This window comes from Leptidea sinapis, chromosome 27 (genome assembly GCF_905404315.1).
Source record: "Leptidea sinapis chromosome 27, ilLepSina1.1, whole genome shotgun sequence".
NCBI classification, from domain to species: Eukaryota; Metazoa; Arthropoda; class Insecta; order Lepidoptera; family Pieridae; genus Leptidea; species Leptidea sinapis.
In genome coordinates this window covers 3,493,017-3,637,195 of record NC_066291.1, presented here as the reverse complement: position 1 = coordinate 3,637,195, position 144,179 = coordinate 3,493,017, and the positions used below count along the sequence as shown (strand labels likewise).

Sequence of the window (144,179 nt, the reverse complement as noted above, 5' to 3'; positions counted from 1 at the left end):
CTTCTTGCCTCGCCAAGCTTCAATGGTGATCCCCAGCATATTTAGTAATTCAGTCACCCCGTATATCGACTGTATATTTTGTGTCTTTCTAAGTGACACGTAAAATATACTGCCGGGACGTCCTTGTCTGCCTTTAATGTTCTTAATATGCTCAACGTCAAACTGCTTTGCATTTAAGGCTTCAGTGATCTCTTCGGTAGAAGTCTCCGTTGGCAGCCCTCGGATCGCCACCTTTACATTTCTCTCTTCGGGTGGTGAGTATGAATGCCACTCCAGCCCTGTCTCTTTCTCGAGATCCGAGAAATAGGCCTGCAGCATTCTGTACTCAGTCTCATCGTCCGGCAGGAATCGGAATCCGTTTTTATACGGGCGGCCGTTTGGCGGTCGATTCAGTTTTCCCGCCAGTATCTTGAAGTGGCTAGACCAGTTTTCCAGCCTTTCGATCACTACTGGCGGGTACCGAGGCTTCTTGGGTTGCGTTTCTGAAGCGGGTGGCGAAGGAAGCGCAGCGTTGGGCTGCGATGGGCGGGTTGCGGCTATCGGTGCTTGCCTGGCGCCCTTGGATGCTGCAAGTCAGGCGACATTGAGCGGTGCCGGACGAGCGGCGCTTGGCGGCGCTGGACGGGCAACGTAGGGTTGCGTTGGGCGTGCAGCGGTCGCCTTGGCGAAAGTCACCCTCTGTGGTTTCGGTGTTTCTGTGTACGGCCGAGACGAAACCGGAGACACGTCGGTTTTTGTCTGCTTCCCGCGGGTTGGCTGCGCTGGTGATATCGAGCGTCGCAGAGGTCGCTTGCGAGACGTTTGGTTGTTGTCGTCGATTATTTGCATCGGCGACGTTTTGGCAGCTATTGGCGGCAGTGGATAGACTTCTGCGCGAACTCAAGTGCGACCTGGTCGTCTACTGAAAGCTCCGTACCTTCTTGTTCGGCCTTCTGGATGCGCAGACATATGGCCATCCACCTCAGCATACCGTCCGACAGCACCTCAGTTAGCATTAACTGAGAGAGCGTGAGGATATCACGCTCATAAAGTGCTGTCGGCGATAATTGGTGCGGTATGGCGTTCTCGGCGCGGATGTCAGTGGCGGGTGTGCTAGGGGGGGGCACTTTTTGTGAAGTACCCTCAACATCGTTTTGCGTCTTCATGACTTCCTCATCTTCTGTTGTTAGGCCTTGTGACGAGCCAGGTGGTGGTTCCTCGAGAGGATCCATCGTAGCTTCTTCTTTCGACGTATGCGTGTGACCTTGGGGGCCTAACCATGCGTGATGTTAGGTCCGGCTTCGGCTTGCGCAGACACTCCCCTCCGTTGCCTCAACAACGGGTGCTTCTATGCAGACATTTTCTCAGAAAACTTGAACACAAAAGCGATTCGCGACTTAACAATAGGTCCGTACACTATGCGACCATTCGTGACATTCCGATTTTTATCTCAAGTAGGTCACAACCGGATATAGACTGAATATTGGGAACGGCCGTTAGTCGGTATACGTAGGTACTTAAATTATATACCCCTCTCTTTGTTGAATGGCTGCTGAATTACGAACAATCACAGCGCTAACCTAGTTTACTAGCGGCCTAAGTAAACTGTGTTACTAAAGACCTATTGTCTGTGACAATAGCAGCTCGGGTCGGCTCGAGTCAATCTAAACTGTTCCAAAAAGAAATTATTGGACAATCAATTAATTGCAGAAAATCTCATCATCTTGACCTACAAATGATTTACATATTATACGTATATTCTTTATATGGGCTGCGATCTTAATGATGTTAACAATTTATAATGAGTTGTGTTTTTTATGAAAATAAGGGACGCAGGACGTTCAGCTGATGGTAATTGATACGCCCATAACAATGCAGTGCCGCTCAGGATTCTTGAAAAACCCAAAAATTCAACCAATTACCAAATGATCCCTAAGTTCAAATAAATAAATAACTATCATTAGTTTAGAAGCATAAATCTTTAATGCATAATTTCAACGACTGTCCTTCGAATTTTCGACCACGTGTCCTGACGCGAGTTTAACATTTTGTACCAATCCCAAGAAAAGTGCTCAACGCCGTTAAAGAAGTTTTCACTTCGAAAATATTATCTCATTGATGGAGGCCCACGCACCCACCACAAGAATCAGAATATAATCAATGCAATTCCAAATTCAGTTATGTGGCTGTATGTATGTGTTATAACTTGTAAATAAAGTGTTTATTTGTGTATCATAAATATTGACGAATCGATCAAATTCGAAAAGATTCAATTTTAAAATATTTTTAACCGTTACACATTAATTCATTACAAATATATGTCTCATTATCATTTAATTTTCAAGTCTGATCACATGATCGAACACGCTACAGAGGAGCTTGTGTGTTAGTGACGTGTGAAGATAATTTAACAACACAGAGTTAATAATATACAGAGGGCTGCTAGTATATAAAATTGACGTAGAGTATATTTTGAGTATTGGATAAAGTATCATGTTTGTACAATTATAATTAACAAGGCACCTATTTCTGCCGTGGAGCAGTAATGTGTAAGCATTACTGTGTTACGGTCTCAAGGGCGCCACGTAGCTAATGAAATTACTGAGCAAATGAGACTTAACATCTTATGTCTCAAGGTGATGAGGGCAATTTTGGTGCCGCTCAGAATTTTTGTGTTTTTCAAGAATCCTTAGCGGCACTACATTGTAATGGGCAGGGCGTATCTATTACCATCAACTGAACGTCCTGCTCGTCTCGTCCCTTATTTTCATGAAAAAAAAAATTCAATGCTGACTACTAACCAAAAAAATATAGTATTAAACAAGACAGTATTCTCATCTGAAATCGTTGTTAATTTATATTAATATACTAGTAGGATGAAGAATTGTACTTATTTATAAAGAAAATTACCACTGCCATCATTTGACGCGGAATTTTCGTAGATAGTTCTAGATAACTTTGCGGATTCTATTAAATCTTTTCTCTTATTAAGCGGTAGGGAACAGCTAGCACGTATGGTTAATTTATTTAGATTATAATATGTATAACCGAACGTAAATTTATGTTAAAAATATGATTTTTAAACTTGTACTTACTACTTATAAGCAACTTTTAGTTAATTTTCTCAGAATTTCTATGAGCCGCTTCTAATAAATTTTACGCATTTCGGCAGTTTTAGGAATACACACAAATAGTATATTTGGAGTTTGAATTCAGTTCTAAAAGTCCTAGGTCCTAAAGAATCATTGAGAGCAAAATTCAAAGATATTAACATTTTGACTGTTGCTTCTCAATATATTTATTGATAATGTAATGTATGTTCATAGGAACATAAGTGAATTTGCTAGAAACTTCCATAACCATAATGTTAACACCAGGAACAGACATAAACTTATAGTGCCTACTACTCGGCTAAGTCGAGTTAGTAAGTCTTTTGTGGGGCGATGTATATGCTTTTACAACTCTTGTTGTAAAAGCATATACATCTGGGATCTTTCCCAGAAAATGTTCAAAACAAAAGTATTACGTCATTAAAAATAATTGTTAAAAAACGTTTGTGTGGTAAAGGTTACTATAACATAAATGACTTTCTTAATGATACTCAGATTGGGAATGGAGTGACCGCTCTCAGGCTATTAAATAATAATAAATAATTTAATTGTACAATATTCCTTTGTGAGCAAATTTTTTCGATGAAAAAATAAAGCCCGCTGAGTTTGTTGCGCTCGTTCTTCTCAGGTCTGAGGCATTAATTTTGGAATGGGTGGTAGTTTTTGACTTTCAATAAGTGATGTCACATCCTACTTTGAATAAAAATATTTGAAATTGAATTTGAGTTTTATAACTTCGTTACTGAACATACCATTTATAAATCAATTTATCAGAGTAAAATTATTGTTAAATAAATTTATTTATCACATTAAAACGGGCCACAGTCCGAGAATACTCCGACCGAGTGTACTATTACGAGTTAGTAAAGGAGTCCGAGTGCACTCGCTGCGATTGTACTCAGCCAGCGAAAACCCCGCTTTAGGAACTAAAGTAAAATGGGATTTTCATAGCCATTTGTACGCTACTCCTTAAATGTAAGATCTGAATGCGTTCGGACTTTAGCATCAGCAGTTAGTTCAACTAATTTGATACGAGTACATTGGCATCATTTTATAAAAAAATTATCATCAAAATTATCAATCATGTCAAAAAAGATAATTTTAAAATGTTATTATCTATTAAAACATTTTCTTTAGTTACTTTATGAAATGCATATCTAATTTCTGTGTAAAACACGTTTTCGATCTCTAGCATAAATTAAATTATCTTCCTAATCAAAATTTATTTAGATTGAAATTAAATTTAGCATGCAAATTAAAAGGTTTCTTTCTTTTGTAATTATGATATATTTAACTTTTTTGTTTGTTTGTGCTGTGTGGTATAGAACCCCACAGCATCAAATGAGTTGTTGTCATAATGATTGCGAATGCTATTCGTAGGTGCCTACACTGAATTGGACTGGTAAACTCTACTCGTGTTAATGTGAATTGAGTGTACAGTCTACTAAGAATTATCCGAGACCAAGTGCGTGTCGACCGAAGTTCACCTTCGGTCGACACGCCACAAATTAGGATATCATCCCCACCATCTGGATGTGTGATGTGTCCTCCACAGTGCGGTTTTCAAGGAACTTTCTTCCTCGTACTACAAAACTGTGGAATGAGCTTCCTTGTGCGGTGTTTCCGGGACGAAACGACGTATGTACGTTTAAGGCCTTCAACCCTCATGTGATTCCTCTGGTTTTGCAAGAGAATGTGGATTTCTTGAAGTCCTTCTATTCCATAAAAAAATACTAATATCGATACTGTCTAGCTCATGCGAGTGCACTTAATCCGAGTAAGCTTTGTTATTAAAAAGCCTGCCTTCTAAGGTAACTTTATATCATCTCAAAGGTAATTTCTAGTATAAATATTTTGAATAGCCAAAATAAGAATTTTGTACATTTTGCAATTCGAAGTAAAGTAAATAATTTTCCAAAAGTAGTACTCGTGGAGGCTGCTTTGCGCAGGATGCTGGCTAGATTATGGATACCACAAATGCGCCTATGCCTGACGTGAAGCAGTTATGTATAAGCGTCTGAAGGGCACCGTAGCTAGTGAAATTACTGAGCAAATGAGACTTAACATCTTACGTCTATTATGGTACCGCTAAGAATTTTTGAGTTTTTCAAGATTCTTGAGCGGCACTGCATAATAATGGGCAGAGCCTATCAATTACCATCACCTGAACGTCCTGCTTGTCTCGTCCTTTATAGTCATGAGAAAATGTTAAATACCAATTGTGAACTTTTTTTTATAATTTAAATGACATTTTCTCGTTTATTTTCATTTATTGGTTGTTTTCATTTTTATCTACGTTTTGTAAATGATATCTTATTATAATATCAATATGTAAGTATACTCATAATTACATTTAATAAAAACTAAAGGGTTAATTATCGTTGTTAAGATGCTTTCCACTACCACATCCACATTCCATGATCCACTACCAAAATTATTTTATTAAATTGCTCATATAATATATTAAATTATAAAATTATTATTAAAGTATATTGAATACCAAAGCAATACCATTGGACAAGTTATAATTTACTTTTTCAAATACAGAACTCTGGATTCGAGCCTCAATCATAGTTAGCAATATTACTGGAAAACAAAGTTTTAGTACTCTTGAGAATTTCGTATTTTAGAGTTATCTGTGTTTGTAACAGGCGGCATATCAGATGTTTACTGAATAAATAACTCTTCTTCGGCCATGTTATAATATTATTTTTAATTCTTTTTATATTTTTAAATTTTTGTCACCCGTACCAAGTTGTTCGGGCTGATTTGGTAGTATTAGTATAGAATAAAAAATTGGATTAAAAATTAGGGATCTAGCTTATGAAGCTATAGCTTAGGAATTAGGGAACTAGACTCTGTTTTATTAGTTATGATCAGGTCATTTGAGTCTACATTTTAATCGGGAGTAGACGTGGTCTGCCCTCCCCACCCACACGTACCGATAAGTACTGGAGTAATACTTAATAGTTTTTACTTTATATGATATTATAATATAATATTTTGTATGAGAAGCCTGGTGGCTATTCACTGGCCACTATTTTTCCTACGCCGCATGTTCTTTTGTTTTTGTTTCTTTATCATGAGTAAAATACGCAAGATGTCGTCTTCCATAGCAGATAATGTAAGTATAGGAACTGAATATCCCTGCTTCTCAGACAGTTTACATGAGTTTCTTGTCACTTTTTCTCATTGATGCTCAACTTTTCTGAAGCGGTGGTAAAATCTTTGACAACCGTAAGTATAATTTTGACCTTAGCGAATAAATAATTTTTCGTTCTTTCTTTCTTTCAAATATTCTTATTAAATATAGAATTTCAAATTATTTATTGAACGAAAGATCAAAACTACGTATTAAACGTAGTGTTAAAATTCTCTCTAGTAGTTAGTTATCACTAATTCACTAAAGTTATCACTAAATCAAAAGATTGTGAAGTAATCGTAAAATAAATCATAATTTATTTACCTTACTTACGTACTTCGTTTAAATTTGTATTTATCTAGATGATTTTTAAACACTTCGTAGTAAAAGTTCCAACGTCTCACTAGTACAGTATAGAAACATAACAAACTGGTTTAAATCGAAGTCGCAAACTAGGACACGAGTCGTAAAACATGCGATTCGTCGCCGACGTATAAAACTGAATTTACAGAAGCGAATATCCAACAGAGTGGTTAATTTTCTACACGGGAAAAGTACGAATAAGTTCAGTGAGGATCTAGTTAGAAATTATGAGATGTTTTTTTTAATTAAAATATTATAATAGCCAGCGAAGAGTAGACTGCATTTTATGGCTTCAATAATTTCCCATCATAATAATAATTCAACCGAGTACAGATGGTGTTATGTACTGGAGTAATTCAGATTCTTCCAACACTCTTTTTATGATGATTTATATAAAGAAAACATCATTAAAACCAATTAATGTGTACTACTTTTAACCGACCTCAAAAAAGGAGGAGGTTCTCAATTGGTTGTTATGTTTTTTTATATTTGTTACGTCAGAACTTTCGACTGGGTGAAACGATTTTGATTTTTTATTTGAAAGTGGTGCTTCCTTTCATGTTTAATTTTAACAAAAAAAAAACAAACAACCAACTTCAAAAACAATATTCCAAAACAATAGATATAATATGCACAGAAAAGTATGAAAATAACTGCGTATTTTTAAGCAATCTAATAAATTAATCTAATTCTAGTAATGATCTATGACCTATGAACACTATTTAATCCTGTTACACATATCCTTAAGTCTTATTTGTAGGTTGCTAATGCTTGCTGTTGGTTATAGTTAACACTGTCGAGCCTTTTTGAACTACCACTTTTCTTTGAAGTTAAACAGGTTTTTTGGCATGGCGTGACGCATTTATTTGGTACTTCTCTCAGAAAAGTTATTCTTATAGCTTGTACTTTTTTGTGCAGGATCATTTATTCAGATTAGTAGTGAATAACGAGGATTGTATGCATATAAACTGTTTTCCACGCAAGAATTTTGAAAATATTGACTTTGTTACATAGATGGCGGGCCGGCAGCCGTGAACTCATATCGCTCAAGATCGCTGGCATTTAGTGTCGCCTTAAACGTACCACCTTAAGCCCACCTGTCGATGAACGGTCCTTGCAAACATTATGACTATTAATTAGGATGAGCTGTAGTGAAGTAAAATGTGACGCTCGATGCTCTTCAGGATGGCGGAGTACTATTGATGCCTTGTGAGGACAGGAACTCAAGTCAAGAATAAATTAATGAATTTTTTTCTTATATTCTGTAGATATATAATTATTTTTTGTAAACATGTAAGCTTTACATATACCGTCAAGAATTGGATTCAACGATGCAACATGCTGGCGATTTCTTGGTATAGCAGCATTAAGTCAATTTCCTAATATGCCACGGCTAGCTTAATTAAATAAATTATAAATTTAGATTACATATACATTTTTTAGTGGTTGAGACTTCCCAGTAAGTTGTCTTAGGACACTTGTATTGGGAATATCTCACTACTTCCTTAGCAGATACATTTTATTTAGTAAACAATATCGAAATAAACAGAAATGATTAAAAACCAAATTTTACAATTAACACTTAATTGTGTTTGTGTGTGTGTGTGTGTGTGTGTGTGTGTGTGTGTGTGTGTGTGTGTGTGTGTGAGTGAGTGTGTGGATGTGGGTTTGAATTGTACCTTTGATTGGGTCCATCTATACAATGCGTGTGTTTATCATGTCAGTCTGATCAGAATATTTTCCACTTCATCATAAGCAAGACAAGTTAGCCTAATATTTAAAGCTTTTCTGCATACATATAATGTCATAGGATATATATTTATGACACGATTTATTTTATTATATAAGAACACTGATTGAAATCTAAACTGTCGTGCAAAAGTAGTGCGAACAGCAATGGTATCTGCTACTTTATCATTTCTTCTACTTACTAATCAATTCAATACTCACATAAATTAGGTGAATCATGAGTTCAAAATACTTATAAGTATATAGGAATAGAATAGCGGGTTTCTGGAAAACCGTCCGTAATTCTAATAATAAGATGATCAAAGTTGTCGCTCAGGCATCCCTTGACAATGTGTTTTACAAACACTGGCTAAGGGTACACCGGATCCCTAACGTAAAATGACTGTTCATTTTTTAATAACATTAATTTTATATATTATATTAATTAATTATCATTATACATATAAAATTTTTTATAATCTTAAAATATTCTGACTACCTATATGTTTTGTATGGGTCCCTGACCTGCTGCATTATAATGATTTTATTTATATATTATATATTTACTGTCGTACGGTTCCCTGACAGAAATGGATTAAGTTATTTGTTTATCCTTTCAATAAGTTAAACTCGATGTAGTGCAAATCCGTTGCAATCAATATGGTAAACGATATGAGTCCAGTTTACGACTCGACCAGTTGGTGCGCTGTGGGGCAAGCTATAAAGTAGTTACAATACATCCGTTCTTCTATAGTATACTTTATGTATATCGCGATGTATTAAAGTAGTGTAATAATTCTAAAATGATAATTATTTCGTATACATTCCTTTTTGGGATTTTGTTGATAAAATATTATATTTAGATAGGATCTGTATAGTTCTACAAAAATAATGTTTCCAACGATTATGAAGCTCAAAGACATGTACTATTCAAACTGTACGCGGTGCATTTGTATATTTTCTATCTGAGAGATCGCATTAATAACATATATACTGTTGTCATCAATTTATTTTCATAGTATTATTAATTAGGGAGAAGTGTTCGGTGCGGTGTGATCTGTTGAAAGTGCCACCATGGACAGGAGGAACAGCGGCAGACTGGTGAAGTGCAAGTTCAGAAAAGTGAACGCAAATAATGACTCGTTCCTTACAGTGGAGTATTTATTTCCAATCCCTGTCCTACTCTCGTGTCAATATGTATTTTTAACTCCTACGGGCTTTGTGCCGCAAACATGAATAGCTCGCAAATTGCAAATTTTTTTCCTACATATTGACAATTATCGTTATATCTTAGATAATTCACACTATATCCTCATAACTTACAGCCTATGCGCTGTTCTGATGTGTAAGCTATATTTTTGTAAAGTTTCAATAAAATTCATTCAGTAGTTTTTCTTCTCTCGCACAAACTTTCATAATATTATTAGGATAAACGTGATCAAGTGAATGTATTTTATACGGACTACAGTAAAGCTTTCGATCGTGTAGATCATATAATCTTGTGGCGCAAGCTTCTGTCAATTATGATTCGAGGCGCTTTATTCAAGTGGTTCTGCTCTACAGAACTTTTCTCTCCTACATAAGTAAAAAATAGGTCTTAAGTAGTACTCGATTTAGTTTTACGTCATCTTGAAGAGAAATACCACCAGATGTGAAGTGTAACTGAGTAACAGCTGTGTAAGTGGCTAATAGTCAGTAAGGATCGCACAAATTTTTAAAATAATAATCACAAAGTTTGGAATGAGGCACTATCCAATTCTAAATTATTGATAATTATCGGATTGGCTGATTACATTATGGTCTCTTTGTATTTTGGCAAACATTCTTACATTGCATAGATGTCTACCTTAATTCAAATTAATTTAATACATTTATTATTCAAACAAAACTATTCTAAAGCATGTCAAAATGCTAGAAGCACCCCTATTTCAGTACTAACTTTCATTTGACGCGGGTACAATCTAAGCTATTCGAAAAACAATAAGAATCAAACGTCGTGCTTTCAATAGATACTATATCACTGAAAGGAATGTTGGGAATCTGAATATTACTTGAATATAAAAAGAAAACGTTGTACTTATCTATATCTTTTTTAAAGCAGGGCGAAGTGAGAGTCTTAAAGTCAATCTGGTAGCAAAATTTACATAAAATAGATTTTCAAAAAGGTACATAGCACAACTTAACTCTTTATTAGCTTATTTTTATCTGTAAAAAATCCTATTGGTCCTTGCTGATTTGAATTATTTTCTTTCTTTATTTCTTGAGTATAGAAAACTAAATATACTATTTCCAGTTACCCGACTGGAACACGCATGTTCTGGGCGTTGTCGAAAGCTGCTCTTGGTAACTTCAACCAGCCGTCACTGCCGCTGTTGCACATGAGGAATGACACCCTGGCCCAAAAGAGAAAGCCGATCTACTGTGCGCTCTTTTCGCCTTCAACTTGACTCTTGACAGTCGACGGAAAAACACCGCCGACCATCCCGCGGTGTCAGCTCAATGCCTAAAGTACAGTTGAGACAAAAAACTGTTCGGCGAGCTCTGTTTTCGTTGGACGTCAAGAAGTCGAGCGGGCCGGATGGCATTTCTCCAATGCTTAGAACGTGTGCCCCTGAGTTGACGCCGGTGCTAACGCGTTTATTCCGGCTATCTTATTTAAAAGGCGTAGACCCTGACTCATGGAACTCAACCCTTGTCCATCCGATCCAAAAAAAAGGAGACAGTTCGGATCCGGCAAATTACAGACCAATCGCTTTTACCTCCCTGCTCTCCAAAATCATGGAGAGCATAAAAGACCGCCAGCTGTTGGTATACCTAGAGGGTCACCAGTTGATCAACGACCGACAGTACGGCTTTCGCCATGGTCGGTCGGCGGGTGATCTTCTGGTATACCTAACACATAGATGGGCGGCGGCTATTAAAAGCAAGGGGAAAGCCTGACAGTTAGCCTGGATATAGCGAAGGCCTTTGATCGTGTATGGCACAAGGCGCCCCTCTCAAAACTTCCATCATTTGGGCTTCTGGAGAGCTTATGCAAGTGGACCTCCAGCTTCCTCAATGAACGCAGCATACAGGCCGTTGTCAACGGATATTGCTCCAACCCGAAGCCCGTGAACGCTGGAGTGCCCTAAGACTGTGTGCTATCTCCCACGCTGTTTCTTCTGCATATCAATGATATGTTGGACACCTCCAACATACATTGTTATGCAGACGACAACAATGGTGATGCCATATACACGGGCCATGCAGATCTCTCTCGGGAAATCGTCGACCAGTGCCGGGAGAAACTTTTGTCTTCTATGAAGTCCTCTCTTGAGAAGGTCGGGACCTTGGGGTAAATTGAACCTTGTCCAATTTAACCCCCAGAAGACTCAAGTTTGTGCGTTAACCACTAAATAAACCCCATTCATCTTCACAAAACTTCCCTTAAAGCCTCGCCTAGTATCGGAATACTGGGTCTCGAAATCTCGAGCGATTGCCAATTCCGTCGCCATCTTTTCTTCTGGAGGGCAAAGCCAAATTGGCTTCGAAGAAGCTGGGTGTCATTAATAGAGAACGGCAATACTTCATGCCGGCCCACATTCTAGCGATTTACAAAGCGCAGGTTCGGCCGCACATGGAGTATTGCTGTCATCTCTGCCGTACCGCATGCAACGTAGAGCAGCTGGATTTGGCCGGGACTCAGTGCTCTGTGAACGGCTAGATATCTTCGCATTGCGTAGAGATGTCGCTTCATTGTGTGTCCTCTACCGCATTTATATAGTGTTCCGAAGAGCTGTTTCACCTGATTCCTTCCGCCGAATTCCACCTTTGCACGACACGCCACAAGTTAGGATATCATCCCCACCATCTGGATGTGTAGCGGTCCTCCACAGTGCGGTTTTCTTCCACGTACTACAAAGATGTGGAATGTAGTTCCTTGTGCGTTGTGTGAGGGATGATACGACATGGTTACTTCAAAAAAAACGCGTACACCTTCACAACGCTCCTGTGATTCCTCTGGTGTTGCAAGAGATTATGGGCTGCGGTGATCACTTAACACCAGGTGACCCGTACGCTCGTTTGTCCTCCAATTCCATAAAAATAATGTATAGTTTTCAAACTTTTCCCTATACCTGTAGTATAAGACGGTATTACTAAATGTAGGTCATCGGAAAATACCCTATGAAAGTAGATTCCATTGAAAGTGTTAAAATATACGTTTATTTCGATATTTCTCTCGTACTTAGTCGTTTACGACTGAATCTTTTTTTACGTTAACTTAGAAACTTGATTTTTCCACAGTATTCCCGAGATAAAGTGTCTTGGCAGAGAGACGGACAACCAAGTGATCCTAAAAGGGTTCTGTTTTATCATTTTGAGGCACGGAACCCTAAAAATGAAAATAAACAATAAATTGAATTATACACGTATGACCACAGTGCTCATGTAAGTGCTAGGTGTCAGTATGTGAAACGCTGTAGGTGTCACCTTGCGTCGGACAGCGGTTACAAATATATTCATAAAATTAGCTTTTTATGGTAACGTGTAATGGACAGAAGTTGATATAAATTTATGGAAGAGACTATTATTTTACAATATTTTTTATGGGAACAAGTAATTAAACAATCAGTTATCTTACTGATATATCAGTTGACGCTGATAATATAACAGTGACAGTATGACCTGAATACTAACGTGTCATAAAAATTAATGATGACGTAATAATAAACTTCAATGAAAGCTCTAACGATAGTTAAACATTCTCTTGTTTTATACATATAATGCGTACAACATTACTAAAATAACAACACTGCATTTTTTTTAATTAAATGTAAATTCTATATATTATATAGTATGCTCTCAAACACATAACTTATAAAAAAAATACGTCTCGCAACTCAGTTCTACTGTAAACAGTTGCGGTCAATTATTGAGTCCCAACTTAAGAGTCCTTCTGTCTTCAGTTATTACATAATTTGCTTACTTAGCAACCTCTTATGGTGACCATATCAATATTAAAAATATTTTATGTTTTAAATAAATACATTAATTAAGTACTTGCATGACATAGTGTATCTATTTTTATATACAACTAGCTGACCCAGCAAACGTTGTATTGCCGATATTAAAATCGCGATACAAAAGTAACTGTTGATCGTAGATGGGTGAAAATTTGAAGTTATATGTATTTTTTAATGCTGACTCATAATCAAATAAATTTAAAAAAATATGTCAAAAAAATTATAAAAAGAAATTCGTGTGGACCAAACATTTAGGGGGATGAAAAATAGATGTTGTCCGATTCTCAGACCTACCCAATATGCACTCAAAATTTCATGAGAATCGGTCAAGCCGTTTCGGAGGAGTTCAAAGTTTAACACCATAACACGAGAATTTTATAAATTAGATTGTAAAGTTGTTAAAAACAATAAAATAGAGAGAGAGCTCGGGAAAGATTCATAAGTTGATTCCCGTCTATTATGGCATTGCCTTCTTGAATGAATAGATCTAGTTATATTCATGATACCCAGTTACTAAAATGCAATCTCAAGGTTTTTTTCACAGGACCTCCTGGTATGCTTATTAAATTATGACTTCACCATTACTTATGTATATAAAGGTGTGTTAGTGAAGCTGATTAAAATAAATCACGAATCCAACGTTCGTATATGTAAGATCTTTGATTGCAAGTTTCCAAAAGTATTAAATGTTCGGAGTTAACAATGACTTTGATTGTCATATCCAGTAACTTAGATTTGTGTTTAAAATATTATATGGGGCGGGAGTGGTAAAATTTAATAAAATGCTTGATGTAATGTCACAGTCTTTTAGGTTTTAATTTAACACATCAGCTCAAACAACTTCGCTTGAAAATTCACTTTTTTAGGGGAAATCATGTGTTGTTTATGTGTATTATTTTCTGTGTACAGACACAACTCGCTTCCAAATTCCAAAACTCATAACGTTAAATCTTTTTCTTCGTTATTTATGGCACTTATATGGTGGCTTAATTTTTGAAGTGAAACTTCTTTAGAATCGTTGTGATTTCAAACCGGATGCAACGGAACAAACGATAGGTATGAGACACAAATACAAAAATGTGTAGGATGAAACCGTCAAAGAATGAGACAGAAATATGCATACTATTGAAGTGAAAACTTCTTTATCATCGTTGTGATTTGAAAGTCGATGAAACGAAAAAGCGACAGTAAAAAGAGCAGTCACATCAATTCATTATATTAATTAAACATGGGAGATAATGAGATAGGGAGCATAATACAATGTTTTGGTACCAGGCGATCATAGTTAAAGAAGAGATTGTCTTAAGTATGGCGCGAGTATACCGTAATATATTCTGACTCCGAGCGCACGACGTATTACTACATAGACACCAGGAGAACATATTATTATATATATTAGTGGTGGTAGGAATGTCTTTCATAGCGGTTGAAATCATATTGTGTCATCCTAGCAACACGTACTAGGAATTCATATGCAGTTTATAGGTTCATGCACCATGCAGGTTTCACTTCTGATATGTGACTTTGTACGCACGCAATGTTTTTTTTTATCGGAATGTTTTAATGATATATTATATTAGTTTATTTGGTATGGCTCTAACCGTAGCATTAGGATATTTTACTTTGTGTAGCCAAAAGTTTTGTTACAAATAAATATTTATTTTTTATGTTATAATATATAATATTATTATTACATATTATTGAAGTCTCTGTTTAGAGTACCTTTTGATGATATTACCACTTAAGATTCACTTTCACGGTTCACAAGGAGGCGTTATCTCGCCCTTTACTGTGGATTCTTATCATTGATGAGCTTCTCTATATAATGAATGAATATCATATAGAGAAGCCTTTTATCATTGATGATCTATTGATTATGATTCGTGGCGATAGTCAAAGTACTATCTCATCTTTTTACAGAAAGCGCTCAATAGATATTTGGGAAGTCCAAACTGTAATAAAATTCATAAATAGAATCAATCAATCAGTCTTGCTGGAAAGTCAAATTTAAAAAAGCCGTTTTATTATAATATCACTAGTGAAATTGTAATATCATGGCTTTGACAATATACCTGCGACATGCATAATCAAAAGAATAACTCCGCAGTTACTTAATTGCGAATTATCAATACATCGTAATAATCAATAGGATAAATAATATAGTGAAAAAGGTTGTAACAGAAATACACTAGCTCACAACAGTTCCTAAAAATAACGAGGAAAGTTAAAGAACAGTGTTAAATTCACACGAACGCGAGGGCTCATAAAACTTCACCAGTTACACAAAAGTTGCGAACGAAACAATTTTGATGTACTCACGTTTATTGATTGATTAATTGCCCCATTGACGAATTAATTATAACAAAGTATGAAAACAACGACTTACAGTAGAAGTTTTGTTTGCGCTTATTCAATGAGGTATCAAAGTATGCCGTGGAATTTTAATTAGCTGTTATATTAGTATTACAACTAAATGAACAGTTTTGTATTGCTTGCGTTAATGTTGCTAGCTATTGCTATAAATCAATTTTTTATGACGGTGTAATGTTTTTTTTGGAAAATAAGGGACGAGACGAGCAGAACGTTCAACTACTGATGGTAATTGATACGCTCTGCCCATTACAATGCAGTGCCGCTTAGGATTCTTGAAATACCCAAAATTTAAACGGCACTACACTACTACGCTCGTCACCTTAAGACATAAGATAAGTCTCATTTGTATCTCTTGTATCTTCTATTGTAAGTTGTATCTCTCCCAGTAATTTCACTAACTACGGCGCCCTTCACACCGAAACACAATAATGCTTACACAGTACTGCTTCACGGTATAAATATGCGCGAATGTGTCAAAAAGCCAATTTCTTTGTCTGTTTTAAAAGAAAATTGATCTCATATACTGCCAGAGCAGTTACTCGATTTTTGTGCGAAGAGATGACAAAAATCAGAATTTCCGCTGCAACCAATGCTTCTTATATTGATATGTATTTGATAATCTGACATTGTCAATTTGGATATCTCTCCAGATCTCCTACTTAAAGTTATGAATTATAAGAGTATCATCTGCCAGTTTGTTTATGATTTTCAAATGTACAAAGTAATAACTACGCGCCTCAATAGGGCTACTGGAAACCCAAGCGCTTTCAGCTATTTCGGTCAACGGATCAGCCTACCTATCAAACACTGCTAGTATTTTTGGTAGACTTTCCGTAAGGATAGGTTTAATTTAATGTAATCATAGTGTTCTGAATATATTTATAAGATTTTTTTTATTTTCAAATTGACATTTATAACGCTGTTAAGTAAGGAATACGTCGTAAGGCAACCTACACACACCTGGTAAGAAATTCAATAGTTATATGGAAAGTGTATCAACGTATACTGGGCCAGCGTGATCGAAGAAGAATACAGGACTAAAAAGGGGTAAAAACCAGGGCTGTTTTTACCCAAATAGGCAAACAGCAGACGTCGACTTATGTACTCGTACTTAATGAAGGCCCAATTGAATACCTTCCCACGTATTCGTTTACTACTACGTTCTACATAATATAATGGTTTTTCTAGAAAACAAATAAACTGCTTAAAGTAGTTAGGGATACCACTTAAAACTAATATTCTGTTTAGATTTGCAGGAGTGAATGCTCAAGTCAATTCCCTAGCAATTATTGGGGTTGAGCAGGTTATCAACTGTACAGTAGATCCTGTAGATGCAGCCACAACACGAGAGTTGTACAAACATACCATGGTTTACGGGTCATGCGGCATGCGGATGGTTGGATTAGTTGGAAAGAGCGCTGGGCGTAACCTACGTCGTCCATAAGTTAATTTTGAGATATCACTTAAAAATATCAAACTCTTTAAATAAATGGTTGTGTCCTCTACCGCATTTATCATGGGGAGTGTTCCGAAGAGCTGTTTCACCTGATTCCTGCCGCCGAATTGCACCTTCGCACGACACGCCACAAGTTAGGATATCATCCCCACCATCTGGTCGTGTGGCGGTCCTCCACAGTGCAGTTATCAAGGAGCTTTCTTCCACGTTCCACAAACTTCCTTGTGCGGTGTTTCCGGGACGATACGACATGGGTACCTTCAAAAAAAGCGCGTACAACTTTCTTAAGGCAGGCAACGCTCCTGTGATTCCCCTTGGTGTTGCAAGAGAATGTGGGCGGCGGTGATCACTTAACACCGTCACCCGTACGCTCGCATGTGCTCCTTTTCCATAAAAAAAAATGGTTTATCAAGAAATTAGAAGCACTACAAATATCATATACTATTTTACTCAATGCTCATAAACAGACCGTTTATGTCAGAAAATTAGCTAATCAATAACATAAAATTTGTATAGAATTATTTCAGGATTGTTACGTTGGGCCTTGTAAATATAATAAATTTGTCGTTTTCAATATTGCACGTTCGAATATTTGAGCAATGAAATATTGAATTTATTCGGCAAATAGTTAATACAACGGCATCGCACTAAAATTGCGTATTGGAACACAAAAGTTAATCTCTTAACTTTTTCACTTGAAAGGGAAAATTCTACGTTCTTTTATAATACGGAAAATTCTTATAATCCAAAAAATTCAAAGGCATAAAAGGCATTTATTTTCTCAATTTTTTAAAATTGATTCCTTTAGAATTCATATTGATGTCATTTCTAATAATTACTAGATATTACTACCGTTACCGAGAGAGAAGAAGCGGCGCAAGAAACTCTCCCAGCATTCTTTTTTTGTGCTCTTTTCAATAAAAATATACAATATTGTACAGTCATTTCTATCGCTTTAAAATAATCACAATCTAGTCCCAGGCTGTAGCTCCAGGCTCTAGTCCCATTCAAAATGTAATTAATGAAAAATGCAAATACAAAAACAAATAACACATTTTAATTTTCATCAATTCAAAACATATAGCGTTATTGTCCCGACAAATGTGTTTTTAAAGAAAAGAAAAAAGCTTTGATCTAGATTTATTAAAGCTTTAAGCATCGCACTTTAACATTTGCTGGATGAAGTTTTAAAGCATTTATCGAATAACTCATTAAACATTGATTTCTCTATCATTTTTCAGCTCACGGAAAGTTAGTTTTGAAATATTAAAGTGATTGCAATAGTTTAGACTTTAGAAATGTGTATAGCTTTTTAATGCTCATAATATTTTGATAAAGTCGTTTTGTGTTGGTTATTAGCTTATGTTGCGGCTGCAATACCCCTCCTGGTGGGGTCGTGAGTTAAGAATACAAAAACAGAACTTGAAAAGCCACGAGTTAAACGTATTTTATTTTACGACCGTTTCATCCTAAACACATTACAACGCCACTTAAACCAGGCCTTTAAATTATAAGAAATGAAGTCGATTGATAATCAAAATGAATTCCAACGCGTACACTACCGAGAATTGTCGATCGAGCTCGTTGGTCCAGCGTACGTCGGTCCGGTGACGCGCTAGGACAATAATGCCCTGTACTTTTCCCGGGGCGTAAAAAGAATAGGGGAGTCCCAGGCCCATGGGTGTCGTAAGAGGTGACTAAGGGCTTTTTAGAAGTGGGAGAGTCACGCTGCCGTCTTTTGACGTCAGCACAATCGGGCCAGGCTCGTCCGGGTTAATTACCACACTCGCACAGAATACCGGCGTGAAGTAGCGGCATAGTGCCGCTATGTTTCGCATAGGTTAGTGTCGAGGACCGGTGGCCATTCCCCCCCCCACCTCCACCCGAATATGACAGCGGAACTTAAAAAGATTTTACCCCAGGAGGGTACCGGCTCTACCAGAGTCGGAGAATCCCTCCCCGAGCTTTCTAGCTCGGGGTGCCCTTGGTATTCTGGGGAGGGCACAGAACCGCGCATGACAAAGGACAAACGAGGCAGTAACACCGAGGCACCCCGCTCCACGCTCAACGTGGACTTTTGCTGTATCAGGGGAATTCACTCCAATATAAACGCCGTCCACCACCATCTTAAGACGGCGCAGCAGGCCTTGTGTTTCCTTACGGAGACGCAGATATCTCGACCTAGCGATACATCTTATTAAACGTACGTCGGGTACAAAATTGAGTACGACTTTTTGCCTCATGCCGGGGTATGTGTGTTCGTTAGGGAGGATATCTGCTGTCGCCGTCTCGGCAATTTTGAGGGTAGGGACCTGTCTACTCTCTGGCTCCGCGTAGATTTAGAGGACCGCGTCCGCATCTATGCGTGTGTCTACAGGTCCCATAGTGGTAACGTCGAAATCGATCATCTCGTGGGCTGCGTTCAAGCGGCAATTGACGACGTGCTTGCATAGATTCCCTCCACTGAAATCGTAGTCTTGGGTGATTTCAATGGGCATAATGCTAAATGGCTTGGATCACGTACCACAGACTACGCAGGGCGATCTATGCATAATTTTGCATTGGCGTATGGTCTGTCCCAATTGGTTGAGTCTCCAACGCGGCTCCCGGATGTGGATAGCCGCATGCCGTCCTTATTAGATCTTCTGCTGACTACACATTACCGATGGTTACCAGGCCTTTGTAGACGCCCCTCTCGGAACGTCTGATTGCCTGGTCAGGAGTGTAGTGCCTATCCGACGCTAACGTCACAGACCACCAGCGACCCGCCGCGTTTGGCACTACAAGTAGGATGCGTTCCTTTTTTGCATCCTATCCCTGGGGCAGGATTTGTTTCCCTTCAGATTATCCAAGTGCCTGCGCCGTTGCAGTAGCCGATGTGATACTACAGGGCATGGATATTGTTATACCAAGTTCTGTGTAACCGATCGGTGACAGATCACTGCCCTGGTTCGATGCGTCAGTTAAAGCAGCATCTGACTGCAAAAAACAGGCGTATCGAGTATGGGTTGCAGCGCTGGGCGCAAAGGATCCGAACTGCACAGTTCTTAAGAGGAAATAGAACCGTGCCTTCAGATTTTTTAAGCGGCAAATCGCCCGTGCACAGTCAAAACACGTCGTCTTAATCGGCGAGCAGCTTTCCAGTTACACGACCGGACCGCACGAAGTTCTGGTCGTTGTTGAAAGCTGCTCTTGGTAACTTCAGCCAGCCGTCCATGCCGTCGTTGCACATGAGGAATGACACCCTGGCCCATACGGCAAAAGAGAAAGCCGATCTCTTGTGCACTCTTTTCGCCTCCAACTCGACTCTTGACGACAACGGAAAAACACCGCCAACCATCCCGCGGTGTCAGAGCTCTATGCCTGAAGTACAGTTCAGACAGAAAACTTTTAGGCGAGCTCTGTTTTCGTTGGACGTCAGGAAGTCGAGCGGGCCGGATGGCATTTCTCCAATCGTGCTTAGAACGTGTGCCCCTGAGTTGACGCCGGTGCTAACGCGTTTATTCCGGCACTCTTATTCTAAAGGCGTAGTCCCTGACTCATGGAAGTCAGCCCTTGTCCATCCGATCTAAAAAAAAAAGAGACAGTTCGGATCCGGCAAACTACAGGCCTATTGCTATTACCTCCCTGCTCTCCAAAATCATGGAGAGCATAATTAGCCGTCAGCTCTTAGTATATCTAGAGGGTCACCAGTTGATCAACGATCGACAATACGGGTTTCGCCATGGTCGGTCGGCAGGTGATCTTCTGGTATACCTAACACAAAGATGGGCAGCGGCTATTGAAAGCAAGGGGGAAGGCCTGGCAGTTAGCTTGGATATAGTGAAGGCCTTTGATCGTGTATGGCACTAGGCGCTCCTCTCCAAACTTCCATCATTTGGGCTTCCCGAGAGCTTGTGCAAGTGGACCTCCAGCTTCCTCACTGGGCGCAGCATACAGGTCGTTGTCGACGGATATTTCTCGAACCCGAAGCCCGTGAATGCTGGAGTGCCCCAAGGCTGTGAGCTGTCTCCCACGCTGTTTATTCTGCATATCAATGATATGTTGGACACCTCCAACATTCATTGCTATGCAGACGACAGCACTGGTGATGCCGTATACACTGGCCATGCAGGTCTCTCTCGGGAAATCGTCGACCAGTGCCGGGAGAAACTTGTGTCTTCTATCGAGTCCTCTCTTGAGAAGATCGCGGAATGGGGAAAATTACACCTTGTCCAATTTAACCCCCAGAAGACTGAAGTTTGCGCGTTTACCACTAAAAAAACCCCATTTGTCGTATCACCGCTCTTCGACAACACTTCCCTCAAAGCCTCGCCTAGTATCGGAATACTGGGTCTCGAAATCTCGAGCGATTGCCAATTTCGTGGTCATCTGGAAGGCAAAGCCAAATTGGCTTCAAAGAAACTGGGCGTCATTAATAGAGCACGGCAATACTTCAAGCCGGCCCACATACTAGCGCTCTACAAAGCGCAGGTCCGGCCACACATGGAGTATTGCTGTCATCTCTGGTCTGGCGCACCCCAGTATCAGCTCGATCCATTTGACCGCGTGCAACGCAGATCAGCTGGAATTGTCGGGGACACAGTGCTCTGTGAACGGCTGGATCACTTTGCGTTGCGTAGAGACGTCGCTTCATTGTGTGTCTTCTACCGCATTTATCACGGGCAGTGTTCCGAAGAGCTGTTTAACCTGATTCCTGCCACCGAATTCCACCTTCGCACGACACGCCACAAGTTAGGATATCATCCTCACCATCTGGATGTGTGGCGGTCCTCCACAGTGCGGTTTTCAAGGAGCTTTCTTTCACGTCCTACAAAGCTGTGGAATGAGCTTCCTTGTGCGGTGTTTCCGGGACGATACGACATGGGTACCTTGAAAAAAAGCGCGTACACCTTCCTTTAAGGCCGGCAACCTTCCTGTGATTCCTCTGGTGTTGCAAGAGATTGTGGGCGGCGGTGATCACTTAACAACAGGTGACCCGTACGCTCGTTTGTCCTCCTATTCCATAAAAAAAAATGCGTTCAGTGTGACGCCGACAGAGCAACTGACCGCACGCGCGTTCTTAACATCGTAATCAAAAATTATAAACAAATATTCATGTTATGTCAATTTCTAATATCTTCTAATATATACAATTCTCGTGTCTTGATGTTAAACTTTGAACTGCTCCGAAACGGCTTGACACCATGAATATGGTTGAACCGTGAATGTGTTGTCCACAAGAAGTTTTTTTGACATTTTTTTTTAAATTTTTTTATTTGAGTCAGCATTAAAAAATACATACAACTTCAAATTTTCACCCATCTACGATCAACAGTTACTTTTGTATCGCGATTTTAATGTCGGCAATACAACGTTTGCTGGGTCAGCTAGTATTGTATAAATTTCTCGTTCAATTATATGCTCTATAATGGATGGGTAAACATTATATCTTCTCCGTCTTTAATTCCGTAATCGTTTACGTAGTACGCACATATTCAAGATGATTTTTAACCTCATCAGGATTCATTGTTCTTCGCAACTGTACGCGCGCATTCAAGTTTGTACTGTATGAGCACTAAACGCGACATGGTCAGTGCGTACGGGTAGGTACTACATTCGACTGGCGTCAGCGCTAACCGTTGGTCGAGCCCTAGATAATACACTTATATAAATAGGGTCGAGAACTAATCTGGCCTCAGTATCCAGTGTAAGTATTTTAAGGTGTCATGAGCAACGCAGAGTGAAGTGGAATCATAGGTAATATTTGTGATGAGTGGCCACTCAAATAATATTTTTCCTTCTTTGATTCCTATACATGGGTAACACTGAAAATGTTTAGAACTGGCCAGTTAGAAACATTGCAAATGAAAACTTTTTTTGAATTTCAATTTTAGAACTCTTTAGTAACCTAATGTAGTATATTGCATTCATTTGTCATTTGTTTTTGTGAATTGGCGGCAAACCTAAAACTATTGTTACACAAGAAAATGAACCTAACGCGAGAAAATTTTCGGTCAATGATTTATTATGACTTTCATTGTGGGCTTACTCAACAACAAAGCTATGATAGGCTGCGATTAGCATTTCTTAATGAAGCCCCATCTCACTCTCAATGATGATCCGCGTGAGGGACGTCCTTTAACAGCGACTACCGAAGATAATATCAGTGTTGTGCGATGCATGATAGAGGAAAATAACAGAGTGACCTATCAGCAGATACGGGCAAGCCTAGGCATTGGTATGAGGCAAGTTCAAAAAATATTAGACGAACATTTAGGCGTCAGGAAGCTTTGTACCAGATGGATTCCCCATACTTTAACCGACGACCAGAAACACCTTCGCTTGGACTGGTGTTGCCAAATGTTAGATAAGTTCAACGGCGTTGACCCAAATGCTGTATTTGACATCGTCACAGATGATGAAAGCTGGATATATTGCTACGAACCCGAAACCAAAAGACAATCAGCTCAGTGGGTGATTCCCTTCGAGGATCGGCCAACTAAGGTAAATAAAGGAAGAAGTAAAGGAAAAAAGATGATTGCATCATTCTTTGGTCAGAAAGGTCATTTCGCAACAGTTGTGCTAGAAGATGGAAGGACAGTTACTACAGACTGGTATGTCAATCGCTGTTTGCCTGTTGTCTTGGAAAAACTTCGACAACAGCGCCCTCGAAGCAGGATCCACTCCGCAAATCGGACAGTTGAATATTTGGCTATTGCAGGTGTCGAGATAATGAGTCATCCGCCATACAGTCCTGACCTGGCGCCCTGCGACTTTTATTCATTCTCAAGAACTAAAGATAAAATTTGAAGTATTCGCTTTACGAGCCCTAAAGATGCGGTGATAGCGGACGAAAGAGAGGAACGGAGATTAATTCGAAAAACAATAAAAGTATTCAAGGCAACTTTCAACATTAAGCCATTTTTAATTTTCTAAACAGTTTCAGTGTTACCTAGGTAAAAGCCCTAATTGCGAAGAAAATGAGAGAATTGTATTTCTGGTCTTAAAACAAATAAAAAATATAAATATTGGTTCAACTTACTTAAATAACTATTATTTGGCCTTGAGTTTGTGAATTGAAGTGACAAAAAGGAAGTATCGTCGACAAGTGGGTTCATGCGGCTGGCTGGCCAATCTCCGATGATTGATGCAGGGATGTTGTGTTTTGTTTTCGGTTGGATGAATTTTGTTTGCGCGTATAAGTTTAGAATTATTTTCGGTGTTCGACTATATTGTGAAAGTCATTTCCTCTCGAGAACCAGTTTCAACGAATTCAGATTTTTTGAAATTTTATGTAATTTTTATGTGACTTTTTTCAATATTCTGTATGCGATGTAATGTATCAATTTTCGGGTTTTCTTTGAATATGAGAATTCTTCTTAGATTCTTTAGATTATAAGTTGTATAGTTATTTCTTTTGAGGTGTTTCATCTAGTGTGTGTTTACTGTTTTTTTACACTTTTCTTACTTTGTTAATATTTATAGTTAAACAGTAAAAAATAATCGATATAGGTATTATAGATATTGTTATATTCTCACGGCTCACATATTATATAGTAATAAGAATACATTTTCTCTATAAGTGAATATTGTAATATTCTTCTGAGAAATAAAGTTCTTAAATCTTAAATTAACGTGCTTGGGGTGTCACCTGATTGTAAGTGATTATCGCCGCCATGCTCTCTTATAACTCCAGAGGAATTACAGGAGTGTTGCCGTCTTAGTTTTCCTGCTTTGAAAGTGCCAATGACATATCGACCTGGACACACTGCACAAGAAATTTGACTCCAAACTTGGGTTGCATGTTATCGAAAGTTCATTGAAAACTGTGGAAGTCTGCTATACATGCACTTTGAATCTTATTCACACAGAATTTGTTTTTGTAGTGTTTTCGAAAATGAAATAAATTAACTGCGGAACCACACCAACTTTTTGTATTGTTGTAACTAAACATTGGCTATGATTAAGAAATAAATTCTAAGTTAGCTTTAGTTGACTCTACTTTTCACTGAGTTGCTTTACACAAATACAGGAAAGGTATATAAAGGTTTCGTGGAACTTGGCTGAAGATTTTCTGGAGAAGGCCCAAGGTTGTCTTTTCCTTGGGAAGGGTAAACGCACATTTAACCAATGTAGGTCACCTCTATGATTTCTTTTACCTTTTGACAAATTACGTCAAAAAAGGCCGTATCCGAGTACAAATACATGTTTTAAGAGTTCTGTAGAATTTTGCTCAGGAACACGTGTAGTTGAACGTGTAGAAAAATCAATCTTGTTTATAAATACAATCAAAGGCTTAATTTTTTTTAACACTCGGTGTCATCGGTTACCTCGTAGCGAGGCTTTTGAAATTATGTCAAAAGTGCGTTGATTTTGTCAAAATATTTAAAAATTTACATGCAGGGGATCAATTGGATTGTCTTTGAACCCATTGTCCTAGAACCATAAAATTTTAGGAGTAACTATGTTTCACTCTACAAGTGGGAGGCTCCTTTGCTTAGGATGCCGGCTAGATTGTCAGGAAGTAGTGAGTAAGCATTATTATGTTTTGATCTGAACGGCACCGTAGCTAGTGAAATTACTGGGCAAATGAGACAACATCTTATGTCTCAAGGTGACGAGCGTAATTGTAGTGCCGCTCAGATTTGTGAGTTTTTCAAGAATCCAGCAAAGAAGAGCGGCACTGCATTGTAATGGACAGGGCGTATCAATTACCACTTTTATTGTCAAAAAAAAAGTAAAGGATACTTAAAGAAAAAAATCAAATTCAAATATTTTTATTCAAAATAGGATTTAAAATCACTTATTGAACGTAAAAAACTACCACCCATTCAAAAGAGACTGCCTCAGACCTGAGAAGAATGGGCGCAAGAACTCAGCGGGCTTTTTTTTTTTTTAATAAAATATGGATAACAATGTGATATCGTACAATAAACATTTATAATTAAAGAGCCTAAGGGTGTTCGCTATATTCCCAGTCCGTGGTGTCAGTAAGAAAATCGTTTATGCTATAATAACCTTTCCCACACAAACGTTTTTTAACAATTCTTTTAAATTTCGTAACACATTTGTTAAATTATGTTACATGTTTATGTTAAATGTTTCTTACTTCTTTTTTAATATAAGAGGGGGCAAAAGCAAGAGGCTCACCTTATAGGAAGTGGCGAAGACCCCACCCATGGACATTTATAAAACTATGCATTGCTTGTCTTTAAAATGGGAGTATGTCTCTAAAATTTAAGGTCACTAAATAGTATCGATTCGGGGAAACTTTAGCCAACTTGAAAGTAATTTGTGGGAAATTTCCACAGGATGCCAGTTAGATGGTTACCCCAGCAGTCCTTTTTCCGAAGTGAAGCAGTAGCATGTTGGAACCAAGCAGGTAGGAAGTGTTTCGACTTCGTCTCAATATGACGATTGCAAGGGCTATACCGTTTAGAACTTTAAGGCTGAGATCTATAGAACGTACTTAGACTTATCTAGCGAGTTGAGTCGCTTTGACAGCGCGCTAAGCTTAGCCAGTGCTTAAGTCCACCATAACGACGAATCAGGAAAGAAAAGATCAGTAATTCTATCTGTATCTGAGGGTGCAGATTTAAATAAATGTTAATGATCCTTTAATTAACTGAAATACTCAAATTAGTTGCAGATTATATTAATAAATAAGGTATTTGGAATGATGTCAGTATATGTAGCTAGATTTGAAATAAATAAAGTATCTTAGTTTTTTTAAATGCTTAAGAGTAATCGAGATAGTACTATGTTTAATTAAACGCGCATATTATATTTTTTTTAGAAATAGCTGTAATTCAATAATTAATACTGTGTATGAATGTTGTAATTATGACATTTGTGACCTATGACAACATATTATATATATATATATATATATATAAATATAAAATTCTCGAGTCATGGTTTTAAACTTTGAACTCCTCCGAAACGGCTTGACCGATTCTCATGAAATTTTGAGTGCATATTGGGTTGGTCTGAGAATCAGACAACATCTATTTTTCATCCCCCTAAATGTTAAGGGTGGTCCACACGTTTTTTTTTTTAATTTTTTTGACATTTTTTTAAATTTGTTTGATTATGAGTCAGTATTAAAAATACATACAACTTCAAATTTTCACCAATCTACGATCAACAGTTACTTTTGTATCGCGATTTTAATATCGGCAATACAATATATATATATATATATATATATATATATATTGTATTGCAATGTATATATTAATTTTAGAAATATAACTTATTTATATTCTTTTTAATTGTAATTATGACATATTATATATTTTTTTTATCTGTACTTTAAAAAAAATCAAATTAAACTCAACTATGTGATGTAATTTATGGTAATATTGTGTGTGTGGGCTAAATGCCTAAAAATAAATGATTTATTCACAGTACTACGCAGGGAGTATCACATACTACGAGGGGAACATATTGCTGGTTACTTGAAATGAATTGAAATTTCTTCATAAATTTAGGTACTATTTGTATATTTATAAAAGTTTTTGATGCCATCAATTCAGAGACTACCAAGTGGTCTTGTTCTGAGAAGAATCGGCATGTAACTACTTTTTACCCCAAAATTTTTTGTCTCATACACTGATTTATATGAAAATTGTACTCAATAATGAATACTGTATTATATTACACAATATGGGTTAATTTAGTCTGTTTATTTATTGTTTAATCAGGATGGTATTTTTAAATAATATTGAATTTAACCCATATTTGTTCACCTCTTGATCTCATTAGCCATCAGGCGAGAAGCTCATTACCTCACATAAAAGATCAAGATGCATGAGAAGTCATCGTAAAGTATACTATAAAATATTTAAGTATACTGCAACTGCATCGCTTTATATCTCTCGAAACGACTTTTTAACATGCCGCCATAAAACCTACAATTTTCACTCGTGCGGTATAAAATCCTAACAAACTCAGTTCGAATCGAAGTCGCAAACTGGGACACATAAAACTTGCGATTTGTCTCGGGTAATATAAACTGTGTATGTAGAAACAAATACCTAACAATTAACTCAATATGCAGCGCATTTATGTGACGATTTCCCTCATGATTAGTACAACAACCAGTCCCGGGTTCGAATTCCGGTAAGTTCTTTTTTTATGAAATAAGGAACGAGACGAGCAAGACCTTCAGCTGATGGTAATCGATACGCCTTGCCCGTTACAATGCAGTGCCGCTCAGGATTCTTGAAAAACTCCGAAAATTCTGAGCGGCACTACAACTGCGCTCTTCACTTTGAGACATAAGGTGTTAAGTCTCATTTGCCCAGTAATTTCACTAGCTACGGGACCCCATTAATGCTTACAAATTACTACTTCACGGCAGAAATAGACGCCGGTGTACCCATAACCTAGCCGCTAAAACAATATAGTTCACAAATTTTATGATTGATAATGTGAAAGTTTATTGCCGAGTAATGAATGTTTATATGTTTTTTACATTTTTAAGTATGCATATTGTATTGAATATATCTTTTCCGGGATATACTTGTCCACAGTTAAGGAGTTGCCTAGTTTGGATTTGGGTGAAATGTGTTTTTTTTTTAATGAAAGAAGATGGCAGACAAACGGGTCACCTGATGGGTAATCACAACTGTGATCACCGCTGCCCACCCTCTTACCAAACCAGGGAAATCATAGGAGTAGTGCCAGCCTTTATGTACGGTACTTTTTTGTTCGTATCCATCCCCTGGGAAGATCTTGCAAGGAATTTCTTTTAGAAGTTTGGTGGTATGTAGCAGAAAGTTTCAAAAAACCGCACTGTGGAGAAAAACTCACATCCAGATATCGAGGATGATTATAAGATGTGTGGCGTAGAAGGTTGAATTTGGCGGCGGGCATAAGGTCGAACAGCTCTTCAGAACACTCCCCGTGATAAATGTTGTAGGCAATACACAACAAAGCGACGTCTCTTCGTAGCATCATCACTAATTTCACCGTTGATTATTATTATTTAAAGTTGTGGGGAACTTGACCCTGAAATTTCTAAGAACTGTTGAGAAAATTATAAAAAAATATTATGTACTGAGGTCGAACAGCTCTTCAGAACATTCCCAGTGATAAATGCCGTAGAAGATACACAAAGAAAAGACGTCACTTCGTAGCGTAATCATTAATTTTACCATATTTTTTTATTATTTAAAGTCCTGGGGACCTTGACTCTGAAATATCTTAAAACTATTGAGAAAATTACTAAAATTTAATTGTGTACTGACTTAAAATTGTGCATAGTGCGTTTTATTTTCTGTATTATAGAGACGAAACGTTTAATTACTTGCTATTGTCAAAAACAAACGCCCATGAACATCTGTCATTCCAGAGATGTTCAAATAAAGTCGTATCGATTCTGGAATATTCTAGCAGGCAGTTTATTTCACATATTGACTATACGAGGCAAGAAGTTCCAAACAAAATCTAACATGAGCAGTTTATTAGGAATGTTCAGAAGTCGTCATAAATTTTCTTTTCACAGATTTATTAGTAGGACCACTATTTCATTACCCGAAAATATTGAATGCGATACGGATGACGAAACGAAAAGAGTTCATAAAGTTATTAAAGATGTCGTAGGATGGGAAATAAACAAGACGGATATACAAAATAATTTCTAGTGTGACTTTATGCTCTTATGTAAATTTGCTGACACAGTTCTAACACGTTACACGGTAGAGTCAATGTTTTCATAAATTATCGCCTTTGCTTCAAGCGCAAACACAAAAGACAGCTTCATATTATGATAATATGCTAAATAGTGTATAGGTAAACTATTAACATTTTGAATGCTATTTAAATGCTTGGTTAAACTGATACGAAATATTATTAATGGGGTTCAAATTTTAGTTTTTTTACATATAGTCATATAATATGTATTATGGAATGAGCATTACCGTCCTACTTCATTTACTCGCACCTTCTGCCACCGGATTCCTTCTTCGCGCGACACGCCACAAGTTAGGATATCATCCCCACCATCATCCACCACATCATCCTTTTTTTATTATGGAAAAAAGAGGACAAACGAACGTACAGGTCACCGGTGCTAAATTATCGCCGCCGTCCACATTCTCTTGCAAAAACAGAGGAATCACAGGAGCGTTGCCGGCCTTTAAGGAAGGTGTACGCGCTTTTTTTAAAGGTACCCATGTCGTATCGTACCGGAAACATCGCACAAGGAAGCTCGTACGTGGAAGTAAGCTCCTTGAAAAGCGCACAGTGGAGGAATGCCACACATCCAGATGGTGGTGATGATATCCTAATCTGTGGCGTGTCGTGCGAAGGTGAATTCGGCGGCAGGAATCAGGTGAAACAACTCTTCGGAACGATAAATGCGGTAGAAGGCACACAATGAAGGGACGTCTCTACGCAACACCAAGTGATCCAGCCGTAAATACCATCAATTTTCAAGGCACATATTTTGTAAATATGCGCCTTGAAAGACGGACACTAACGGTTCCATTTTCTTTAAATAGGTTACCAAGTTCAATAAGAATCTGCTGTTCAAAGTTATCTACTTCTTGTTTCCCAATTTGTATTTTCATATGTCAAAATTTGTTTAAGGTAACTATTACATCTGGCGAACTAATATTTTGTTGAGTTACCAAACATTAGGGATGCAATGAAAGTCACCAACATGATATAATCTGAATATTTATTTCGTAATGTCACTAGAACAACAAGGCATCGTACGCACGAGTGATGTCCATTAAATATTATCCGTTATAATATTATTAGCATTTGATTAATTATTGATAAAACCTTTAATGTCTAGAAAGTTTAATTTTACTCTTTGACATCTTATTGCTAAAGTACATCAGAATACGTATAAAAATTTCATTGAACTATTCGTTTCATTCCTACCGCTTTGTCACCTGATATGATCGCACAAAAGAAATTGTTTTTGTATTTTACTTTTTATTTTTTACCTGTGTAACACACGCCTTATACAGTGAACAATAAAGCATTTTCAACATGCTATCTATGTTAACCGTCACTCGTGCGTGTTCAGCCTAAGAGCAAGCGGCGACCTCGCTTGGGACTCTGGAGCGACGCCGCCGCGGCCGAAACAACTTTCAACGAACTATGTTACATAAGTATATATAATATATACATTCATAACTTATTTACACTACTATAGGTATGTATAACATACATTAACTTCAAATATACAATGGGGATTGTCTTTTAGTATCACATACTTTCGTTAATACTTCTTATTACGACCTCTGCGGTGCGTGCCGAATAAAATACGCGCAAACGCTTGGCGAAAATCGGGACTAAATATTGTGTAAATCACAGGATTTAATGTAGAATTGAAATACCCAAGCCATAAAAAGAAACTGGCCAAGTAATCACTTATTACACAAGTTTGGCAAATAGGCATCACTAATGCCATGATGAAAAATGGTAGCCAGCAGAATACGAAGGCTCCTGTAATTATAGCAAGAGTTTTAGCTGCTTTTCTCTCTCGTTTTGCCTCTAAAGATTCCTTCTTTTCCCTATGCGATGGTCCAGGAACAATAGAACGTTCTGGTTTTGAGCCATTAGTAGCTGTAGATGAAGACTTCTCGGGAGATACTGGCGCTGGTATTTTCTCGTTGATAGTGAATGCTGTTGTTCGTGGTTCTTCATCTAAGGTGTCCACTGTAGAAGTACTCTGACCTTCAGTTAGAAGTAGGGCAGCTGCTATTGTTTCTGCTCTGGTTCTTTGATTACATTTCTTCAGATTTAGGAAGCGCTTTTTAATAAATCTTCTATCTCTCGCTGATTGAATGGGCGGTCGTAATGTGGGTGTAACACCATCAGCTGATGTTGGTCTTGGTGGTGGAGGATCCCTTCGTCTCCTAATCCGTCTTCGGGCTGTTTGAAAAATTTTCCAATAAAGGATAAGAATCACAGCTAATGGGACGTAGAACGTTGAGCACGTTGCAAATATTTGATATGCAAGGTCTTGGCTGACAAGGCATTTCTGCTGTTGTGTTATCCTCGCGAGATAATCAGGGTCTTTCCAGCCTAACTGAGGTGCAAGAGATACTACCAACGCAGCACCCCATACAAGGAAGATCATTGTAAAAATTCGCTTTTCATTCCTCATATGGATGTAGTCAACGTTTGTCACTGCCCAGTATCTGTGAAGACGAATAGCTTGTTTTAAAAAAATATTATTAGTTTGGACTTAAAACTAAATTTCAATTTTTCCAGTCGTTCGGACAATAAATAAACCACATTTCCCGGATGTATTCTTTTTGTAATAAATATGTTTTGAATAATAAAGCAAAATATTTTTAAAAATTACCTGTCAGTCGCTATGGCAACTAGATGTAGAATAGACGCTGAACTGCAAAGTACGTCACTTGAAGTCCACATGTCACATAATTCTGGACCCAGAATCCAACCTTGGCTGACCTGTAACCACAATACGGTTATAAAGATTGTAACGTTAATTTTACTAGGTGAAATCTTAAATTTTGGTTTATCGGTGAGTTGAACTAAAACGTGTGTTATCGAAACTGAATTATTTTATTTTTATTTCAGGGATTTGGTTAAAATCACCATGAACTCTCTCCCTCTAAATACGTTCACACGCAAAGGTTACGAAACATGTGTTCGGTTAAGTAAATTTAAAATATAAATTTTACCTAATTACCATAATAATCTAAAAGCTTTGTCTTATGATTTTAATTTCACACAAAATTAAACACTTATTTGATTATTATAGGCGTATTATTTATGGAGTTATTACCTGTGGGTCCATCAAGTACCATCAAGTGACCTGTAAGTTTATCGTCAGCCGGAAGACGTCCACTGCTTGACAAAGGCCTCCCCCAAAGATTTCCACGACGATTGGTCCTGCGCTGCCCTCACCCAACGTTTTCCGGTGATCTTGACCAGCTTGTCGGTTCATCTTGTGGGCGACCTACTAACACTGCGCCTTCCGGTACGTGGTCGCCATTCGAGGACTTTACTGCCTCAACGGCCATCTGTCCGTCAAACTATGTGCCCTGGCCACTGCCACTTCAGTTTCGCAATCTTACAATGCTGACAGGAAAGTTTCCTGTTCATTTGTTGATAAATGAGAGCTACATAAAATATCTCACCTCATAAACAGCTCCTAATGGCATCACAAGACAAGCCACCATTAGGTCGGCGACTGCTAAAGACGCCACCAGATAGTTGGCTACATTTTGAAGGTTCCGCTCAATTATTATTGCTGCTATGACAAACACGTTACCTGAAACAAATTGTCAAATTAATCAACTGATTTTACCTTAGGATACAATATTCAAATTCAAATATTTTTATTCAAAATAGGATGTGACATCACTAACAATTATTTTCAATAACGTAATACTTTTGTTTTGAACATTTTCTGGGATCTTATTGTAAAAGCATATGCATCGCCCCACAAAAGACTTACTAACTCGACTTGGCCGAGTAGTAGGCATTATAAGTTTGTGTCTGTTCATGGTGTTAACATTATGATTATGACAGTTTCTAGAAAATTCATTTATGTGCCTGTGAACATACATTAAATTATCAAGAATATTTTGAGTAGCAATAGACAAGATGTTAATTTCTTTAAATTTTGCTCTAAATGATTCTTTAGGACTTATACCTCTTCTGTAGCACAAATATTGAATTAATATCGTTGCCCCATAGCAATATACCATAGGACGTAATACAATGGAAATAACTAAAGTAAACTTAAGTCGCGCCGTATCTATGTCAGTTAATTGTCTAATCTTTTTAACCGCGTATGCTGCAGAACTAAGTCTGTTCGCCAATCCTTCAATATGGGGGGCCCATTGTTATTTGGAATCCGGAGTGATGCCAATCAGAGCAATAATACAGTTTCAGCCCAACCTTTTAGTAAATTATATGAAAAGGGTTAAATATTAATTTCTTACAAAATACTTAAAAGTAGAGGAGCTGGGTAACAGTGGTTTACTCAGTGTGCAATTTCGTGAAAATGAGTTTTCAAGATACGCAAAATATAGACATGTACAAAGAGTCACCAATTAGAAATAAATTTTTGCGAGTAGACAGACTGTAGTTCCACAAAAAACAAAAGAACTGAACTGACATCAAAAATAATTCTAAAGGCTTAGATAATTTATACGTCTAGATAGCACTTGCTGTTAGGCAACCGATAATAACAGGCACACTATAGTAGAATAGATGACGTGAGTCAACTACAGGTTTAAATTTGGAATCGCATCAATAATTAAATCAATTAAAATAAGTCTGCAGTATTATGTCATTGAATAAAGGGACTCTTGTCCGACTCACATACAAATAATTTGTTATGTTTTTAAAGTGATAACCCTAACTTGACTTTTCTGAGAGATAAACTTTTTAATATAAAAAAATTGTAATAGTTTTGAGGTTTTTGGCGGTTTTGTGTACGATAGCGCAAAAATTAACTGTATTTAATCACAAAAATGCAATTACTTTTATTCTGAAAAATAAAGCAATTCGTGCGAAATTATTCCCTGACCATTCCAAAATATTCAAAAATGCCCACGTAAATGTACAAGTTTTCACTTCTACCGGCACTAATGTAGTGCAACCCGTATTTTTTTATATGTGCGGTATTTGAGTCTATGTAAGTGATAGAAATTTTTAATTTCGACAATAGCCTACAAACAGACTTTCTCAAAGAAAAATACCGTGATGATTGGTTTTTTGCATTTTTAATTTAATATTATAATACGGAAACTCATAAACATCCATTGATCGCTGACAAAATATCTTTGTAAAACACGTGCCACGTAATTAATTTTAGTCATAAGAGATTAAATAATTATTGTAATAAAACTTTAAGTCCAAACTTAACGACTTAATATATATAATATTATATTCCTAATCCACGCGTTAAATAAATTATCAAAAAGGATATCACAAATACTGTAACACTGTAAGGAGCGATGTATCAAAGGCCTTTTCCATTAAAGTAGGCACAGTCCCATATCAACACTCGTGAAAGGCGAATTTCATTTTGTATAGATATCCATATAACGAAATCCCATGCCTTTTACTCCAGCCGCTCACTCAAATGACCTTTAAGGCGTGACCACATAAAGCTGCATTTACTTCAATCCGATTTAGTTGTTATATAACTCAATCAAGAAATAGAAATCGAAGGTTTTGAGATTATTTGGGTTTAGCGTTGTAAATCTTATTCGTAATCCTTCAAGGGACGAGGGCTCCATTTCCGTAATATAAAAAAGGTAGGTTATTATTATTATTAGATATAGGGTTTGAATTCCGGTAGGTGCACTTATTTATATGATGAATATGATTGTTTGTTTCCGAGTCATGGATGATTATTTGTATTTATGTATGTTTAAGTAAGTATATTTTATTAAATACTAGTTGACCCGACAGACGCTGTTCTGTATATATTAAATAAAATATTTTTTTTTATGAATTTGTCAGTAAAATATCATAACATCAAGAATTATTTCATAAAATATGCTCCCTGTTGTTGTAATGAAATTGATTTACAGCAGAACTGTCAGACGTCGGGGGACACATCAAAGGAAAATCAAAATTGTTGTTTTTATTTAATTCCGAACACTTTCATATTTATTCACCTTTTAAACCTTCTCTGGACTTCCACAAATATTTTTATATTCCAGACCAAAATAAGCCAAATCAGTCCAGCCGTTCTCGAGTTTTAGCGAGACTAACGATCAGCAATTCATTTTTATATATACAGATATCGTTGTCTTGCACCCGTAGTACAGGCTATGCCTAGTTTGGGGAAAGATAATATGTGTATGAGTGTGTCAATTTATTTTTATTATTCGGAGAGGGTGGCTATTTCTCTTGTCCTAATCAGGCCTAGTTACACCACGTCTAGAACTATTGTGTTCGCCACTCATACTTACAGCTCGTCGTCAAGCCCTACCGCATTTGCAACCGCAGTATCATCTTGACACGAGTATTACAAACAGCATCTGGGAGTAGTATGTAGTTGCCTAGGGTGGTGTTACGCTTATGCAATCGCAGAGGAGATGAAGAGGCGTTTCATCGGCCTAAACGCAAAGTCTGCAAGTTCTTTCGTTTTTTATTCCGACCACAATGAGGTGTTTCTTTAGGTGACAGTGCCCAGTTAGCATCCTGGTATGCACAGATTTTTCCTGCTCAATGATAGAGCTTCATTCGCGTTTCTATTATTTGAATGCCTTTATCAGTGTTTTGGAATGATTTTAACCTGATGAGTAGCTCAAGATAAAAAAGGTACATAAAGATTTTTCAATTTTTTTTATTTATAGCATAAAAGATAGTAATAGACACAATATTCCACGAAAAAATAAATCATTTTAAGATATAATATAAATGCTATTAATATTTTTAATAGTTTTATTTGTTATAGCTTGGTTATAGCTGTATGTATAACTGCACAGGTAATCGCAGGGAAATGAGACATTCTATCTTTTGGACTCAGATCGGCCTTGTATCGTTTTAACATCTTATATCATTTTGTTACGTGTCATAATTCTGCTTAGAATTGAATGTGTTATTTGCTTTTACAGACACTTAACCTCTTAAAAATACGAAAAGCCAAAACGTCAGATCTTATGTAAAGTATATATGGTATTTTTATAGTTAATTATTTATATATATGTAATGTATCCAATGTGCATATTAATATGGGACCATACTGCTGAAATTGATTCTGTTTTTGTGTCTCAGAAGAGAGCTGTTGGAATAACATAGCATAGGATTAAGAGAGTAACTTTGATCAAAATTTTAAGATTTGCTAATTATGACTCTAATATGCAATCTAAAATATGAAAATTTGGTATATATCCATAAACAAGCAGTAGGTTTCTTTGTGTTTCTACTGTTTCCGATATCTATGTACTAGAAACGAGTTTTTCGAAAAATCAAATTAATTCACTAGGTTTGCCGTTCTTGCGTGTTCTTTGTTTCCATCTCGCGATCCTACTTGACTTGGAGAACCCCACAATAGAAATCTGTAGGTGAGAATATTCGGTTCAACCAAGTATTCTAAGGTCAATCCTAAGTCCAAAAGGCACGGCCAGTTATTGGTCAAGGCGTACCGTATTTTACTAAAAGTTTTTATCGTCTTATCTCTATTATCAAAAAAAAGTCGATAAATATAAGTGTGTTTTATGATTATGTTAAGGACGTGATATTAATTACAGTTGTAACCAATAAACTTCTGAATATTTATTGAAGTAGGCGTTACTTTGCGGAAATCCATAATTATCCACAAGTTTTGAGTTTTCTTTAGTGTTAGTTTCACCAATATTTGTCTTTGGCGAGTCAACATGTCTTGAGGATGTCTCGTGTAGAGGCGAAACACGTGTCGAATTGTTTAAAAGACAAATATTGGCGGAATTAACACTAACGAAAACTCAAAACATTTGTATGAACTTCTGAATGTTAAAGTTATACATATTTACCATTTACCACCACGTGAGATTGTTTGGAACACTTGAGAACAACATTCTCAAGTGTTCCAATTTAATTGGGTAAGAAAATAAACAATATGTAATTTATTGTCATTATTGGCCGTTGAGGCAGTAAAGTCCTCGAATAGTGACCACGTACGGGAAGACGTAGTGTTGGTAGGCCCCCCACAAGATGGACTGACGATCTGGTTAAGATCTCCGGAATAGGTTGAGGGCAACACAGGACTGATCGTTATGGCGGTCTTCGGGGAGGCCTTTGTCCAGCAGTAGACGTCTTCCGGCCGAAATAATATGATTAACTACAGTGGATCCATGAATTCATACATAGTGTAAAAGAAATAAAGATATTTAAACATTTCACGCATAAGTACGTTTAATGAAAATATAGCTTCAAATTTACCAACAAAAGTAAGGTTCGCGATGACAGGATGTTGGCGGCCGTCAGCGTCCCTATAATTTATTATTATAATTCATTGCTTAAGTGTTGCTACACCTTTACCCGAGGTCTATACAAAATTCAAACTCGGTCGGCAAACTTTTTCGCACTTAACGTGACCCTGTGGGCTAGTAATGTAGCGTGTGTGTTGTGTATGTACATTGTTAATTGTTAGTTCTGCAACAAGCAGTATCAAGGCTGTTTTTTTGAAGTGTAACTTCTTTAGAATCGTTGTGATTGCAAACCGGATGCAACGGAAAATACGACAGGTAAGAGACACAAATACAAAAATGTGTAGGATGAAGCCGGCAAAGAATGAGACAGAAATATGCATACTATTGAAGTAAAAACTTCTTTGGCATCTTTGTGATTTGAAAGTCGATGAAACGAAAAAGGGCGACAGTAAAAAGAGACAGACACATAAATTCAAAGAAAAGTGGGAGAAAATAAGATAGTAAGCATTATACAGTGTTTAGGTACCAGGCGATCATAGTTGAAGAAGAGATTGTCATATGTATGACGCGAGTACCTTAATAACGTCATGCGCACAACGTATTACTACATAGACACCAGGAGAACATAAATTTTGTAGAGGTAATAGTAATGTCTTTCATAGTCGTTGAAAGTATATTTCATTCTAGCAACATGTACCAGGACTTCATATGCAGTTTAGAGGTTTATGCACAATGCTGGTTTCACTTCTGACTTGTGTACTTTTTAATAAATATATGTGTTTGTGGTAACTGAGAAAAGAATATGCCCCTTGCAAACAGCCTTTTCATTTTGTATGTAACACTACTGTAAAGTTCGCACCTCACATATTTAAATTAAATACTTATAGATATACTTTACTCATTGTTTTTTTTTTAATATTTATCATTCGATATAGAAAATTAAAAGTACTGTCAATTCTCGTCTATATAATAAATAACTTTAAAACTTTATTAATTTAAAAAATTTAATATTATTTCTGATAACTAAAAATTTATGTATGTTTTCCCTCGCAGAAAACTCTTTTATTTGGCATAGGACATGGTACAGCTTCAAAACTTAGTTATTTTTCTGGCTTATCTGTACTTGCCTCTGAATTTAAAATTCATTTATTTATATTAACGCGTTTGTGTACTATGTTTTATTTCTGACTCTTTACTTTTATTTTCTAGAAGTCTGGTGTCAGCTGGTATATTATATAATTGACATAATCTGTTGGCTGTAAAATCTTTTAGAACTCAACAGTAAAATAGTACGTGCCTAATGGACTATTTGAGTCCACTTGACCTAACATGTAGCATCTTCATACTTCCTCTGAAGTGGCTTGAAATAGAATGCTCATATATTGTTCAGTCTTTCAGCTTAATAGCATTTTCAAATATTTGCGTCAGCATGTCGCTTTGATACAAATTAGAATAAAAATATTTTTATTTTTTACATTTTACAGAATTGACTTCATTTTTTTGACGGTTTTACTTAACATTATTTGCTTGTGTTATGAGAAATATAAAACGTAAGGCATAATGTTTATAGGCGTGCGTTGGCAGCTTTTTAAGTGCTCACACATCTCCGGACATATGTGTACTCATGCGAGCCCTAGTTTCCTCTTTCTAAGGGCGCTACTCCACTAGTGCTACTCTCTACTGTTCAGCAAAAATGTTTCTCTTGGTTGACTTGTGTGAGTAAATATGAAAGTAATGTTGGAAAGTTTGCGAGTAAGCGTGAACAAATTGAAAACTTTTGACAGCGTACACGTCAACGGGCTGACACACTTATTTTCGTTCCGCCGCCGGAGTGCAAACAATTAATTTGTGTGCGTATATTCGGTGGCATCTGGCGATTTTATGTGAATTTTCTTTGTTTTATTACAGATAACCTTGCGTAATAGAATAGATAAATGCCAAAAATGTAGATTTAATACCGACGACCAAGAATTGCTTATGTTTTGATCAAGGGGTCCGTCTGATACTGATGATGTATACAAGTACCTAGTACGTGCACTGCTGAAGTTTTTCACAAAATTGTTTGTCTACAAATGCACTGAAAACTGTTTCAGTGGATTGGCACCTTAACGGAAGCCGTGGTTTTTTGAAGCGAAAACTTCTTAAGCAGTATTGTGCTCAATGATTTCTTGAGATGTAGCCATCTGTCCGTCGAATTATGTGCCCTGCCCACTGCCACTTCAGTTTCGCAATCATTTGGACTATATCGGTAACTTTAGCTCTCCTACAGATCTCTTCATGAGGAGAACTCACACCCAAAAACGGAAAAATGGATTCGACAAAACAGTTCGGTTCCAAACCAAAAAAACTGATTTCTCCACAATACGAGTATCTACGAATTCCGCAAATCCCGACTGAGCTCGGCCAACCTAACGATACTGCAATCATGCAAATCCTTCGAGCCATCAAGCCGGGAGAGCTTCTAAGTTAAAAAATATTTGCGACACATTGTGGAATATCCGCGCAGAATATGTTTTATTAAAGTCACGTGCGCGCTCCAACCAGCTTCCTGAATTGGAATAATGTTGTACTCGTTCATGTACAAGTTTAAAACTCAAAAATAATAATTTTCAGATAACTACGATGCATTGTTAGTAAACTTATAATCTAAAAGTATTAGTAATTATAACCACGAAGGGAAATATTTATTTTTACAATATGGCCAACATACGGACAGTCCCTGCTGTCGGCTATCGCCTTTAGATAACTGTTACTGCTGCCTCGTATTCGGCGTAGTAGAGAAGCCGCTTTTTTGTGTAAAACGGCGCTAAAGCTCAACCTCTGCGTGTGCCAACAAAGCTGACGCGCTACAAAAACGTGGCAGCTTCAACAGTGCTCTGAAGGCGTTGTTATACTGGACTCGCAGATCGCTGCATGATTTATCAGTGTGGCACGCCTACAGGCTACTCGAGAGTAGAGCGATGTGCAGTACGTTTTAAAAAGCTTTTACTGCTGTTGAGCAACGCACGAATCTGCATGCTATAATATTCAATATATTAATATACATTTTCCAAACAATTGGAGAGTCAAATTAGGATATTTACTAGAAACTCTAGATAGGAACTTAACAAGTAACACGTTAAAATACATACTAATAAAAAAAAAATGTGAGTCGATATCGCCCACTGAGGGTACCATATGTTATTAGTTACGTAGAGTAGGTTATTATATGAAGGGTACAGGGGCAAAACAAGGAACGTCATAAAAATAGAAATATAATGTAGTATTATACCAGCACTTAGCTATTCGCGCGTATTTTTATGTAGCAAAATGTATATGCACAAAAACACCCATAGTCGTTCAAATCTATGGTTAAAGTCTATCAAAAGTGGGATTGTCCCTGTTATAATGGAAAGCAACATGGAATGTCCAACTGTCAAAGTAAAATACGGAAGGTTATGTTTGTTTATGACGGTACAGGCAAGGAGAATCATCTGTGTATATGAAAAAATGGCGTCACAGTAGCATCAGGGTAAATCTTAAAAGAAGCGCCAAATTTAAAATAATACTAATCACTCTAGCTACACGTTTTCTCATAATAACTCTTTAAGGTTATATTTACTACATTATTTTGAGCAACGTGAGTTTTTGCAACTTTCACTATTTAACTACTTTGGTAGATAATATTATAAAATTTTGTAACTCAGCAAACTTTAATTCGTTTACAATTGTTACATTCACCATACTTCATACCATACCCTGTGCCCTACACCAGCGCCATTGTGGAAGGTTTTTGAACTGTTATTTACTGCAAAAGATAGATACTTTTTTTTCAACTTTTCACCCTTAAGAGGTGATACATCTTGTCTCTACCCTCCATAGTTTTGTTGCTGTGATTGCTTAGTTAGTCGGCATAGCTTACATTTGAATATCTAAATGATCGGACAGCTTGGGACTCGATTGTGATTATTTTATAGCGATAGAAATTACTGTACAATATTGTATATTTTTATTGAAAAGAGCGCAAAAAAAGAATGCTGGGAGAGTTACTTGCGCCGCTTTTTCTCTCTCAGAGCGCCATTTGTTTCCGAAGCGGTAGTAGTATCTAGTAGTTATTAGAAATGACATCAAAAATAATTCTAAAGGAATCAATTTTGAGAAAATAAATGCCATTTTTATGGCTTTTATTTTTATTTTTCAGTCGATTTGCGGGAAAAAAAGGATGAAAGCGATGAAAATGTTAATCATAATTTAGTAAGAGAAACGAAAAAGCGAAAAAAAGGGGAGGATACGTGATTGAAGGCATTGTCCATACATAAGATCCATACATAATAGTAGACTTGGACAATCTCTGTATGATGAGGTTTATAGGACATTGTATGTTTTAGTACTTTATTAAAGTGACTTACTTTCTTTTTTCAAATTTTATCTATTTGTTAATTTTGGCCAAATTATTATTTGTATTTAAAGCTCATACTTGTAAGGTAATCTACATCAGTTCGTAAGGGGGCTTTGAAATGGGGAGAAGATCCAAATGTTTTGAGTTTTCCTTAGTGTTAATTCCGCCAATATTTATCTTAAAACAATTCGACACTAGTTTCGCCTCTACATGAGGCATCCTCAGGACATGTTTACTCACCAAACTCTGGCACGAGACTCTGGGGATGGGGAGAAGCACTTATTACAAACTCCCGTTCCTTTTTTTACATCATATTAATAAAACTGGTTCTGCAATACATACATAACCCGACAAGAACCATGCATTATTACCCTCTACATAATCTACTATACTGGTGGCCAATATCGCCGGTGAAAATAGTGTTTAAAATGAGCATCTGACAAGATTGGTATGGTTTTTTTTTTCTCTATCTACATGGCTAAGGTCATTGTCACATATTAAAACAATATTGTACAAATGATTTAAGTTTTCTTTAGTGTTAATTCCGGCAATATTTGTTTTTAAACAATTCGACACGTGTTTCGCCTCTACACGACGCATCCTCAGGACGTGTTGTCTCGCCAAAATCTGGCACGAGACTGAGTAATAAACCTGGCCTGTTTTCATCAGTTGTCTAGCAGCAAGATCAGTCTCGCGCCAGATTTTGGCGGGACAACACGTCCTGGGGATGCCTCGTGTAGAGGCGAAACACGTCTCGAATTGCTTAAAAACAAATATTGGCGGAATTAACACTAAAGAAAACTTAAATCATTTGTATAATTATGGATTTCCGCAAAGTAACGCCTACTTCAATAAATTTTCTTAAAACAATATTTTGACAAATTTAAGGATTTATCTTTATTTATTTTATAAAAGTAAGTAGTAAATTTACAAACCCTAGGTTCGTTAATTTTGTTGAACTGACCCGACGGTACAAGTGTCTGCAAACTTTGTTTTTGCTAATTAGTTTGTCAGTAAATACAGACACCAGATTGAAATTCGAAATGAGATTGAAAATATTAAATGTAGATGTTTTTAAATTCAAATCTACTAGATTTTACAGATTTTTGATTGAATTGATTAAAGTTAGATGTTTGATGAAATATATGAGTACCTACTTGAAAGAAATCCCCGATATTAACCGGCCTTGTATAATAAAGCCTAGGTTTATTACCAGAAAATAGAATATGAATGAAATAATTATTAAAGTATTTTTCAAGTGAACAATTCTTTTGGCATGTTGAGCACTTTTGGGACTATGAAGATGGACTGAACTCACGTGAACATCGAGTCAAAGAGGTTAAAGTATATTATAGAGAGAGACAACATAGAAAATAGAATTGTATGATAGATTTTGTAATGTCCGCTGTATGTACTTAAATCTCTTTACCGTCTTTATATTCGCTTAGATTCTTTATACGCCTAAATAGAGTGTGACAGCTGTGAAAACGTCGAAAATAATTGAAGTTGACTGTTAACCTCTAATTTAAGCAATGCACGCACTCTAACACCAAGTGACATACTAATTGCGAGTGTAAGACGTAACTTGTTAAGCACACTAAAGTAAAAAAACTGGCCTGCTTTCATCGGTAGTCTAGCAGCAAAAGACTCTATCTAGACGTATAAATTATCTATTAGTATTATAAGTTAATTAAAGCCTTATTGTATTAATACTTGAATATGGTGATAATAAAGATAAATTTGCAACAAAATAACAACCTTTTATGAAAATAATAATATATTTATACATATGATAAGGGACGAGACGAGCAGGACGTTCAGCGATAATTAAACGCCCTGTCCATATCAATGTAGATCCGCATAAAATTCTTGAAAAATCCAAAAATTCTGTGCCACACTACTAAAATGCTCACAGAATATCTTTATTTATTTACTGTGTGTGTGGATGATGCAACTGCTGCACTTAATAACTTTTGTTTTGTATTAATTTACATTTATTTTTTAGGCTAACTCGTGTAAGATCATCACTTAACATATATAGTAATTGAAATGATTTGTAAAACGATGTACTTGTAAAAGTTTATTTCAAAGAGTGGCAATGAGATTTTTCCCCTTCTTCTCATTAGTGCAACCGTTTACGAAGTGGCGGTTAATTTAACAAGAAATGTATTTTTTTCACATTTATAAGTGTAATTTCCGTGACCTACATGAATAAAGTGATTTTGATTTGATTTGATTTGATAAAGGGGAGTGTTGTCGAAGAGCGGTGATACATAAATGTTGTGCTGCGTGAGCTTAAAAATAATGTATTTCATAGCCTTATATTAGGGATACCTTTTTGCGAATAAATTTGCCGTTTAATTTACTGTAACCTAACCTCTTGCAAATTTATTTGTTTGTCCCACAGCACACCGAAATTAAGTTAATTTACGAAGCCCAAGGTATAACCAGTGTATTTTAGTTCTATCATTTAAGTAGTTTGTTGGCTAATATAGCCAGATTGGATGACTGCCAGATTGCGCTGCCAAGTCCAGTTTTCATATCAATATGATTACGAAGAAATTGAGAATTATACGGTGATTTATCACGTTCATAATAATATATTACTTTGCGACGAATAAATTGATAATTTTATATTATTTAAGTAGTGATTTTGGAATTAAATTCGCTTTATGTACAACCTCATATCATTTATACGTCTAGATACACTACGACAGGTGTGAAAACGTCGAAATAAAATGAGTTTACTATTAAGCTATTGTTTGAGCAATGCACGCACACTAACACAAAGTGTCATACAAATATCTTGTGTAAGACGTAGTTTGTCACGCACACTAAAGTATTAAACCTGGCCTGTTTTTATCGGTAACAGCAAGAGACTCTATCTAGACGTACGAATTATCTAAGTATACAACCGGCGTCTTTGTAAAACTTTATTCTAGTGGAATTTGGCCTTTTCGTTGTCCTTAATGCCCTAAATAATAACCACGTTTTTTAAATTACCTGATATTTCGTTTAGTAATTAAAGCGTGAGTTTAGAACAAGCAAACACACTTTTATTTCCAATTATAACATAAGTTAAAACTAGCTACTGCCGTTGACTTCGTCTGCGTGAAATTTGATACCCCTTGCGCACTTTAAATGTACTTTATTTATTTTATTGTCTATTAAATTTGTTGACTTTTATAGGAAACTAGCTGACCCAGCAAATGCTGTATTGCCGATATTAAAATCGCGATACAAAAGTAACTGTTGATCGTAGATTGATGAAAATTTGAAGTTGTGTGTATTTTTTTAATGCTGACTCATAATCAAACAAATTTAAAAAAAATTGGCGAGGACCACCCTTTACATTTAGGGGGATGAAAAATAGATTTTGTCCGATTCTCAGACCTACCCAATATGCACTCAAAATTTCAAGAGAATTGGTAATGCTGTTTCGAAGGAGTTTATCTACAAACACCGCGACATGAGAATTTTATATATTAGATATAGTAATAATAAGTATACAGCTTATAACCAACCTAATAGTAACGTAGTTTGAAACTTTTTTGTATAATCTCATATATCTTATATAATGGATAATTTCCTTTTAGCCTACAAATAGCTATTAACGCGTTTATTTTTTTAACACGAAGGCAAACGATAATCGCCAATGAATATCCACAGCACCAATGGTTGATGCATTGCCAGCTTTTGAGTTGGGAGTATGGTCTAAAGTTGAAGGTCCCTAAGTCGTATCGTTTCGGGAAAACTACAACCGGTAATTGGGGAATTACGCATTTTGAAGTAATGCCCGCTGATGGTATTGATGGGAAGGAAGATGGAAGTAATGTCGTCTGCTGGTATTAACTCAAAATATATATTGTTGCAGTCTATTTGTATTCAATAACTTTTGTATTAACTTACATTTACTTTTTTGACTTACTCGTGTAAGACATTGACTATTTGACGTTTGAGTGTGTTTGTGGCAACATTTTACATATTATTATATTGTAATTGAAATGATTTGTAAATCGATGTAAATGTAAATCTTGATATAAAAGTGTGGCAATGAGTTTCTTGCTACTTCTTCTCATTAGCTCAACCCTTTACGAAGTAGCGGTAGATTCAATAAGCAAAATATTTTATTTTATTTTGACATTCCTATTTTGTCATTTCCGTGACCTACGTGAATAAACTGGTTTTGATTTGATTTATAAAAAGCTAGTTAAAACCCTAGAGCTGGTGTTTATTTCAGACAACTCGATTAATCTACGTAAATACGAGTATTGCTACGTAAGTAATGAGTCTACATGTACGTTAAATGTAATTATATAAATTTACTTGAAATCTTTCTCAGCAATTGTTATATAATAACTGAGGATCAAGGTCAGCGCCTGGTGAGGTACTGAGAATATACATGTGATGATCTGCCTCCATCGGTGTCTGGCACAAAATTACAAGTGCCTTACTGTAGAACTACATGAAAATGAAAAAATGAAACATATTTATTTCAGTAACAAAAATGGTACAAACATAATAGTGGATGTGATCTTCAATTAAGTGAGAAACACCTTTGCCAGAAGGCCACGCTCTTCCATATCAATTAAAATTAACAGTACCAAAAACTAGGGATCACAAATTAAATTTAATGTAACAAAAGAAAAATATTATACAAACAGGACGTCTCTCTCTCTGTGTGTGTGTGTGTGTGTTTGTGTGTGGGAGTACGTGTGTGTGTGTGTGATCAAGTGTGCGTGTGTGTGGTGTGTGTCATTGTTACTTTTCGTAAAACACTACTTATTGTACTATCAAGAAGGAATACCTATAATTTACTCCGTGTAGTTAAATAGCACATTGTTTCAGAGAAACTATTTTTATATGTGCATAAAAATCTATAATCATATCCCATCCCATAATAAGAGAGGTATCGTCAAATAGGAATTTCTCATCTAAATTGAAAATAAACCTTAGTAAAATCTGCTTATATTCATTAGGCGAATATTTTCATTTCAAAAATTGAAATTTTTATTTAATTATATAATATAATATAAATAAAACATACTGCTATTAGTCTTTAGTTAAATTCATATTTTTGTTACGAATGATTTAGAAATGTATTTAGTAATATTTGCAAGTCATAAATGTATGTTAAATGTACTTTATAATGTTTATGTAACATAAATCTAACATGTTTCTGCAAATAAAAACTGAATTTGACTTTGAAAATATTAAGAAAAAAGGACGTAAAAACGTCGACGGCACTAGACCACGAGGCAGGTCCCCGATGAGGTGGACGGACCAAGTGAGGCAAGCTGTCGACGGTACTCTGCATGAATGCACGAGAAGAGCGGCAGTTCGTGACGAATGGCGTCGCATTGTGAAACAGGCCACTAACCTCGACGTGACGACCATGACCACTATGACGTGTAACGCCGAAGAAAAAGAAGAAGCGCCTTTTACTTGTTCACTCCATCTGATAGAGTCTTCGTCTGCGGGCTCGATTGCCTTTAGTGTTCCCAACTACGTAGAGCTTTTCAAGGCTGTCGTAGTTATAAACATTTTGTTCCAACATTTCAAATTAAAAATAATAAAAAGAGCCTCATCGTTAAACTAGCATAGATATAGTAGGACCGATATTAAATCTAATAATATTGACACAATAATAATATTGACACACTTTTTACACAAATTATCTTGCCCCAAGTTAAGCATCTATAGCCTGTGTTATGGCAAGACAATGATATATTTAATACAATATACTTACTTAAACATACATAAATTCATATAAACATACATAAATACATTTAAACATCCATGACTCGGAAACAAACATCCATATTCATCATATAAATGCTTGCACCTACCGGGAGTCGAACCCGGGGCCTCTAGCTTAGTAGGTGGGATCACTAACCACTCGGCTATACAAGTCGTCAAAAAAAAACAACAATCAAATTTGAAGCCATACCAATGATAGTAGCCAGGATGATGAGAGCCAGGACGACGGATGTGACCGCCATGAGGACGAGCGAGGTGACGTCAGAGCTGGTGGTGTTCCCACTGGTGGAGTTGGTGACGTTGCAGCCCCACACCGGCTCCATCCACGAGCAGTTGTCGAACCACTCCGGGGACACTTCATCTGAAAATATTGACGTGTTGTTAACAGAACCAGTGGGAGGCTCCTTCGGACAGGATGCCGGCTAGATTATAGGTACCACAATGGCGCCCATTTCTGAAGCAGTAATGTGTAAGCATTATTGTGTATCGGGCTGAAGGGTGCTGTTGCTAGTGAAATTAGTGGGCAAATGACACTAAACTATTATAATAATAAAATCTCAGTAGACTTTTTTATCGCAATTATTTATTTGAATTTTAAATCATGTTATATAGCAGGCGATACCAAATAGTTCAGATAGTTTCAAAGGTAAAGCTGAATTGAACGAGATCATATTTCACGCTTATCTATAATAATCAAAGTGAATTATTAGTTCTCAAATCGTATAATTTACAGCTAATTAAACCCGTAAGCCGTAGCGGCATCATACGGTGAATCTATCTGTAGAGGCAGTTTACAAAAGGTTATTATTGGCAAATAGTGTTGATTTAGAAATTTTGGAATTTTAGTAATATTTTTTTTTTTAAAGTAACAACCACTATTCACACATAACAGTAGATATAATAAGCATTAAAATGTATAAGAATAATTGCGTATTTTTATACAATCTAATTAATGAATCTTATTCTATTTACGATGGTTGTTATTTTTGGAATCGGTGTCCTCCCGCCGTGGTTCGGCTCTCGCCTCTCGCCTCCTCACGTCGCCCGTGCGACTAAAGCACATTTCACCTATCACAAAACTTACCTAAGCTGACACCAGCTTTCAAATAAAAAAATAATTATCAAAATCGGTTCTAAGGTAACAAACATAAAAAAATACCGACGAATTCAGAACCTCCTCCTTTTTTGAAGTCGGTAAAAATTTTACTTAATTCGAATGTGCAAATTTAAATTGAACCCAAATTAAAAAAAAGATGCGGAACCCTCGTCGGTCGGGTTCCGTCCGAGCACTCTAATAAACTGAGCCAACCGTCCGAGTAAGCCTCAAATAACTAATTGATATTATATCTGAGAATGTAAGGTTATTAACTTTGCTTTATTTTGTAAGTTCCCGAGTTGGTATTATTATAACGTAACCTACTAAAGGTAGCTATCTCCTGGACTAGGTACTGCTTGTAGTTAAAAGCACAAGCTCTCGCTCATTTGATTTTTGATACATGCTTATAGCTCAGGAGGAGGATTTAATTTATTAATATAAGTAAATTATTATTGTTTTGTAGAGCTGTTGAAATTAGCAAAAAAAATTTAAACAATTGGTTAAATGAAAAAATGGTAATAACGTGGAAATCACACAAAACAACACGGATATCTTAGATTAAAGATTGGTCTCCGCTGGGCTCCAAATTGATCCAATGTCTATTTCATTTCTTGTAGTATTATTATTACAAAATTTTACTACACAACCCTGCAGGGCTTGCAAAATGCATTTTAGTTTCAATTATTAGCAAAGTTTAACAGAACACGTGGCACGTCAACGTCACACATTGTTTACAGACTGGGTCAAGTACGCCCATTTGGGCGTAAGACTAGATGCCGCACTTTGCTACTACGCCTGCGGTATCTAGTTGGAGCGCAGCGGATACCAATCCTTAATCTAAGACTGATATATTTTTTTATAATTATACCACTTTACCAGTAGGAGGCTCCTTTGCACAGGAAGCCGACTACATTATTAGTACCACAACGGCGCCTATTTACATTACTGTGTTTCGGTCTGAAGGGTGCTGTAGCTAGTGAAATTCCTGGGCAAATGAGACTTAACATCTTATGTCTCAAGATGATGGGCGCAATTGTAGTGCCTTTCAGAATTTTTGGGTTTTTCAAGAGTCCTGCGCGGCACTGCAATGTTATGGGTAGGGCGTATCAATTACCATGTGAGCTGAACGTACTGCTCGTATCGTCCTTTATTTTCATAAAAAAAAATTGATTTTGTAAATAACATAATAATACAAAAAACTGGAATCTCTACATATATCCACCCCTACAGTTCAATTATTTGGAAATGTGCAATGCTACTTTGTTTCATAACCCCAAACATCAATGGTAATTAATTAATCATTAAGCTGTAACTCAAAAATGTTTACCCAATCTGGCCAAAATTTAATTACGGCCTACTTGAAAAATGCTTAGTCATTCGGTTCCTCCAATCTCTTTAATTATCATAGCTATGGTGTGACTGTGCATATTTCATGCTTCATTAGCTGAACTCGTGGTTTAATACTTGAATTCTTATTTGTGGGTTAGCATTGCAGTTAACGACTAACAACTAGTTATCTCAAATTAATAAATTGCAATAATATACCCCCTTTTTTTTGGATGAGGAGGACAAACGAGTGAACTCTTGCAACACCAGACAAATCACAGGAGCGATGCCAGCCCTTTTTTTTTAAAGAAAATAAGGGATGAGACGAGCAGGACGTTCAGCTGTTGATAATGCATACGGCCTGCTTATTACAATGAAGTGCCGCTCAGGATTATTGAAAAACCCAAAAATTCATGAGCGGCACTACAACTGCGCTCGCCAACTTGATACCATACGATGTTAAGTCTCATTTGCTCAGTAATTGCTACGGCGCCCTTCAGACCGAAAGACAGAAATGCTTACACATTACTGCTTCATGGTAGAAATAGGCACCGTTGTGGTACCCATAATCTAGCCAGCCTCCATTGCAAAGGACCCGTCCACTGGTCCTTTAGGAAGGTGTACACGATTTTTTTGAAGTTACCCATGTCGTATCATCCCGGAAGCACCGCTTAAGGAAGCTCATTCTATAGCTTCGTTATAGATGGAACAATTGTCATTTAAAAACGCACCATGGAGGAATGCCACACATGCAAATGCTGGAGATGATATTCTTATTTGTGGATTGTCGTGTAACGGTTTAATTCGGCGGCAGAAATCGGGCAAACAGCTTATCGGAACACTACCCGTGATAGATGCGGTAACATTTCTAAACTCAAAGCCATAAAATTAATTTCAATATAATCATTTCAACTTTTACTTAAGACTTGCAGTTTCGCCGGAATTCGAAATAAACCGTTTCTCACCCTTAAAAATCCCCCGTATTGACTTCCCGATCAAATTTATTATTCCTTTAATTTTGTTATATTTTTTTCCTTTTCCATTTTTAAGGTTTTGGATTCAGGTTTCATCCTATTATAATTTTTTCTCTTTTTATCATTTTCAAAGTCTTCATCACTGGGCTATAAAGGTTTATATACGAATCAAAATAAAAACAACTCTATCTCTCAAGTGGGGTAAAACTGTACACAGTGTACAAAATTTATTGAAATCGGCAGTAATTGAGGAGTTCATCGCGGACAAACAATATGACTTAAAATTTTAGACCTATTTAATTAGAGAAGTAAATTTGAAATATCAAATAATGTAACAGAAACGAAATATCTTTATTCTACGGAATTCAAACTTACAAAGACCATCCTGTGCGAGGTAAAATCTATTCCAGTTGAATAAAATGACTATATGTCTCCAACTTAATACAGGAACATAAGAAACCCAAATCGCAAAAAACTGATGTGAAAAAATAGCCCTTAAGTTAAATGTTAGCTATAATTTTAACATTTACTTTAAATATATATTTTATTATTGTTAAATGAGTAAATAAGTAAGTATATCTTTATTTGGAACAAACACTACAATTACAGATAAATATTTACAAAATGAAATAACAAATAATATGAACAAAATTTGAAAAACTTCTCTAAATAATTATGAATATAATATACATGCCTTATCTAATTAAAAATAAATTACATCAAAAACTAAAGAAAAAACTAAAACAAGACTTATTCTTAGTTAACATAATAAGCTGGTGTTTGCAGTGTTTTGTCCCAAGTCTTGTTACTCAGCATATTAGTTGGGTATAAACTAAGAATGATTTTCAGTAGCTATCTTCAAGAAAGCAGCCGTCCTGATTACAGCAACAAGTGCTTCGACTATTAAATATAATACGTATATAATAATAAATGATAATGATTAAATATTAATAAGCATTTTGTCATGTAAATAGAATAGTGTCTTTTCAACTTATATTATTTTCGAAATGAAAAACAGACCCTATGGCTTTTAAGGAGTGATTAAGCAATTGAAAAATATTGAACAAAGTAATATTGTATTTTATTGGTACTGAAATATACTAGGTTAAAATCTATAATGAGATAGACCTTGAGACACCTAAGTACTCAAAAAACATAAACTCTTACAGTCGTTTTCAATAACGTATCCCTAGTTACGTATATATTGCTATCACCGTTTAATGATAGGATCTTATCTATCCATGGTTATGTCCAATATAGTTATATTATTAGTTACAGTCCAATGCTATCTGTCGATAGGTTATTGTAAACGGTTGTTAGTAAATATAAAGAAAACTAGTTTATTTCCAATAAATAGACGTATTACATTTCTGCAGTAAAAAGCATCCAAATTGCATAATGTTCACCTACAGGTGTAAAATAAAAAAAAATGTCTGAGACTTTTATCCAACAGAAAGGTGGGTATTGTATAAATTGCATTTGGAAGTCGATAACTTCGTTGGAAGAACGGTGTCCTTATTACATTTAAATTTATAATGCGCCCGCTCCCTTAGTGATCACTTTGGAAGAATTCAATGTGACTAGTAGAAGGTTAATTTTAACTGGCATTTAAACTAGGGGTTCATTTTTCAGTTAATTTTACTCAAGTACTTGGTAAGAACAGTTACAATAATTTAGTTTTCTTTTATCATGGAAATATGAGAACTACCGAGCGTACGGGTCCCCTGGTTATAAGTGATCCCGCCGCCCACATTCTCTTGCAACACCAGAGGAATCACAGGAGCGTCGCCAGCCTTTAAGGAACGTGTGCGTGTTTTTTTTAAGGGGTTCCTTGTCATATCCTCCCAGAAATACCGCACAAGGAAGCAGCTAACAGCTTTGTAGTATGTGGACGAAAGCTCCTTGAAAATCGCACAGTAAAAAGTTAAGTTAGTTAAAGCAAAACCCTCCAAATACTCAAATATTTTGGGGATTGGTGTAGTGGCTTAGAATCAAGACCACTGCAATGTGGATCTACTCCAAAATAGAATCTGCTCAAGGGGTCTGCCACTCTCAGCATTATCGCTATGGGCTATATTCCTATATAACAGGCACGTGCAGATTTTCTGATAGTCCTTATTCTTCAAGGCATACCCAATTCTGTGGTTTGTCTGAGTACGCAATAATCTTAATACCACTTATACATAGAAGTGTTTCTTTTATTTGAAACCCCAAAACCTATATCTAAATTTGTCATTTTGGTTTTTATATTTTTATAAAAGAGGGGGCAAACGGGCAAGATACTCGCGTAATGGGACGTAATGAGGCAACCATTGCCAGCTTTTTAGATAGCATGATCTATGCTTGAAGGTTCCTAGGTCGTATTGGTTCGGGAAAACTGTGGCCAGAAATTGATTTCACAAAGTGGCTGTTCGAGGAAAAGAGTTTCTTACAAAACGCGGTTGCAGCATGCAGGAGTCGTAATAGCACATTACACACAAAATTTCGCTGACTAATGATTGTGGTAAAGGGGAAACAACCAGCGGACTCATAGTTATAGCGGTTTCGTTGGTTATCCTTCAAATTCAAAACTCTTTATTGCAAATAGATATTTAAGGAATTCAAGGAAATTCTTTTGCACATGTTCAGCACCCTAAAATTCAACAACAAACTAAATATACCTACAGGGATTTAAACCTAATATTACAAGACGAATTTCCCATCACATACTAAGCAATACGTCACCTGCAGTTAAATTAATTATATATCTAAATTAATATATAATATAATATATTACATAACAGTATAGTCATGAACGGTCGCCCCAATCTTGATGGAAGGAGATTAATCTTATCAATTACATCATAAATAATGTGCCTACGGTATTTGTGGTTTGAAAGCGAGGCATGTGTTGATTGCTACGATCCGTCTGTGGATGTTTCTATGGATGGCAATCTGTAATGAATCGTGACAACGTAGCGGTAGTTATTACTACCGCTACGGTGCTACAGGGTTGTCACGATTCACGTTGTAATAACTACCGCTATGGTGCTAAATTTTATTAGGGGTTAAAGTATGGAATTGCCGTTTTATTTGTAATAGGTATTTCGAATTGACACAGAACCTTCATGGTTTGAGATTTTTGAGTTAAACTTTATTCACATGGTACCTATATAGTTCTTCTTTTAAAAATTGTGCAAAATTCAAATTTCTCAGCGGCAATGGCATCGATAAATACTGTCTATTCTATTTTTCGATAATTTATACGTTTAGATAGAGTCTCTTGCTGTGAGGCAACGCATGACAACAGGGCAGGTTTATTACCTTAGTGTGCACGAAAGCTACAACATACACTTGCGATACGTCAGTTACTGTGTTCTTGTATGCGTACGTTGCTGAAAATAGAGACTTACTGTTCGCCGCTATTTTATTTGACATGTTCACAGCTGTCACAGTCTATCTAGATGCATAAATAATTCAGGGTTTACGTATTATTATTATCTACCTATAATAAAGACAATAAGGCAGAACCATAATATCATATCGCTAAGGATAACTATAGAAATACATACAAGAAGGGTAAGTATACCCCATATTCAAATTCAAATTCAAATATTTTTATTCAAAATAGGATGTGACATCACTTATTGAAAGTAAAAAAACTACCTTTTACTCTTATTCCAAAATGAATGCCTCAGATCTGAGAAGAATGGGCGCAACAAACTAGTTACAGTTACACGAATTTTAATCCGTTTAAAAGTATTTTATTTAAATCTGTAACATTCGCGTTAGTCAAAAATAAATACTACTGCAATTTTGTTTTGTTTATCGCTCACTCCATTATTTTGATTTAATACTAACCTCGAAAAAAATATCGAAATTTCATAGAAACACGTACTAAAATTTAATTCAAATAAATAAAATAAGTTTAAGTTACAGCAATATTTATAGCAAGCCTGGTTATATATTTTCTGTATATTAATTATTGCGTATAAACTGTTCCTTTCCTTTACAAAAAATCATTTCAGATTCCCAACACTTCGAATACCTACACTCGTTACCTAAAATTACAATCACGAATGCTTTGAAAATAAGTTGCTTGATGGAAAAAGTTAAAGTGCCAAATCACGAAGAATATGAAAATCAGATGACAAACTCATTAATATTTGAAAAGTTTGTCCACATTGTGAAACTTAGTTGAATGAGAAAAACCTTTTTTAATTTAACAAATTATGTGGCATATTATTATAAATTAAAACGAAATAATTGTTGAGATATAATTGATGATATAATATTTTGTTCTCATTGTTTTTCCACTTCCATTTACGTTTCATAATATTTCCAATATATAAAGCATTTCATTTCCTCAGATTTTATTCCATAAAATTTCTATTTTATGTAAATTTTTACACTTTTCAATTACGAAATAGGATTCCTATGAGTGTATTGGTGACCTAATGCGATAACCACCATCCACTCTCCACTTGCCAGGCCAGAGAAATCCCATCGTTGCCAGTCCTATACCACATGAGTAAAATAGATGGTACAGAGAGTAACCTTGATACAAACACGCGAAATGGTTGCACTACTACAATGATCCGGGGCATGTGTGAGGGTCCACTAGCCGCTTGTTGCGTACGCGACGAGAAGATACGAGAAGCGGCGAGAACCGGAAATTACAGGTTAACGAACGCACAGCCAGTTGACAATCTCAAGGGTTAGTGCGTATTGTTTTATTAATGGCAAGCTTGAATATTTTTAACCGACTTCAACAAAGGAGGAGGTCGTCGGTATTTTTTTTATATTGAACCGATTTTGATAATTCTTTTTTTATTTGAAAGCTGGTGTTTCCCGAATGGTCCCATTGTAATTTGGTCCAGATCTGACACTGGAATCCATGAAAAAACCATCAGTCTTAAATTTTGCTATACATACGTATAGCAAAGTGGATGATACATAATAATAATAATACACGAATAACTCAATATCGCGCGAACCGATTTTGATGATGATTGATGATTCTTTTTTTATTGGAAAGCATATACTTCAAAGATACATTGGTGACAGTTTGGTTAGATTCTGATTACGGAATCCATGACAAAGTAACGGAACACTGTCTGTAATCAAATTGCAAAGTACTTACGTTCATTGCTGCATTGAAAAATTTTGTATATTTACACATATTTAGACAAATTGTTAGTTAGTGTACTTCAAATTCACTAAAAATCATAAAATAAAAAAAAATAACAAAAAAACAACCGCCTTCAGAAACACTATTCCAAAACAATAGATATAATGTGCACTAAAAAGTATAAAAAATATTGCGTATTTTTATACAATCTAATTAATTAATCTTATTCTAGTTACGATTATTGTAATTTTTGGAGTCGGTGTCATCCAAGATAGGTTTGTTACTACATACATAGTAGGTGAGATGTGCTTGAGTCGTGAGGAGGCGAGAGGCGAGAGCGGGTTGCGGCGGAAGGACACCGATTCCAAAAATAACAATAATCGTAACGAGAATTAGATTAATTAATTAGATTGTATTAAAATACGCAATTATTTTTATACTTTTTAGTGCACATTATATCTATTGTTTTGGAATAGTGTTTTTGAAGGCGGTTGTTTTCTTGTTAATAATTTTTTTAACATAAAAAGTGATATTAATACGGTTGTGTACCGTATGCATTAATAATATGAGAAAAAATAAAATAGTATCATAATTTAATTATCCCAAGGACTACAATAGAGAAGTAATTAATTGATAATACATTATATACTATTTTGTATGTTGCTTTTGTTTATGGGACAAGTACTCTTTTCCCCAAAACCATCACGTTATGCCTACACCAATTTATTATTATTGCAAGGTTTTACTTAGAATTTGTTTGTGGGTTGGTTAGTATATAACTAAGTAGATATTTGTAAGTTCAAATATTGCAAGTAACGTTTATAGCACTTCCCGATATCTGATTGAGCTAAAACTTTGTACATTTCGTTGCAATGCAATAATATGATATTAAACATAATCTGACGATGCAGCCAGGATTATCTGTTCAATAGGGAACTCTTCAACGGTTAGTAAAACGGCCACAAAATTTTGTTTGTAAGTATAGTTTTGATATCTAATATTGTCTTTACTACTAACTGCTGCTGCAGTGATGATTGTCTCCTAACGAGGGAAGTCCTTATTAGTTAGTACGCGAAACATTTTATGTAAATTTAGTTTCGTTTAAGACATAAAATGTTTATTATTTACATGTTATAATTTCGTTTACCAAACAAATTTAGTGTTAATTCCGCCAATCTTCACAAAAAATCACTTCAACACGTGTTTTGCCTCTACAAGAGGGATCTTCTGTTGAATCGCCAATAGCTGAAACGAGACTTCTATTAATTTTCTTAATTTTGTTTGCCAAACATGATCTTCACTCCTCATTGGCTAGTAACATGAACACGAAAGTTTTAATATTTGTTTAAGCTTTAGTTAAAAATATTTTTTAATGCTTAATCAATACATGTTTTTATTCGGTCTGTCCTTAAATGAAATAAATATGTGCCCTTTGCCAGGGAATAAAAAGAATATGGGAGCCCAAGGGTGTCGTAAGAGGCGATTAAGGGCTTTTAGAAGTGGGGGAAGTCACGCTACATCTTTTGACGTCAGCACAAATGGGTGAGACACATCCGGGTTACATTCCATCGATGATTCAACCTAATAAGAATGGTTTGTTTAAATATTTATCTTAACTTTTTGTGACAACACTGCCAAAATAGGTAACAATTTTGCCCGCTCTTAAAAAGCTTATTCTCTGTACTGTTTATTTACTCATGTGTCTATACCACAGTTTCCATAACATGGCATTCTAACAGATAAGATGGTTGTGGATACTTACAATTTGTGTCATTAATCCCGTGTGATACTGATTGGTTCATGGTCACACTTGGCCGCTCGTCCTCCTGTAACAAACAATATTTATATTATTTTTATAAGCGGATTTTAAGGACATACGATTTTGCTTACCATTAAAATACAATTACAGCTGGTGTATGTATATATATAATATTCGCTGGGATATCGCATTTAAAAGTAATTGTTTGAGATTTAGCTCACATGTATTAGATTAAAGGTACAAATAAACTACAAATAGAATAAAAATAAAAAAGGCCGCACCCTTTTTATTTTTGTGTGGTCGAACCGGAGCCAATGTGGGATTCAACGTTCACTTTGTGAGTGCTCTTCCAACTGAGCTAACCGTTCGAGTGACGTATCTTGTATGTTTTGTTCAACTCTCAGATTGTGGCTTCATCTACAGGATCTACATTACAGTTGATAACCTGCTCAACCCCAATATTTGCATATTAGGAAATTGACTTGAGATGTCGCTCTTGTAAATCTAAGCAATTTGTTATGTTTTTAAAGTGATAACTGTTGGAAGTGTAAACGAAGCATTACGGAGTATGTGGTTCGTCTTTGGTGTTGTATTATCTTTACTCCTGTCAAACGTCTATGCTCTCTCTGCCTGCGACTAACCATCGACTCGCTGCGTTTTTCTGTGTGCTCCCAAAATATTTAAATAAATCAAGTTTGATCCTTGTTCAAATCTTTTCTTTTCACGGCCTACACCCTTCAGGTTATGGTTATGTTATGTTTTTAAAGTGATAACTCCCACTTCTAGGATTAATACAGTACAACTGTTGTTGTTGACTCGCACGGAAAAGGAGAGGTCGTGGGTTCGAGTCCCGCATCGTTCATAAAATTTTGTTTTCAAATTTTATTTGTGTAATATGTACCTACACAATTGTTATATTTTGCCTATTATGAATCAGTGGTGAAAAGTGAAAGTTGCTTCAAGAAATCTCCCCTCGTAATGGATTCTAAGCTGTGATTCAGTACTGAAAAATGTAACCACATCGGCAAGCCCTGAGTATCCTGGGACATATATTAAGTACATATCATTTGATCAACCAGGCCCACTCGACATTGAATAGCTCTTTAGTCAGTAATAGCCTCAGGGTTTCGGTAATCAAAAGTACTTTCGTCTATTTTTGCGTCGTGGTTCAAGGCTATCCGTCGAATCCGTGTTGGGTTGGCTAATCTTTTAACAGTTTTCTATTTCAGAGTAGTTCTTCTCCCTCTATGCAATCATTTAGGAATTCTTCTATCTCCCTAGTGTTTTATGTCCGATTCACAGATATTTCTAATCGACAAAATGTTAAGAAATATTAACTCATATAAACAATTTGTTATGTTTTTAAAGTGGTAACCCTCATTTCTGGGATTAATATTCAAATAAAATTTGTAAACAACATTTTATGAACTTTACGGGACTCGAGACGATGCGGGACGAGAGTTGAAAAATGCATACAAGATTTTATGACGATAAGTCACTCGAACGGTTAGCTCAGTTGGAAGAGCACTCGCACGGAAAACGAGAGGTCGTGGGTTCGAGTCCTGCATTGTTCATAAAATTTTATCTGTGTGTAACTCATATAATAATATAACAAAATAATAAAAACAACAATGAAAATGCAGCCCCGGAGAGGGGACATATTCACTTGAAGGTACTAAGAGTAACAACGTCATGTGATTCTTTAAAAAAAAAATAAGAAAATGTACGTAACTGGGTCAAAAAAACCCATTAGCGAGTTCTTAAGTGTTAAATCATATTTTGTTACAATTTCGCATTCGCAAATCCTGATAAATTATGCACAAATAAATGATGAAGTTTTAATACTCTCAAAGCTCAAACTCACATAAAATAGGTTCATAAACTTTTCGTATAAACATTTTAACGAAAAATATGGCTGAATGAAAATAGAACGGGCTCTCGAACTTTCACGTGTTCTGTTGCATTTTTATTTAAACTTTTCTGATTTCAACGCGTTTGTATTGCGATGTCTTCGATTCAATCAGTTTTCACTGTGAAGTATTTGATGTACCTACAACTTAGTTTGGATTACGTGAAGTTTTTAATACTCTATCGATATAGTCGTATATAATATATTCTTTAACAGCTTAGTACCTCGCTCTTAGATTTAGGATTAGTCTCCACTGTGCTCCAACTAGATACCGCACTACCTAAGAATTATTAAGGCAACTATAAGTTGCTTGTGTCAGTAACATATTGACACTCAATGGCATCTTTCAAATTTTGTAACATACGCTTCGTATTATCTTTGATATTTGATGCCAGTGTCTTTCTTACTTCTTGCAATATTATTTTTACAAAGTTTTACTATGCAACCCGGCATTTTAGTTTCAATTTTTGGCAAAGTTTAACAGAACATGTGGCACGTCAACGTCACACATTGTTCGAGAATGGCTAGAGTACCCCACTTGCTCAGCAGAGACCAATCCTTAATCTAAGACCTCGCTGTATATTAAATTTTCTAATTCACTTTTTCGCAAACAAAATAAAAATTGTAAATTAATAATATCCACTTTATATGTTACTAGCTGACCCATAACACGTTGTTCTGTTCATAATAAAAAAAACTCTTGTGGATAGAATTTTGGAAAATCCGTTCTTAGCTGACCTCTACTCGGTGAAAAGAATATTCTTACCAAATTTCAAGTCTTTAGCTCTAATGGTTCCAGAGATATCGTGATGAGTATAAATATAATTAAATAAAAGCTCAAGATTTCCCCTCCCCCCTATCCTCTTCATATTCTACTGTTGAAAATTATTAATTAGAGTAGAGCAGTTTTTGATAAGACCTTAAAATATTATTTTTGAACCTGCAAAGTGGCTGGTGAGAAACGATACCTGCTTTAGATCATTCGATAAAATTGAAAACTTCATCGAATTTTGACCGATCAAGCTTAACAAAAGCACTCATAATAATTTTGACACTCTTCTAAGTCAAATAAAATTGTAAATAGTTTTGTTCATGTATTGAATATATTAATTTTAATGTATATAAATATGTGATATATAATAAAACACGTTGAAGTAGTAATTACATTAAATGGCGACGAAGTATAATCTGGCTAAGTTTGAAAGCGAACAGTTGCTTAAAACTTAGTGGATTTCAAGATTTCAGTTTTTTACAAGATCATATCGTCATCTGTCAATCTTTCAATCACTGCAAGTTTCATACAATTGTATACCTTTTTTTTTTCTTAGAGTGTTTCGCTAGGCTGGCTGTAAGCGTCAAGACATTTTACTTTCCACAGACAAGTCCATAGAGAATCAATCGGAGATACAAGTTATTCTCGTGAACACAAACTATACCAGGTGGAGCTACTATCGTATTTGTATTAAATTGTATTATATTTTGATAATATACTTACAATGTATAATATATATATTTAAAGAGACTAGGTCCTTCAGTCAAACTGTAAGTACAGTTTTACAGGGTTTTGTTATCGTGTGAATGTTTAATAATTTAATACATAAATACCCGAGCGTGACGGTTTATCATCATACGTCATAATGTCTGCAATATAAACCTCGACTTAAGAAGGATTCATTACAATAAAAGAATACAGTCTACATCCCCAACCTATTTATACCTAAAAAACTCAATACGTAATTTACTAAGATCGTTTTTTTTTCGATGTATACTTGATATTTTTTCCTCATATGTGTATAACGAAGTAAATCGTATTTTGTTTACCAGTGTCATATTACGGAAACGGTTTTGTGAAAGTAAACAAGGTCGCTCAACACGCAAACATTAACGCGTAACAAACATGTCTGAGAAATATTATTTTTGGAGTTCACGTTTATGTACACGCCTGTGTTTTTATGCTAATAAGTCTTTGTTTCGTTTCTAAGGGTGGTAAAGTCATCAGGTATATTCATTGTATCTGTGAAAAATTTAATACGTATTATTTTTGAAATAGTTGCTATATGTATACTGTGTTAAAATATACTCACCCAAAATATCAGTATAGTAGAAATACAATTTATTTTTTTAATTAAAAGTTTTCTTTTTATGGAATAGAAGGACCAAACGAGCTTACGGGTCATCTGATGTTAAGTGATCACCGCAGCTCACTTTCTCTTGCAACACCAGAGGAATCACAAGAGCGTTGCCGGCCTTTTCAGGAAGGTATACTTACTTTTTTTTGAAGGTACCAATGTCGTATCGTCCCGGAAACACCGCATAAGAAATTTTTAAAGGATTTAAACGCGTTTTATTGCAACTATGTTTTTACATTGGATTTTTGCGTAAAAGTTACATTTCTATTTTTATTTTAGTTAACCCATTGTTTCAAGACCTTTCCAGATCTAGTTTTCAGGGGAACTGACGAGATCTGGAAAGGTCTTGAAAGGTCGGGTTAACTAAAATAAAATGTAACTTTTACGAAAAAAACTAATGTGAAAACACAGTTACAATTACATGCGCTTAAATCCTTTAAAAGAGTTTTATTTAAATGTGTAGCACTCGCGTTAATCAAAGAAAATACTAACGCATTGGGAAGCTCATTCCACAGCTTGATTGTACGAGGAGAAAAGTTCCTAGAAAACCGCACTGTGGAGGACCGCCACACATCCAGATGGTGGGGACGATATTCTTATTTGTAGCGTGTCGTGCGAAGAATTCGGTGGCAGGAATCAGGTCAAACAGCTCTTTGGAACACTCTCCGCAAAGACACACAATGAAGCGACATATCTACGCAAAGCCAGGTGATCTAGCCGTTAACAGAGCACTGGTTCCTCGACAATTCGAGTAACACAATTACTGCATAAAATATAATTCATATAAAACTTTATATTTTATAAATCGACCACCGACAGATAGCAATATTATTAAAAAAATTCTAGTCTTGTTATATTATTAATATAAGTCTTTATTCAGATAGTAGAATTTACATATATATTTATATACCATCCTTAACTAAATATCTATCACTATCTGTTTATCTGTTGGCTTAGACTTCTTCCACTCTTTTCTTTTCTGACCATCTCCTGTATTGTCCCCCCCCCCCCGTTTCCTTTTTAGATTTCTGGGGTACCAGACTGATATATTTTTCTCCATTTATCTAAACGCCAAAGGGTTTTTTTTAATGAAAATAAGGGACGAGACGTATAGCTGATGGTAATTGATACGCCCTACCCATTACTATGGAGTGCCGCTCAGGATTCTTGAAAAACCCAAAAATTCAGAGCGGCACCACAATTGCGCTCGTCACCTTGAGACATAGGATGTTAAGTCATTTGCCCAGTAATTTCACTAGCTACGACCCCATTCTGACCGAAACACAGTAATGTTTACACATTACTGCTTCACGGCAGAAATAGGCGCCGTTGTGGTACCCATAATCTAGCCGGCTTCCTGTGCAAAGGAGCCTCCCACTGGGTGTGTCTCGTCCAGCGCCATTTAAGTTTTCATAAATCGTAAGTGACATTAGTTATTTTTGTTTTCTCCCTCAAATCTATGTTTCGAACTTTTTGTTTTATTAATATTCAACATACTCCTCTTGTTATAAATATAATTAAAATCCCATTTTTGTTAACTATCTAATTTGTTTAGATTTCTTGATTTTGATTTGAGGACATTTTTTGAATAAACCACATTCAGTATCTAAACTATACAAACATTGTTACGAGTAAATGATCTTGTACGCTACGAGGTCGATAATGTACGTTGAGTTGATTCTAGTGTTGGGACCACTATAATTCAACGTAAAATTAATTAAATTTGTTATTTAATCGCAATCTTAGAGTTGAACAAGAACAAGATTCAAGCTCAGTGGAATGACCGGTCACACGGAACGCGAGAGGTCTCAGGTTCGAGTCCCACATCGTTCATAAATTTTGTTTTTTGCGACATCTCAAGTCAATTTCCTAATATGCAAATATTGGGGTTGAGCAGGTTATCAACTATAAAGTAGAAACTGTAGATGAAGCAACAACCTGAGTGTTGAACAAGAACAAGATTTATCAACGATACGTCACTCGAACGGTTGGCTCAGTGGAAAGAGCGCTCGCGAGACGTCGCGGGTTCGAGCCCCGCATTGTTCATAAATTTTGTTTTCAAATTTAATTCGTGTAACATTTATTATTGTCTAATTGAAAAATAAATTACAGAAAACGCATAGTCCCAGACTCATGGAAGCCACCCCTTGTCCCTGCGATTCCTAAACAGGTCAGATTTGATTTGTTAACAATGGGTCTATTACTGTAAGGTCCTGCTCTCAAAAATTACCGAAACCAACGTGGACTGCCTCTTGGCATGTTAAGAATACCACCGGTTGATGAATGACCGCCAAAATGGATTTAATCCTGTCACCGATAGAATCAGTTAATGTAGATATAATGAAGGCTTTTAAATACTTGTGGCAAACGGGGTATCTCTCGAAAATTCCACTCATGGGCTTCCAAAGAGTTCTTGCAAGTGGATCACCAGCTTACCTCACTGGGAGCAGTTGTTGTGGTCATTTTATTGGTTATTACTCGAATCTAAAGCCATATTGCATATTAAGGATATGTTGGATGCTTCGTTACTTCGGGAGATGTTATATACAATGGTTATGCAAGCAACTGTCTGTGAAACCTTTAATCAGTGCCTGAAGTAAGTTGTCTCTTCTAAAACCTAATATGTGAGAAACATATTTCTAACTTATCTAAGATAATTAATTAAATAATACATAATATATTGAAGCAATTGGTATAATAGGTTTGAATCTCTGTTTTAGCGTTCCGTAGCCAAAAGGTAAAAAACGGAACCCTTACAGATTCGTCATTTCTGTCTGTCTGTCCATGTATGTCACAGTTACATCTTTCCGAAACGAACTATATTGTTGAAACTTGGTAAGTAGATGTATTCTGTAAACTGCATTAAGATTTTCACTCAAAGATAGAAAAGAACGATAATTTTTGGGGGCTATTAAAATAGGTTATACTTGAACTGAAACTCAAAAATTTTTATTCATCAAACCCATACGGGTGTTGGGGTTTATAAATAGGTCTTCAAAAATATTTTTTTTCTAAGCTGAATAATTTAGAAAGACACTTCCAAAGTAGTAAAATGTGTGTCCCCACTCTGTAACTTCTAAAGTAAGAGAATGATAAAATTAAAAAAATATATGATGTACATTACCGTGCAAACATCCACATAAAATTGGTTAGAACGAGATCTAGTAAGTAGATTTTTTAATACGTCATAGATCGAATTATCAATAACTTCATTGAAAAAAATACACTATTATTAATACGTCGATCAAAGCTAAAACGAACTTCAAGAACTTTTTTTATATTCTGTTACTTGCTGCCACGGAACCGTTCATGGGTGAGTTCGACTCTCACTTGGCTGCTTTTTATTATGTTCCTTGTAAACTAAACAAGAATAATAAACAATGACAAATGCATAAGATATAATATATATTCATTCATGAGATGCATATAAATTATCCTTCCAATTCAAGAAAAGTAAATACTACTACAAAAGAAGAAGTATTTATACTTCTCATAGAAGTGACAAAGCAATCAGCAACAAAATCCAATGTAAAAACAAATTATTATTAATCCATGTAACTACGATCAAAAACAATTCATCGTGATCCTCAAATTGAATTACATTTATCGCTAGTGATGTGCACAATTACTCGATAGATTCGCGCCGGCGTCGATAACTCGTGCAATAAGTTACGTCACTAGTATTCTATTGAGCTGAACCGAGAATTAATGGTGGAGCATTAATCAACAGTGTGTTACAGTGAGCCTTGTGGAACAGACACGGGAGTTAATACTGCCTTTTGCTAAACTGATTGCTGTTTGTTTAATTGAATTAAAATTTGTTTATTGTTTCTGACTAATTGTTTTTGTTACTATCAGCGGATTTTATATTTTTTGAATTCAATTCGTTAAATAATTATAGCTTCTAATTAAGTCTTTCTGGAATCAGTAATAATGTTATGGTTCAATGAATCTCTTATTATAATTTCCTTATTCCGGATCAAAAGAACGGTGTTCGTGTTGATTTAGGAGTTTATGAATCTATCTACTTAACTCTGTCTGTTCATATGAATATTTCTAAATAGCTGAAAGAAATATTTGCTTAAAATATGTTTTATTTTATGATTTATGTAATAATATTCGGTGTGTGTGTGTCTTCGTAATTATTTTATTTTGGATATCTTTTAGTTTTAGAGCGGCATCTCAAGTCAATTTCCTATTATGCAAATATTGGGGTTGAGCAGGTTATCAACTGTAGATCTTGTGGATGAAGCCACAACCTGAGCGTTGAACAAGACATACAATATCCATCAACAGTATGTCACTCGAACGGTTGGCTCAGTGGAAGAACGCTCCTACGGAACGCGAAAGTTCACAAATTTTCTTTTCAAATTTAATTTGTTCTCGAAATCTGAATCAGAAACTAATAAACAATTCTCGCAAAACTAAGTATCACACTTTTCAAATTAATTTTTTTCTTAACTATAGAGGTAGAGATTTAAGATTTAAAACGTTTTCTTGCAAATTTTATAGGCTTTTATTCTTAAAAACTAAAATTATACATTTGTAACATTTTTAACTTAAAAAAGATAAAACAATGAAAATTGACATTTTTAGTTTAGTGTAAAAAATTCAACTAAAATGTATTACATGTTATTTAATTTTTAATAACTGGTATTGCCTCCTCGAGCTCTGATTACAGCTTCGAGCCGGTTTGGCATACTGAACACTAGGTTTCGGAGCCGATGTTGGGGAATATTCTCCCATTCTTCTACCGGGGCCTGCTTTAGTGCCCTGAGGGTAGTAGGTGGTGGTCTGCGATTTATAACTAGCCTCCCAAGCTCATCCCAGGCGTGTTCAATCGGGTTGAGATCAGGACTTCTTGATGGCCAAGCCATCACGCTGATACCGACCTCCTGAATATACTCTTGTACGATATGAGCCGTGTGTGGCCGGGCATTATCATGCATCAGCATCGATCCATCACCCATATTTTCTAAATACGGCCCTGCATACTCATTGAGAATCTCTTGAGCATATCTTTGCCCAGTGAGGGTGCCATTTTCGATGGCTACTAGCTCTATGCGACCTTCTGAAGATATGCCAGCTCATACATGTACAATGCCTCCACCGTATATTTGTTCTTTCTGAGATGCAGGCTTGAAGGTATCGCTCACCAGGTCGCCTGTAAACACTTCGCCTTCCATCAGAAGTGTAAAGGGAGAATCGAGACTCATCTGCAAACAAAATTCTTGACCATTCTTCTTCATCCCACTGCATGTGTTCACGGGCGTATCGCAGTCTCGCTACTCGATGCTGTCTCTCGAGTTTTGGGCCACTCGCTAATCTTCGGGGTTTCAAATTTGCTTCAGCAAGTCTTCTTCTCACTGTACTGTCACTAATGTAGTCCCTCCGGGTCTGAAGTAGCTGTTGCTGGACTTCAACTGCATTTTGGTGGCGATTTCTTAACACAGTGGAAATAATATAACGATCTTCTCAGGCACTGGTACACCTGGGTCTGCCATTACAAGGTCTCCTCAGATGGTGTCCAGTCTCTTCGTACCATCGCTTTACCTTCTGGACCGTTCGTACCGTCACACCCACCATTCTTGCAGTGCGACGCATACTGATGCCTAGTTCCAGAAAAGCCATGATCCTAGCACATTCTTCAACTGAAAGAGGCATGATAAATAAATGTTATGTGCTTTTTAGCATAAATTTTTAAAACAAGACCCATCGATCTTGAAAAAAATTTAAAACAGAAAGAAAAATGTGAATGGTAAAATTGTAATTCGGAAACGTCCACTTTGAAAAAGGAATGGTTTTGTTTTGGAGTTTTTTTTCAGCCAATTCTTAAAAAAAGGTTACTGACTATAAAGTTTTTATGTACAAAATTAAATTCTCTTTGGAGTCCTTTTTATTTCGAAAGTATATCTTGTGAACTTAAAACGTTATCACAATTTTAAAAGTGTGATACTTACTTTTGAAGGCCAGTGTATTAGCTGATGCTTGTGTGCGTGGCATTTTGAAACTCAATGGCATGTTTCAAATTTTGTAACATGCGCTTCGTGTTATTTTACATTGAAATTAATAAAATACAAAATACTTACTGATGATATGTGATCCCAGTGCCTTTCTTATTTCATGTTTTTAATATTTTTACAAAATTTACTACGCAACCCGGAATTATAGTTTCAATTTTTAGCAAATTTTAACAGAACACGTGGCACGTCAATATCGCACATTGTTCGAGACAAGTACGCCAACTTGGGCATACTATTAGTTGCCGCACTTTGCGATTACGCCGGTATCTAGTTGGAGCGCAGCCGATATCGATCCTTAATCTTGAAGAGAATTACCCTACGAATAAACGTCAAACCGTATAATATTTATAATTTATTAATTACACATATCATTCCTTGACCTGTTATAGAGTTCAAGAGCCTAATGACTAAAACTATTCCAGGAGGCTGAATAACCTTAACAATTTTTATTCACTCAAGTTTAATGACTTACCTCATAGATCTATTAATTCCAGATATTTCAAATACCTTTAAGCGTTCATAGTGAGTACTATAATATTCAGCATTTCATAACATAACCGTGGCATTTCTTATTCCCAGGTAGTCTTCCGTTTAAAGTAGTACTGATCTATTATGCGGTAAAGAGATGCCAAGGAGAATATAAATCTATCTAATGAGCGCAATAAAAAACGGCCGAGATGAGGCAATGCAAAAAATGTAATTCTAGGTCGCACCGCAGGGGGGGGGGGGAGGTAGCGTGGGAGCCTTCTGTCTCCTCCACTATAAGTGAAACGGTTAGCAAAGGGAATTATAAGCCTGATTGGTTCTGGACTTCAATAAGCTTAGTTTAATCGAAGTTTCGTGTCTTACGCTTTGATTAATTTGTCGCTTTTAAGTTTGAGTTTATGAATTTTATGTAGATTTTTGTGGACTTTCATTGTATCTTATTTGTTGTATTATTAGAAATTATGATGTGTACGACAAAGATACATCAATATTTTCGTCTTAGATAATTTAAGCGTCTAGGATAGATGTTGTTGCTAGACAACCGATGAAAAAAGGCCAGGTATTTTTTTTTATGAAAATAAGAGACGAGACGAGTAGGACATTTAGCTGATGGTAATTGATACGCCCTGCACATTACAATGCAGTGCCACTCAGGATTCTTGAAAAACCCCAAAAATTCTGAACGGCACTACAACTGCGCTCGTCACCTTGAGACATAAGATGTTATCTCATTTGCCCAGTAATTTCACTAGCAACGGCGTCCTTCGGACCGAAATACAATAATGCTTAGACATTAGTTCTTCACGGCAGAAAAAGCCGCCCTTGTGGTACCCATAATCTAGCCGGCATCCTGTGCAGAGGAGCCTCCCACTGGTAATAATACTTTAGTGAGCGTTACAAGCTACGTCTTACACTTGCGATTTGTCTGACACTTTATGTTAATGTCGTGCATTTAAGTAAAACACTTTTAGAGGATAAAAACGCGTGTAATTGTAACTGTGTTACTACATTTTTATTTTAATCAACCCGACGTTTGAAGACTTTTCCAGATCTCGTTTTCAGGGGGACTGCAGATGAAATAAGTCAAAGATAGTATTAGTCATAGTTGTCATTATGAAGTTTAGCGCCATTTGTAGGCGGTTTTCAGCAAAATTTACTAACAGTGTTCACTTCTTTTTTTGGTATGTGTAGTTGTTGGTTTTAATTAAGAGATTAGTGGATTCCAGATGTTAGATAATTTTAGACCGTATTCTCTGATGAAATTTGAGTGTTTTTTAATTTCGATGGCTTCACGTACCAGTCTTAGGAAAAATCTATTCTCTTTTAGCAAAACTTTAGATTGGTCGAACCGGATGTAGTGGTTAAGACGGCCTGTTATGTGTTCACATACAGCTGACTTAGAGTGACGTCTGTGTTTGATATCCGCAATGTGTTCTTTAAATCAACTTGAGATATTGCGTTTGGTTTGCCCAATTGCCAAGAGGCGACAGTCGCAGTCCAGTTTATAGATACCCAGGGGCGTGCATTGGTTTTCTGTGGACTAGTAATAGTTGAGCTTTGGAATAAGCAAAGATTGCTTACTGTAGGTTCTTAGTATCTAGAGTAAGGAAATTTTTTACGAGTGGGTGTTCAATTGAAGTTTGGTAATAAAACGGAACCAAATTTAAAACTAAATTAACTTTAACACTAGTGCTGTATTTATTTAGGATCATAACTAGGTAGGCACTGCCTTATTTTTTTATTTTTTTTTATTTATTTATACTATTAATCATTTACAGAAATAATCTTAAAAGCTAACATAGTCCCGCAAAACTGTTTGGACCTGCTAATGCCTGTATTGTGATATGCACGCCCCTGTAGACACCCGCATCTTGCAGTGGAATATTACATTTTGCTTGTCTCAAGAATTGCTGGATCATTGTGCGTGCATTGCTCAAAAAAGAGGTGAACTGTCAACCTCAATTTTTTTCGACATTTTCACAGCTGTCAAACTCTATCCAGACATAAAAATGATCTAAGATAATTGTTGTTAAATGATAATAGTGTTATTATATTAATGCATTTATATAATAAATGCATTTAATGATAAGAAGTAATAAGTATTTATATAATAAATGCATTTACAACAAGATCCCAGAAAATTTACAAAAAAAAGTGTTACGAAATTCATAAGAATTGTTAAAAATGTTTATGTGGTAAAGGTTACTATAACATAAATAACTATCAATGATACCACAGATTGTGAAGTGAATAAGCGGCCACCCTCAGGCTATTCACTAATAAATTTTACTGTAGTAAATTGTATAGTGACGAAATTTTATTAAAGAAAAAAACCCTCTGAGTTTCGTTCGCCCATTCTTCTCAATTACTATATCTGGATCTAAATCTTGTTAAAATTCATACAAAATTGCCTAAAGACTTTATTCAAAATACTCGATGGCACAACCACCCACTTGTCCGACATTCATCTAAGAGTTCCCAATCGGTCTTCAAAACATGAACACCCTTTTACCATTCCGTTCTGTAATAATAACGTGTCCTTCCATAACCCTATCTATAGAATTTGTCGTCAATACAATGCCCTACTACTCGAAAATACTTAAGTACCTGACATCTACAGTTCATCAGCTGTATGTAAATGAAAATCTTGTTTGTATAAATTCCTTAATTAGTTTAAAATATTTTAAATATCCTTAATATCGCCATGCCATAATAGTATTCACGTCTGTTTTTATAAATATATATTTTCTCTCTCTTTTTATTTTAAAATATAACATTACCTAAAGTTTTAAAATATTATTATTGTATTTTAATAGTAATTATTCATTTCTAATAAACATGCTATGTACACACTCTAGTACAGTTGCAGCCTACTTTGTATTTAGCTGATATTATTTTTTTCGTTAACAATGTATTTGTTGTAATTCTGTTGTCTGTACCTATTAAATAATGTGTGTACTTATTAAATCAATTCAGTAGTTTTTGTTTTATATCCGGACATACATATAGAGAAACAAACAAAAATCTATAAGCTACTTTTTGGCTTCGGTAGTATTATTTAAACAGCTAGTATTATTTCAAATGAATATTTAATGTAAAGTTCTTAATTACAGTTACGATACTATTATAAAAGTAAGAGATTGGTAAATAAATAGACCAGTTGAATACGGTGATAAGATGAAATTTATATGTCTACTTATATTAATAATGTGAATGTAAGTTTGTTTGTTACGCTTTCACGCCTAAGCTACTGAACCGATTTTGAAGGTGAATTTAGTACAGAGATAGACTAGAGTTTTGAAAAGGACAAAGGCTACATTTTGTTGCGTAAAATAAATGGAGGGGTTGAAATAGGGGATGGAAGTTCGTCATTTCACCATAAAGCTTTGTATTTAGGCATTTGATAAGAAGTAATAAGTATTTGATAGAGCATATTTGAAACTTTGATCTACATCCCCATGATGAAATAGAAGATTAAAGTTGGCAGGTAAATACTATTAAAAGGCATAAAACGCATTTATTTTCTCAAAATTGATTCCTTTAGAATTCTTTTTGATGTTATTTCTAATAACTACTAGACACTACTACCGCTTCGGAAACAAATGGCGCTCTGAGAGAGAAGAAGCGGCGCAAGAAACTCTCCCAGCATTCTTTTTTGCGCTCTTTTCAATAAAAATATACAATATTGTACAGTCATTTCTAGCGCTATAAAATAATCACAATCTAGTCCCAGGCTGTCCGATCATTTAGATATTCAGCAGTGGAGTAATAGGATTAACGGCAGAGACATTTTTTTATAAAACATGTAAATTTATTTATAGATAATGCCTGAACAGTGGCTTATTATAGAAGTGTATAACATTTACCCTTAAAGCTATTATGTATCTTATGATTTGATCTTATGATATTATAAAAGAGACTGTCCACAATGGTAAAGGATATCCGCTTTATCGTAGATATGCAAAGTATCCCAAAAAAAAGACGAAAGTGACTATTCCACGCGGACGCAGTCCCGGGTAAAAACTAGTATATATATAATGAAATAATGTCAAACAGAACAGCAAAACAAATAACAATAGCAAAGATTTTTAATTAAACTGTTTAGAATAACTCATAAGACTGTATTATGTCATATGAATAGGTAAGATTACGTAACAAATACTGTATTCATGAGAAAATAGCTACAACGCGGATCTTGCCATAATTATAGCTTACTTCTTATAGGTTGGCATGCAGGTGGGAGGCATTGGATAGGTTTGCATGCGCCTCTAGCTAGGTGCAACTTATTGTGAAAATAACTAACCTTACTAACATAATTTTAAAGAAAAATTGTAACTAACATACAATTACTAACACTACCACTAACATTACTTACTTAGTCTAAGAAAAATTGTTACTAACTTAATAACTAATACTTATGGATGTATAGTGTAAGTGCGAAATAAATTATTATTATTATAGGTATGAAACACCCGCGATATGTTACAGTATAACGCTAAAATGGCGGTATATTTTGAATAGATTATTTTGGAAAGTTGATTTGTCTTTATTCTTTGCCAGGCCCTTTCCCATTTTATTTGGGGTAGGCCCTTCGTATCATGTGTCTCAAGGTAGGTCGGTCCTGGGTGGTCCCTTTGTTAACTTGGGCTTCTTTGAGGTTCTTATTTACTACAGACAGTTTCGATTTCTAGTACTTTTTTAGTAAGGTGGTCAGATCGCCTCATTACGTGTCCGTACCACCGCAGATGGCTCTCCTATAGTTTATCTGGGATAGGTCTCACTTTGATGGTGCCTCTTATGCGTGTGTTTCTAACCTGGTCCATCCTAGTCCATCAAAGTTGATTTGTCACGCTTTAAAATCTATATTCGCAGCTGTAGAATTTTACAAAAAGCTTATATCATCTAGTAGTACTCATACTAGTCTCGTGCCAGATTTTGGCGAGTCAACACATCCCGAGGATACCCCGTGTAGAGGCGAAACACGTGTCGAATTGTTTAAAGACAAATTTTGGCGGAATTAACACTAAAGAAAACTCAAATCATTTGGATAATTATGGATTTCCACAAAGTAACACCTACTTCAATAAATTTTACAATTATTTAACACATAGCAACAAATGCGATACAACCGAAGTATGAATAGTATGTTCCCATAGTAAGGAAAAGTAATTTTTTTGCACGCACCAAAAATAAAGTGAATGATGAGATATATAAAAAACATATATTTTATAACAAGTTATTGTAAATTGTAACTTATTTAATAATTATACATGATTTTTCGTGCTAATTAAGGAAACATTTATAAATTTAATTTATTTATTGATTTTCAACAGTATTAAATCTCTTTGTTATTACAGAAGCTACCTACCCAATTAAATTGAAAATTCTCTGCTTACTCTCAGTTACTTTGCAGTTTGTAGGGATAATTCTTTTATGCTATATTTATATAATCAAATTAATGACCATTATTATTATTATTACATCATTACATTGCTGCCATTTTATAGGAACGTCATTGATGCCTTTACGATAGAACTGTGGTGATCTAGATGCGACACACTGTGTGAAAGCATTTTTGCCTCCTGAGAAGAAAACTCGTATACAAAAATCTCTTGAATTTTTGAAGTAACCATCTTTCTTGTGTAAGCTGAATAAAAAAACTACTGAAAGTCGATAGTCCAATGTTGCACATTTATAAAAGAAGAACTACATAGGTAGTGTTGAACCACATAGACCATGTTGTAAAAGCATATAAATTGACTTAAAAAAGTCTTATTAACTCGACTTAGTCGATCAGTAGGTATAGAAAAATTTATATTTGTTCCTGGTGTTAACATAATGGATATGTCAGATCTAGAAAATTCACTTAAGTGCCTATGTACATCTATAAAAATATCAAGAATATTATATTGAGAGGCAACAGTTAAAATGTAGTACAGTACTTATAATCTACTAGCTGCCCCGACAGACGTTGTCCTGTACATAATAAAAAAAATACTGTTTTATAGGAATTTGCCAATAATATTTCAAAACATCAAGAATTATTTCGTAAAAAATGCTCCCTGTTGTTATAATGAAATTGTTTCACAGCGGAACTGTCAAAACGTGCGTCACTAAATTCTCTCATAGAAAATATGTCCATACAAAACAAATATTGAAAATAAGAATAATTACGCGTCACAAATCGAAATAAAAACTATCCTATCTCTCAAGTTGGACCAACTGCACTCCATGAAGTAATCCCCATTAAAATCCGTTCATTGGTTTAGGAGTCCATCGCGGACAAACAACGTGTCACGTAATTTATATATATTAAGATTATGTCGTAGGTCATTTAATGTGTAAATAAATGACGTATTGTTCCATACGTGAAAAAGAATAATTACTATTCTATATTATGTGTATCAACACGTTACATTTTCATTTCCACGCGGAATCAGATTCAATCTATCATATATTCGACGTCATATTATTTCGTTTTTGTTTGTATAGCGGTCGTCTAACTAATGACGCCGATAAAAACATTGACCAAACTATTTTCGCGCTTTTGCTACGCTGTTAAAGCTGATTTTCGATTGGTATACCTTCATATGTAGCACGGTTTGCTTGTGCTTTATTTCGACCAATATTTTTTTGTTGTTTGTTGTTGCTGAAATACTGTGTTCTGGAAAAACTGACTTTATTCCTCTGATTTCAAGAGAAACTATGAAAGGTCATTGGTTTTTTAGTTATTTCCATAGTATCCATAGTGGGCAACGCTGCCAATGATGTGCTGCAGAAGAGCTAGGTCCTAAAGAATCATTGAGAGCAAAATCGAAAGAAATAAACATCTTGACTTTTGCTTCTCAATATATTCTTGATAATCTTATGTATGTACATAGACACATAAGTGAATTTGCTAGAAACTGTCATAACCATAATATGAACACCAGGAACAGACATAATCTTATAATGCATACTACTCTTTTGTGGGGTGATGTAAATGCTTTTACAAAAAAATCCCAGAAAATGTTCAAAACAAAAGTATTACGATATTCCAAATAATTGTCAAAAAACTTTTGTGTGGTAAAGGTTTGTATAACATATATGACTTTCTTAATGATACCACGGATTGGGAATAGAGCGACCACCCTCAGGCTTATTACATAATAAGTTTAATTCTACGATATTACTTTGTTAAAATATTAAAAAAAAAACCCGCTGAGTTTGTTGTGCCTGTTCTTCTCAGGTCTCAGGCATCACCATGCCATCACCATGTCACATCCTATTTTGAATAAAAATATTTGAATTTGTTTTTTCAATTTTCGGCAGTTATTGACATCAATAAGAATAGTTGGATTTGAAACTATAAGTGTTATTGTGTATGTATTATTAACTATAAATGTTCATAACCTAATTACTAATTGCCTGATCAATTAGTAATTAGGTACAATGTAATTATTAAATTAATATCATATTTCTATGAAACTATATATTATATTAGCCACCATATGTTATTACATACTGGAGTTAAGTTCCACGAATTGTGTTGGTGAAACCCGGATCTAGAGTTTCACTCGCCGTAACAAATTGAATAACCTTGCAAGAGGCAAGCTTAAAATGATTACGAGCTAAATTCATATTTGATTCAAGCAAGCAGATGCTATTGTTATATGTATCAGTCTTAGGCTGGGTTTCACCAACTAAGTTTAATAATAACAATAATGCCGTTGCTAGTGAAATTAATGGGCAAATGAGACTTAACATTTTATGTTTCAGGGTGACGAGCGCAGTAAGATAGTGCCGGTATTTTTGAGACTTTTTCAAGAATTCTGAGCGGCACTGCATTGAAATAGGCAGGGCTTATCCATTACCATCAGCTGAACGTCCTGCTCGTCTCGTCCCTTATTTTCATTAAAAAAATACATGTTGAAGTACCGGTTCAGGAAAAAATAAGATGCACCATTTCACAATTTTTAGATGACATCATAACTTTAACTGTTAACCGTTACCGTCCAATCTTTTTGCTGGATAAAGCTATTGTTAATATTAAATAGCTAAATACCGTCCTGTCAAAAAATTTAATTAAATATTTGATATTGACTTAAATTTCAATTTTTAGCGTTACTGTTATGGTTAAATTTTACTGAAACCTTAACTAAAATTGCTAATATGATTTAACGAGCCTAAATGACAGCGATTTATTGACTTCAACTATAGTTGGCTTATCGAATCAAAAATGAGGAGATCCGTAGGGGAACCACAGTTACCGACATAGTCCAAATTATTGCGAAAACGAAGTGGCAGTGGGCAGGGCACATAGTTCGACGGACAGATGGTCGTTGGGGCAGTAAAATCCTCGAATAACCACCACGTACCGGAAAACGCAGTGTTGGTAGGCCTCCCACAAGATGGACCGACGATCTGGTCAAGATCGCCGGAATACGTTGGATGAGGGCAGCGTAGGACCGATCGTCGTGGAAATCTTTGGGGGAGGCCTTTGTCCGGCAGTGGATGGAGTCTTCCGGCTGATGATGATGATGTTATGAAGTAAACAATGCTCTATCTGACATCGTGTACTGGCTTAGCGCCAATAACTTATTGTTAAATAATCATAAAACCAAATATATTAAATTCACCGCGCCAAATGTCAAAAATGTAGATGCGAATATTTTATTAAATGGAGAGGTAGTAAAACCAGTGGAATCTGCTATATTTCTTGGCATTACTCTTGATTCCATATATTTGATTGCAGTGGGCCCCCCATATTGAAGGATTGGCGAATAGGCTTAGTGCTGCAGCATATGCGGTTAAGAAAATTAGATGGTTAACTGACATAGATACGGCGAGATTAGTATACTTTAGTTATTTTCATAGTATTATGTCCTATGGTATATTGTTATGGGCGGCCGATATTAATACTATATTTGTGCTTCAGAAGAGGGCTATTCGCGCGATTTATAACCTAGGTCCTAAAGAATCATTAAGAGAAAAATTTAAAGAAATAAACATTTTGACTGTTGCTTCTCAATACATTTTTGATAATGTTTTGTAAGTTCATAAGCACATTGAGGAATTTTGTAGAAACTGTGACATTCATAATGTTAACACGAGGAACAAACATAAACTTGTTATGCCTACTACTCGGTTGGGTCGATTTAGTAAGTCTTTTGTTGGGCGATGTATATGCTTCCACAATATGATCCCAGAAAATGTACAAAACAAATATGTTACGAAATTTAAAATTGTTAAGAAACGTTTGTGTGGGAAAGGTTATTATAGCATAAACGATTTTCTTAATGACACCACGGACTGGGAATGAAGCGAACACCCTCAGGCTCTTTAATTATAAATGTTTATTGTACGATATTACATTGTAATCCATATTTTATATTTAAAAAAAAGCCCGCTGAGTTTCTTGCGCCCATTCTTCTCAGGTCTGAGGCAGTCTCTTTTGAATGGGTGGTAGATTTTGACGTTCAATAAGTTATTTTAAATCCTATTTTGAATAAAAATATTTGAATTTGAAATTTGAATTTGATGATGATAGTTGGCTAAGATAAGACATCAGAAAGTATATTGTTGTTTGCAATAATTATGTGGTTTTATGTTATGTTCTTTAGATCCTTATGTTCCTTCTAATCCTAATATTATATTTGTGACACGTTTTTAATACGAGTAAAAATATTTTTCTACTAAGATCAACCTAGAAAATTAATTCTCAAGCCAGCTTCCCTATCTTTTTGTATCAATTGGGCAAAAACTTTGATAAACAACTTTGTTCCGGCACTCAGACCTCTTGGGATGTTTTTTCCGTTTTCGATGGAAAGTGTTTGCTACGCCTGGGTGGAAGGGATTGAATATTTTCTATATAAAAACACATAACTCCAATGTATTTTTCTGTAAAACCCGTAAGTACATGATCGGCCTGTATCTATTACAATGTTTTATATATATGAAGAATCATTAAGAGAAAAATTTAAAGAAATATACATTTTGACTGTTGCATCTCAATTTTTTTCGACATTTTCACAAGTCGTTGAAGATGTATAAATACTATCTTAGCTTAAAACATTCAATACATAAAATTCGCGTGCGTTACCTCTACCTAACTAAAGATTTTTTAGAAACTTATAAAAGTAAAATAACCTCAGGCACAACAAAAACTACATCGTTTAATAGAAATATTCGTTGATAGTATGTAAAGCTTAGTAGGAAATATCAGATCAATAAGTATCAGATGGGTCTATTAATAGTGGCAAGATAAGTATAAAATAATTAGTTTCCAGCTCTCATTGAAATGTCTTTTTACGTGAGAAACAGATTATAAAAATTAAAAATAAGTAAAAAACGTAAGAAGTGAAACTTGCAATCAATTAGTATCTGCAGTAGATTTATAGATTCATTGAAATTAGCAAGCATTAATTATTATGACTGTGAAGATTCACATTTTATAAAAATAATGTCTACTATCTTGTAGACATTATTTTTATACCTATTTTCAGTTTCAAGTGTGACGATTATTTTTATTCTAAATATTTTGCCATAATATAAATAGAAATTTTACTCCTGTTGGAGTTATTTCATCTATTGTTGAAAGATTTAAAAGTCATGGTTATTAACTAAGTTTTTAATTTTATATGTTAATTTTTAATCTTATTCTAATAGTGTTCTTATTCTATATGTAATGTATTTGTATGTATGTAATCTTATTCCATAGTTCGTATTGTTTGCCGATTTTTTAATTAAACCAAGTTCACTCTAGAGATGTTACGTCCGCGAATTTCTCAATTTATGGACAATTATCTTGAGTGCTTCTAGACTGACAGCTGTTGAATAAACCAATTCGCCTCTAGTTTCAGCTCCCTTGGGCTTTTTCAAATTTCCAAAGTTCCTGAGACAATATATTGAGTGCTTTTGTTGATGGATAAACAATTATGAAATCTACTAGGGCATTTTCGGTTTTATTCTATGTAACTAGAGACTACACTGATTTATTTAAAATCAAAGCCAAATAAACTTTGATCAATTTAGTTTAAGCTAAGCGTTTTCTAATCATCACTATAAATATTTATTTTAAAGTTTCATAACAGAATGTTATTCTCATAAGCATTAAAGAGGTCATAACTTTTATCATCGTTCTAAAAGAAGACAAGATTTTCATAAGATTCATTGAAGTACAATAATCAACCAGAATCCAAATTGCCTAATAAAAGGTCGTCAAAAAATGTCCGACCGACGTTGCATATACGCATATAATAACTTATCTGTATAAGTTATTATATAACATTAAAACATTCATTCCTATCTGTATAACATTAAAACATTCATTCAAATTAAGACCTTATTTCGTGGCAGTAATGATCAAAGTCTATTGTATTTGCTCAATAGAAGTAGTACCACTATAATTACGCTCGAGACGGATGCGAACACGAGGCAAGAACATTTTGTTTTAGTAATTGGAATATAATTATGTAGCAAAATGATTAAAAATGAAAATTAGTTACACAATTTTATTAATTTAAAGGTACATTTACCTGATATACGATACTCCATCCTTGTTAAGTTTAGATAAGCTGTTATTTGGACAGTTTTTCGATGAACACTTTGTCATTGCGTGGCGTTGTATTCAAAGCGCGGTCGAAACACAACTGAACGAAAACTCTGCCTAATAGACGCGTAGGCAGAGTTTTGCTTCAGACAATTTTTAGCGTGATTGTGATTTTAGTTGTTCATTGTAACATCAATGATAAGATTTAATGTTTATCCGTTTCAGTCCGCTTTATGTACATACCTAGGTAACATAAATTGCATTGGCCTTTTTATGAGAAAAAAAAGGACGAGATGATCAAGACGTTCATCTGAATGTAAGTGATTATTATTGAAAACCCTGAATTCTCAGCGAATTGCCCTTGCCACTTTGAGACAAAATATGTTGTGCCTCACAAGCCTGGTTTTTTCACTGGCCACAGCGCCCTTCAAAACAAAACACAGTTATACTTGTACATTACGCTAAGGGTAAGCTATTACGGCTCGTATGAGGCTGCCTTGGCGCTGTAGTGCGTTGAGCATGTTCTCCGAGGTGAAGGTTCCTTACTTCTATCATTCCTTTCTGCTATCATTCGATCTCGGGCAGCGTCGTTTTGGAATAGGATGAGTTGCTCCAATAATAGCATACTGACTCTGAAAATATATATACTAACCCGATTTTCCTACATTGGATCGCCGTCCATATGGACTGTAACAAAAAATGACGTCACAGCTAACTGTATATTATAATTTATTATTGTAGTAATAAAATTAAAATATTGTATTGAAGGTTCTTAATGTTTTTTTTTATTCTGAATTTGTTATGGGTCCAATTACGGGTCAATTAAGAGATTTTTTTTTACTTTGATTTTATTTTATTACTGATGCACGGCAGAAGTCACGTTTAGAAGTTTTTTTTATGGAAATAAAGGACGAGACGAGCAGGACGTTCAGCTGATGGTTATTGATACGCCCTACCCATAACAATGCAGTGCCGCTCAGGATTCTTGAAAAACCCAAAAATTCTTAGCAATTGCGCTCGTCATGTTCTCATTTGCCCAGTAATTTCACTACGACGCCCTTTAGACTGAAACATAGTAATGTTTACACATTACTGCTTCACGACAGAAATAGGCACCGTTGTGGTACCCATAATCTAGCCAGCATCCTGTGAAAAGGAGCCTCCCACTGGAAACTTCCCTATGGTCTCGTGTGCTTCCCACAAAAGCTTAAATCTGATGGTTACAAATATATATATATATTGCAAGTCTATGACCCAAAAATATCAACTATAATAGATCTTATATCAAACTGAAATAACAAATCTTACTTTAAACAACATCCATTTGTATAGCAATAAAAAGGGCAATATAAAATACATTAAACGAAATGCTTTCGAGAGAAGCACACGACATTAAATCAAATGCAAAATTAATAGCTTTCAGTATCAGCTTTCTATTAATGCCTGTCGTATTGTTTCGTCGGGCAATTAATATGAAAAATAAAATAAATGAATCATACCTGCCTCAACGAGGATATTTTTTTCTTGCTATTTCAATTTGTCGTCGTTATTTTTTGTGCAATGAGTTTTAACCCCTTTAAAAGTTTCGCATTGACCATCACAGTGACAATTTAATCTGAGTAGAGGATGTAGCATATTCAAATTCAAATTCAAATATTTTTCTTCAAAATAGGATGTGACATCACTTATTGATAGTCAAAAAACTACCAACCATTCCAAAATGAATGCCTCAGACCTGGGAAGAATGGGCGCAACAAACTGCTTTTAGTTTTATCGAATAAATATGTTTACAAAGTAATTTTGTACAATTAAACTTATTATTTAATAGCCTGAGGGCGGTCACTCCATTCCCATTCTGTGGTATCATTAAGAAAGTCATTTATGTTAGAGTAACCTTTACCACACAAACGTTTTTAATTTATACCGTATATAACCCTGATAGTATTGCACTTCGCATGTCATGTGCCTACAATTACGACGTAAAATGCATAAAAATGTCTGTGCAAAAACATTTTTGGTGTAAAAAAAAACTACTGAAGTTCTCGAAAAAATAACACAGAAAAACGTGTTTCTACTTAGGCTTAAAAGACACGATCTAAATAAAAACATACGCGTGAATATCTCGACCAAATTAAATACAAAATACATGATCAGTTGGTAAACAAGTATGAGAAACAAGTGAAACAAATCGAGCAGATAATCAACCGAACTAGTACGCAGACACTTCAAAAACTTTTTAATTATGTTACGTTTTTAAAGCAGTTTGTTGAAAAAATAATAAAAAGGTTGCAATGTTTCTGTTCAGCAATATAATTCATTTCAAACTGTGTACAGGGACGGTTCAGCGTGTCGAACTAACAAATTAGCGACCCGCGCTTTACGACATTCTTAAAACCCCTAAAGCATGAATAATACGAGATGTATGGGCATGATTGTCCACGATTCTTAAGGCTTAAGATTATATTCATGAATTTAATTTTCTTAAGGACTTTATATTATCACTTATCTTTAGGAGGAGTAAAATCATGATATTGCCTGATGGTAAATGATCCAGCCCTGTCCTCTAGGGTGCACTCTTATTTAAAAAAAATGACGGGTTGCACTCCAGGAGTGCCGACAGAACTATAAACTTCAACATTAACGTCATGCATTTTAATATTTTGGAATGGTTTGTGAATAATATTAAATGAATTGCTTTATATATAAGTATTAAAGTACTAGCATTTATATGGTCAAATATAATATTCATTTTTTGCGCTATCGAACACAAAAATGACAATTTATTGTACAGAAATATATATTTATTATAGTATATATACTATATTTTATTTAAGTATTTGCCACTCAAGGTACTTTTCAATTCTGTTGTCAGATCTAATCTAGTATATAATTCAGCCGTTTGGTGCCCATATCACAAAAACTATATATCACGAATAGAATCTGAACAAAAAGAGTTTCTCTTCGATTACGTAGAAATGCTTCAAAATTGCTGTGTTTACAAAAATTTTTAAGCTTTGATATGGACTTTCCTTCGCTTTTATCTCAAATCGGTTTGCATGTGCCTGTCTTCAATTGTCGGCTTCGTACTTTTTCCCCAATGCATATTAAATTCCACCACAGTAATTATGGCTTAAACTCTCTTCTACAGCTAATGTTACAATTATATAAAAGTATTTTTAATATAGATGAAAACATTGATATCCTCTTTTCAAATTATCTTAATTTTAAAAAACAATTATATTGCTGTCCAAAATTTATAGATTAAAGATTTTAAAATATCACATGCATTTCGTATAGTAATGTTGTGCCTACCTATAATTTAAGTACATTTAAAATATTTTATTATATTTGTTTAATTCTCAGTGATAAGTTAATAAATTGTATGTAGTTGGTAAGCCTTTATGAATAAATAAATAAATAAGTAGTGGCTCTCTTACTAATTTTCATATCTGAGCACTGTGGGTAACTTTATAAAAAAAGTCACCCGAATGACATACAAATTTCATCTCTGTATTCATATAAAAGTTGTTATCGTTCAAGTTTTAATTAACTCTCAGAGTCGACGTGTAACGAAACACTCAAAGCCAATTCAATAGTATTAATATGATATTTTTTCGTTTTATCACTTGTATTTTTGAAGTGAAACTTCTCTAGGCTCATGAGGGTAAAATTTTCACGAATGAAACGCAATAGAGCGTCACGAAAATTGGGACGGTTTTGTTCAACAGGAGGAGGAGGTTTTTGTTCAGGGGAGAGAGCGAGAGACACTGATTATGAAGAGTATTTCTTAATCTCGGGCTTCACCTGTATATATGTTTGTTTGTAACCGACTCATTTGGCCGCGATTTTGACCCACTTTAAAAGCCCAAATTTCGATCAAATTTCGTAGATTTATCGAGGACAGATACATTAATTTGATAAAATAATTCCATTTTTAATTTTGCAAAATAAGATTTTTGTTAATTTGTATAATTTTCGCCTATCGTCTATAAGCCAGGAATTGGTGTTAATTTTAAATTTATTTTCTATTTTTTATGTGTGTTTTATTTAAACTACTATTTGTTAAATATTTATCTAAATTTAATAACTGAAACGCTAATGTCTTTTTGAATAAACTCACAACCCATACAGAAGACACAATAAAATGAATTGTCTTGTATTTGTGAATGAGAGTATTATATAGTATGAGATCAAAACTGTATTTTATTCCTCATGACCTAGATAATAGAATTAATAGAACATTTATATAGACATGCTTCCATATCTAGTCACAAAGAGAGACAAGCTCACCGCTAGCATAAATGTTTTCTACAACATTGTTATTTTTAGATTAATCGTGGGAAACAATAATTGAAAAGATCATCTCCTGAATTGTGAGAAGGATCTGTATTCAACCTACATGTTAATATTTTATCAAAGTAATTGTGTTACTATTTTTTAATTCTTTGAGACTTTTCTTTTACATAAAAAAGTACTTATACAAAAATCGACTTCAAAATCTAAAAAGTAATTTATAATATTAATAAAATATTTTTTTTGAAATAAATGCCTCGCGTGGGCAGCTAGGTTTTTGTTTTGTAGCACAGAGTGACACCACCTAAATACGTATTAGTTTGAGATTAGAGGAAGGTTGTGCAAGTGGGCACAAAGTTCAAGTATTCCCATAGTCACTTCCATCATTTTTTTTATGGAAAAGGAGGACAAACGAGCGTACGGGTCACCTGGTGTTAAGTGATCAACGCCGCGCACATTCTCTTGCACACCAGAGGAATCACATGAGCGTTGCTAGCCTTTAAGGAAGGTGTACGCGCTTTTTTTGAAAGTACCCATGTCGTATCGTGCCGCAAACACTGCACAAGGAAAATTCCACAGCTTTATAGTACGTGGAAGAAAGTTACTTGAAAAACCGCACTGTGGAGGACCGCCACACATCCAGATGGTGCGAAGTCAATAAAAATAATTTATATCCAAAATTAAATTTGCAGGATTTAATATATAATTATCGTATTGTGCGCTTGACTGATAACTGAAAATTCGATACAGAGTACATTCACAAAGTGGAGGCAATTGTTTATTCAATCCCAAATCATTACAATATGTACACACAGAAGCGAAACCATTGATTCGAAACGTATCCCCACTTATAAACCGTATTCGTAATTAAACAAGACTAACGCCATTAATTTAAATGATATTCAAATAAAGGGTTTGCAAACATTTGGTAGAGGAACAACTACCCCTGCCGACAATAGGCCGCTCGTTAAGCCCTGCTTCAATTCTGTCTTTGTGAAATTCTAAACGCTTTATACAGGTCGAGAAATAGAGAGATAACAAATGAAACCACAAACTCGGTGCGACATTTACGGTTTTAATTGGCAAATACTAAATTTATATTTTTATTTGATTTTCTTCAGTGACTGATAATATTCTTAAAGCAGCTTAGGAAGGGGTGGTGTATTATTTGTTTTATTTAGAGCTTTATTTCGTTAAATCTATACATTATGGTATTTACTTATAAATTGTATTTATTAGAATGTGTTTATGTTTCGCTGTTTTAAATAAAGTATTTTGTTAGTATTGTTAGTCATTATTTTCGATATAAGCACTGCATTTAGCGGTAAAAGCGTCCTCCAGTAATTCCCAATCGTTCCTATCTCTTGCAATGCTTGTCCATAACTTTCCCGCTGTTTCTCCTATGCCATCTCTCCATCGCTTTGATTTCGTTTCCTACTTATAAGGTACCAGTTCATAACTACTTTGAACCATCTTTCATATTTTGTTCCTAGTATATTTGTAGCCCATTTCCATTTTAAACGGAGAAAAGATAGGGTTACATCTTTGGCGTTGTACTATTATGGTTTTGAATTTTTTCTTTTATTTCTAACAAATTAATAGCAATATTTCATTTACGTGGCAATCAGACCTTCTGATTCTGATTTTGTCCACAATTTCATAGACCTTAATTATTTTTGCGCGGAACCCGTTATCATTTTATAAATTTTGTCGGACAGAGAAAGAAACATTAAGAATGTATTATGAATACAAGTTGAAGAACTTGCCTTTGCAGTTCACTGAACGTCTGTTAGGGAAGGACGCTCTTTCCAATGGATAACAATGCTAACATATTTATCAAAACATAAATACCTAAATAAGTAATCTAAAACTTGTAAAATCCCTACTAATTCAAAAAATTCCTTATTGAAAGTCGTAACATTTTACCCAAAAATACGCTAGGCTAGAAGATTAAACGCAAGAATTGAAAGATAAATATCTGATTTATGTTTTTTTTGTATAAAAATACCGTTTGACCTTTTTGGTTCCATATTTTCATTTACAATAATCCAAATTAAAAGCATTTTAATTAATACAGTGTCCTAAGAATACTTCCAAACGCAAGCTTATGGAATTTGTTTGTTTCCATTTTTTGCCAATTATTCGTGAGCCAAAGGTCGCAGTGTTTTTAAGTGCCAATAACAATTAAAACAAAAAACACAGATAGCTTTTATGGCGCATTTTATGTTGACATTAAGCCGGGTCTTATGCATACTCAGAACACAAAATTCATCAAAACACATTAAAATGTGAAACGCTAGGAAAAAGAAAAAACGCTATAGTTTCAGCGTTGATGCATAATGAAATTAAAATTGTTGATGGACTTAAATTTTAATTCAACTACAAATATTTTCATTTAATGTTGGTTTATGTACCGCTTAGTGAAGGTTAAAATCTGGCAGCCAGTTGAAAAATCTCTGCGGGTGTATGAAACTTTGCAAGTCGAGGTTTTAAGAAAAAATTGCATGAAATTGATATTACATAATATTTACACTTATTTTCATTACATATTTATTTATTAGTATCGCCAACACAATATCCCTAACTAATAACATCAAATATTGTATAAATAAATCTAAATCTAAGTGTTGTTGCAATTACAGGCAACGATCACATGCAAATATTACATCATCATCATCATCAGTTGGAAGACGGTCCTGCGCTGCCCTCATCGAACGTATTCCGGCGATCTTGACCAGATCGTTGGTCCATCTTGTGGAGGGCCTACCAACACTGCGTCTTCCGGTACGTGGTCGCCATTCGAGGACTTTACTGCCCCAACGGCCATCTGTCCGTCGAACTATGTGCCCTGCACACTGCTACTGCTGTATCGTTTGGGCTATGTCGGTAGCTTTGGTTCTCATAAACATTACATGCTTAATTTTTAAATTTGAATTGTGCAACATAAGACTACCTACTAAGAAATCCAACACTCATATTGAGAAATACAATTATATAATTCGTTTTTATAAAGTAAAAATGAAAATTAATTAAAAGTATTAAACATACGAATACATCTAATAAAAACTATCACTTCTTTTTCACACTTTAACGTTGATATATTGTCTTCTAGACGTGAATATATTATGATATTGAGCCAACTTTAAACATTTTTTTAGGCGATAGCTTGGTGGCTGAGTGATATTAGAGTGAGTGCTATTTGATTTCAAGCCAAGTAGGGAACAACAAAGAACGTGCCAGTTATAGTAATTTTATCCTGTAACTTCCACAACGTTTTTTATTTGTGCTTTTCCCCTTCATCTCGACATTTGCAGCAATTGTTTTGTGCTTATAAAGTAAGTACGGATTGGGCCCCTTCGCATGTCCGTTCTCTCAATAATCAATATTTCCACCTATGTATTGACTCATCATAATATCTCTGGAACCAAAAGTCGTTGAGACTTGAAATTTGGTGGGAATATTATTTTCTTTGTTTAACGCCAGTGCTTCGCATTTAAATAAAATACTTTTTAAAGGATTCAAAAGCGTGTAATTTTAACATTGTTTGTACATTAGATTTTTGTGTTATCGAAGATGATTTCATCTGCAGTCCCTGTGAAAACGAATCTGGAAAGATCTTGAAACGTCGGGTTACTATAAAATAATAATAAAAACTTTTACGCAAAAATGTAATGTAAAAACAAAGTTACAATTACACAAGTTATTATACTTTAAAAAGTGTTTTATTTTAATATTCTTTTCACTGAGCAGAGGTCATCTAAGAACGGATTTTACGAAATTTCATCCGTAACAGTTTATGTATTATGAACAGATCAACGTCTGTCGGGTCAGCTAGTAAATAATATACATTAATAAATCTTGTGGGGTGATCTACAACGTTTGTGAGAAAATATTTGAAGAGAACATGAGGTCTCCAATCATGAAATCAGATTTTTCTTTTATTTTTTTTTTCTGTCACCTATAATCTTGTTTTATTTACAAGCCCAAGATTCTACTTTCAAAACTGACATTCTAGCATATTAAGGTTATTAAATATAATATTAATTATATTATACTATCCGTTCCCGCTCGCTTCGCTAGGCGAAATTTTAAATGAAATGAATTATATTTCATTCCAAATACAATATAAAAAATAAGTACCCATAAACCATCTAGGATAAAGGTCTTTCATGTCGATACGATCAGGGGATTAGGCGTGAAATAGCCTCAAACAAAGACCATTTTCATTTAATATAACATATTTAGATAGAAGATATATATATATTAACAGGGTAATTTAATGAAAAGTAAAGTAAATCATCGTATAGCTCAAGCTGACTCAATTACTAATCTATGCATGCAATTTTTCACTTCGATGCTAGAACAACAATGTAATTATTATAATTAACACAAGAGCTTTTGCTCATCTTAAAACGGCTTAGCTCATGATTTAAAGAAGCAATGAAATTAAATTAATGCCAATTTGCACAAGAAGATACTTAGCTTCAAGCTCTACTTAACATATAAACAATGAGATTATCTCGTCTAGCTCTTATATTTGAGTTTTACTTTTTTGAAATCTGTTTTTCTGTGACCAAGGCTTGAAATAATTTAAGTTTTTCCAATACAGGTTAGAGTTTGAAAATTTTATATTATTTTTTTTATGAAAATAAGGGACGTGATGAGCAGGACGTTCAGCTCATGGTAATTGCTACAATGCAGTGCCGCTCAAGATTAATGAAAAACCCAAAAATTTTGAGCGGCACTACAACTGCGCTCGTCACCTTGAGACATACGATATCAAGTCTCATTTGTCCAGTAATTTCACTAGCTACTGCACCCTTCAGACCGAAACACAGAGACATAAGATTTACAAAGACTTCTATGTATACTACTACCCCCTTATTCATAATAGTCTGCTAACTTAAAGCATTGCTTATTCTCACTCTGTCTTCTTCTATTGATCTAAGTCAGAATGAGAAAAAACACTTTTAAACGGCTGTTTAAAGTTAGCGGACCATTATGAATAAGGGGGCTAGACAATTAGTTTGGAACAACAATTATGTCGCAATTTTAAATCGCGCGGGTGGGCAGAGAGGGGCCTGCTCTCCAGACATGGTACTATATGTCTTTCAAACGTAGATGTAATAATAATGACAATGTTTTATTGGTCACTTTAAACAAAATCGGTGTTAGTTTGTTGAATACAACGTTCACGGATTACAGAACAGTGCACTGTTCTTCTCGCTTGCTTGCAGTGAACTAAACGAGTTACGGCGTGGGAACCGAAACTCAGTGAGCAATTAGTCAAGGCTACAGAGCTTGTCTATTAGTATACATAGATTCTTTGATTACTTATAGTGTTTTATTTTGTTGTTTTTTTTTTCAGAGGGATTCTTCCTATCAGCAAAATAAGCATACTTATTATTTAAATATTACATAATATGCAATACTTCAAGCCGGCCCACATACTAGCGCTCTACAATGCGCAGGTCCGGCCACACATGGAGTATTGTTGTCATCTCTGGTCTGGCGCACCCCAGTATCAGCCCGATCCATTTCACCGCGTGCAACGTAGAGCAGCTTGAATTGTCGGGGACCCAGTGCTCTGTGAACGGCTGGATCACTTGGCGTTGCGTAGAGACGTTGTCTTCTACCGTATTTATCACGGGGAGTGTTCCGAAGAGCTGTTTAACCTGATTCCTGCCGCCGAATTCCACCTTCGCACGACACGCCACAAGTTAGGTTATCATCCTCACCATCTGGATGTGTGGCGGTCCTCCACAGTGCGGTATTTAATAAGCTTTCTTCCACGTACTACAAAGCTGTGGAATGAACTTCCTTGTGCGGTGTTTCCCGGCCGATACGACAAGGGTACCTCCAAAAAAAGCGCGTACACCTTCCTTAAAGGCCGGCAACGCTCCTGTGATTCCTCTGGTGTTGCACTTGACAGGTACGCTCGTTTGTCCTCCTATTCCATAAAAAAAAAGCATTCGCTCAATTACGCAATTAGTTCTCACTTGTTATTATATATTTTTTTTACTTACTTATATTACTAACTTTTGTTGAGTTAGATCAGGTCACTAATTTTTGTGTTATTGTTGTTTTGTTTTTATTACTGTTTTAGTTTTATATTATTTTAGTATGACAACCCTTTATTGACGAATTGATTTCTCAACACAATATCAGCTGGAACACCTGGGGATATCCGGAAGACCAGCGCTGATCATATTATCACCTATGTCTATTTTCAGTATTATGCTGAGCTGAACTGAAATTCCGCAATTTGATATAAATTAATAATAAGTCTACTAGGTTTGGAGGTTGCAGAATAAATTATTTTTCTTTCTTTTTTTTTGTTATTTTTTTAAGTTATCTTTGTGTAGATATTTCAGAATTATGTGTATATGGATTAATGGCGTTACTCCTTGTCTTTTCAAAGAACTATGTATCTTCTTATGAAGTGTTTCAAAGTTTAAAAAATACTTGAAGGCCGGCAATTCCCCCCTTTTTTTCAAATACTAATTTATGTAGCAACTATCCTATAATATGCTAAAAAAGTGGAGTCTTATAATGTAGGCGTCACATTGTTATGCAAATTTTTTGATAAGAAAAAAATATTTTTGTATTTAATGCATGGGCGCAAATGCGTGTTTGTTCAAAACAAAAATCTCTAAAAAATAATTCAATGTGTTATTTTACGTTTGTAGAAATAACAGATAATTTAGTTGAATAGCGTGTAATCATTAAATTATTTTTATACAATATTAAAACTTGTAAATAAAATAAAATTATATATTGAAATTTATTCAACTCTCTTCCATTGGTTGTGGTTCAGTAGACATATGAGTTATAAGAGGCTTGGTTGCTGAAGTATGATACAAATGGCCTACTTGTCCAGCTAACGTCAGGGTGTCGAATTTGCGTGACGGTGTGCGCACGCAACGTAAAAATTCGCTCCGATAATTTTTCCCTAACGCGCCCAAAGATATGTAACTGCGAAAATTGCAGTATAATATTTATAATAAGAGGAATTGACGGGAGAAAGTCCCAAATAACGGTAGGTTTGCGATCGTATGGCGATGACGTCAATAGTCAACTGAATACGTTAGATATTTTCCAATTCATTAGCCACTCAGACCAATAAATACTCACACTTGAAACAATCACAACAGACTCACTTGCATTGGAAACTAGAAACGAGACATAATTAACAGTTGGCGTCGCCTATCGGGGAACCGAGTTGGAGAATCAAGTAAGGTTGGCAACCGTACTCTATATATATATATATAGAGTAATATACTCTATTTCATGTAGGCATACTTAATAACACTAATAAAGTATGCTAAAATACTCTTTTTTACACAATGTTTAATGTATTAGTCCCAGTGGGAGGCTCCTGTGCACATGATACCGGCTAGATCATGGGTACCACAATGGCAGCTATATCTACCGTAAAGCATGAAAACATTATTGTATATCGGTCTGGGAAAAGGAGACTTCTTATGTCTAAAGGTGACGAGCGCAATTGTAGTGCCGCTCAGAATTTTTGGGTTTTTCAAGAATCCCGAGCGGCACAGCATTGTAATGGGAAGGGCGTATCAATTATTATCAGCTGAACGTCTTGCTCGTCTCATTCCTAATTTTTTTTTAAAAACATGTAATATAATACAAAACCATTATAAACAAAAAGTCGACATTTTATGTTAATATTATGTTGGTATTCCCCTAGCCACTTCTGCCACAAGCCATTTCTGAACGAACCCTCTCATTAGAGGGTTGTGATGTCAATTTTATGTCACAGGTTGTTTTGAGAAGTGTTTTAAGGTTACCTTAGTTAAAAAAATATAAAATAAATGATACTCTTTTTTGGAAGTCCGTACTATTTAGTTACGGTTCGAATCCCGGTAGGTGCAAGCATTTATATGATGAATATAGATGTTTGTTTCCGAGTCATGGATGTTTAAATGTATTTATGTATGTTTAAGTAAGTATATTGTATTAAATATATCTTTGTCTTGCAACCCATAACACAGGCTATATATGCTTAACTTGGGGCAAGATAGTTTGTGTGAAAAGTGTGTCAATATTATATATATTATTATAATATTATATATTATTATTATTTACTCTATTCCTTCTAATGAAAGCAGGCAGCCCTAGAATCAAGTCACATCTCACTTGAGTGGTTGATTTAAATTGGAGCTTCTGTACGGTCAAACATGCTTACGTTATGTTCATTATCGTAGATTTTCGGGTTTAATAACTATGGTAATAATAATAACATTTGTTTGCGAACACTGCTACCAGCTATAAAAAATATAAAATGGAGGAATGGAGATAAAAGAAACAATACAAAAAAAAGTGGTTTTTACAAAAAATAAATCACTGCCAAGGAAATCATATTTAAATCATTTACTTTTGATTTATACTTCGCTGTCGTGTGTTCCTGTGTTTTCTCGTTCAGATCTTCATTGTTTTTTTTCTTTTGTAATTTCGCTTATGTCTAGAGGGTGGCGTTGCTGTTATGTTTTTTTATGACAGTAAGGGACAAGCTTATCAGGATGTTCAGCTTGGTTATGGAGACGTCCTGCCCATTTCAATGCAGTGTCACTCAGGATTTTTGAGAATCCCAAAAATTCTGAGCGGCACTACAAATGCGCTTTTCACCTAGAGACATACGATGTTAAATCTCATTTGCCCAGTAATTTTACTAGCTGCGGCGTCATTCAGACCTATACACAATAATGCTTACACATTACTGCTTCACGGCAGGAATAGGCGCCGTTGTGGTACCCATAATCTAGCCAACATCCTGTGCAAAGGAGCCTCCCACGAGCACACCAATATCGTAACCAATGAGGTTAATCTGAGGTGCGATTAAAGCTAGTTGAAAACTCTGCTATCTAATATATAAAATTCTCGTGTCATGGTGTTAAACTTTGAACTCCTCCGAAATGGCTTCACCGATTCTCATGAAATTTTGAATGCAAATTGGGTAGGTCTGAGAATCGGACAACATCTGTTTTTCATCCCCCTAAATGTTAAGGGTGGTCCACTCAAATTTTTTGTTTTAATTTTTTTTTAATTTTTTTTTAAATTTGTTTGATTATGATATGATATTAATGTTGACATTAAAAATACGTACAACTTCAAATTTTTACCCATCTACGTTCAACAGTTATGTATCGCGATTTTCATATCGGCAATACAACGTTTGCTGAGTATGCTATATTTAGCATAACTAGCTGACCATTATAGAATGACATTATAGAAATGAAAAGTGTCGAGAAGTAATAACTTCTCGACACTTTTCATTTCTATAATGTTTTATGGTATGTGCCACACTTGTACTTACATTCATTTGTAACACCAGGGGAATCACGAGAGAGTTTCCAACTTCATTAAGCGTCAAATAAAGATACATAAGATTTCGACCCAAAACCAAACAGCTTGAAACCCAAACACATTAATAGTGGGTGAGGGTCGACCGGGGGCACTGCAGTCAGAATCAATGGTTCTTCCTTTTGCGCAACCTCTACTTTTATATTTATATATCCTTCAAATTTATCTTAACCAATTAAATTATTGTCGTATACAAGCTAAGCCCGATTTTCACTGTGGCTCATCTTATGTGCCTACTATACTTTCATAATCCTACTAATATTATAAATGTGAAAGTTTGTATGTCTGGATGTATGTTTGTACCTCTTAAACGCAAAAACTACTGAATGGATTTTGATGAAACTCATAGGCTATAACTTATAAAACTATAGTGTGAATTATCCAAAATATAAAATAAGTGTGAAGTACGTAGAGAATAAATCTGCAATTTATATGGCAATACAACGTTTGCCGTGTCAGCTAGTGTTAGAATAATTCTCACATAATACCTTTATTCATTTAACAGTGGGTGTGGATTAGCGTATCTACTATACTCAGCAAGTCCTTTTTTTATGAGAGTAAGGGACGAGACGACCCGGGCGTTCAGCTGATGGAAATTGATACAAAGTGGTGGTAAATGGTAAAAATGTATAAATTTTAATATTCATAACTGTAATTTTCGACATAATTGTATAAATCTAAATTGATTTGATTATAAGCGATAAGGATTAAAATTTCAATTTGTTAGGGTTGGTAGAACTTAAATGTAATTAAACCATCAAATTAAGACACCTGAAATATTTGCAATTCGATTTTTTTCTACCAGAACAACCACACAACAGACTGGCAAGGATTGCTAATTAATATTAAACTCTAACAGCAGAATCTTAATTAAAATAAAGTTGAAGCAAGGCGCCGGAGTTGTGAAGTTCGTGTGGTATAGTTCCGAGTTTAAATGAAGACAGTTCTATCGTAGCAGTATTTAGATTATTCCGCATTCAGTTCCGTTTTATAAGAAAATAAATAATAGGAGTTTTATATGTAATTAATTTTAACTTCACTTGTTTCTATTTAAGGGGATCATTAAAATGACTATACAATATTTGCTTTTAAATAAAATACTTTTTAAGGGATTAAATCGCGCAGTGTAATTATAATTTACTAGCTGCCCCGACAGACAGTCTGTAGATAATAAAATGTTCTGTAGATAATAAAAAAAAAATACTGTTTTATAGGAATTTGCCAACAATATTTCAAAACATCAAAAATTATTTAGTAAAAATTGCTCCCTGTTGTTATAATGAAATTGTTTCACAGTGGAACTGTCAACCGTGCGTCACTAAATTTTCTCATAGACCATACAAAACAAATATTATAGAAAATAAAAATAATTATAGGTCCTAAAATGAAATAAGAACTATCCTATCTCTCAAGTTGGACTAAACTGCACTCTATGAAGTAATCCCCATTAAAATCCGTTCATTAGTTTAGGAGACCATCGCGGACAAACAACGTGTCACGTAATTTATATATATTAAGAATGATCATATTTTGAAATTATGCTCTGTCACTAAATGTCGGGTTAAATAAAATAATAGTTAAAATGGTACTTTTGCGCAAAACCTAATCTAAAAACACAGTTACAATTATACTCGTTGTAATCCTTCACAAAGTATATGATTTATGTGTGTTACACTCGTCTTAAGAAAATACAATATTTCTTTTACTTTGTCGTTATATTTTAACAAAAAACACACATTTTTATATTAATTAATTAGTGGACTTTATGTCACAGTACAATGAACACTCTATATTTAAAAACTGATTTTTCTCAGGTGAAAATAGTCGTTTCACTCCATGCTAAAAGAGGAGAACATTTACATATGGAATGTTTTCATGGCTAGATTTATTGATAAAGCCACTAGTAGATGGGTGGGGCATGCAGTTTCTCGGCGATATTAGCCTGAATAACTCCTCTGAGAACTCCACTTGATATTATCTTCTGTAAAAGATGCAGATAGGCCCTGTCTCTCTACGCAATGCCAAAGAATCAAGCAATCGTCGATGACTCGAGCTGCTCTTCGCTGTATGCAATCCTATAGAAGGAGCTGATACTGAGGAGCTCCTGCCCAGAGGTGGGAACTGTACTCCACTTGACACGAAATTTATGCTTAATACAGATGACCACAGTGTATGGTATATGAATGTTTAATGCATTATTAGATACCCATATCATATTGAAATGGAAATATCACGCAGGAAAGCTCATTCCACAGTTATGTTGTACGTTATAAAAAGTTCTTTGAAAAGCGCTATACATCCAGAGGGTGTGGAAGAAAAAAACAGTAGTTAATGTGTCAGTTTAGTGTTCAATCAGTTTCTAATCGTCAATCTATTTATTTAAAATATTTAAGGTTTTTAATATTGATATGGTCACTATAAGGTGTTGTCAGGGTAGCTAATTACGTAATAACTTAAGACAGAAGGACCCTTAAGCCTACTTAAGTTAGCCTACTAGGGACTGAATAAATTTACCGCCTTGGGATTACATGGATCTCACAACTTTTTACGGTAGAAGACTTGAAAAGCGAAAATTTTTGTTTTTTATAAGTTACGTTTTTGTTGGCATCACGACTTGCCTTACCTTAGCTTACCTGTAGTTCTTATTGAATGATTATGATATGATGTCTCTTTTAGTACCTAAACTATCGCTAAGGTTTCTATCAAGTTTAGTAATAAAATAAGATTCAAGGAAACTTAATCTAATAACGCATGGTCATAAAATAAAATCCAAGTGTGCAAAACACGTTTTATTCTCAGATTATGAAATAATTGCTGTAATGTCATGTAAAAATTATAATGAGTACTTTATTTTAGAGTAGAAGTTATTGATGTCTTAAAAAATAAGTTCGGTAGTAAGTAAAGATAACAAGTAAGATTTAAAAGTTTAAATTAACTATTCTACCTTCACTTACAGTACAATTTAATTAAATTTTTAAGTAAATTAAGGCGAATAACAGATGCTTATTTTAACAATTAATATCTATTAATCTGCAATATTCTTGATTTTCTCTTTTAATTGTTACTCAGCACATAAATTTTATTTTATTGTTTATATAGATATACGTGTCTATCTCTCTCATAATTAAGGTTTTTATGTATAAGAGATAGTTGAATGTTATTTTGTTACTGTTTATTGGTCCTAATCAAGTAAATAAATAAAAGTCTGGCACATTACACTCATCCCTACTAGATGCTCATCTACGATCGAAAACATGAACTGTTATCATCTATCAAATACAAAGCAAAATAATTGTGAAAGTCAATAAAAGCCGAAAGTACACTAACATTGTTAGCGATCTTTTGTGAATATGCAATTCAATGTGTTGCAATAAATTCATCTTTAACAATACATGTTACGTAGTAGAAGGCGATATATAACTCAGTTCGTTTGATCACAAATATTCAACATTTGGGCAAATTTTATGGCTTCCTTTCGTACAAGTAATATAAATTTTATTATTCAAGTTACTACTATATATTTACGAAAACAATATTGAGTACTAAATATATATTTTAACTATTACATAAATAATTCCGTTATAACAAAGATTTACGTAGAGAGCCATTTAAAATATTTCTTTTAGAGATAAGGCCTGAACAAAGTTAGAATATGGAACTATTGAACATTATAATATAAACAATTTGTTGTTTTTTTAAAGTGATAACCCTCACTTTTGGGATTAATTAAACAAATTAAATTTATCAAGTGTAAAATATATCTTGTACATGAAGCTACAGACTAAAAGTTGAATAAAAAACATACCAAGATTTATGAACGTCACGTCGCCGCTGTGCTAATGTTCCACTGGCAATGAGCTGAACAATGTAATTTTTTTTTATTTATCGTAAGCGTGTATATCATCCAATTAAACCTAATGATATAAGCTGTGAATATAAATCTGTGTAATGAGTACTTTGCTAAGAATCTCCCCACTGGCAATGAGGTGTGCAATTTTTTTTTTAATTATTTCTCGTTCGCGTGTTTATTATGAAATGAAACCTAATGATATAAACTGTGAATGTGAATCTGTGTAATGAATACTATGCTAAGAACCCTCCCACTGGCAATGAGCTGTGCAATCTTTTTTTTTAATTAATTCTCGTTAGCGTGTATATGATGAAACTAAACCTAATGATTTAAACTGTCAATGTGAATCTGTGTAATGAATACTGTGCTAAGAATCCTCCCACTGGCAATGAGCTGTGCAATCTTTTTTTTTTAATTAATTCTCGTTAGCGTATATATGATGAAACTAAACCTAATGATTGAAACTGTCAATGTGAATCTGTGTAATGAATACTGTGCTAAGAATCCTCCCACTGGCAATGAGCTGTGCAATCTTTTTTTTTTAATTAATTCTCGTTAGCGTATATATGATGAAACTAAACCTAATGATTTAAACTGTCAATGTGAATCTGTGTAATGAATACTGTGCTAAGAATCCTCCCACTGGCAATGAGCTGTGCAATCTTTTTTTTTTAATTAATTCTCGTTAGCGTATATATGATGAAACTAAACCTAATGATTGAAACTGTCAATGTGAATCTGTGTAATGAATACTGTGCTAAGAATCCTCCCACTGGCAATGAGCTGTGCAATCTTTTTTTTTAATTAATTCTCGTTAGCGTGTATATGATGAAACTAAACCTAATGATTTAAACTGTCAATGTGAATCTGTGTAATGAATACTGTGCTAAGAATCCTCCCACTGGCAATGAGCTGAGCAATCTTTTTTTTTTTTAAATTAATTCTCGTTAGCGTGTATATGATGAAACTAAACCTAATGATTGAAACTGTCAATGTGAATCTGTGTAATGAATACTGTGCTAAGAATCCTCCCACTGGCAATGAGCTGTGCAATCTTTTTTTTTTTATTAATTCTCGTTAGCGTATATATGATGAAACTAAACCTAATGATTGAAACTGTCAATGTGAATCTGTGTAATGAATACTGTGCTAAGAATCCTCCCACTGGCAATGAGCTGTGCAATCTTTTTTTTTAATTAATTCTCGTTAGCGTGTATATGATGAAACTAAACCTAATGATTTAAACTGTCAATGTGAATCTGTGTAATGAATACTGTGCTAAGAATCCTCCCACTGGCAATGAGCTGAGTAATCTTTTTTTTAATTATTTGTCGTTAGCGTGTATATGATTAAACTAAACCTAAACAATAAGCTATTATTGATCTCATATAAATCCGTTGATAGCTGGCATAAAATTAGTGAATAAAATGTAAATAAAATCAAAATAAGTGCAATTAAAATTAATCTTAGCACGATTAAATGTTTAATCTATGACAAGATATCAAAGTTTATTATTGTAAAGAACTAAGTTTCTATCTTATACAGAGCAGAATCAGTCGGCCCTAGTCGAGTTGAGATAGTTAATATTTACTTACACTTTATAATGAAGTTCCAGAGACCTTGAGAATACAGAATATTAACGGAATTGTTAATACCGAGTAATATTTCGTGATTAGTTTTGCGTTTTACTATCTTGCTTCATGTAAAAAAACAATTATTAATGTATTATAGCAGAATGAAAGTCTTACCTATTTAAGAGGAATTTTTATTAAACATTATTAAAAATTAGTTTTTACCACGGTCGAAAAACCATCCGAATTACTTGAAAATGTGTACAAGTATGAAATACTACTAAAGCCGATTAAAGATATAAGGTATAATATACTATGCAATACTAAAACATAATTCAAGCATTCAACTCTGGCATCTAGCTTTGTTCTTCATGATTCAGGATGCTGACCCTTCGAGTCTGTAACGACCGGAGGTGCGCCAGCGGGGTTAAATGGTGCGACGCGATTCCAGATAGTACAAGTTTACACGCACTGATAGCGTGACCTGGATTACTAAGTGTATCACGAAAACTTGAACAATTTTTTTTGGTGAGGGAGGGGTAACAATGTTGGTGGATCACCTTGTAGTTAAAGCTCTATTGTAATAATAGAAAAATAAAATACAAAATTATGAACGATGCGGGACTCGAACCCAGCGACCTCTCGCATTCCGTGCCAGCGCTCTTCCACTGATCCAACCATTCGAGTGACGTATCGTTGATTAATTTTGTTTTCAAATTTAATTATTGTAATTAATCCCAGAAGTGAGGGTTATCACTTTAAAATATAACAAATAGAATAGAAAATAAACAGGAGCGTTATCTGTGTACACCATATAAAATTTTAAAATGTACTATAATTTATGGACGATGCTGCATTCGAACCCACGCCTCTCAGGTAACGTCCCAGCGCTCTACCAACTAAGTCAACCGTCCACATGCTACATGATCCGTAAATCTTGGTAAGTTTTTGTTCAAATCTCGGGTTGTGGCTTCATCTACAGGATCTACTGTTGACAACCTGTTCCACCCAAATAATTGCATATTAGGAAATTTAATTGAGATGTCGCTCTTTCAAATCTAAACAGTTTGTTATTTTTCTCACTTATGGGATTGAATTTGAAAGTTTAATATGTAACATAATTTATAGACGATGCAGGATTCAAACCAGCGACTTTCAGGTTACGTCCCAGCGCTCTTCCAACTAAGTCATCGGTACATATTAAATTTGTATATTTAAACCCAGAAGTGAACTTCATATCACGTAAGCATGTTGCTCCTTTGGCCTCTCTTATATAAACAAAACCACTTTGTCACTTTGAAATTGTATGACGCGAGTACACCTTAATATATTCTGACTTCATTCGCACGACGCATTACTACATAGACACCAGAAGAACATACATGTGGTAGCGGTGATAGTAATGTCTTTCATAGCGGTTGAAATCATGTGTCATGTTATCAACATGGACCAGGACTTCATATTAAGCAGTTTAGAGGTTCATGCACAATGCACATCTTAAAATTATTATACAATTATACAAGTGTTGACCTGTTGTTGTTGTTCGTTGGAATTCGTGATTCTTTTTGTGTTCTGCTTCGTAACGCCTCCACTCGTGTTTACCAAGGTATAATTGGAAACATACGACATTAAACTAGCTTTAAACTGTAATTTAATAATTCTTGCACATTACTAAATACTTCACGGCAGAAAAACCTACAGTTTTCAGACCTATTAAGGGTCCTTCATCAAGGTGAGACCGATGAGATCGCGGTCACGTCTAGCGTACAGTTTTTAGTACATAGCGTCTCATGAAATCTTTAAAATACAAAAAGGGGAATAGTTGAATCAAATCAAATCAAAGCACTTTATTCATGCAGGTTAAGGAAATGACATTTATGAATATCAAAGTTTTCTTTTCATTTATATTATCACCACTTCAAATAGGGTTGAGCTTTAATGAGAAAAAGTACAGTAGATGCATCAATAACGGTATTATTGATGCATCTACTGTACTTACTTTTTCTCAATAAATAAAGGTACTTTTGCAGCGCATTTTTGTAGCGATTATAATACTATCATAACATTAGTTGTAAAAAACTGAAGCAGAGTTTCTGGTTACAGGATCATCCTGCTGGTGGCAGGATGATCAAGAAGGCAAGAAGCGCCCGTTCACGAGGATGAAGCATCGGCCAGCCATTGCCTCCCTTGACCATATTTGAAGGGGGGAAGTGACCCGTCTTACGTCGCCACCACAAGCAGCTTGAGTATAGCGCTCTGCATAAAAGCCACACATCCAGACGGTGAAGATATTACTTGAGGATGCGTGTAGAGCGAAGCTGGAAGTTCACGAAGTATTGAATTTAAATTTAAAGAAAAGTCAGATCTCGTATTTGGGAATTAATGGGAAGCGATGGTTGCTCTATGCATCATGCTGGCGAACGCTGCATCGAGTAAACTCATAACTCTCCCGATTTTTTGATGATTTATTAACATTTTTTTACTAAATCTAGTAATAGGAACGTTTGAGTATTTCTGTTGGTATTGCATATTTTGTCTTAGCGTTATGTTAAAACGCTATAAATGTTAATTTAAAATAATGGCAATGTCATTTCCTCTTCTACTTCTTCGGTTCAACTCTTTCGAAGTGATGGTGAATTGTATTTTAGTGATATAAAATTTATTTTTTGTAACTAACATAAAAATGAGAATTATCTCTGCACAACAAGTTGCATTGACTTCCTATCATACCCTATTTTTATTTATAAGGACTAAGTCTTGAAGAGTAACAATTGCAAGTGCTGCCCTAATATGAACATTCATTAGTCTCGGTACCTCAAAATGTGTTAATATTCCAGTCGATTCCGCATTTTAATATAGGCTGCATTTAGTGCTCGACCAACGGGCAGCGCTGACGTCGCGTCGTTAGTACGTACCATTCGCGTTGATAACTCACTTGATTGCGAAGAAAAATGAATTAATTTTTAACCTCTTTAATATGTGCGTACTACGAATGCAAACGATTGCGTAATAAATGACGGACAAGATATCATGTTTCCATAATTATTATAGAGCGTTAATTTGACGAAAAAATTTACAGAATATATTCGAAACTGCCGGAACATTTTTGTTGACGATTTTTGATGATGATGTTTCACACGCGCGTAGGGTGGGCGCTCAGTCAGTGTGGGCCGGAACGCACTAATTTCTCACCATGGCGCGTCAGCGGACAGACGTACGTCAGATCAACGAGATCGACCGACGATTCTTGTCAGCGCGACGTAGCTCTACGCTCGTAGTAATTGGACGTAGTTTTTGAAAAATGTTCCAAGCCACAAACATCACATTTTATGGAATTCGTGGGTAAAGCTTAATAAATATTAGTGTATTCCATACATATGGATTGGGCTAATAAGTCATGATGTCATTTAAAGAGTGACAGTAGGGCTGCCATATTTTGAAAGTCCGTTAATATAAATCACGTGACCTCAACATGATTGTGGCTTGGAACGGTTTCCTGGAATTACGTCCAATTCATCAGCGCTGGACTGAACGCGTTCATATTATGTTTTCATTGTTATAGCTACGCTCGACCGGTCAAGCACTAAATGCAGAATGTACAGTGCACATTAAGGTGTGTACCCACTCAATGTGTACCACCCAAGTGGTGGTGAATTGTATAGTGCATCTCAGTGACAAAATATATTTTTTGTAACTAACATAAAAATAAGAATAATTATCTCTGCACAACAAGTTGCATTTTCATGACTTCCTGTCATACCCTTATATTACAGGCCTTTTAGGACTAAGTTCAACATATTTTTAAGTCACAATTTAACTATATTTTTACAAATTATCTATACCTATATGACATAATTATGTCATCGCGGTTACAACTGACAACTTATATATTAAGAACATTGAATGAATCTCAATGTGTAAAATATGCTTGGCCCCTCTATGATCCAGCGCCCTTTAGTTTGTTGGGTATTGCTTCTCTATTACGCAGTACCCGCATAATATAATAACCTCAAGGGGTCGGAGAGGATACCGTTTCTTTAATTAATATTCTAGTTGAATTATAACCTTAATAATAATTCATTTAGTACATGCGATAGCTCAGTGATTTTCAACAGCTTGGGGCATTCGTTTGGTATCACAGATTATTCATATGCACAATTTTATCCTCTGCTATAAATAAGATCCCTACTTAATAAACTAACATTTTATTACATAATATACTACTGCCGAGTTATGTGTATTAAGATATTAAAAGTTTACGATTCATTAGACGAACTTCCTTTCGAGATCATAAATAATTTATTACCCGTGATTATAATCAATGGATATCAGGAAATTTTGTAGTGGTGCAATAAGTCAAATAAACGATTTATTTGTGTTTTCGTTCGTCTATGTTCTTAGTATTTTGATAAAATTTTTATTATTAAATAGCATTATTTTAATAATAACGTTTTCAAAAAGATAAATACACCGTAATAATTGTTCTGATCTGTCAAATCTAGCCTTCATACTGGGGTGTTAATACAAATGTAAGACCGAAGAGGCTCTAGGAATTTTAAAGATGCACTGTTAATGCCCTCTGGAAAACAGGAACAGGATCATACAGGAACGTTATTTAATTTAGTCAAGGTTCGTGAAGATTAGATTGCACATATCAGTGTAAATTTGCTGCAGTACCTAATTCTCGAACCTAAAATAAAAAATAGATACAAGGTGTATGACCACTACTATGAACGTAATCAGAAAAAAACACGGCACGCACTTTGCTCATTGGAATATATCTCCCGCAAATCACACGACAAGTATGTATATATATTTATATATTTTTTCCTGAATTTTTTATATATTTTTATATATTTTTTAATTTTTTTATATATTTTTTCCTAAATTTCAATGTATATTTTTGCCTGACATGATCTTAGCACAATGAAAACATATGAACGCGTTCAGTCCATCGCTGATGAATTGCTACGCACGTAGAGCTACGTCGCGCCGACAAGAATCGTCGGTCGAGCTCGTTGGTCTGACGTACGTCGGTCCGCTGACGCGCTATGGCGATAAAGTAGTGCGTTCAGTGCTACGCTGACTGAGCGATCAACCCTACGCGCGTTTGTAACATCGTCATCAAAAATCGAAAACAAAAATATTCTGGCACTTTCGAATATATTATGTAATTTGTTTCTTCAATTTAACGCTCTATAATAATTGCGTAAACATGATATCTTCTCGGTCATTTATTACGTAATCGTTTGCGCACATATTAAAAAGTTAAAAAAATTATTCATTTTTCTTCGCAATTGTACACGTGCAATCAAGTGAGTCAGCTAAGCTATCAGCTAAGCACTAAACGCAACATGGTCAACGCGAATGGTTCGTACTACGCTCGACCGACGTCAGCGCTGCCCGTTGGTCAAGCACTAAATGCAGCCTAATATATTAAAATGCACAATTGACTAGTATATTAACACATTTTGTACCGAGACTAATGAATGTTCATATTAGGGCCACACTTGCAATTGTTACTCTTAAAGACTTACTCCTTATAAATAAAAATAGGGTATGAAAGGAAGTCATGAAAATGCAACTTGTTGTGCAGAGATAATTCTTATTTTTATGTTAGTTACAAAAAATATATTTATGTCACTGAAATGCACTATACAATTCACCATCACTTCGAAATAGTTGAACCTAAGACGTAGAAAAGGAAATGACATATTTTATGAATGTCAAAAGCTTGTTTTTATCGCTTTAATGAGAAAAAAGTGGCAAGAAACTCATTGGCACTGTTTTAAATTAACATTTATTGCGTTTTAATATACCACTAAGACAAAATATGCAATACCAACATAAATACTCAAACGTTCCATCTTCTTAATACGTTCATATACTGACAACGAGGGTAAATACTTCGTTTAAATATATTTTACTTACCAACAAAATGTTTGATTTTTTCAATTCAAAAGGACAATATTGTGATTGTCTTTTTGAATTGAATTATAGATTATCCCATTGTGATTAATTAAAAATATTTAACCCTCAAAGTGGGCAAACGGGCGAAAGGCTCACGTCATAGGGATTGGTGAGGCAGGCGTCTACAGACATCCGCAATACAAGAGGACAAGAGATGCGTTGCCAACTTTTAAGGTGGGAGTATGCTCTTTTCTTAAAGGCCCCTAAGTCGTATCGGTTCGGGAAAACAGCAGCCGGTAATTGATTCCACAAAGTGGCTGTACGAGGCAAGACATTTCTTGAAAAACGCGCGTTTGTGAAATGCCAGACGTCAACGTGATTCGGGTGGTGTTTAGGATTTTGACGTAATATCTGTTGGTGGAATTCGGTCGCTGATATCAACCCACACAACTCCTCGTTTCACGTTTCAAACAACGGTCTTATGTCCTACAGCTATACCCGACTTCTGGATTGATTTTTTGATATAAAAACGAACTGAAGCCGAAAATTATGGACTAGGACTTGTTAAATTAAACTATAGAGCCCCGAAGTTTTTAACAATTTTCAACTTTAAATGTGAATTTAGAAACTTACGCAAATTTCAGTATAAAATCCGGAAAAAACCAACTCTTACTAACGATATTGAAATATGTTGAAATGAAAATATCTCAAACGTTTAAAGCTAAAATTAATAGTATTAAGCATTATCCTAAACTAAATTTCTCAAACATTTTCGATTACTGATATTGAGACCATGGCTTATATACCGCGTTCATTGGCATCTTTCAACACACTCTTGGACAAGAATGCTCAAAGGGACCCATTCAATGATGGGTGGACTTCCCTAGTTTCTGACCTACTAAAGTACACGGAGAGCATTGAAATTGTATAATTCATTCAATTATTCTTTTATATTCATTTTTATGTTTGAAAATTTTTCCTTTTTTGTGTTTCGTCTAATTAGTGTAAGTGGCTAATTAGACAATAAAAAAATATTTGAATTTACACATTCTAAGCAAAACCTAACCTAACCTAACGATTATACATACTACAATAACATTATAGACCGCTTCCGGCTATGACTATGAACGAAACCTTAATAAACAAATACACTCATAGCTGTCAGTATAACAAATAATAAAATAGTGTAGGTATTTCATTAATTACTGTAAACATTTATTTTATACGTTACCCACCTATTTCGTTATTAATGTATCTACCTAATTAGTAATTATTGTAACTTTAAATATAACGACTTAAACTATTTATAGTATATACACTACGATTTGCCGTTCAATATGTGTATCATGTTAGTTTAAGTATCTCAGTAAGTGAATTTGTATTCTTTTTGAGATAATAAATATTCTGAAATCAAAAAAAAAATAAAATTGTAATAATTATGTATGCTAATATTTAACGTATACAAATCCACATTTTGAAGTGAAATCTTTATGCAGCTTATCGCTCGTTGAGTGAATATATATCGATATATAATGTTATATTTATATACAACAAATATTATAAAAAAAAATGTTGTGTTACGTATTATGAACCTCGCTCTAATAATGATTTTCATTAGTGTCATGTAATCTTGAACATAACCCAATTTTTGTAACTCTGCCAAATAAGGGACGGATATTATACATAAAGCTGTATGATATCCATTCCAAGTATATCCTTTACAAGTTGATTTTTTTTTATGACAATAAGGGGCTAGACGAGCAGGAAGTTCAGCTGATGGTAATTGATACGATAACTATTACATTGTAGTGCCTCTCAGAGTTATTGAAACACCCAAAAATTCTGATTCTTGAGACATAAGATGTTTAGTCTAATTTGTCCAGTAATTTCACATTTTCAGACTGAAACACAGCAATGTTTACGCATTACTGCTTTACGGCAGAAATAGGCGCTGTTGTAGGTACCCATAATCTAGCCGGCATCCTGTGCAAAGGAGCCTCCCATTGATAAATTTGTTTTAAGTTACATCCTTTCAAAGTGCTATAATATTATGTTTGAAACTGATCAATGTATTAACATTAGGGCATTAGCCTTAGCTAACTGATACGCGTAAGTCTAGATCCTGTTGTTGTTAGGCAATGCATGACAACAGGTCTAGGTATGTTGATATGATTTTTTGTAGTTCTGTTATTCTTGAAAAATCTCAATAGCTCGTAAGAGTATCTTTGCGTTAATAAAATAATATAAAATTTCCTGCCATTGAATCTCTTTACATATTCCCCTTGTTTTAATTATATTGTTCTCACACAAAGGTTATATGTTCTTTTCGTGAGAAAATTGCCAAACGGTACAGTAAGGTCAAGCCCCGTAGCAACCACATTCTCATAAATATTTAATTAGGGCCCTACAAATACAATATGTGTACCAGTCGAGCAAAATTACAGTTATATATCTACATAAATAGATCTTTTTAAAGCGCTTTCCAAACTACGCTATAATATAATAGCATATAGTTCATAGTACAACAATATCGCGCAACATACATTATTAAGTACACGTTCACACTTCACTGAATGATATATTATTGGCTTACTATACGCAATAAAACTGAGTGTGTGCTGAGTTCATGCTGTGCTATATCGTGAGACACCGTCTTCCTCCATCTTCCATCTTCAAAAAATTTGAAATCGCCATGTTCTCCTCTGAACTTAATATGATTTGAAATCCATCCATTTCAAATCCATTCATATGGCATTATTCTTCTTTCGTAGCAGTAAAGACAAGATAGTGTCAAATTGCGCATTGTCATCATCGCTCGATGAGCTTTCTAGACTTAGTATTAAATCCATTGTGTCGATCGTGTGCACACTCTTCAAAGATCGCGGTCATTTGAGCTTGCCATTTACTATAAAACTTCCGAATATATCGCGTAGTGTGAACGCTGTGCTATTATAGTATAGGATATTAGTTCCTTATATATATATATAAGGAAGGCACTTATTTTCTCAAGGTTGATTCCTTTAGAATTCTTTTAGATGTCATTTATAATATACTAGATACTACTACCGCTTCGGAAGCGGCGCCTCGGAACTTCGGAACTCTCCCAGCGTTAATCAAATATAAAATATTGTTTTGTCATTGCTATTGCTATAAAATAATCATAATCTAGTCCCAGGCTGTCGGATCACTTAGATATTCAGCTGTGGAGCAGTATGATTTACAGACATTGTGTAATAAAACATTTAAATTTATTTATAGATAATTCCTGAACAGTGACTGGAACTTTATTATAAAAGTGTATAACATTTACCCTTAAAGCTATTATATTATATTGTATCTTATGAAGCATAATAGAAACCTATAGAGTAGTCTGAAAACAGCTTAAAACTTCGGTTTAATACGATTAAGAGAATAAATTCTTCTAAGCAACTGCGTCATAAATAAAAAGGTTTAGTTGATGTTTAAATTATGTGTTAATTCCATTTTCAAACAAAGACACACAAAGGTCAACTTGACAAGTTCACTCAGATGACTGAACTTAGCCTTTACTAGGTGGCTAACGACGTTACAGTATTTATTAGCTCGAACCACGCTATGCCCTTCAAGGCAATATATAAATAGGGATAAGGTCTTTAGATACATTCTGTTCTTTACCAATGACTTTGTGGATAATACATATTTTTTCGAAGATTAGGACACACAAGTCAAAGTTAAAGTTACATAAACTTTATTAAATTGGGCTTAAGTTTAGCACTTTTGATAGTCACTAAAAATATTGCTTTTAAATTACTGAATAATTTACCATATGTTCGGAAAAAGTTGAGCTCTTGAGAAGAACATACGAGAAACTCAACGGCCACTGTTTTCAATGAAATAGAGTATTTTACAATGGCTGTAATGTACATAACAAGTTAGTTTGTAATGTGCTGCATCTAATTTAGTTCATAAAATGTTATAAAGAATAAACTGTATAGATATGAAGATAGGCGGCTATTGAAAGCAAGGGGGAAGGCCTGGCAGTTAGCCTGGATATAGCGAAGGCCTTTGATCGTGTATGGCACAAGGCGCTCCTCTCAAAACTTCCATCATTTGGGCTTCCCAAGAGCTTGTGCAAGTGGACCTCCAGCTTCCTCACTGGGCGTAGCATACAGGTCATTGTCAACGCATATTGCTCGAACCCGAAGCCCGTGAATGCTGGAGTGTCCCAAGGCTGTGTGCTATCTCCTACGCTGTTTCTTCTGCATATCAATGATATGTTGGACACCTCCAACATGCATTGCTATGCAGATGATAGCATGCTGGTGATGCCGTATAAACGGGCCATGCAGGTCTCTCTCGGGAAATCGTCGACCAGTGCCGGGAGAAACTTGTGTCTTCTATCGAGTCCTCTCTCGAGAAGGTCGTGGAATGGGGTAAATTGAACCTTGTCCAATTTAACCCCCAGAAGACTCAAGTTTGCGCGTTTACCACTAAAAAAACCCCATTTGTCGTATCACCGCTCTTCGAGAACACTTCTCTTAAAGCCGCGCCTAGTATCGGAATACTGGGTCTCGAAATCTCGAGCGATTGCCAATTCCGTGGCCATCTGGAGGGCAAAGCCAAATTGGCTTCGAAGAAGCTGGGCGTCATCAATAGAGCACGGCAATACTTCAAGCCGGCCCACATTCTAGCGCTCTACAAAGCGCAGGTCCAGCCACACATGGAGTATTGCTGTCATCTCTGGTCTGGTGCACCCCAGTATCTGCTCGATCCATTTGACCGCGTGCAACGTAGAGCAGCTCGAATTGTCGGGGACTCAGTGCTCTGTGAACGGCTGGATCACTTGGCGTTGCATAGAGACGTCGCTTCATTGTGTGTCTTCTACCGCATTTATCACGGGGAGTGTTCCGAAGAGCTGTTTAACCTGATTCCTGCCACCGAATTTCACCTTCGCATGACACGCCACAAGTTAGGATATCATCCCCACCATCTGGATGTGTGGCGGTCCTCCACAGTGCGGTTTTCAAGAAGCTTTCTCCCTCGTACTACAAAGCTGTGGAATGAGCTTCCTTGTGCGGTGTTTCCGGGACGATACGACATGAGTACCTTCAAAAAAAGCGCGTACACCTTCCTTAAAGGCCGGCAACGCTCTTGTGATTCCTCTGGTGTTGCAAGAAAATGTCGGCGGCGGTGATCACTAAACACCAGGTGACCCGTACGCTCGTTTGTCCTCCTATTCCATAAAAAAAAATAGATATTAAACTTAGTCTGGCCATAAATACTGTTAGAATAAAAAATAAACAAAATTTTACATTTGAATTTGGAATCTGTCATTTTTATATGATTGTTCATAGAATTTTCTCATGTTGGCGCCAATACATTATACAATATTTTGCAATATTACAATGCAGTATGGTATATTAGGGTGATTGGGATAACCGCATCGCTGTGATTGCATTACAAAGAGTAGGTATGGAGCCAAATGCAATTTTTAAAACTCTCCACACGCTTGGTATTAATAAAATGTTGTGCACCGGGCTATTAATAGGTAACAATGCAACCTCCTCTGTTTGGCCGTCCTTGGTGGTGTTCGTACGAAAAAGGTGGCCAAAGCAGTAAGGGAAAGAATTCGAAGAAATCCTGTCCGAGCGCAAAATAATTTATCTCGGGAGATAAAGATATCACATAGAACCATGTCGAAGGAGTGAATGAGTCATATTGTCATGTGAAAAAGGTATCAAAGCATCGGCATAAGTGTATCAAGAAATCATTCTTGAGAAGGTAGTGAAGCCCCTTAACGACACCATGTTCAATAAATAAGAATGGTCCTTCCAGCAAGACTCGGCGCCGGGTCATAAAGCTCAGTCTACGCAGTCTTGGTTAGAAACGAACGTTTTAGACTTCATCAGAGCTGAAGAATGGCCGTCGTCTTGTCCCGATCTTAATCCGCTGGATTATGATTTATGGTCAGTTTTAGAGAATAAGTCTTGCTCTAAACACCGTAAATTGGAGTCCCTAAAACAATCGGTATGATTAGCAATGAAGAATTTTCCCATGGAAAGAGTGCGTGCTTCTATTGATAACTGGGCTCAACGTTTAAAGTGCTGTATTGCAGCCAATGGATGGTCTCCATTCGAATAAGCTCTTTATATTTTCATTTGTTTTATATTTATGTATAAAACTAACACACTGTAAAAGTAATAAATGTTAATTGCATTAGAAAATTTTATTTTTCCTTTGTTTCAGTATTTATGGCAAGACTAGGTCTTATAGCATTAGGCAGTTATTTGCTATATCAAAACAGTATAGCCTAGTCTGACAAGAGCTTCACGCGTCGTACTGACTTTCTCAGTTGTAACGCCACTCGCCATTTTTCCTCTTCTTATAATATTTAAAGTGATTTCAACGATCTTTACATCACAAGCGAAAACACAACATGAAAAAAAGGCGGTAAAGTTTTATCTACAAAAATGATTTCGGTAGCAATTTTCAACTTGTAAGATAAAAATAAACGTTGCACGGCATTGTTCGAAACGTCGCCAGTCAAGTGCTTGCAGCAGACGCTTTTAAGCGAAATTTTCAAGCGTTGGCAACTTTTTGAATTGTGAAAGTGTTTTTAGCGATGCACAAAAACACGAACCTATACGTTGTAGATGCCATATACATATGTAACGTTTGAGTATAATATGAAATTTCTTAGAGAGTCGTATTTAAATTTTTAATATACAATCAATGAATACTATGAATGATCAGAATTTATTTTTATTATTTTTATCATACTAAGTGCAACTGTATTATTACGTATAAGGCATTTCACTTAAAATCTAATAATCATACTATTACTACTACTACCATTGGGAGGCTCCTTTGCACAGGGTGCCGGCTAGATTATGGGTACCACACAGCAACGCCTATTTCTACCGTGAAGCAGTAATGTGTGAGCATTACTGTGTTTCGGTCTGAAGGGTGCAGTAGCTAGTGAAATTACTGGGCAAATGAGACTTAATATCTTATGTCTCAAGGTGACGAGCCCAGTTGTAGTGCCGCTCACAATTTTTGGGGGTTTTCAAGAATCCTGAGCGGCACTGCATTGTAATGGGAAGGGCGTATCAATAACCATGAACGTCCTGATCATCTCATCCCTTATTTTCCTAAAAGAAAATACTATTTGCCTCATTTATCTCATAAAAAAAGTACTGTGATCTGTGGCTTCCTTAACTGTTTATCAAAGAGTATGTAAATTCTACGTAATAAGTGGCGGGACTGCCTAAGTAAAAATTTAAATTTAGTTTAGTATGAATCGTGCAGTGAGATTTGACATAAGTTTGAAATAGTAGTAATTACAGTATGGCGATTGGCGACGAAGTATAGTCCGGCTAAGTTTGAAAGCGAAAGGTTGCTTAAAATGTAGTGGATTTCGGCTATCTCCGTTTTCACAAGATTAGACGTTTTTCACAAAAATCCACTCTGAGCAGGAAGTAGCTTCTGCTTTTGAGAAATTGTTTTCTGACATTCCAGTTTCCATCTCAAGCACCCTTGTCTCCTCCACCAATGTAAACAAAATTTCAAATTCAGTGTTGTTAGCCCAGCAGATATAATTAAAACTTTCAGATCCTTAGAAATGAAAAAAAAACTGCTGATATATGGGGCATATCTGTAAAAACAATAAGTTCTGTTATTGACGACATGGCACCATATCTAGCACTAGTTTTTAATAGCTGTATTGAACATGGCGTGTTTCCTGACCGTCTGAAGTATAGTAAAATTACACCAGTATTTAAATCGGGACTCACTTCTGACCCGAATAACTATCACCCTGTTTCGGTGTTGCCGACCCTTAGTAAAAAAAATAAAAAAATATTTTAAGCCAAATGCTTACTCACTTTGACACTTATAAGTTACTTCATATAAAACAATTTGGCTTTACTAGGGGACGCTCGACTACGGATGCAGGTGTTCAACTCATCACGAATATTTTTGAGGCATAGGAGGAATCACAGAATGCACTTGGTATCTTCTGTGATTTATCTAAGGCTTTTGATTGTGTTCAACATTCAACGCTGGTCAGTAAGCTATGCCACTATGGTATAAGAGGATCTGCACTCGATCTTCTGATCTCATATTTAAATAATAGGATTCAGAGGGTCAAGGTGAATGGCAGGAGATCTCCTGGGACTCCTCTCGGTATGAGGGTACCACAAGGGTCTATTCTTGGACCCTTCCTCTTCCTAATTTATATAAATGATCGACCTTACCTTGTAGAAAAAAAACACGAGGTGGTATTGTTTGCGGATGACACTTCACTTATATTCAAAGTGAAACGAAGCCAAGTTTTATATGACGAAGTAAACAATGCTCTATCTGACATCGTGTACTGGTTTAGCGCCAATAACTTATTGTTAAATAATCATAAAACCAAATATATTAAATTCACCCCGCCAAATGTCAAAAATGTAGATGCATATATTTTATAAAATGGAGAGGTGGTAAAACCAGTGGAATCTGCTAAATTTCTTGGAATTACTCTTGATTCCAAATTGCAGTGGGGCCCCCATATTGAAGGATTGGTTATTATAGCATAAACGATTTTCTTAATGACACTACGGACTGGGAATAAAGCGAACACCCTCAGGCTCTTTAATTCTAAATGTTTATTGTACGATATTACATTGTAATCCATATTTTATATTGAAAAAAAAAAGCCCGCTGAGTTTCTTGCGCCCATTCTTTACTCTTTTGAATGGGTGGTAGATTTTGACGTTCAATAAGTGATTTTAAATCCTATTTTGAGTAAAAATATTTGAGTTTGAATTTGAATTATACCCGTTAGAGAGTTTCGCTAGGCTGCGTGTTTATATTTTTTAATTCCAATCGGGTTCATAAGAACAAAATGCGTGTTACCTTTACGCGTGGTTGAAGTTAAAATATTTAAGTACGATAAGGTACATACATCAGTAAAACAGCTACATAAAACTTTCTACAGACTAGGCGGACTGGCGCTGTGTGAAGCCGTGAAGGGCGTGTATCACATTGTGCTAAGCCTTAGGTCATCTGGCGATGCGTTGTGAATCAGATCATATTGTAACTATTATGAGCAGATGATTTTGATACAGGAACAATTAAAGGAATGGTATGCAATTTTGTCAGCTGTCATCTCTCTGTCATCATAATTATAATGTATATCTTCCATTTGAATATTATCTATCTATCCGTTAGACACTCCTTAGACAAGCTTCGTCTCGTGTTTAAATATAAGCAATGTCTAAAGATTGTTGAATGCTAAACAACAGAAAGACACAAATTTGTAATAGAACGTTTCGAAAACATTTGTTCAACACATGTTTAACTAATTTGTAATAACACAGTAAGGCGTTATTTTCATCCTAAAAAATCTGTTTTTCTCTCAGAAGTCGCGCCTGAAGAAGGTTAACTTAAAAAAAGTTTAGTTAATCGAAATAATACTCCAAGTACAACGCGGGAAAATAAGCAGACACCGTAAATGGGTGAAGACTAGAAAATATTTGCAAAACGCGTTTCAATAATTATTGACTGCAATATTTTACGTTAAGTCCCGTCGGTAACCACATTAGAATTGATAACATCAAACAGCTTCCATCTGGAATACTATATGCAGCGTTGTCACAGCGTAATATCTAAAGTCGACTAACAAGGAAAACATGTTTCAATTTTTCTGCAAAATTTTTTAAAACGCTTGGTATGTTTGAAAGCTCTGTATTTATGGCTTTGACAGATGTTTAGATTTAACAGTAGATTTTCTTGTCTTCAGTGGGGTTTATAATATCAAACATTAATGTTTTTACTGTGCACAAAATTTAGAAATAAATTATTTGTGAAATTGAATTGAATAAATTGTAGAAAAACAGTAATTTTTCAAATTTTTTGTATTTTTACTTCGTTTCTAGTCTTTTATTCATATATATCCGCCTGTGTATCGAGTATTGTATACAATATCTTGGCAAAGAATAAATTCAATCATATTTTATACATTTCCCGAATCTTTGAGACATTTTATAGAATACTAAATGATACATATACACACAATAGCTGTACTAACAATCCGGCTCATCTCCAAAATAGCTGGATCGATTTTGACAAGGCCAAGACACTGGGAGATATAAAATAATCATCATAGTGGTACATCTAATGATTTTTATTATGAATTATTGAGACAATTAAAACCTATAATTTTGGAAAATTTCACGCAAAAAAATGACCTACGTGGGTGAAGTGGGCAGATACAATTTAAAAATAAAGAAATTTTTACAATGAATTGAATGTATGAATGAATGAATGAAAACTTTATAAATAACAAACACAAACCACACAGAATAATATTCAGTTTCATGGAAACCAAGGAACTCGGTTTTTGGAATTCTTAGTACTTATTAAAAAAATAATAATTATTAGTTTTAAATTTGGAACCTATCATTCTTATATGAATAAACATGTCAGATTCGGGTCAATCTGTGTTAAATATTTACTTAATAATAAGTCAAAGTAGGTATAAAACCAAATGTAATTGTTGAAATTCTAATTTCCGTTGGGTCAAATATTCGTTTACCAGGCTATTCATTGGTACAATAAAACCTTGTCTGTTTGAGAAAGAAAATAATCTGACCGCCATAGCAGTGTAAGAAAGAATTCGAAAAATCGTGCTCCAAAGCAAAATATTTAATCACTAGAAGTAGAAATTAAGCAAGATTGGATGCATAATAATTAATAACTTTTCAAAATGATGAACTATGAATAACAATAATTTGTCCCGCTGTAGTATTTTTTTTTTAATAAACAGCTTTCTTTTTGCAAGCCAGTTCGAAACTTAAATAAAACCTTGCGATCTTTGCGATTGCGAGGAAATAAAACAGTAGTATAACATGGAAATTTTTAACAATTTTAGAAAATTTTACGAAATTAATAAACGCATGAAAAAACAAGACCTGTTTCCCGCCGCTTTTTTTTTAAATCTTACGACATTGTTATTAGGCTTGGGCTCCAGACCTATACAGCCTACTATAAAATAAATTTTGTGACATATATATTTTTTAATTAATTAAATAACCTACCTTATTATAATATACATTTTAATATATTTTATGTCTTAAAAACTCATGAGGCAAATAAATTAAAGTAAATATTATAAAATAACAAATTCTATCTCTGAACTTTTTATTGTGTTTGGCTGTATGGCTCATTTTCTTTCCCTCAATATACACCCATTTATGAGTAGATACGTTTATGCACTTGTGCACAAAAATCGATTTTGTGCAGCATATATCGTGCACAAATAAGCAATTTCAGAGCATGAGAAGTGAAAAAAATATTTACAGTAATACGTGACAGTAACTACATTTGACGCCAGCAATGCAGATCTAAACCGCATTGTGGTTTAAGCTTTTGCGGTCCATATAGCAGTCAAATGTATAAATTAATATCACTGTTACTCAATAAATTTCTAATGTTTTCAATCCTGTCGTTATTCTTCTTAACTACTCTATTTAATACAACCGACGACTCTGGAATCCCCCGGTTCGATTGCCTCTCAGTTTATTTAACGTTTCTTAAGTTGGCAACGCTCTTAAATAGCTTCCTTAGAGCTTAGAACATAAATACGGTCATTTAGTTTATTAAAATGTTGCTCAATTGTAAAAAAAATCTCTTCGATATACAAAATTATTCTGTGACCTCCCTTTGCGTAGCGCATCAGTAGTTCTGTCGATTTTGTCACCCTGTTATTTTTTAAATTATCAGTTAAGAAATGACCATTATGTCTATTATAGGCTTCAAGTCCTAAGTCATCTTTTAAAATACGGGACATGCTTCTATGTGCGCTTGGACAGGATCTCCTCGAATTATTTCCATTACCACTTTCTGCTGCCTTAACTATCTTTTTCGTACGAACACTACGTCGACGGCCAGATCTGTTTCTGTCATAAACAGAGGAGGTCTCATTGTACCTATTAATAGCTCGGTGCACAAACATTTTACAAATACTAAGCGTTTGGAGAGTTTTAAAAATTGCATTTGGCTCCATACCTACTATATGTAATGCCATCACAGCGATTCGGTTCTCTTTATCACCCCACTCCATTCTTATATCGCAAAATATTGTGCAATGCCAGTCTCTCGCGGCGCTGCGATGTGAGTCGGTTGTGTGCTTGTGCATAATAATTCGTAAACATTAAATCTAAGTACGATGTCTAATTACCAAGGACTAATAGTGAACGAATTTCTTACTTTTGTTCAAAATAAGATTGATGTGCTTGATGAGTTAAGCATAGTGCAAATATGTTGTTCAAACTATAGTGATAAAGAAATCGAAACCGGCAAGTCCATATTGTATGAAACAATTTCTGATGGATCGAGATGCGTGGTAAGAAAGGGCGAAGACAAGAATAAAAAGAACATAAGGGACGTTATAAAGCTTTTAAAAGAAGTGGACCCTGACAAGGTGCCAGTGTGTGTCGCCAAAGATTTAAACCGTCTGCCGCCGGTCACATTTGACCACGTGGATGTGACCCGCCTCTTGAAGGATATAACTTTGCTCAAACACGAGTTGCAGAACTTACGTAATGACACTATTTCAAAAACGGAATTAAATAATTTTGAAACGAAATTGTGTGAACAATTGATAGAATTACGTTATGATAAAACTAAAATTAACAAAGTCAGTTCCCATCATCACTCTGACTGCATCCCAAACGTCAAAATGACGAGCAATCAACATTGCGTAAATACTCAAGGAAGCGATGCTACGACGGCCGGCACAGCGGAACGCCTGTATCATACTGATAGCACGCTCGCGTCGCACGCGCCAGCTGCAACCGTACCTACCTACAGGGATATTGTATCGCATGATTCACGCATACTTACTCAAACTTCAGACTTAGAAACGCGAAGCATTATTGACGAAACTGAACCATTCACGTTAGTAACAAAAAAAAGGCGCAGTAATAATAGAATGAGAATTAATATGCGTGGTACTTCGACAGGTAATTGTAATATAGAAGTAGCTGAGTCATATGGTGCAATATATGTATCACGTTTAAAGAAACACATAACCGCCGATAATATATCAGCGTATATCCAAACTCAAGGTCAAACATGCACTAACGTGGAGCTCTTAACTCCTAGCAGAGAGACACTGTTTAACTCTTTTAAGATTACTGTGCTACGTACACAGCTACCTATATTTTTGGATAAGGAGTTCTGGCCAGTAGGTTCTGTATTCCGCCGTTATTGGGAGCGTAAAAGGACAATTAGCGTCCCCACGAAACCTAATAAACATAGAACATGAACAGTACAAACAAAGATAATACTGCTATAATGGCTTCGTTTAACTGTAAGTCTATTAAAAGAACGATTCAACACATAAGATCACTCTGTAAGAGGGCTGACGTCATAGCCATTCAGGAAACGTGGCTGCTTCCGCATGATCTTAATTTCCTAAATGAAATTGACGATGATTTTGGGTGCATGGGAAAATCATCGGTTGACACGAGTGTAGGAATCCTGAGAGGGCGTCCCTACGGCGGGCTGGCCATCCTGTGGCGCAAGTCCAAGTTCTCCAGAGTGACTATAGTGGAATGTAGTAGTGACCATTTATGTGCTGTCCGTGTTAATACAGGTGCCAGTGAATTTCTAGTCATTAATGTGTATATGCCAGTGGATTGTTTAGACAATCTCCCTGAGTATACTGATGTGTTAGCTAGCATGTATTCCATAGTGGAAGACAGTGGTCTGGAAGTGTCTTACGTACTAGGAGACTTCAACTCACATCCCGGTACCAGATTCGCTGATGAAATGTTATCATTTTGTACGGAACAGCAGTTGTTGTGTGCGGATATGGAGTTTCTAGGATCTAACTCTCATACCTTCACGTTTATGAGTGACGCCCATGGCTCACGACGCTGGCTAGACCACTGTGTCTAACTACTTATGCTGCGTGGGACACTGTAACTAAAGTACAAGTAGACTACAATGTTAATTGGTCAGATCATTTCCCACTATTGATGTATTGTAATATGAATGTAATCATATCAAAATCTAGTGTGACCGATGTGCCAAATATTATTAATACTAAGATAAAATGGGGTAAAAGAAATGATGAACAAATTGATCAGTATAATAAAACATGTAATTATAATTTTATGACTATGTCTCTGAACTGTGATAATTTATCTAGTGATATATGTTTTAATACGTCTATTGACACTTTTTATGCTAAAATTATAAATGTACTTTACACTGCATCCATTTTAACTAGTGGTACTCGCTGTGGTCGTCAGAAAAACAAAAAAGTAGTGGGCTGGAACTACCACGTTCAACAAAGTCATGCAAAAGCGCGCCAAGACTTCACATGTTGGCTTAATAACGGTAAGCCTAGAACCGGTTTTATATTTGAAAGAATGTGCAATAGCCGTAAAATTTTTAAGAAAAAGTTAAGGTGGTGTCAGGATAACGAAGAATCTATTAAAATGAATATTGTAGCCGAAAGCAGAAAGAATAAAAATTTTGTAAAATTTTGGAAAGAGTTTTAAATGGTAAATCTAGTGCGCCAATTACAGTTGAAAATTTGGAAAATCGGAAGGATATTGCAGACCTGTTCTCTAAGCATTTCAAGGTTGAGCCATCAGCTCCCACCCACACTGCTTTGTCTGTGACTGAGGCAGCCACCGTCGGGGCTGTTCATATACCTCCGACTTTTTCACCTGACGACGTCGCGACTGTAGTGCGTCAAATGAAGCGGGGAAAGTCACCTGGCTTCGACCACCTCAGTATTGAACATATACAGTGTGCGGGTGTTGAAATATTTAGAGTTCTTTCCGAACTATTTAATGCATGCCTAAAATATGGATACCTGCCGTGCAACCTTATGAGAACCGTAGTGGTTCCAGTCCCTAAAAATAAAACTGGTGATTTATCTAAATTAAATAATTATCGCCCTATTTCACTTGGAACTATTATTGGTAAGATACTCGAGAGACTGCTACAACCCGCACTGGTAAGGGAGATCGAGATAGATGATGCTCAATTTGGTTTTCGTACTGGTCTCGGGACAGATTCCGCAATATTTAGCTTGAAGCATACCGTTAATTATTACGTTGCTCGAGAAACCTCTGTATATGCATGTTTCCTAGACCTTAGCCGTGCTTTCGATCTTGTAAACTATGATTTACTTTGGTCGAAACTTGCTAAAACGGATGTTGATGACAGTATTGTGGATCTGTTGCGGTACTGGTACGAGAACCAAATTAACAATGTTAGATGGGCCGACACGCTCTCTAGTGATTATAGGCTAGCTTGCGGTGTGCGGCAGGGGGGGTTGACCTCTCCCGACCTTTTCAATTTGTATATAAATGACCTGATCTCTGAACTGAGGAGGACCGGAGTCGGATGTCATTTCGGGGATTTGTGTGTAAATAACCTGAATTACGCTGACGATATTGTCCTCCTCAGTCCATCGATCAGAGGTCTCCGAAAACTTCTTGGTGTATGTGTTAAATATGCTGAATCACATGGTCTTAAATACAACGCCAAGAAGACAGAAATGGTGATATTTAAATGGAAAAGAGGCCCGGAGAGGATACCGGAAGTTTGTTTAGATGGCACGCCAGTGCGAGTTGTAGGGTCCTTTAAATACTTGGGGCACATACTTACCGATGATTTGAAGGACGACCAGGACATGGAACGGGAAAGGCGAGCCCTGTCAGTACGGTGCAACATGCTTGCGCGGAGGTTCGCCAAATGTAATGATCAGGTTAAACTTACTTTGTTTACAACTTTTTGTCAAAATTTTTACACCTGTCAAATTTGGTCATCATATAACAGAAAATCATATAGCTCACTCAGAATACAGTACAATAACGCTTTTCGAATATTAATGAAAAAACCTCCTTACTGTAGCGCATCGGGCATGTTCGCCCAGGCAGGAGTTGCCGATTTTTTTGCGATAATGCGTCTCCGCATCGAGTCGTTCTGGAGTCGTCTGCGCGGCGCTCAGAATCGTATCCTTCGAACCATCGGTGATTGCCCAGATAGTCATTTCTTCAGGCATTGGTTGTCCGTGTACCACAGCGAGAATCAAATATGACCGTGTGTAATTTTATTATTTTTAATTGTACACTTTTGTTTTATATTTTATATCTTATGTTTTAAACTTCACTTATATTTAAGTATATCTTATTTGTAATTTTATTTTGTGATATGGACTTGCTCTGAAATAAATGATTTATTATATATTATTATTATTAATGTATTGGCGTCAAAATGAGAAAACTCAATGAACAATCATATAAAAATGACAGATTCCAAATTCAAATGTAATATTTTGATTATTTTTAATTGTAACAGTATTTATGGCCAGACTAAGTATATAGCATGGCGTTCACATTACGCGATATAATCGCAAGTATTTACAGTAAATGGAAAGCTCAATTGACCGCGATCTTTGAAGAGTGTGCACACGATTGACACAATTCAAAATTCAAATTCAAATATTTTTATTCAAAATAGGATTTAAAATCACTTATTGAACGTCAAAATCTACCACCCATTCAAAAGAGACTGCCTCAGACCTGAGAAGAATGGGCGCGAGAAACTCAGCGGGCTTTTTTTTAATATAAAATATGGATTACAATGTAATATCGTACAATAAATATTTACACTTAAAGAGCCTGAGGGTGTACGCTTTATTCCCAGTCCGTGGTGTCATTAAGAAAATCGTTTATGCTATAATAACCTTTCCCACACAAACGTTTTTTAACAATTCTTTTAATTCAATTAATAATTTAATTTCGTAACACATTTGTTTTGTACATTTTCTGGGATCATATTGTAGAAGCATATACATCGCCCAACAAAAGACTTACTAACCCGACCCAACCGAGTAGTAGGCACAACAAGTTTATGTTTGTTCCTCGTGTTAACATTATGAATGTCACAGTTTCTAGAAAATTCCTCAATGTGCTTATGAACATACAAAACATTATCAAAAATGTATTGAGAAGCAACAGTCAAAATGTTTATTTCTTTAAATTTTTCTCTTAATGATTCTTTAGGACCAAGGTTATAAATCGCGCGAATAGCCCTCTTCTGCAGCACAAATATAGTATTAATATCGGCCGCACTGCCCCATAACAATATACCATAGGACATAATACTATGAAAATAACTAAAGTATACTAATCTCGCCGTATCTATGTCAGTTAACCGTCTAATTTTCTTAACCGCATATGCTGCAGAACTAAGCCTATTCGCCAATCCTTCAATATGGGGGCCCCACTGCAATTTGGAATCAAGAGTAATGCCAAGAAATATAGCAGATTCCACTGGTTTTACCACTTCTCCATTTAATAAAATATTTGCATCTACATTTTTGACATTTGGCGCGGTGAATTTAATATATTTGGTTTTATGATTATTTAACAATAAGTTATTGGCGCTAAACCAGTACACGATGTCAGATAGAGCATTGTTTACTTCGTCATACAAAACTTGGCTTCGTTTCACTTTGAATATAAGTGAAGTGTCATCTGCAAACAATACCACCTTGTGTTATGGATGGACTTAATACTGTTATAGTCTTGAAAGCTCATCAAGCAACGATGACAATGCGGAATTTGACACTATCTGTCACTAATGCTGCGAAAGAAGAAAAATTCTAGACCATGGATATCAAATCATATAAAATTCGGAGGAGAGCGTGGTGGTTTCAAACTTTTTGAAGATGGAAGACGGAGGAAGAGGCTCACGATATAGCACAGCATTAACTCAGCACACACTCAGTTTTATTGCGTAGAGCATGCCAATAATATATCGTACAGTGAAGTGTGAACGTGTCCTTAATAATGTATGGTGCGCGATATTGTTGTGCTATGAACTCAAATTCAAATTCAAATTAAAATATTTTTATTCAAAATAGGATGTGAAATCACTTATTGAAAGTTAAAAAAAAAACTACCACCCATTCCAAAGTGAATGCCTCAGACCTGAGAAGAATGGGCGCAACAAACTCAGCGGGCTTTTTTTTTCATCAAAAATATGTTTTACAATTAAAGTAACATTTACAAAGTAATATTGTACAATTAAACTTATTATTTAATAGCCCGAGGGCGATCGCTCCATTCCCAATCTGTGGTATCATTAAGAAAGTCATTTATGTTATAGTAACCTTTACCACACAAACGTTTTTTAACAAGTCTTTTGAATAACGTAACACCTTTGTTTTGAACATTTTCTGGGATCTTGTTGTAAAAGCATATACATCGCCCCACAAAAGACTCACTTACTCGATTAAGCCGAGTAGTAGGCATCATCAGTTTATGTCTGTTCCTGGTGTTAACATTATGGTTATGACAGTTTCTGGCAAATTCACTTATGTGCCTATGAACATACATAACATTATCAAGAATATATTGAGAAGCAACAGTCAAGATGTTAATTTCTTTGAATTTTGCTCTCAAAGATTCTTTAGGACCTAGGTTATAAATAGCGCGAATAGCCCTCTTCTGCAGCACAAATATTGTATTAATATCAGCAGCGTTGCCCCATAGCAATATACCATAGGACATAATACTATGGAAATAACTAAAGTATACTAGTCGCGCCGTATCTATGTCAGTTAATTGTCTAATTTTTTTAACCGCGTATGCTGCAGAACTAAGTCTGTTCGCCAATCCTTCAATATGGGGGCCCCATTGTAATTTGGAATCTAGAGTTATGCCAAGAAAACTATATGCTGTTATATTATAGCGTAGTCTGAAAAGAGCTTAATGATGTATTGCTTATTTTGCTAGATAACACACGAACAGTACATGAGCTAAAGATGAAGAAGATGCTGCGATGAACAACAGGAGTGACCGGAATCGTTAATGTTCAGAATGAGTACTTCAGAAGCTGTTTTAAAATATCTTTAGTCAGGAACCTGAAAAGAAGAAAGGTTTAATATTATGATGAGGTAAGACGAATAGTTTACGGTAAAAAATCACTTTCCAATCCAGTCAAGAAATAGGACAGGGAAATACTGCAGCCTATACAAAGAGGACGTAAATACGTAATAAGAGGCACGACTGCCTTGCCGTAAGAGTTTAAATGTATGGAACGTGCAGTCATTTGACATAAGTTTGAAATAGCAGTAATAACAGTATCGCGATTGACCACGAAGTATAATGCGGCTAAGTTTAAAAGCGAACAGTTGCTTTAAACGTAGTGGATTCCTTCTTAATCTCTTTTTTACAAGACTATAGCCGTCATTGACTGCACGGTTCATACAATCGAGTGAATCACTTTTTTTTCGAGAACCGACAACAAATATATAAAACGGGATAAACTATATATAAAGACAGCACAGGAGGGAGGGTCCTGCCGCTTAGGAAGGAGCCGAACACATGTTAAAAAAACATGCCATGGATATCAGCTATAGCAGAGAACGATGTGTTTTAAGGTGTATATTCTTAGATCATTTATACGTCTAGATAGACTGTGAAAGCTCTGAAAAAAGTCGAAAAAAATTGAGGTTGACAGTTAACCTCTATTTTGAGAAATACACGCACACTAACACAAAGTGATATACAAATCGTGAGTGTAAGAAATAGCTTGTCACGCACACTAAAGTAAATAAAACTGGCCTGTTTTCATCGGTTATCTAAGATTATATTATATAACTCAGTCGACAACTTTACGTAAATATATCGAATGTATCGAGCAATGAATATGTTTTAAGTACTAATATTACCATCCAAAGTTTTTGAAAATGGCTTTAAGTCATTTTTATTTATTATATAGAGATTTTAAAACATATTTCATTTAAGATTTTTGACGTCATTGTCCAATTTTGAACGTATTATTGTTCTCTTCATATTCATATTCTTAGGGCCGTTTTCCTGTCACGCGGATTTCCATCCGTATGCGTGTACTGCGAACGCTCCTGGCTGGGAACACGCAAGACAATATCCCACATCGTGATTGGAAACATAGGTATAAAATAATAGGATGTGATATGTGAGTGATCCGCACGCGGAACAGATCCGCACGCAGATTATATCCACGTAACAGGAAATGAGCCCTTATTGATTATTCGAGACACTTACAAGTAATTTAAGCCTCAATGCTTTCAGACTATTCAAATAATTTTTCCTAGTGAACACCATTATATAGAACGATTTCATTGTCTGGTGGCTGCCAGCTACCAGGATCTTGTTTCAAAGAAACATTGTCCAAAGAGCAATTAATATTAGAGCTTAAAATCCGAGGAACTTCGAAGGGTCTTTAATATCGGCATTTGTAAGTTTTGTCGCTCGTTTAAAATTTATGCGAACCTGCATTAGGGTGTCAAGGACTATGATAGAATTTATAATGAAAATGTCAGTGCTATTTAGAAACATAAAATTCTTAATTTGATGTTTAAAAAGCGTTGGGTGCTTTTTTATTTATCCAGCTTCCAGTTATTTATATATGAAAAGTAAAGGTATTTTTGGTTTTATATTATTATTTTTGTAATATAGTCTTATAAAATACGATGTGTTATAAAACTGGCTAACACTGTAATGAGTTTTGTAACACTCAAAATAATCCTAAAATACATCATCATCATCAGCCGTCAGCCGGCAGGAAGTCCTCCACTGCTGGACAAAGGCCTACACTAAATATCTTCACGAAGATCGGTCCTGCGCTGCCCTCATCCAACGTATTCTGGCGATCTTGACCAGATCGTTGGTCCGTCTTGTGGGGCCCTACCAACACTGCGTCTTCCGGTACGTACGTCGTTACCATTCGAAGCATTTTCTACCTCACTATTACTTCTCCACTGCCTCTTCAGTTTCGCAATCATTTGGGCTATGTCGGTGACTTTAAAATACATATATTGTTAGAATTCACTAACTAAGACAGCGGCATTTGTTGACATAAATTTAATTATATTCTAATTGTAGAACACCTAATGACCTATCATTTCCATTGTTGTGAGTTTGTTTGTCGGTCGGTATTAAGTAGAAAGTACTTGCTATAAAGGGGTGCATCGACAGCGCAGCAGACTGCAGTTGCTTCACAAAACATCGCCTCCGTATGAGGCCTGAAGATAGTTCGATGCAGACCTTTGCTAAACGCTACTCGTCTGACAGTAGTCCAGAAGCACCAGGAGTTAATTGACAGGGTTCTAAAACAGTTTAAGAGACACACGGCCTATTGACATCTTTAGGTACCGAACGCACCAGTCTATCTCATCTATTATTCATAAAAGTAGGGACAAAATTGGCCGTTAAGGTGTAATCAATTTAAATAAATGCAGCGTTATTCTGTTTGCGTATCACGCAATACAATAGTTAAACAATAACAACCCTGTTATTGTATTTATTTTGTTTCGCTGGCAATTTGGAGTAATGCTTGTATAAATAATGCTTAAATTGCCCATTAACATAACGATTTCGGTGCGATTTTCATATTAACTGTGCCCGCTACTTTGTTTGTCAGTTTGGACTCTGATCTATATTCAGTCAAAAACTATTGTGTAAGGTTCCAAATAAAAAAAAATGTTTTTTTTTTATTGTTTTTAGATTGTATATAGCGCGGAGTTTAAGTTGAATTCTCTCATTTAATAATCTCTGTTTTTAGTTAAATCATATCTTATGTGTATTGCGAATTACATAATCGACAAAATTATCGTACGAAGAGTTTGTAAATTTTGGATACTAGAATGAGTCAATTTCACTTCAACATTCGTAAAACGCATTGTTACTGCTGACATGGGTTTACTAGTTTGATATGTAAACTAGTCAACAAGGTTTGGAGTGGCGCCTTCCAACTGAACCGAAACAAAACCAAGCCAATATCAATCAAAAGTCAGTCATGATGATTGTTTTCTTCGACTTTTGCTGCATTATTCACAGCACTGGGACTTCGTAGCGGAAGTTCAAAGGGTAAATAAAGTATATTATAATATGTGCGTAATACGTGGTGTTTAAGAGAGAATATTCGTTGAAAAAGGAGACATTTGTGGAAAGAAATTTCTTGAATTTCGCGTTATGATAATGCATCTTTGCACAGGTTCATTTTGTAAACGAATTTTACCACTATATACACTAGATGTCTCCAGCCGGTTGCTTTCTTTTTCTTTAACTGAAATGATCACTTCGTGGCAACTGTTTTTATTCGGTAGAAGACATAAAGTAGAATTCGCGGCGGGAACGAAACTCAATTCCGGGAAAAGCATTTATAAAATGTTTTGATGATTGGATTACTCGTTGGCGTAAGTGTATCATTTCTGAAGGAGCATACTATGAAAAGAATAAAATAATTCGAATGAATAACTAACATTTTGTAATGTATTATTGGTCTTTTCCTGGTAATTTTTTGACAGAGTAGTATCTCTGCTTGTTATTAAAAAATGCAACATGGGGCTTTTTTCGTCAATATAATAATAATTACTTTCTTTTGTTGTTTCACCGACTTCAAAAAAGGAGGAGGTTTTCAATTCGTCGGTATATTCTTTTTTTTATGTTTGTTACCTCAAAACATTGGAATGTGTGAACCGATTTTGATAATTCTTCTTTTATTTGAAAGCTGGTGCTTTTAATTTTAATTAATTAATCTAATTCTACTAACGGTTATTGTTATTTTTGGAGTCGCTGTCAGCGAAGGTAGGTTTGTATATTACATAATACAACATACATAGTTATACACGTTATAGGCGAGATGTGCTTGAGTCGCACGCGCGATTATTTTTATACTTTTCAGTGCATATTATATCTAATGTTTTGGAATAGTGTTTTTGAAGTCGGTTGATTTTTTTGTTAAATACTTCTTTTTTTTACATTTGTACCTGGAATCGTTATAATATTAATTCTATAACAGTGTAACTGCAGTCAAATCCAATACTGAAGCCAAATAATAATTGAATTTCGAGGAATGTGCGCATGAAAGTTATTTGAATTATTACTACGGAAAAGAGCGATGAATGTAAGAGCACGGAAAGCAATTCACACTCAAACATACGCCTGCTGTGGAAAATATTGTAATCGCGATTTAAAATGGTAAAAGCGTAACTTTTACCATTTTTAATCGCGAGTACGCTGAGAGAAGACTCTTTATTTAAACCTATATAAAATTTTGTAATTCGTGTATAGATTGTTGATTAGAAATATATCAAACTAAAGAAATCATTCATAGAATTGTTGAACTGTGGTTGAAATGTCCAAAACCTAGTATCTTGTTGTGTTTGCTGAAAATCATTCAAAATCAAAGTCAAAGTCAAATAAATTTTATTAAATTGGGCTTAAATTAAGCGATTTTAAATCGTGAATATAAATATTTCTTTAACATTACTGAATTTATTATATTACAAGAAACACAATGGCCGCTCTTTTCAATCAAATAATTTTTTTTTCATAATGGCTGTGGATGGCATGCAATATAAGAATCGAGCTAAAATAATATAAATTATTTCATGAAAGCTAATACAGATTAAGCTGTATAAATAAAAATTATTGTATGTTAGATTCATCAACCTTTAGAGCCTGAATTCTTTGTTAGTGTAAGAATGTTTCGTGAACATGATGATTGCTATAACTGTCATAATTAGTAATTGCATCCAACAATTACAATGATTTATTAATTATACCGCCAGGTCGTCCTGGCACTACAAGCAGCATCTGATCACGAGTTGACGCATGGTTATTATTAACATAATCTGAAACGCGGAATACCTCGACAATATTGAAAGACACACATGTATAGATGAAAAAAAGACGTGTGGCACTCGGGGACTGCCGCGGTAAAGCTATTGCATAGCATTTTTTATCAACTTATGCAATTATAATTATTTATTTATTTTATTTATGCAGTATTTTTTTTATAAAATTAATTTTAAAAAAGCAAACGGGGTGTAAGTAAAATTTAACTTGCAAGATTTGATTACAGACAGACAACGGGACAGGTGAAACTAAATAAAAATGCTTGTCATAATAATAAAAATTAAAAAACGCGTGAAATAAATCAAGATGTACCCTAGGCTCGAACCTGGGACCTTCTGCACAAAAAGCCTACGTGATAACCGCTGTTCCACGGCAACTGTAATGACCGTGCCGAAATATCTATATACATCTAGTAAGTAAGTGTTAGTTTATTTTCGTTACGGAATTTCTGGGTTCGGTCTCCGCGCTCAAGGCCCGCGATAGAAGCTATGCAATAGCTTAAAAAATAACTACATAAACAATTGAAATTTTATTTATGTAAATTTAAACAAAATGGTCAAATTGTAAGTGAAGGCATGTAGTGAGTATCGCTTTAAGTAGATGAACATTATCTCTTGTTATTTGGTAGAGTTCTCGTGACAGGCATCGTCATGCTTGCTTAATGCCACTGCTTGTAGCGGCGACGTGGGGCGGGTCGTTCCCTTTCGTAAAATATCATGCTCGTGAACGGGCGCTACTTGTGGTGGCTAGCTGATCGTTTCACCCGGAGTTCTGCTTTATGTATTTTTTATTTTCTTTATTTTTTTAAATTAAAGTGATAATATTTTTTTTATAAAATAGCAATAATATTATAGTATGTGTATTGATGGATCTACTTTAAGTATGTACTTAATAACTATAACAATGTTTTTACTTATCAATTTACATTTTTTTGACTTACTCGTGTAAGGCATTAAGTATTTTTGTTGCATCACTTTGCATATATTGTAATTGAAATAATTTGCAAATTTAATAAAAAATGAGAACTTGTAATGCCATACTGTTTTGAAAAGAGCGACCTTAGAGTTTCTTGCTCGTTCTTCTCTAAAGAAATCTGCCTTCCGATCCAGCTGTATGAAAATATGACATATTTCAAGTGTAATGCAATTTACATACGAAATAAAATATATTTGATTTGAAAATTTTCTTCTTAGTGTTTAACCAATTTTTATCAAAATATGCCAAGCTGTTCTGAAGTTATAAAATGAATATATTATATCAACATTCTTCTTCTTATTCACAGTGGTTCCCTTTATATAATATCAACATTAACTCTACTATATTATGTTGACTCAGTCCACGTGTAATTGTTGAGGAATCGCTGAACCCGAAAATACAGTTGACACGTCACTGGTTTCGAGGTCAGGGGTCCACCCTTTTTATCTCACTGTAAAACCCTAGATTTAACAGATGACATTTACGTTTAATCAATGCTGGGTATGGTTTGCGAATAAATTATTTCAAATTCAAATTCAAATCTTAATTTAATTTTTTTTTTACATAATAGTATTTAAATCACTACTGTGATTTATTTGGTGTTGCAAAAGGGCATGAACGGCGGTGATCAGTTTTCATAAGGTAACCCGTACGCTTTTGTTTTATAAAAAAGAATTATGAATATTAAAGTAGGTCCTCTAGATGAATCCAACCTGAGAGTTGAACAAAGCATACAAGATTTTATGACGATATGTTACTCGAACGGTTAGCTCAGTTGGAAGAGCACTCGCACGGAACGTGAGAGGTTGTGGGTTTAAGTCTCGCATCGTTCATAAAATATTGTTTTCAAATTTTATTTGTGTATTTAATCCCTGAAGTGAGGGTTATCACTATAAAAACATAAAAAAATTGTTTGAATTTGCAAGAGCGACATCTCAAGTCAATCTCCTAATATGCAAATATTGGGGTTGAGCAGGTTATCATCTGTAAAGTAGATCCTGTAGATGGAGCCACAACCTGAGAGTTGAACAAAGCATGCAAGATTTTATGATGATACGTCACTCGAACGGTTAGCTCAGTTGGAAGAGCACTCGCAAGAGGGGTCGTGAGTTCGAATCCCAACCCGTTCATAAAATTTTGCTTTCAAATTTTATTTGTGAATTATGAATAAATAAAATAATAAGAACAACTACAAACTGTCGACTTTAAGAAAGCAGCGAATACTTTTAATAAACAAATCATTCTATTAAATAACATTAAATTGAATTTGTTACAAAATTAATGAACGTTAAAGGACTCGAACCCGTGACTTCTTAGGTTCCGTCCAAGCGCACTTCCAACTGAGCCAACAGTTCGAGTGACGTATGGTTCGTAAATATTGGAATGTCTCGTTCAACTTTCAGGTTGTGCGTGCGGTTATATATTTAATTTAATTAATCCCAGAAGTAAGAACACTATAAATTTTTCATAGCTCTACGAGTTAGTCGATTCAGCAAGTTAATTTTCAACACATAAAAATCCATTTCATTTATTAATTAAATAATGAAATGATCAAATTGCTACTTTTTTAACATTTCAGATTAAACGTTATACTGACGTATTATCTATTTGAAGCGTTCCGTTTACTTTAGTGCCCAATTGAGATTCGAGTCATTAATTACGTTAAGTTAATGGCTACATGATAACGAGGGGTGTTTTTATTCTTGTTTTAATTAATGGCTACATTTAAACCTGACCAGGGAATACTCAAACTCATTGTATTTTGAGAGCGTTTCACGTTATACGAATATTCTGCTAGGTTATGGGTACCACAACCGCGCCTATTTCTGCTGTGAAACAGTAATGTGTCAGCATTTTTGTCGTTCGATCTGAAGGGCACCGTAGCTAGTGAAATTACTGGGCAAATGATACTATACATCTTATGTCTCAAGGTGACGAGCGCAATAATTTTAGTGCCACTCAGAATATTTGGGTTCTTCAAGAATCCTGAGTGGCACTGCATTGTTACGGGCAGGGCGTATCAATTTCCATCAGCTGAACGTCCTGTTTGTTTCGTTCCTTACTGTCATAAAAAAATCCAAGCAATTCTCAAATTCATCGTGATAAGGACGTATTTGATAACCGAGCCTTGCTAGATGAAAAATGTGCAAAGTAAAGTGCTTATGGATTGGCTGTCGGTATGTAGGTTGTCTGAAAACAGAGAAGGAGATGAAGCTTCACGCTTCAAAGAGCGAGAGAAACTATAATGACGACGGCCGTTAAAACTAACCATGAAAAATCTCTATTTAGTGAATTTCATCGAAATCTGATGAAAATTTACAAGAATTGCTCTCTTACTAAAGATATACTAGATGACCAACCACTACTAGATAACAAATGAGTAAAGTAAAGCTTCAATGGGATGATACAAAGGTTGACCCGAAACATAGAAGGAGATGAAACATCATGCTTCGGAGAGAGAGATATACTTGAAAGATGACGGCCATTAAAACTCTTTACATAGAGGATGTGAGGCGTGGACTATAAAAGAAGACCTCAGAAAACGTATAGAAGCATTTGAAATGTGGGCATATAGACGTATGTTGGCCATAAGTTGGACCCACAAGGTCACAAATGTGGAAGTTCTGTGCCGCGTCAATCAAAAACGCGAACTCATGCAAACTATGAAGATGAGGAAAGTCGCATATTTGGGGCACGTGCTTAGGCACGAGAGGTACAAACTCCTACAACTCATCATCGGCATCGCGAGTGCGGCAGAACTATTTCGCCTCGCGAAGGACAAACAATTGAAACTACAAAGCTGACCGCCAACCTTCGCTACTCGGAGAGGTACGCGAAGAAGGAGACATAGATGATACCTCGCTAAATCAGTGTAATGCCACTAAAAATCTCCGTTTAATAAATTTAATCGTAATCTGGTAACTTATTTACATTTGCTCGTTTTGAATGTATAGAATGATTTATTATAAGATGCCTACGTAATGGCTACAAAGCTTAAGACAATAGGTTCAATTATATTCATTAGTTTTAATAAGGTCAGGCACGATTTCTTAGGTGGGTATTACAAAGTAATCTCTTATTCCTAGAATTGCAACACATTTGTTGCAGAATAATACAACTTAAGTAGAACGGCAGAAAGCACATGTGTTTTCTGCTGTAGATCAGTAGACGGGGGGGTATAACCCGTGTTAATTCATAATTCGTTCATAATACAGTTGTATCTAGATCCATCTTCAAATTTACGAGATTACAAGAGACAAACGGGTCGTTCGTTTGTCCCTCGCGAGACTCCGGCCCATGTATGCATATGCAATTCTAGTAAAGACTATGGGAATTGTTTGATCCAGAATAACTTTTAATCCCGATCATCTAGAAACCCAGATACGGTTTTAAGTTTTTCTCATTAAGATATTATGGGCTCTGTACCTATTGTGATCGACGAAATACGTTGGATGAAGGTAGCGCAGGACTGGTCGTCGTGGAGATCTTGGGGGAGCCCTTTAAACAGCAGTGGAGGTCCGGTTGATGTGGGAGACTTTAGCAAGGTTAAGCATTTAAATAAACGGAATTAAAAAAATACCGTCGAACCGATCTGATGAAACCCGGAAGGCAGTAACTCCTTTATAAAACCATGTTCATCCTTGGATTTATTTGGTCTTATTAGAATTATTATGAGTCATAGACCCTTTGTTAGATATTAATGGTTAAAATTACTTCTTCTTCGCGTTATCTTTATTTAATTCATAAATATGTAGTTTACGCTTGATAATTTTTAGTAAATTGCCTTACTAGGTTACGAGTTACCTAAATTAAAAGTGTAAAATAAAAAAATACAGATTTCAAAAATACGCATATATTTTAAGAACAAGGCAATTCAAAAGTAAGTAATAAATTTTCTCTGCATTATGAAGAAATAAGTCTTATTTTACATTGATGGATTTGTGCATTTTCTTTTAAAATGAAAGCTCGGCTCCACTATTTAAAAGGACCGTTATTCAAAGAAATCTAAAAGGACTTTTCTCTTCGCTAAAAGTAAGGTAGTTGGAAATTTTCTCATTATAAAAGATTTATTCAATTATAACATAATAGTAAGAATAAAGGTGCACTTGGTTCACTTCAATTATGTTTTTGAGTGAATAATTGTCCATATCGTAATTTATTATTTTTAATATTTAAATATCTCTCTTTAGGCCCAGCATGATACCAAAAGATTGCCTATTTCTAGACTTAGTATTAGTGTATAAAATAAAATATTTCTATAGAAATTTCGTATCTTCAAAAAAATGTTGAATGATTTCAGCATGGAACGGACAGTCGAACATATTGGTCATCTGTCAATAAGTTATCACCGAAGAAGGATTACCTTTTTGGAATTTGCCCATTTCATAGAAACACCGCGGAAGTTCATTCTACTAATTAGTGGATAGTGGGGTCAGATGGTGGAAATCTTGACATTCGCGTCATTGGTTTTGTATTTTGAATTCATATTTGAATTGTTACGGACAGATGATGCAGGACCACGAAATTAATGTGGCACTTATTCATAAGAAACTTGAGGAGTTAACCGAAGTAACTTCTTTGGAAATCATTTCCTATTACTACTGAAAACTTAACGCTACCAAAAAAAGGAACACACTGAAAACAATATATAACCCAGGCGCGATGAAACGCTGATTGAACTTTGTGGCTATTGGTGACGTGAGCGGCCATTGACAGCGTGATAACCACTGACGTGTATAAATTCCACTGGACAGGCTGTTGTTTCAGCATCCATATATTTGACAGTAATTTTTTTGTCCCAATAGGGATGCGCGTGGCGCGAGTGGGGCTTCAAATATGAAGCACCACTCGCGAGCGTCCAGAGAACTCATTTTGACGTATAATACAAATGGCTGCGAAGGAACGTACAATACTCTGAAGCATTTTTGCATTTTGAAATAATTTCGTTCGTTTTCTTTTTTTAAATAGTTTCCCACCATCTATCGATGTTTGTTTAGCTGAGGTTGTCATCACTAGTTTTAGTACCGCAGACCCTCGCTATGGCCAACAGCGCCAAAATGGTGAATATCAAACAGCTACAAAAGCACTATTACAGCCAGTCCAGTGGTATATGGTAGAGGTCAGTGGTGCAAACGGTAGTTTGATTGGTGATTTTTGATGTGTATGTTTGGCTGACGTCATTTTCATGTCACTAAGATGACGGCCTGTTCCAAAGACTTCTATGTATACTACTAGACAAGCTCTGTGGCCTTATATAATTGCTAACTGAGATTCGGTTCCAACGCCGCAACTCGTTTAGTCCACTGCGAGCAAGCGAGAAGACCAGTGCACTGTTCTGTAAGCCGTGAATGTTGTTTTCAACAAACTAACACAGATTTTGTTTAAAGTTACCAATATCGTATACTTCATTACGAGTGCGGAAAGCCTGTAATTGCAAAGAGTTCCGACATATGTCTACGCGAGCCGAGGCGCAGCCGAAAGTGAGGGTTGACAGTCGGAACAAGTTGCAATGACGGTTCCGCACGTGTACTGAACAACTATTTTTAAAACAGTTGCGAAAAAATTAAGCAATTTAATAGATTAATGAAAACACAATAAACTCAACTAACTAATCATGGAAAATGGCGCCAGCCGTAAAAGAATATAAGAAAATTTGTTTTGTTTTCTTCATCCATTCTGGGTAGGCAAAGGGCAATACAGCCAAGTCTTCAGTAGATTTTATTTATTGATATGAAATGAAAATGAAATTCAATGAGATGAATTGAAATGAAACCTAACCATTATAACTCATTGAATCAAATCATTAAATCTGATATTGAAACAAATTACAAGCTTCTTTTTAGAAATATTTGCATGGATCATAAACACTTCTATGAATTTTTTTTTTATTGTAAAAACTTCGTGGTTGATTTTCTCTTTTTAATAGATATTATTTTGACAGTTGGGAAAGAGAACGCACGAGTTCGGAAAAAGGTAAAGAAAAAGCTCTAGTGTGTAATTGCCCACATCCCGAACGCTATACGTCCCTGCAATACGCCACTTTTTGAGCAACTGTATTAAAAACATTGTCATTATTATTACATCTACGTTTGCACGGCATATTCACGGTGACTGCTTCCCTCTCTGCCCGACCACGCGATCAAAATGACGACCCAATTGTTATTCCAAACTTCTTGTCTATATATCTCTTATATATAAAATTCTCGTGTCACAATGTTGGTTACCTCACTCCTCCGAAACGGCTTTACTGATTTTTACCAAATTTTATATGCATATTTAGTAGGTCTAAGAATATGCTACTATCTATTTTTCATACCTCTTAGTTCACCCTTAACATTTTTTTTTTAATTTTTGGACAAATTTTTTTGTTTTTATTTTATTATGATTCAGCACTGAAAAATACATACTACTTCAAATTTTCGCCGTTCTACGATCTACAACTTTTTTGTATCGCGATTTTTATTTTATTCTGTTTCAACCACAAATCCGCTATAGGGTGCAAGATGACAATCGAATGCAATAATTGTAATACGATGTATTTGGTAGATTTGAGAATTGGTTGCATCTATTTTTTGTACCCCAAAATTTTTCCGATTTTTTAGATTTACCTACAGATTACATTTCGATTATTACTAATGTAGTAATTTTTTAAACTAAAACATACTTCATAGTTACTAATTAGTGATAGAATAGTTACTAAAATAGTATAGATACTACAAAAAAGAATTTTTAAATCGACTGCTACAGGTAATTTTTACGGCTGACCGCATTTTGACGGCTTGTCGTATTTTACACAGATAAAGTTTTAAAATAAAAAAAAAACTTTTATAGTCCGTGTAATTAATATACCGTTATCTTGTACCCATGGTATAAGGATTTACCTAGTTTGTATAAAAGTGTGTGAATTTTATTGTAATAAATGTATGGCATTACAGTGAACTTCAAATCAAATTACAGATATCGAATCCCATCTATTAAAAATGAATAATTCTGTCGGCAACCTAATATTAAATCTAACCTTGGTACATTTGAAGGTAGGAAAGGTATTATGTTATTCATTCTGCTGAAGTTTATTGCTAATGTAATAAATACCTTCATTTTGTGTTACTGCTTATAAAATATTTCATACTTATTTTTTTTTTAATAATTTAATCCGGATTTGAAAGAGCTATTTAGTTATATCTTCTATCTTTAAATGAGCAATTCTTGTATATATATATATATATAATCTGAATCTCGGAAACGGCTCCAACGATTTTAATAAAATTTAGTATACAGGTAGTTTCGGTTTATCCGTGTTTGAATTAGAAACACCTACAATAACATTAGAATACAAAGGTAAGTTTCGCCACTTTATACAAGACTATAATAGCTCAGATGGGACATTGGGTGATCCGGAAAGCAGAAGACCCCGGTTCGAATGCAGATGTCCTTTTTGTTCACGTTATGTATATTCTTAAAGATCCGAGCAAGGCTCGGTCGGCCAGATATTTATTGTGTAAATAGAGTTCAAAATAAACTTTGCATTTTGTCTGTTGTTTTTGTGAGTAAAATTTTTTGTAAATATCAATCTGAAGTTGGTTATTTTAACCATTTTTTACACTACTCGTATAGTAACAAATATGGGCGGTGTCTGTTTTATGAATTCTAATTCACTAAAATATGATTCTTTCCGTAAACAAATATTGTCTTTGTCGTTGAAAATATATAAAAATTAAAAAACTACATGCTGATTAAAAAGTTGAGGATTTCCCTCTGTTATAAATTCCTATATTAGATATTTTTTTAACCAACTTCAAAAAGGAGGAGGTTATCAATTCGATCTGTATTTTTTTTAGGTATGTACACCGATTACTCTTAGATATATGATCCGATTTACGTAATTCTTTTGTTTGATGCGAAATAGATGTTATTTAGTCCCATAAAAATTTTGCATAGTTTGGCTCAGTAGTTTTCATTTTATGAACATTTATATGAAAATTTTCGTCTACCTGGATGACATAATTGTTTTCTGTGTACGGCTTTTTTTTGAGTTTTCATTCCGGTTGACTATATATATTATTATTAACTGGCACTAAAACGTTTAAAAAAAACGACTTCAAAAACTGAAAATTATCAAATAACTGACTTCAAAGCTATCAAAATGTAGCACATACAAATAATAGTATTTTATTAATATTTAGGGTACAGGTTTGCATAAGAGGTATATTAAATTAAATTTTTACTTATTTGATACTTTTCAGTTTTTGAAGTCGGTTTTTTAAACGTAGTTTATTTTTTTACAATGCTACCTACCTTTCAAATGAAAATGCGTACAATCGAAGGCGTTTTGTTGAAACCAATAAATGTACTCTGTTTATTAAATGAGAACGAATAAAGGTTCTGTTCACACCAAATCGAATATTTCTTTTTTATGTTTGTTATTGCTAGGACAGGTTTTTTACAAAAAAAATACAGAAATTTATCGGTAGCTGTCTATAATTGCCGAGTCAATTTAATTAAGACCAAATAAAGAAGATACGAGTCTACTATTTAATAAGAATGTAATATTTAAATGACCGCTGAACATATTATACGTAATAACTGTTTTTATTTTATTTTATACTCCACTTATACATTTACAATGCAGTAAAACAGAATGTAATTATCTATGTCAATGAAACAATAGACTACACTTAGCCACGTCAATATGTACAAGAATTTTTTTAAATATACTAGCTGACCGTCGCGACATACGTTGTTCTGTACATAATAAAAAAAAATACTGTTTTGTAGGAATTTGCCAATAATATTTCAAAACATCAAGAATTATTTCGTAACATATGCTCGTTGTTGTTATAGTGAAATTATTTCACAGCAGAACTGTCAAACCATGCGTCAATAAATTCTCTCATAGAAAATGTCTCCTTACATAACAAATATTCAAAATAAACATATATATGGGTCCCAAATCGAAATAATAACAATCCTATCTCTGAAGTTGGACTAAACTGCACTCCATGAAGTAATCCCCATTAAAATCCGTTCATTAGTATAGGAGTCCATCGCAGAAAAACGTGTCACGTAATTTATATATATTAAGATTATCATTATAAAAGTTATAAGATAAATATTCTTGAAGAACCGCAGGAATTTCAGAGCGTTGCCGACTTAGGTGAAGCTTTCAATAAACGTAAATATGAGTTCGTAAACCGAAAAGACATTGGTACGTAGCGGGCGAGGATTGAAAATGAAAATGAAAATTATTTAATTACGTAAACTTACAAAAAGCATATGTTAATAGTCATAAAATGTTCACAAGTGCGCAAAATCGTCAAAAAGTATATTACGTAAGTAATTAAAAATAGATCATGCTATGTATGCTGGATGCTACAGGGTCGCAGAGACTCGCGATATGCATGGTACCGTACTCCAAACTTCTTTGTCCTCAATATATTCCTTAATATTATAGTAACCTTTTTCCATTAAAACAATTTTTATCTATAATAATAATAATACTGACACACTTTTTACACAAATTATCTTGCCCCAAGTTAAGCATATAATATAGCCTGTGTTATTGGTTACAAGACAATGATATATTTAATACAATATACTTACTTAAACATATATATATTCATATAAACATACATTATATAACATACAAACATCTATATTCATCATATAAATGCTTGCACCTACCGGGATTCGAACCCGGGATATATGTCTTGAATCTTTTGTCAGGCAATTCTGTTATGGTCGTGGAGAATTGAACTGGAGGCTCTATGTTGAGGGTGAACAGTTACACCTTTATTCGTTCTCATTTACTTATCTCAGTACATTTCTTGGTTACCACAGAACGCCTTCGATTGTAAGCATTTTCGTCGTTTGAAAGGTAGGTAGCATTGTAAAAATAGATCTGTTGTAAGAATTTTATTACAAAGAGATTATCCTTTAATTTTCTATCAGAATGTAGTTTTTTAATTTTTGTATATTTTCAAAGACAAAGATAGTATTTGTTTACGGAAAGAATCATATTGTAGTGAATTAGAGTGATAAAGAAGACCTCACATGACCGGCTCATCCTTTTAGTTTTGCACGTATGGTCTTAGGCGACTATAACCAACCAATTTTATAGGATTGTTACAAAAGAGTCCCATCGAACTGATCCCGTAATGAAGCCAGAAGGTAAGCATCAAAACTCCTTGGTAAAATTTAATGTAGCCATATGTTAGGACACATCGCTAAAATCATGAGACGCACCGCCTATATTTGTTACTATAATAGTGTAAAAAAGGCTTAAACAACTTCAAATTGATATTTAAAAAAAAATTACTCACAAAAAAAATTAACAACAATATAATGATTGACATTAAATATGTGAAAGACTATGATTATCTACAAAATAATAAATAAAGTTTATGATAACCTGGTACTCGTAAATGTTATATTTTTATTTTTAAGTCAGTATGGTATGGAATAAAGTGTCTATCTATCTAACTACTTAAATAATTATATAAACAGCTATTTCGAATTCGGATTAAATTGCTCATAAAATTAAAAAAATAATAAGTATGAAATGTATTATAAAGCAGTAAAACAAAATGAAGGCATTTATAACGTTAAAATAATTTTTAAGACATTTGATCACTAACGGTCGTTCCCAATATTCAGTCTATCTCTTACTTGAGATGAAAATCATAACTATCGTTGAGTTTTCTGTCCCAATAAACTTATCGACGGTAACTCACCTTATCCGTACACGCTGTCTGTCAACGGGACGACGTATAGCTTACCAGCGATAGAAGTTTGTATGGAAATTGCAATTCACGCGTCTCAATATAAGGCGATAAGAATGACTTATCTATACTAATATTATAAAAAGGAAAGATTTGATTGTTTGTTTGTTTGCATTGAATAGGCTCCGCAACTACTGAACCGATTTGAATAATTCTTTTACTGTTCCAAAGCTACATTATCCCCGGGTGTTATAGGCTATATTACATTTTCAAAAAATTAGGGAACTCTACTAAAAGTCCAGTAATGTAACCCAAGGTGTAAAAATACGTACGCGAACGACGTCGCGGGGTATCACGGGGGCTAGTCGGGTATATTTTATATATATATAGTTTCAGATTAATGACAAATAATTATCAACAGTAGAAGGTAGTAATTTATCTCTATCTATAAATAGTATATTGGGAACGGCCGTAAGAGAAGTTTACGGTATCTCTAGTAGGGCTAATTAAAATAGAAGTCCCAACACAATATATTTTAGTTATTAACTAGCTGACCCGACAGACGTTGTTCTGTATATAATAAATAAAATAATGTTTTTTATGAATTTGTCAATAATATATCATAACATCAAGAATTACTTCGTAAAATATGCACCCTGCTGTCGTAATGAAATTGTTTCACAGCAGAACTGTCAAACCGTGCGTCAATAAATTCTCTAGTAAAGTCAATAAAGTCTCTAGTCAAGAAATTATGTATGGACACATCAATGGAAACATAATTAGTTGTTTTTATTTAATTCCGAGCATTTTCCTATTTCTTCACCTTTCAAATCTTCTCTGGACTTCCACAAATAATTCAAGATCTAAATTTTTCAAATCGGTCCAGCCGTTCTCGAGTTTTAGCGAGACTAACGAACAGCAATTCATTTTTATATATATAGACCATTATATACTGGAACTATAATACCAAATCAATATTAAAGTTCGTTAGTAACCTATTAAGAATAGTGTTAAATGAATTATATGTAATTTATTAATTTATTATGGGACCAGGCAACCTGGAAATATTTAAATTCCTTAATATTCTTCTTCGATCTTTGACAGAGCTTCAAATCAAGATAGAATCTGTAGCAGTGGAAATACAATTATTTCTTATCACTATTATATTATATACTAGTTGTCCCGACAGACGTTGTTCTTTATATAATAAATAAAATAATGTTTTTATATGATTTTATCAACTATATTATCATAACATCAAAAATTACTTCGTAAAATATGCACCCTGCTGTCGTAATGAAATGGTTTCACAGCAGAACTGTCAAACCGTGCGTCAATAAATTCTCTCAAAGAAATTATGTATGGACACATCAAAGGAAAAATAAATTTGTTGTTTTTTTTTAATTCCGAACATTTTCCTATTTATTCACCTTTTAAACCTTCTCTGGACTTCCAAAAATAATTCAAGACCAAAATTAGCCAAATCGATCCAGCCGTTCTCGAGTTTTAGCGAGACTAACGAACAGCAATTCATTTTTATATATAGACTATTATATTAAAATGGTTAAAATACTTTTTAACTGGGTCTTTATTCGCGAAAAGTTATTTAATTTTGTAGTTATTTATATTGTTGGAAAATTTAACTTCACTCGATTTATACTACCGCTTTTAAATCTTTCAAATATTTAATGTAATATAGGTAAAATAATATAAACAATAAAATAAAATAAAAATCGCTTATTTTTAGTATATTTTACTAAATTATTTCTTACCTGGCCGCTTCTCAACGTCGTTTTGGAAGATTTGTCATAATTATATTTTTATTCACCATAGTCATTATGCTATCCCACTTCAATAGTATACCACATGATAAAAATTTTTCACGACACTACGAAAACTTTACAATCCAGTATTAAATTAAAAAAGAAACTGTTTTATTATTATTTTGCTAACAATAAATAGCTAAGAGTCCAGTTTTAAAATATTAAGTGATAAAATCCAGTTTTAAAGTTTTAAGAAATCAGTTAATTATGTATACGTCGATATTCGCTGGAGAAGAGACGACCGCACTTTACGACAACCTAGAGTAGACTACGGTACGAGATGCGATAGGCGCGCGCAAAACTGTTGATTTTGCTCACAGACTCCGATTGTGCGAAAAGTAGGCATTATAGGAGAGAAACAAGAAAAGGCTTTTCTTCTCCGTGAGGTCACTTAGAAGGCTACGTAGAGAAACTTTTTTGTTTATCCTTAGGTTTATTTTCGATACTATTGTACCGGTTTCCTATAATAGTATTTATTTCAAACATTTACTTTTGTACTTCGAGCCGAAATAAGAAATGAGTGTAATAATAAAAATAATATAGAAAATTTAAAGTCGGCTATATCGCTCTGAATTTTCCAGACTTTCCTTTGACAAGATTGCATGATTTCTCATTAAAAGTATTTTTGTTGTGTCTTTATCAAATTTAATAATTAAACTTATAAAAAGTATTTTTATGAAAATAAGGACCATCAGCTGATGGTGATAGATAGGCCCTACCCATTACAATTAAGTGCTGATCAGGATTTTTGAAAAACCCAAAAACTCTGAGCGGCACTACAATTGCGCTCGTCACCTTGAGATATAAAATGTTAAGTCTCATTTGCCCAGTAATTTCACCAGCTACGGCACCCTTTTTTTAACATTTATCAGAATTAAATATCCCAGAGTATAAATATTAAAACTTACTATTCTCCTATTTAAAGTGGTTACTAAATTATATCAAAAGTACATTTCGGGTTTGCTATGAACATAGTGTTCGATGTCATTCATCTATACTAATAATATTATAAAGCTGCAGTGTTTGCTTGTTTGTTTGTTTGTTTGTTTGTTTGTTTGAACGCGCTAATCTCTGGTACTACTGGTCCGATTTGAATGATTCTTTCAGTGTTGGGTAGACCATTTATCGAGGAAGGCTATAGGCTATGTTTTTTTTTCAAAATTAGGGATCCGTAATAAAATTGCTATTTTGTAACACAAGGTGTAAAATCGAAAACCTATTTTTGCGTGCGCTGCAAAAACTATTGACAATAGAACAAAATGATGTACAGGCTATAATATAGGCAATATTTTATTACTTATAAAACTATCGCGTGAATTATACTTTATATGGCAAAACAACGTTTGCCGGGTCAGCTAGTATAGTATATATGTTAGGCTTAGCGAGAAATTGCTGACGAAATTAATATGATTTACGAGCTACTTCTCCGGTCTAGCGTACCCAGTATCAGCTCGATCCATTTGACCGGGTGTGACACAGAGC

At 35.0% G+C, this 144,179-nt stretch overlaps 1 protein-coding gene across 1 annotated transcript; it reads right to left on the bottom strand.

The window, feature by feature from the left end:
* Positions 1–30,804: 30,804 nt before the first annotated feature.
* LOC126972809 (5-hydroxytryptamine receptor) lies at positions 30,805–142,946 on the bottom strand. The gene is made up of 6 exons (XM_050819877.1): positions 142,647–142,946; positions 58,416–58,479; positions 48,338–48,508; positions 33,270–33,403; positions 32,468–32,577; positions 30,805–32,300 (listed from the first exon to the last, which is right to left on the bottom strand). Exons 2-6 carry the CDS (start codon positions 58,453–58,455, stop codon positions 31,376–31,378), a joined length of 1,380 nt encoding a protein of 459 aa, XP_050675834.1. The 5' UTR covers positions 58,456–58,479; positions 142,647–142,946; the 3' UTR covers positions 30,805–31,375.
* Positions 142,947–144,179: the final 1,233 nt, after the last annotated feature.

Coding starts and splice junctions, on each gene's coding strand:
- LOC126972809 (XM_050819877.1), bottom strand. CDS start 58,455: ATGAACCAATCAGTATCACACGGGATTAATGACACAAATT. Junction 33,404..48,337: donor CATCCTGGCTACTATCATTG/GTATGGCTTCAA, acceptor AATTTGTTTCAG/GTAACGTGTTTGTCATAGCA. Junction 32,301..32,467: donor GTTGCCATAGCGACTGACAG/GTAATTTTTAAA, acceptor TCGTCTTCACAG/ATACTGGGCAGTGACAAACG.